General features: G+C 36.0%; 22 protein-coding genes, 1 long non-coding RNA gene, 1 other non-coding gene and 2 pseudogenes across 35 annotated transcripts in view; 11 read left to right on the forward strand and 15 right to left on the reverse strand.

Annotated features, from left to right (window-relative positions):
- Window positions 1-7,896: 7,896 nt before the first annotated feature.
- On the reverse strand, window positions 7,897-8,504 carry LOC114761581 (uncharacterized). Of its 2 annotated transcripts, XM_028950987.1 has the most exons (3): window positions 8,434-8,504; window positions 8,222-8,356; window positions 7,897-8,151 (listed from the first exon to the last, which is right to left on the reverse strand). In XM_028950987.1, exons 1-3 carry the CDS (start codon window positions 8,490-8,492, stop codon window positions 7,998-8,000), a joined length of 348 nt encoding a protein of 115 aa, XP_028806820.1. In that variant the 5' UTR covers window positions 8,493-8,504; the 3' UTR covers window positions 7,897-7,997. The 2 variants fall into 2 exon arrangements, 1 of the variants encoding a protein (XP_028806820.1); XR_003742171.1 differs by lacking the exon at window positions 8,434-8,504 and having other exon boundaries at window positions 8,081-8,151; window positions 8,280-8,345.
- On the forward strand, window positions 8,239-13,798 carry LOC114761580 (LRR receptor-like serine/threonine-protein kinase RCH1). The gene is made up of 3 exons (XM_028950986.1): window positions 8,239-8,566; window positions 10,024-13,034; window positions 13,197-13,798. The coding sequence occupies exons 2-3, from the start codon at window positions 10,229-10,231 to the stop codon at window positions 13,655-13,657; spliced, it is 3,267 nt and encodes a 1,088-aa protein (XP_028806819.1). The 5' UTR covers window positions 8,239-8,566; window positions 10,024-10,228; the 3' UTR covers window positions 13,658-13,798.
- LOC114761582 (uncharacterized) lies at window positions 8,920-10,220 on the reverse strand. The gene is made up of 2 exons (XR_003742172.1): window positions 10,158-10,220; window positions 8,920-9,174 (listed from the first exon to the last, which is right to left on the reverse strand). It is a non-coding gene; the product is annotated as an uncharacterized LOC114761582 (long non-coding RNA).
- A 3,200-nt stretch (window positions 13,799-16,998) lies between the features above and the next one.
- LOC114761561 (uncharacterized) lies at window positions 16,999-47,390 on the reverse strand. Of its 5 annotated transcripts, XM_028950960.1 has the most exons (12): window positions 47,386-47,390; window positions 38,557-38,562; window positions 29,338-29,351; window positions 19,662-19,694; window positions 19,013-19,093; window positions 18,847-18,900; window positions 18,697-18,765; window positions 18,010-18,072; window positions 17,740-17,822; window positions 17,576-17,641; window positions 17,402-17,479; window positions 16,999-17,297 (listed from the first exon to the last, which is right to left on the reverse strand). In XM_028950960.1, exons 5-11 carry the CDS (start codon window positions 19,088-19,090, stop codon window positions 17,440-17,442), a joined length of 453 nt encoding a protein of 150 aa, XP_028806793.1. In that variant the 5' UTR covers window positions 19,091-19,093; window positions 19,662-19,694; window positions 29,338-29,351; window positions 38,557-38,562; window positions 47,386-47,390; the 3' UTR covers window positions 16,999-17,297; window positions 17,402-17,439. The 5 variants fall into 5 exon arrangements, with proteins under 5 accessions (XP_028806793.1, XP_028806789.1, XP_028806790.1 ...); XM_028950956.1 differs by lacking the exons at window positions 29,338-29,351; window positions 38,557-38,562; window positions 47,386-47,390 and adding exons at window positions 19,853-19,948; window positions 20,095-20,166 and having other exon boundaries at window positions 19,662-19,727; XM_028950957.1 differs by lacking the exons at window positions 29,338-29,351; window positions 38,557-38,562; window positions 47,386-47,390 and adding exons at window positions 19,853-19,948; window positions 20,049-20,132 and having other exon boundaries at window positions 19,662-19,727.
- Window positions 25,014-26,520, forward strand: LOC114761593 (glycolipid transfer protein 2-like). Its single transcript, XM_028951004.1, has 6 exons — window positions 25,014-25,263; window positions 25,353-25,408; window positions 25,499-25,629; window positions 25,709-25,844; window positions 25,989-26,132; window positions 26,227-26,520. Exons 1-6 carry the CDS (start codon window positions 25,014-25,016, stop codon window positions 26,260-26,262), a joined length of 753 nt encoding a protein of 250 aa, XP_028806837.1. The 3' UTR covers window positions 26,263-26,520.
- On the reverse strand, window positions 26,632-29,014 carry LOC114761594 (endoglucanase 25-like). The gene is made up of 6 exons (XM_028951006.1): window positions 28,621-29,014; window positions 28,219-28,526; window positions 27,652-28,128; window positions 27,436-27,565; window positions 27,145-27,317; window positions 26,632-27,052 (listed from the first exon to the last, which is right to left on the reverse strand). Exons 1-6 carry the CDS (start codon window positions 29,012-29,014, stop codon window positions 26,693-26,695), a joined length of 1,842 nt encoding a protein of 613 aa, XP_028806839.1. The 3' UTR covers window positions 26,632-26,692.
- LOC114761557 (origin of replication complex subunit 2-like) lies at window positions 30,800-33,498 on the forward strand. The gene is made up of 6 exons (XM_028950953.1): window positions 30,800-31,140; window positions 31,221-31,327; window positions 31,756-31,888; window positions 32,054-32,333; window positions 32,601-32,828; window positions 32,920-33,498. The coding sequence occupies exons 1-6, from the start codon at window positions 31,009-31,011 to the stop codon at window positions 33,117-33,119; spliced, it is 1,080 nt and encodes a 359-aa protein (XP_028806786.1). The 5' UTR covers window positions 30,800-31,008; the 3' UTR covers window positions 33,120-33,498.
- LOC114761559 (B3 domain-containing protein At5g42700) lies at window positions 34,532-37,193 on the forward strand. Its single transcript, XM_028950955.1, has 7 exons — window positions 34,532-34,715; window positions 34,796-34,891; window positions 34,978-35,009; window positions 35,101-35,266; window positions 35,682-35,888; window positions 36,230-36,318; window positions 37,014-37,193. The coding sequence occupies exons 1-6, from the start codon at window positions 34,581-34,583 to the stop codon at window positions 36,281-36,283; spliced, it is 690 nt and encodes a 229-aa protein (XP_028806788.1). The 5' UTR covers window positions 34,532-34,580; the 3' UTR covers window positions 36,284-36,318; window positions 37,014-37,193.
- LOC114761555 (probable protein phosphatase 2C 12) lies at window positions 39,206-44,420 on the forward strand. 2 transcript variants are annotated; one of them, XM_028950952.1, is made up of 11 exons: window positions 39,206-39,355; window positions 39,751-40,040; window positions 40,595-40,766; window positions 41,432-41,585; window positions 41,674-41,737; window positions 42,217-42,324; window positions 42,653-42,778; window positions 43,253-43,485; window positions 43,576-43,775; window positions 43,860-43,928; window positions 44,061-44,420. In XM_028950952.1, the coding sequence occupies exons 2-10, from the start codon at window positions 39,843-39,845 to the stop codon at window positions 43,883-43,885; spliced, it is 1,281 nt and encodes a 426-aa protein (XP_028806785.1). In that variant the 5' UTR covers window positions 39,206-39,355; window positions 39,751-39,842; the 3' UTR covers window positions 43,886-43,928; window positions 44,061-44,420. The 2 variants fall into 2 exon arrangements, with proteins under 2 accessions (XP_028806785.1, XP_028806784.1); XM_028950951.1 differs by having other exon boundaries at window positions 43,860-44,420.
- Window positions 47,180-48,595, forward strand: LOC114761558 (BRI1 kinase inhibitor 1). The gene has a single exon (XM_028950954.1). It carries the CDS (start codon window positions 47,461-47,463, stop codon window positions 48,382-48,384), a length of 924 nt encoding a protein of 307 aa, XP_028806787.1. The 5' UTR covers window positions 47,180-47,460; the 3' UTR covers window positions 48,385-48,595.
- A 9,301-nt stretch (window positions 48,596-57,896) lies between these two features.
- On the reverse strand, window positions 57,897-58,449 carry LOC114761548 (polcalcin Phl p 7-like). The gene has a single exon (XM_028950942.1). The coding sequence runs from the start codon at window positions 58,394-58,396 to the stop codon at window positions 58,109-58,111; it is 288 nt and encodes a 95-aa protein (XP_028806775.1). The 5' UTR covers window positions 58,397-58,449; the 3' UTR covers window positions 57,897-58,108.
- A 5,626-nt stretch (window positions 58,450-64,075) lies between these two features.
- Window positions 64,076-64,480, reverse strand: LOC114761595 (probable calcium-binding protein CML23). Its single transcript, XM_028951007.1, has one exon. It carries the CDS (start codon window positions 64,478-64,480, stop codon window positions 64,076-64,078), a length of 405 nt encoding a protein of 134 aa, XP_028806840.1.
- Window positions 64,481-65,405: 925 nt separating this feature from the next.
- LOC114761549 (protein TIC 22, chloroplastic) lies at window positions 65,406-69,903 on the forward strand. The gene is made up of 9 exons (XM_028950943.1): window positions 65,406-65,843; window positions 66,105-66,167; window positions 67,253-67,327; window positions 67,609-67,656; window positions 68,134-68,193; window positions 68,313-68,384; window positions 69,260-69,295; window positions 69,379-69,550; window positions 69,634-69,903. Exons 1-8 carry the CDS (start codon window positions 65,469-65,471, stop codon window positions 69,466-69,468), a joined length of 819 nt encoding a protein of 272 aa, XP_028806776.1. The 5' UTR covers window positions 65,406-65,468; the 3' UTR covers window positions 69,469-69,550; window positions 69,634-69,903.
- Window positions 69,904-70,627: 724 nt separating this feature from the next.
- Window positions 70,628-74,324, forward strand: LOC114761598 (UDP-glucuronate:xylan alpha-glucuronosyltransferase 2). The gene is given in 4 exon segments (XM_028951008.1): window positions 70,628-70,966; window positions 71,175-71,753; window positions 71,756-71,810; window positions 73,094-74,324. Coding segments are annotated over 4 exon segments (1,785 nt in total). The 5' UTR covers window positions 70,628-70,774; the 3' UTR covers window positions 74,053-74,324.
- Window positions 71,916-71,988, reverse strand: TRNAR-CCU (transfer RNA arginine (anticodon CCU)). The gene has a single exon. It is a non-coding gene; the product is annotated as a tRNA-Arg (tRNA).
- A 5,473-nt stretch (window positions 74,325-79,797) lies between the features above and the next one.
- Window positions 79,798-84,608, forward strand: LOC114761566 (protein WEAK CHLOROPLAST MOVEMENT UNDER BLUE LIGHT 1). Of its 2 annotated transcripts, XM_028950966.1 has the most exons (4): window positions 79,798-79,848; window positions 79,978-80,032; window positions 80,815-81,702; window positions 82,384-84,608. In XM_028950966.1, the coding sequence occupies exons 3-4, from the start codon at window positions 80,848-80,850 to the stop codon at window positions 84,262-84,264; spliced, it is 2,736 nt and encodes a 911-aa protein (XP_028806799.1). In that variant the 5' UTR covers window positions 79,798-79,848; window positions 79,978-80,032; window positions 80,815-80,847; the 3' UTR covers window positions 84,265-84,608. The 2 variants fall into 2 exon arrangements, with proteins under 2 accessions (XP_028806799.1, XP_028806798.1); XM_028950965.1 differs by lacking the exon at window positions 79,798-79,848 and having other exon boundaries at window positions 79,887-80,032.
- Window positions 84,609-84,819: 211 nt separating this feature from the next.
- LOC114761568 (photosystem I chlorophyll a/b-binding protein 5, chloroplastic) lies at window positions 84,820-86,527 on the reverse strand. Its single transcript, XM_028950967.1, has 6 exons — window positions 86,234-86,527; window positions 85,990-86,122; window positions 85,700-85,809; window positions 85,490-85,594; window positions 85,234-85,322; window positions 84,820-85,109 (listed from the first exon to the last, which is right to left on the reverse strand). The coding sequence occupies exons 1-6, from the start codon at window positions 86,443-86,445 to the stop codon at window positions 84,970-84,972; spliced, it is 789 nt and encodes a 262-aa protein (XP_028806800.1). The 5' UTR covers window positions 86,446-86,527; the 3' UTR covers window positions 84,820-84,969.
- A 312-nt stretch (window positions 86,528-86,839) lies between these two features.
- On the reverse strand, window positions 86,840-89,790 carry LOC114761562 (protein CYPRO4). The gene is made up of 2 exons (XM_028950961.1): window positions 88,049-89,790; window positions 86,840-87,371 (listed from the first exon to the last, which is right to left on the reverse strand). The coding sequence occupies exons 1-2, from the start codon at window positions 89,687-89,689 to the stop codon at window positions 87,090-87,092; spliced, it is 1,923 nt and encodes a 640-aa protein (XP_028806794.1). The 5' UTR covers window positions 89,690-89,790; the 3' UTR covers window positions 86,840-87,089.
- Window positions 89,791-91,339: 1,549 nt separating this feature from the next.
- LOC114761596 (alpha-amylase-like) lies at window positions 91,340-92,994 on the reverse strand (annotated as a pseudogene).
- Window positions 92,995-95,821: 2,827 nt separating this feature from the next.
- LOC114761563 (alpha-amylase-like) lies at window positions 95,822-97,577 on the reverse strand. The gene is made up of 4 exons (XM_028950962.1): window positions 97,491-97,577; window positions 97,246-97,384; window positions 96,322-97,124; window positions 95,822-96,235 (listed from the first exon to the last, which is right to left on the reverse strand). The coding sequence occupies exons 1-4, from the start codon at window positions 97,572-97,574 to the stop codon at window positions 95,981-95,983; spliced, it is 1,281 nt and encodes a 426-aa protein (XP_028806795.1). The 5' UTR covers window positions 97,575-97,577; the 3' UTR covers window positions 95,822-95,980.
- Window positions 97,578-98,797: 1,220 nt separating this feature from the next.
- On the reverse strand, window positions 98,798-103,148 carry LOC114761597 (alpha-amylase-like; annotated as a pseudogene).
- Window positions 103,149-104,602: 1,454 nt separating this feature from the next.
- On the reverse strand, window positions 104,603-106,560 carry LOC114761553 (alpha-amylase). The gene is made up of 4 exons (XM_028950949.1): window positions 106,240-106,560; window positions 106,022-106,151; window positions 105,075-105,880; window positions 104,603-104,989 (listed from the first exon to the last, which is right to left on the reverse strand). The coding sequence occupies exons 1-4, from the start codon at window positions 106,321-106,323 to the stop codon at window positions 104,720-104,722; spliced, it is 1,290 nt and encodes a 429-aa protein (XP_028806782.1). The 5' UTR covers window positions 106,324-106,560; the 3' UTR covers window positions 104,603-104,719.
- Window positions 106,561-107,738: 1,178 nt separating this feature from the next.
- LOC114761575 (peroxisomal multifunctional enzyme type 2) lies at window positions 107,739-116,827 on the reverse strand. 2 transcript variants are annotated; one of them, XM_028950977.1, is made up of 6 exons: window positions 116,816-116,827; window positions 116,394-116,395; window positions 109,317-109,472; window positions 109,146-109,206; window positions 108,292-108,394; window positions 107,739-108,057 (listed from the first exon to the last, which is right to left on the reverse strand). In XM_028950977.1, exons 3-6 carry the CDS (start codon window positions 109,446-109,448, stop codon window positions 107,976-107,978), a joined length of 378 nt encoding a protein of 125 aa, XP_028806810.1. In that variant the 5' UTR covers window positions 109,449-109,472; window positions 116,394-116,395; window positions 116,816-116,827; the 3' UTR covers window positions 107,739-107,975. The 2 variants fall into 2 exon arrangements, with proteins under 2 accessions (XP_028806810.1, XP_028806809.1); XM_028950976.1 differs by lacking the exons at window positions 116,394-116,395; window positions 116,816-116,827 and having other exon boundaries at window positions 109,317-109,521.
- LOC114761574 (thioredoxin-like 4, chloroplastic) lies at window positions 110,238-113,347 on the forward strand. Of its 3 annotated transcripts, XM_028950975.1 has the most exons (6): window positions 110,238-110,398; window positions 110,758-110,857; window positions 110,947-111,117; window positions 111,244-111,911; window positions 112,175-112,228; window positions 112,934-113,347. In XM_028950975.1, exons 4-6 carry the CDS (start codon window positions 111,450-111,452, stop codon window positions 113,060-113,062), a joined length of 645 nt encoding a protein of 214 aa, XP_028806808.1. In that variant the 5' UTR covers window positions 110,238-110,398; window positions 110,758-110,857; window positions 110,947-111,117; window positions 111,244-111,449; the 3' UTR covers window positions 113,063-113,347. The 3 variants fall into 3 exon arrangements, with proteins under 3 accessions (XP_028806808.1, XP_028806806.1, XP_028806807.1); XM_028950973.1 differs by having other exon boundaries at window positions 110,947-111,911; XM_028950974.1 differs by lacking the exon at window positions 110,758-110,857 and having other exon boundaries at window positions 110,947-111,911.
- Window positions 114,243-117,214, reverse strand: LOC114761573 (abscisic acid 8'-hydroxylase CYP707A1). The gene is made up of 9 exons (XM_028950972.1): window positions 116,982-117,214; window positions 116,580-116,901; window positions 116,218-116,367; window positions 115,850-116,098; window positions 115,678-115,767; window positions 115,376-115,454; window positions 115,126-115,232; window positions 114,888-115,006; window positions 114,243-114,620 (listed from the first exon to the last, which is right to left on the reverse strand). The coding sequence occupies exons 1-9, from the start codon at window positions 117,179-117,181 to the stop codon at window positions 114,521-114,523; spliced, it is 1,416 nt and encodes a 471-aa protein (XP_028806805.1). The 5' UTR covers window positions 117,182-117,214; the 3' UTR covers window positions 114,243-114,520.
- An 18,089-nt stretch (window positions 117,215-135,303) lies between these two features.
- The window catches only part of LOC114761602 (uncharacterized), a 2,545-nt gene continuing 1,524 nt past the window's right edge, over window positions 135,304-136,324 (forward strand). For both annotated transcript variants that reach the window (XM_028951011.1, XM_028951012.1), the window contains exon 1: window positions 135,304-135,427. The gene's annotated coding sequence lies outside the window, so the exon portion shown is untranslated. The remainder of the gene's footprint in view (window positions 135,428-136,324) is intronic.

Here is a 136,324-nt window from a genome sequence, read left to right on the forward strand (position 1 = left end):
TATTTAGCACGATCGAGGTCAAGTAAAAGCATAATTATGGGGATAGAATGACTTAATTAATCATTTAACTCCAGAGATCCAACAAGTACAAAGCATCCAATTAATATTTATATTTCGGCAAATGTACTGAGCCAGACGCTAGGAAGGCCTATAGTGAACATATAATGCACTGTTTTCTCTATAATTATCTTAAAAACGAGTATTCTATGCCTTGAAACAAACGGGTTCAGACGAGAATGTCATTAAGTTAACAGTAGGAAAATTGGATATTTATATAGGTGGCAGCTGGGGGGAAGTGATGCATGAGTTGGACAAAAGCAGTTACGGAGAGGGTGACGCGCTGGGAAAGTTGGATGGTTATGGGAAACAGTTGCGGGCAAAGACTTGTAAAATAAAAATAAAGAATGTTTCTGTTATCGAGGACACACACACATATATATGTATATAGATATAGATATAGACACACACACACGAAGATTTCAGCTTCTTATATACTTACTAATTATAAGAACTCATTTATAAATTACAAACGAAATCTTATAATTAGAATTAGAGCACGTAGTATAGGTCTTAGCGTCCGTGTGTGTGCTGATTTAGGAGTGGACTCAACTCACTCGTTGATGTCTGTATAGGCATGTCACATCGTTGCCACGAGACGTTGCTATATTCATCATCTAACTGTTTTGGGATTTCCTTCTCAGATACCCATTTTAATCAAACAAATCCAACACGTATCCTGCCACTATCCATTTATAGGTTTTGTTACGCGATGCTTTCAACTAGTGCATCATAAGCCCAATAACTCGAAAGGAATCGATAAGGATTATATGGGCTGGCTTGGCTGTAAGCACCTGTTGTTGACCTTATGTTCTTTTCAAACAAGGGTTGGGCCCATATTATGTATATCTTCAGCGTAAGTCTGATGGTGCTTGGTACGGTCTTGGATTCCGGAACAAAAACCTAAGTGATCAGAAAAGTTGCAGCCGTAGAAGGCTTACTGATACCTCACTGTATGTCCGTCCCTTTAAAGTTACGTTGTTTGGGCACAAAATATAAGGCAAACAGGTTGCTCCAGTTTTTTCAATTCTTTGAGATCATATGTGATACTTGTGCGCTGATTCAGAGCCTCTGCTATGATATTTGATTATGATTTTATCAAGTTAATTCCTTTTGCGTGCAAGTACATATCTTTTTCCCTTTGAGTTCCGCATATTTCTCGGCAATCCATATATATATAATTTGTGACAGGACTGGAAAATAATATAATGTTTTGAAACTGTGGAAGCGACAAGAACCGGACCCCTCAATTAAGTCGCTGGAATGTGTTGCTTACAACCCCCCAAGACTCTAATTGTTGGTATTATTGCTCAGCCCAAGCCATTATTATATTGCTCGCTAGCTCCTCTCTTCCTACCTCCAAATGTTACAGACAAAACCTCTTTCTGTCATCAGTCATAAATCACAAATCACCTCACCCGTAAACACGCCTTGCGAGACTTGATCTATATATCATCTCCGTGCATTTCCTTTAAATAAACTCTTTCTTTTATTGACAACGTAAAAATAGGAAAGAAAAGTTGCCAGAGAAATGCCAGAATGTGGTCCATATATGAATAAATAACACCGCCTAGAGGAGGATATAAGGTTAAATAGTGAATATATATCTGCATTATTGATGAGACACGCGAGAGATACAAAGTAATGTAAATTTCAATGTGTCAAATGTCAGCTTATAGGTCTAGTCATGATACCAAGGAGCATTATTGGCAGTATTGTTAAAGACAGAGAGAAGTTAATCATGGTGATGTGAAGGCATGGGCTGTTTTTTTTTTTTTGGGCGGTTAGGAATTCTGATATGTCAATCTCCGCAGCAACGTTGGGGCTGTGACGACGATGGCGATGGCGGCTCTCCTCCTAAGCTTTAAAGGACAGAGGAAGGTTTGTAAGTCTCTGCAGGCACTTTAATGGCCGAGTCAGTGAGTGAGACGGAGGGAGGGAGAGGTCCTCTGTTTAACACACATAGATACAGGTTCAACCGCTGTTTCCGATCGGTTCAACTGCACCCTGCTCTAATAAACGGCCCAGTTTCATACTCAGAAGAACTACGTTTGCTGTTGATGCGTTTTCAACTGATCATATTAAATCAGAAAGTGCAGTTGAATCGGAAACCAAACCCGGTTTTCAGATTCCCTGAAGAAGTTGTTGTTATGTGAATTTATTATTACCCACCGTGAAATTGAACTTTTTAAGTGTGTGTGTGTATAGTTTTATGTTATATAATATTCTGTGTTTTATTTCCTTATAAATATACCACCTCCTATCTTTACTACAAGAGCTAGTTTAATTTTTATTTTTATTCTAAATATAAAATCCTAATCCATATTGTCCATCATATTTATCTATTTTTTAAGGTAGTCTTTGTAGTAGTTGCACATTTTAAAAGTTTCATCAAATGATGGTTATGTCTAATACATTTGATGATGGTTATGTCTAATACATTTGATTAGTAATAGTATTTTAAGAAAAACAACACTTATTTATTACAAATAACTAACTTTACTAATTTTATTAATATATTTAAATTAGTCAACTAACTTTTATATTAAAGATTGGAGATAGTATTATATTATTATATCATCGATTTAATTGTTAATTGTGTAACACCTCACATAATTATTTTCATATACATGATGAAATACTTTATTTAAAAGTCCATATGTTACTAACACTCCAAACAAGTCATGATTTTAAAACATTTTTTCTCATGACATAACAAAGTAAAATAAACTATTTAAGTCTTATAATCATGACAAATAAAAATATAACCAAAACACGTGCTTGAGAAGTATAGAGGCCTTTACGACTCATTCCATTAGTGCCTTCCCTTGATTCCTACTAGATCATTAGCCTAACAATTGTTAATATAGAGGATGAAACCAAACATCTCAGTAACTATTAAAATTCTAATCTATACAAGCAAACCATATATGATAAATAAAAATCTGTTTATATGTGCGTGTAAAAACCACGGATTTGATACATTCAACTTAATTTCATTTTTATTCAACAATATACCAATATCATTTTCCCAATATATTAAAAAATAATGCAATATGATGTCTCCCCTTATATCACTGTCCATCTTTATACCGCTGACTAGAGCCATAGGCTAACATATATATAGTCCTATAGGAACTAATCTATTTTAGTGAATTATTCCAGGCTCACTGATACTAGAGATATATCCAGCCAAAGATATAGAGTTCAAGCTCGGACCATGGCTCCTCTCCTTTGCAATAAAATAAGGAGATGTCACATGTCCCATAGCTTCAATAAATTCCCAGCCAAAAGAAAACATGAAAAAGGGGCTCTGACAGGTGCCATCCACTGTGTACCGAGTGATGACATACCATGTGGTAATTTATATCCATGCACATCTCCTTCTATCCCTAGCCTAACAATGCATGTGTCATATGGAAATAATATTGCATCATAAATACATTCTCAAATATATTATTAAAAATAAGATAGGAATAAAATTTCTGTACCATTTAACAGCATCTCATGATAATTCCATAGATATCAATATATAGTGATCATAATTAATAGCAATAAATCTGAACAAAATCAAGTAACATATCAAAACATTTATTTGAAAAATCATAATATTATATTTCAATATAATATAAAAATTACTAAATCCATAATATAATCATATACAGTTCATATATACATGAAAAAATTTTTAGAGTTACCTGATACTCTTTAGCTTACAAATATTCACACAAAGATTACTCCAAAATTCTCAAAAGTCTACAAAATTGCACATAAACATCTATTAATATAAAACTCAAAACTACTCTAAAATTTTAAGACTACCCTCTAAACCAAAATTTACATAAACTCCCAAATCTAGCTATTTATAATAGATATAATATTTTAAAAATATAATCTACATATAAGACTATTTAAATTTAATAACTTAAATAAATATATATTTATTACCCAAAATATAAATATTTTATGTTAAAATTCTCAATTATTTATTATAGTCTCATTTAAATTTTTTTCTCAAACCAAGCAATTCTTTTGAATTATAAATAAACTGTAACTTTATTTAGTTTCATAAATTCTTAATTTAGAATTTTTCAAACCTGAAAAAATTATTTGAAAAATATATTTTTAACCTATTCAATATTCAAACCGATTAAAATCTCAATAATATATTTAATAACCTAAATAAATTATTTAACTTAAATTTAATTAGTAAAAATACTCTATATCTTTGAATAACAAATTTTTTCAACTAAAATCTTAGTTTAAAATCATCAAAACAATCATTAAACAAATATAAACTAATTAAATTTTTTTAATAATATATCTTTAAATTTCTACAATCATATATTGTCAAAACTCTATATTTACTCTATACCCAAATAGTAAAATTTTCTCTAAACATTATAATGATACTAATAATATGAAACTATAAATATATAAGAAATATTTATAAAAAAATTTGACAAAAATAGTTTTGTGTATATAATCCCCAAATCTTATCTTATTTTTCATTTTTCAGACAGCACCTAACTACTTTCCCTCTTTCTCGATTTTTCTCACTGCTTCTTGCTCTCTCCTTCTCTTCTCCCGCTCTCTCATTCTCTTCCGTCTTCCCGGCTTCTTTTATCTTGTTTTTCCTCATCCTCCAATCACCACCCGCTCTCCATCTTTTCCTTCTTCATTTACTACTCCTCCCCTTTCCAACTTTCATTTACTACACCTCATTCTATTTCTGCTTAGGCCGCCCCTCCCTCCTTTTTTTTCCCTATATATGTTCATTAATAACCCCCCTTCCTGGAAAAAGGTGAGGTGGTGTTTTTATTTTGTACTTTTTTTAAAAAAAAAACAGTATGTTACAAGTTGCACCGTGTAAACCATTGAAGATTGAACATGATAGTATTATATAATACTCCTTCGCTCCTTAATATACAAGACTTAGTTAGAGAATCAATATTGATCCTAAATATAAGATATAGATATTGGTTCTAAATGTAAAACCTAGATATTAGTCTTAAATATAAAACTTATTTTATATGTTTATCAATTTTTTTACAAATTAACCCTATTAATATCTTCTCAATAATAATCAAGTAAGAGAGGAACGGTGAGAATTAGGAAGATGTTTAGAGTATTTTAGAAAAAAAAATCATATTAACTAATTTAACTAACATATTTAGTATACTCAAATTACTTAATTAGATTTTACATTAACTTTATGTTTGGTACGAGTATGAGGGAAATGAAAGAGAAGGGAGGGGAAATTTTTTTAATAAGTTTGATTTAAAAAATTAAGATAAAAGAGTAATAAAAATTAATCAAAACTTTTTAACCCTCTGTCTTCAATTTTTTAAAATGAGCTATTGAGCTATTGCAATTTTTCCGTTCCCCTTCTCCCTTTCATTTCGTTCATACCAAATGGACCATAAGAATAAGAGGAATAGTTTAAAGCCTGTTTATTTTTATTTTTTGTTTTCTTGTTCTCAAAACAATTTTATAAAATTTTTAATAAGTTTTGAAAACAAAAAAAAAGAATTTATTTGGATAATAATTAAAAAAATCATGTTTAAAAAAAATCACACTTGGCAAGTGATAGTTGTTGTTGATAGTGATAAGTAGTGGATAGTAGATAAAAAGAAAAGAAGATTTCTCAAAAAAATTTTAAACAAAATATAAAACATGTAAAAGTTGTGTAAGTTTTTAAAAACATGTTACCTTTTTTTGTTTTTCAAAACAATCAACTAAAAAAAATTATTAGATAATTTTTTTTCTGTTTTTACAAATAAAAAATTATTTTTAAAACAAAAAAACTAAACAAGTGCTTAATCTCCTGTTTGGTATTTGAGACATTGATCAGTGGAGAGGCATATCAACAAAAGGACGCTTTATCTTTTGGCAAGAATAATTGGAGATAGAAGATGAGAACGTGAAGAACATGGGAACCTTACATAATGGGTTTGCATGTGAAGTCCATAAATCCGGAAATAAAATCTCATGAGGAAAGAAAAAAAAATAGTGCTGACTGAGAATATGTACGTGTGCCTTCTTCGTTCATTTTTATTTATTCTCTCCGTTTACTTTGTCTTTTGGGTCGAAATTCTCTCCGTTTAGTTGATCTCTTTCTCTCCACGCTCTTCAACTTCGTTATTTAAACCATGCAAATTAAATCCCATCCCTCGCTGCAATTATGTTTCAGTATCTTATTGTGGGCCTAGCATGGTTTGGTGATGTTTGATAGTTTATGTCTCAAATGCCAAATTTGGTAGAGACACTATTGAAATTCCAGTAATCTTTTGAGGTTTAGACATAATTAAAAAAAAATCTGTGAAGAATAATCTTTTTATTTTCTCTCTTGTTAAAATATTAAAAACATTTTATATAAATTAAAATATGCATACGTACAGTCATAAATACATACTAAGCTTTAACTTTATCACTACATGAGATCCTTAAATTTGACGTGTCCATGTCAAAATTTATTATAAATATTACAGCCGTAAGTCGAAAAGGCTAATAAGACGTACTGTCTCGATACTAATTATAAGATATCGTTTCTAGTCTATAAACGAAGTCTTATAATTAAGACATGAGATAATATAATATAAATTAATTTATATCCATAGCGTTAAACGTAATTATTTAATACTACTTTTGGTCTTTAATATAAAAACTAGTTGACTAATTTGATTAGATTAAGAAAATTAGTTAAGTTAGTTATCTGTAATAAATAAAAGTTTTCTTTCCTAAAATGTTCTTATTAATTAAATATATTAGTTAGAACTATTATTACTACACAGATTATTTTAACAAAAATAAATAAATATTAAGATAAAATAGACTAATGATTTTATATTTAAGATAAAAATAAAAATCAAATAAATTTTTATATTAAATATGAGAAGGAGGTAGGCTATATTCTATACTACGCTCACTGTTATTACGTCATCTGTTTTTTTCTTTTTTTTTTTACCAGCATACATCATTTGTTATTGAAACGAATCTTTTATGCAGGAGAAAATAACTACTACAATAATGATGAAAATTTTGTGGTCCATTAAAAAGGATACCAAAAATCGATAAAGTAAGTAATGATGATCACATCTAGGAGTGTTCACGGGACGGATCGGGACCGGGACAGGCCCGTCCCGGTTCCGTCCCGATGAACAGTAACGGGACAGATTTTCTGTCCCGTGTCCCGGCCCGTTCCGGGGTTGTCCCGGTCCCGGTCGGGACGGGACGGATCCGGGACGGGACCGGGACGTCCCGAAATAATTTTTTTATTTTTTTTATTTTTTTATTTTTTTTTAATTTTTTTAATTTTTTTTTAAAAAATTTAATTTTTTAATTATATTTTTTTGAGCTTAAATCTTATAAAAACATCTTTTTTATTTGTTTGGGCACTCTTAAACAAAAGCTCAAAATATTACATATAATAGTTATTAAAAACTCTAAACAAAAGCTTTTAACACAATAAAAACTTGCTAAAAATTCTAATCATCAATAATCTTAAATCATTAACAAATATAAAAACTCTAAATAAATATATCCATAGTTCCATACAATAGTTTCAAATCTTAAAAAAATATGAAAAAATAATATTATATAAAAAATTAAAAAATTAAAATTTTTTTTTTAAAAAATGGAACCGGGACGGGACGGGACGACCCCGTCCCGTGTCCCGTCCCGTCCCGGTCCCTTTTTTGTCCCGTCCCGGTTTGTCCCGTCTCGAAAAATTTCGGGACGGATCCGTCCCGTCCCAATAAGACCGGGACCGGAACGGGCCGACCGGGACGGGCCGGCCTTGAACACCCCTACACATCATATGCCTAAAACAACAATATTTAATATTAATAATAATTAAAATTCATGAAAGATGAGGACTTAACATGTGCCTGCCTAGTGGTCTATGCTGGCCAATCCCACTTTTCCCCCTCAGCCATAATTCAGCTCTGGAGAACCCAGTGGACCCTTCCATTCCATGGTAAGCCAAAAGATCGATGGTTCCATTTCTCTTGCTTTGCCTTTCTCAACCAATCGCTCTGTTCTGTACCACCATTTGTGTCCTCCTCTCCATCGTCCCAATGCCTAAACATAACCCTAATAATAACATCTCAGTTGTATTTCTCAGTATAATGGGAAACCTAACATTCCCTGATAGAGTACATACCAGTCCGTGCGTAGTACTATCAATATGGACAAGGACTCATATTTGAATAATTTCTTACCATACTGTAACAAGGATGATGATTCCTTCTGCGTACAGTATAACAGCGTAACTTGCCACCTTATTTTGTCGCTTCGTCTAGACAAAGGGAGATAGAAAGAGTCAATCTTGGAAGGGAAAGGTTGAAGGAGCAATTGGAGAAGCTAGTGTGTAACCTCTTGTTGTGGTTGGGGAATGATTTGCCCCCACCTTCCAAATCCACAACTTGGGCCATACTGTCTCGCTTGACATCTCCATCAGACCCGTGAACCTGAGAGATCGTTTTCTGCCTTCTGAATCTTTCTGTTTGTATGTTTTCTTTGTTTCAAAGTTCTCTATGATGTTCTCTTCACACTAACACCACCACCACCAGCACCACACACACACACACATCTGTATATCATATCATATACGACGAATAAGTCACTCGGTAATAATAATTTAGTGACTGATAAATATCTCATTTGAATTCACAACCCTTATCCACGATCTGACCCATATATCTATCTCAACACGCCTCCTGTTCAATTTTCATTTTCCTGGGAGGCTTCAATAGTACTATTTCCAGTATTCTACCTTGGGGAATTCAATACAATCAGAAATTAGAGGAGTCAGAGAATTGGAGGAAGGTTCATGCATACATTGGAAGAAAGGTTCATGCACCTTTATCACTGGCTGACTTTCATGATAAGAAACGACTTTATCAATATAACATGATTTTGAGACCTCACCATGCATATATAACAGAAAAAATTGAGGCTTTGTGGTCTCTACCACTTTCTTTCATTAATAAGCCTATTATTTATTCTTTGTTGGGTGTTGCCTGGTCCATCTCAGATCTTGGATTGTTATGCCGAATTAGATGAACCATCATCATGGTGGCTCCAGGAACTCGCAGCAACTACTGTCACTTGCACCTAAAAGGACCAGGAAGAAGAAAAACTGCTGTTATGTGCTTCACAACAAATGAACAATTTTGCTACAACAGCAAAATATAACAAATAAATAAAAGGAACACTATCGCTAAAAGAGAAGAAAAATACAGAGGAGGAGACCAAGATATTCTTAAAGGATTAAAAAAATCGCAACAGTTCAGAACTGCACTCCTGCTCTCCCAGTTATATTGTCCTATTATGTATCAGGCAAGTTACCACCCAGAAAACAATATACGCCTCCGTTCTTTAATATAAGACCCATTTAACTAATTTGATTAAATTAAGAAAGTTAGGTAAGTTAGTTAATTATAAGAAATGTGACACGTTTTTCCTAAAATACCATAATCATCTTTCTTAATACCCCCTCTTCTTCTTCTACTTGATTATGGTTGAGGGAGTATCTATAGGGATAATTTAGAGAAAATTGACAAATATGAGAAATGGGTCTTATATTTAAGATCCAAACCAACTCAATAATTGGGTCCTATATTAAGGACCGGAGGAGTATAAGCCAATACAGTCATTTTCACAGCCGATATTCTCTTACTTTACATCTGGATAACAGCTCCATTACATAATGCTGAAACCTGTACTAAAATTTTGTTTAATATAACAAAAATTGGGTATATAATACATTACAGAAGCCGCTATTTATTGTGTTCTTGCAGTTTTGAAACTTCAGTCCTAAATCCTGAATGCAAAAAAAAATTATTGAAAGAAAGGATCAATACTATTTATTACTTAACCAAGTAAAAAGTCAACCTTCAATTACCATTTACCAAATTTTACTATGCCAACTTTCAAATTTGTCTGTTTGTTCTGTTTTTGCAGTAAACTTACTTCAAAGGAAACAATAAATACTGTTTCAAGAAGGAGAATAAAGGAAAAGTCTACGTCCTTGTCATGAACTTTAAATGGTGTAATGGGAATTCAATATCCAACTATCAATGATAAAGGGAACATACAGAGTAAATTTGAGAGACTAGCGCGGTGCAGTTTTGATGAGATACAACAGTAGCAGCACGCCGACCTCATCATGTCAAGCAATGCAATAACTCTCTTTATCTTGCTTCTTAATATCTCCTTGTTTCCATCCGTCTATACTCTGAACCAGGAAGGTCTCTCCCTGCTTTCATGGCTTTCAACATTCAATTCCTCTGATTCTGCTACTTCCTTCTCTTCATGGAATCCAACCGACAAAAGTCCTTGCAAATGGGATTATATAAGGTGTTCCAAAGATGGTTTTGTTTCAGATATTGTAATAACATCTATCAATCTCCGTAGCAGCTTCCCAACGCAACTCCTTTCTTTTGGTCACCTCACCACTCTTGTCATCTCAAATGGAAATCTTACTGGTGAGGTTCCAAGTTCAGTAGGGAACTTGTCGTCTCTGGTTTCTTTGGACCTCAGCTTCAATGCTTTATCAGGAACCATTCCTGCAGAAATGGGGAAGTTAACTAATCTGCAGTGGTTAAAATTAAATTCAAATTCCTTACATGGTGAAATTCCAACAGAAATTGGGAATTGTTCCAAGCTTCGTCAGCTGGAACTGTTTGACAACCAGCTTTCTGGCAAGATTCCTGGAGAGATAGGCCATTTGAAAGATCTAGAAATGTTTCGAGCAGGTGGAAATCAGGGAATCCATGGTGAAATTCCAATGCAGATTTCAAATTGTAAAGCTCTCACTTTTCTGGGTCTTGCAGATACTGGGATTTCAGGGGAGATTCCTTCAAGTATAGGGGAACTTAAGAATCTCAAGACGCTTTCTGTCTACACAGCAAACCTCACAGGTCATATCCCACCAGAGATTCATAATTGTTCAGCCTTGGAGAATTTGTTTCTATATGAAAATCAGCTTTCTGGTAACGTTCCTTGTGAATTGGGCTCCATGAAAAGCCTAAGGAGAGTAATGCTGTGGCAGAACAATTTAACTGGCACCATTCCAGAAAGTCTGGGCAACTGTACAAATCTGATGGTTGTAGATTTTTCTTTGAATTCCTTGGAAGGTGAGCTCCCTGTGACTCTTAGAAATTTGCTCTTATTGGAGGAGCTTCTTCTCTCTGATAATAACATTTCTGGAGAAATACCTTCCTTTATTGGCAATTTTTCCAGACTGAAGCAGCTTGAATTAGATAACAACAGGTTCTCTGGCGAGATTCCACCTGTTATGGGACAACTGAAAGAACTCACCTTGTTCTTTGCTTGGCAGAACCAACTCTATGGAAGCATACCAACAGAACTATCCAACTGTGAGAAACTTGAGGCACTTGATCTCTCACACAATTTCCTCACTGGGTCAATTCCAAGTGCTCTCTTTCATCTAGAGAACTTAACTCAGCTATTGTTGATTTCAAATCGACTCTCAGGTCAACTTCCCCCAGATATTGGCAGCTGCACCAACTTGGTCAGGCTGCGGCTGGGATCAAACAACCTCACCGGTCCAATTCCACCAGAAATAGGTCTTTTAAGCAGATTGAGCTTTCTTGAATTGTCAGATAATCTACTCAATGGAGAAATTCCCAACCAAATTGGCAACTGCAATCAGCTACAAATGCTTGACTTGCACAAGAATCAGCTGCAAGGAGCAATTCCTTCCTCCTTTGAATTCCTACTTGTTCTTAATGTCTTGGATCTTTCTGCAAACAGAATAACTGGAAGTATTCCCCAAAATTTGGGCAAGCTTACATCTTTAAATAAGCTAATGATCAGTGGCAACAGCATTACAGGTTTGATCCCTCAGTCACTGGGCCTTTGTAAGAATTTGCAGTTGCTGGATATTAGCAACAACAGAATCTCTGGTTCCATCCCAGATGAGATCGGACAATTGCAAGGACTGGATATCCTCTTGAACTTGAGTTGGAACACTATAACAGGTCCCATTCCAGAGAGCTTCTCAAATCTCTCAAAACTTTCCAACTTAGACCTCTCCCACAACAAGCTAACAGGCAGCCTCAGAATACTGGGTAGTCTTGACAATTTAGTGTCTTTGAATGTCTCCTACAATAGTTTCACTGGTTCACTTCCAGATACAAAGTTCTTTCATGAACTCCCTGCTGCTGCATTTGCTGGCAACCCTGAGCTCTGCATTAGCAAGTGTGACATGAATCGAAATCACCAAGGCATTAAGTCAGTAAGAAATGTTATTATTTACACTTTTCTTGGTGTTATTTTAACGGCTGTATTTGTGACTTTTGGAGTGATTTTTGCTCTGAGAATTCACGGGGCCACATTTGAGAGGAAATTTGATGAAGAAAGTGAAATGGAATGGACTTTTACTCCATTTCAAAAACTTAACTTCTCCATCAATGACATTGTCACAAAGTTATCAGATTCAAACGTTGTAGGAAAGGGTTGCTCGGGGATTGTTTATCAAGTAGAGACTCCAATGAAGCAGATAATTGCAGTGAAGAAGCTCTGGCCAATAAAGAATGACGAGCCACCAGAGAGAGATTTGTTCTCTGCAGAGGTTCAGACCTTAGGATCAATAAGACATAAAAATATCGTCAGGCTTCTCGGATGCTGTAACAATGGAAGAACAAGATTACTCCTATTTGATTATATCAGCAATGGGAGTTTGTGTGGGTTGCTCCATGAAAAGAGGTTGTTCTTGGATTGGGATGCAAGGTATAAGATCATACTGGGAGCAGCTCATGGTCTAGAATATCTGCATCATGATTGTATACCTCCAATTGTCCACAGGGACATTAAAGCTAACAACATCCTGGTAGGACCGCAATTTGAAGCTTTCATTGCAGATTTTGGTCTTGCAAAACTGGTGAATTCCTCTGAGTGTTCAAAAGCCTCTGCCATAGTTGCAGGCTCTTATGGGTACATAGCTCCTGGTGAGTATATCCGCTCTGAGGCTCTTTAAACCAGTTATTGATTTTCTGTGTCATGTATCATTAATTTGTTAAAAACACTTCTTTTTTTTAATCACTATTTTGGCTTATCCTCCACGCCATTTGACTTATGAGTAATCAGAGGATTTTTCTTTGAAACTGCAGAATATGGATACAGCCTAAGGATCACAGAGAAGAGTGATGTGTACAGTTATGGGGTAGTGCTGCTGGAGGTTTTGACGGGAATGGAGCCAACTGATAATAGGATTCCAGAGGGTGCCCACATTGTCACTTGGGTTAACAGGGAAATCAGAGAGAAGAAAAGGGAATTCACATCAATTCTTGACCAGCAACTAGTATTGCAATGTGGTACTAGAACGCCAGAGATGCTTCAAGTTCTAGGGGTGGCTCTCTTGTGCGTAAATCCATCCCCGGAAGAACGACCCACCATGAAAGATGTGACAGCAATGCTCAAGGAGATCAGGCATGAAACTGACAATTTCGAGAAACCAAGTTTTCTCCAAAAAGGGGCAGTCACCAATCAAAAAGTCGCAGTTCACTGTTCAAGTTTCTCCAGATCATGTGAACCACTAATAGAATCGTCGTCGTCGTCATCTTCTTCCTAATTTTTTGTTCATTCAAGTAACAAAATAATTGTATAGATTAGTCTCAAATAGCAATTCCAAATTTCTGCCTTTTGAATGGAAGCTATATATACAAGCTAACTCTTCAGTTCAAAGCAAACCATACATACTGGAAGTCTGGAACCATCCATCCTTCGCAAGTCCTCCATTTCATAGAGCGTATCATTTCGTAATATTCTTTTGTGCATCTTATGTATCCTTTTTATAAGAATAAAATACAACCCCTTGTATGTAACCAAAAAAAAAAAATGAAGAGTCCCTTGTATAATTTATACTGTAAACGGGCATGCAGCTGTAAAAGCCTTGTCATATAGCTACAGAGTAGAGCATAATTCAGTCCACTAAAGAACATTCTTTGAGGAATCGGGTCTCTCACCAATCTAAAACCTGTTTCTGCCGACAACAAATGGCAGAGGAAGTAAACATGTTGAACAGTGTGGTAAAGTAACGAGACTTTAAGGGTTCAATTAACCTTAGCAGCTATAGGATAAGGAACCTGAGGAAACAGACATAGCATCCAAATGGATGGAGAGAAGGGCCAGAGAAAAGCGTAGGTGACGAGGCCTATCTTGGCTGTAAGCTTATAGAGGGCAAAAATCATAGGAAGCATCTGGGCCACCACCCTCTCAATTGTCCCTACAATAATTTCTGTGAAGATAGAGAGAGAGCTGGTGCTCCATGTTCTTGAAAGATACGTAGCCAGGAGACCATCCTAGGCCCACAGATATTGCAATGGATCGGATGTCCACTAGTTAAGAACGCAAGTAATCACCAATGTTAAGTAATCACAATATTTTCCCATTCGAGAAACATGAACCTCAAAACTAAAAGGTAAGGTAGTACATCTAGATGTAGTTCAGCTCATCTAGAACCACATCATATATAATCAAATAATCTACTGGCGTGTAGATTATAGCAATACAAGCAAGAAGGGAAGGTGAGGATATGTGGAATGACTTGTAGAAAAGTGCAACTATTACTATTTCAGCAGATACATAAGATGGTCTAGTCAACTTACAAGTATAACCCAATAGTATTATGTTATGAGTCACGTATCTGAAGGCTTCACAAATGTAGTGTGATTTATAAGTCAAGCGGCTCTCTCTAGGTTAGCTTTCCTTTCCTTTTGATTTGTGATTTGCAGCTAAAGAATTCTTCCCATCTATACATGGGCTCCACATAAGCGGATTTATTTTCTTCGTTAATGGATGAAGTCTACAGTGAGGACTAGGCAAGAATTGCCAGCAGTTGATATCAAAGCAACATGCTGTAAAGCAGGAAAAGGGAAAAGAAAAAGGCTGCAGTAATAGTACTTTCATTGGATTTGGTGCTGTAATTAGCCATGAAACTGAATTCATTTAGAAAGAAAAAATTACAATCATGTGAGAAAGTGTGACCCATCGCTTTCTTTCTTTCCCCAACCAACCTTCCATGTTTGGCGAATTTATGCTACAGGAGACACATGATCAGACACTACACGTGTAGTTTGGAGGCAGAATCTGAAGTGTTGGGCGGAATCAATGATACAAAATAGATGAATATCATAACCTACCACACAGATTTTTAGGAGCAGAACAAGTGTACTGAAGAAATAATAGCGACAAAGGCAATAAAAGGAGGCTTCTATTGAAGTGTCTCCTAATAATAGATTTCGCCTGACGAGCATATCAGAAATCAGGAAGGAGGACTTGTCACGGTGACCATGACAATTCGAATGCGTTGTGCCACAAAGAAGACAAGTTTTTTTGGAGCGTTAATTGCTTCGCCAAATAAACTTGTATGGAAGGACATCTTCAGGGAAGCCATTTGACCTTCTATGATCGGGCTGTGAACAAAAATGGAAAGAAAGCCAAAAAAAAAAAAACAATAAAAGCATGTCTTTACTTATAGGCAAAGCAAATGAAATTTTTAAATTGAATTTTTTTTTAGTGCTACATATAGATAGTAGTACTAAATGCTTCCAAGATTGTGTTGTGCTTGATCATCTGAAACATTATTGTTTTCACTAATATAAGGATTTGCTAAAACTAAAGGTAAATTCTTTAATCCACAGCTCGCTCATCATTTAATCTGCTCTTCAAGTTCAAAATATTATAATTAAATGCTTAAAATAAAAATCGATTTAATGACCTGCATGAATTTGTTGCAGATAATTTTTAATATTTTTATAATGACCATTTTTAGTAATATTCAAATCGGAGTCAATCACTGAGTTCATAGTATTAATTCAGTAAACCCATTAGGTTATCTGAAACCTGGATAGACTCGACCTGTACGGATTCGTTTTGACCATGTGCAGAGCGGCGTGTGGGGAACAAGTTCATATAGTTGGAATCTTCCAGATAAAGTTACAAAGAAGATACCCTTTATATGTCAACTTGTGGCAATTACATGACATCCTATGGTTATTTTACCACCAATCCACAAGAAGAACCTACTAACAATTAAGTTCCTTTTTTTTTTTTTTTTCATTCGGCATTTCTCTGTGATTTACGCATAAATCATTTTAAATTAGTATGACTTATATTTAAATAAATTTGTTATCATACGCTAGATTTTAATTATATAATTTGTTACTATACATTACACTTTAATTATATAATTAAATATTTTAATAAAACTAAAATACTCCTCCGGTCCTTATTATAAGACCCCATTTGACTTTTTATTTGGTCCTAATTATAAGACCCAAATCCATTTTGTCTCTTATATTTATGCATTTTTTTCCAAGATAATCCTTCAAATAATGATAATTTTAGCCAATATACTTAATTAGTAAGGATATTTTAGGAATGACAATACTTATTTATTATAAATAACCAACTTAACTTACTTCCTTGATCTCCTCAAATAAGTCAATTGGGTCTTATAATTAGGACCGGAGGAGTATTTTTTTCTTTGACTTTATATAATATTTCAATTTGATCCCTTAAAATTAAAACACATACTTTTAGTCCTTTAATCCAATAAATTTAATTTTAACATTTAAAAACACTTTACCAACATTTAAAATCAAAATATCATCATTTTTATTAACAGGATTAAAAGATTAAAAATATATTATTTAAAAGTTAAAGAACTATATTAAAATCTTGTATGAAATTAAAGTTTTAAAAGTATAATTAAGCCTTTTAATAATTATTCATTAATACACGCAAACTTATACAAATTTACCCCACGAATTTACACAACAAGTTTATATTTGCGCTAAAAATTAATTTAACTCCAGAGTTTGACAAAGATATAACGTTAATAACTAGAGAGACTGTACGGAACAGAGATACAACTGTCCCGCATGCGCTCTAAAGGCAACATGCATCAAGTTTTCATAGTTAAAAAAAAAAACTATTAAGAGGACAATTTCCACAAGAATTACAAAATAGAACTCATGGTTATAGCATAGAGCCCTGTACTGATAAACGGGGGGCAGAAACAACTGTTTCATGACAGAACGGGAGCCCGGAACTCTCTAAAAGCCTATCTCCTTAACATATAGTATTTACGTGTTAAATAAGTTACACTACATACAGATACAGTATGCAGGAGAAACCAAACCAGCACACCATTTTCGCCTTTTAAACAGCACTTTTTGGAATCAAGGTGATGAAATGAAACAGGAACACTGGAAGAAAGGAAAGAGCAGTAAATGTCGCATAATTCAAAATCACAATGGCTGAAATCGCTAAATCCCGGAACACCTTGAAGAGTATAAGAACTGGAACTCACATAAATATCTTGAGAGAGATTTTCGCAGCTCGACATTATCACGCTCTCCCTGGATGCCACTTTATGCTGCATCCCATACTTTATACAAGAAGAAAATGATGACTCTTAAGTACGTGATCATGATGGAAATCAAAGATGCCCGAACAATTTGAAAGGAATGGCAACATGTATTACCTGGGCTTTTGGTCTGATGGTACTGGCTGGCCACTAAGAACTCGATCTATCGCCAGACTCAGGTCCCTTTATTTATTTAAAAAGAAGAAAAAATTACAGGTTACCGCATGTTTAGATAGATCCATCAGCTGACAGTTCAATTAACCTCAGTTAAAGAAGCCAACCTTCCAGTGACAGGCACATTGCTATTGGGCCGTGAATCATCAAACTGCCCATGATAAACTAGCTCAAACGGCCTCCGACCATCCTGTCATTTCATAGGGTTGGTTTAAGGTTTCAAAGAAAGAAGTGGATACCAGCTCTCCGGCGCACACCTTTGTAAATTCATGCTTAACAGTTAACACTGAACCGCAAATGCAACTTATATGCCAGTTCTTAAGGTTGATTTTTAATCTATCAATTTCCAAGAGTCAGGGCACGCTAGAAGTGATTACCTTTTTAAAAAGGTAAAATTCCGGTGTACAGACTGCTCCAAAATCTCTTGCTGCATCTTGGGTCTGCACTCCAACATATTCCACCATTATCATGTAAGATTTTACCAGCTTCAAGAAAGACATGAAGAATTCACGAATTCTTCAATAAGTTGTTTTCAGTGATCTTTGTAAGTTAAAAACCCTCAGCAGTTGCTGTTTCATATGAGTTTATGCTATCAGAAAAAGGGAGTTCCGAAATTATCATCAAATTGTCAGCATGACTTAGAAACACGCTAAATATTTAAAACATGTTAATTAAATATAATGATAACCGAGTTGCATTGTGTCCCATTCATATCTTGAGAAATTGATATTCCCAGGGATCATGTCAGGTCTCAGATTTCTCAAAACTTCAGAATGAATATTCAATAAACTTTATGAATGAAATAGGTCTACCAGTTATCAGTATCAAATTCATTCCGCGCCAGTGACACAAGAGGACAAGCAACTCAATTTTAAGCTGTAAAAGTGGCCTATAGAGAACCTAACAAATAACTTCATCACGTTAATATATGAACAGAACAATGCTGATTTGCATCAAAAGGAGTCAGTTGATAATTAGGCTAAACAAATAAAATCAGATAGGCATTTGTGCAGCTATAAAGGAAATAATTAACAATGAAGACATTGATATTTACTGTAGCGCACCTCATCATAGAGATATGGGAAAGGATAGTTGAACAGCTTAGCTTCTTCAGCCATAAATTCTGGTCCATCCTGTGAGGAACAATCCCACGTTGGACAAACAATAGTATAGCTTCCAAAAAGCTTTATTATCAAATATGAAGTTACAAGAACCTGGGGATGTGTGGTCACAGAATTTGAAGAAATAGCAATGACTGCAAGTCCTTTCTGTAGGGAAGCAAAAGACAAATGTTTTAACATTTTGCTTATGCAAGTATATGCTGCTGCAGTGCTGCTAAAAGAAAGAACTAATTTCTTCTAAGGTGGGTAAATTCACTACCTGCATATAGAAATTTGTAAGCTTTACTATATCTTTTTTCAGGTGTTTGACAAATGGACAGTGATTGCATATAAACATAACCTGTGTGAACATGAAGGGAAAACATATATTAAAACAAGAGAAACTTTGTCAATATTTAAAGCAAAGGGAGGAGATCAAGCTTTCATTAAATTAGCAAATACTCCAACTAGAAAGGTAATTATTGCCAAAACACTCATAAATTTATACAATAAGGTTGGACAGTTAATGAAAATAAACAAAAAGAATTCTCATGAGGATGTTTGCACAGTGCAACAAAGGAAAAAAAATGGTTTAACTAGATCGATATAAACCCACTATGAAGCAGACAGGAATCAGCGTCTAGTTGGCATTCTACAAAATTATTTTCTTCACAAGTCAATGAGTTAATTTTAAAACATCACCAGTTTCAGTGACAAACTGGTGCCCAATCTTAGACTGACAAACCAGTGAATATAATTTGAAGCTAACTTCTAATTCCGTACGGACGCTGAAATCTTCCTCACTCGTTGGACCGCAAAAAAGGAGAGAACCGCGGAACAAGTCGAATACTAACAAAAGGGCAAAGCAGACATGATAAAAGGCAGAAATAATCGACAGCGGAGGCTCTACCTAGCATATGCCATCTTACCAGAAGGGCTGGATATCCTTCAAAATCTTCTAATTTCCATGTTTTCCCAGTGAGAGGCTCTGGAAGCTAATTAAATCCATCCAACAACAATACAGGAGGAAAATAGATATCAACGTCTTTTAAGAACTAGTATATCCCTTGCTCGGATAACAAATAAATAAACAGGAACAGAATACTAGAACAGTAACTACCTGAAATTCCGGAGCTCTAAAACCCAGCGTGACCCTTGTGGACTCCATTCTGGCAGCTCGAATTACGAACCTTCTTGGGGACGAAGCTCTCTTTAACTGCAAAGAATGAAAGCCCAGTTTTGAAAAAGAACGTGCTCGCAAAACTTCAGGGGAAGTAACAACTAATTGCGAGGAGGTAAATGCGCTAAGAGTGAGCCTAAAGAAGACACGCCCAGAGCTACAGTCATTGCTGATTACGCTACCGTAAGATGACGAGCTCAATTCTCCTTCTCCATCTCCTTCGTCATCACGTTGGAGATAAACAATATTTCTGGTCCTCGTTCCGCTCTGCAACATCATTAGTGGGAATCTCATGGGCTGGGCTTATATGACCTCTGTGGGAGATAATCACTCAAAGCCCACCATAGGCCCCCGGAGCCCCAATAATTATTGAGCTCAAGTGTCAAAAGTAAAATTGTTAATTGGGCTCTAAGGGAGCCCATATTGGCACTCAGATATTCAAATATTTAGTTTGGTTTAATTTTTGGAGCCGGTTTGATTCAGTTGAAAGTTGCATTGGTTAGTGACGAAATGTGGTTTTTTGGAAATCTGAAAAAACTGCGATGACTAACGAATCATGTTTAATTATTAAATGCACCTTCGAAACAAATATTGTTATTCGTAAAATTACAAATTTATTATTCTTATAAGTTTATTAAATAAATTTTTTTTCAAAGTGATTTTCATTTGTCGAAAATTTTGCAATTTTTCTCACATTTATCTTATCAAGACAGATTCAGTATTGATTAATTAGTTATGATGTTTTGAGCCCAAATAATGCGAGTCATATTGTGTGCACTGTGTGGTATAGATTGGTGTTTTTCTTATTGGACTTTTTATGGGCCAACTAAAATTAAGTTTAACTCACCTTATGAAGTCTTTGCTTATTATTGCTCAACCGGTTAAACACACTGAGCTCTTAATTGTATAAAATAAAATAAAAAATAAAAGAGTTTGAGAGAGCATATTGCTTTTCATTAACTCGGGGAAGAAGCCAAGATTTAGTTATTAGGAAGGTTGGGTTGAAAAACACATACAATACAAAAGTTAGGTATTAAAATTTCGGGATCCAGAGAGATCCCATGTCAATAATCCTCTCCTCTCTCTGCCACTAAATTAATTAGCTCTTCATTTTTAATTTTGGCTGCATCCATTATTTTTTTTTTTTTTTTTTCAGCTATGCATGGAACTTGCCACTCTGCTGGTACCTTTTATATTCCTTCCTCACTATTAATATATACATACATACATGTGTGTGTGTGTGTGCATGTACGCCATTGCCACCGAACAATCTAGTGTAAGGTCCATATTGCGATAATTAAATTCCTTCGTTTTAGTTAAAGTGTTAAATCATATTATTATTGAAAAGTAAATCAAATAATTCGATCGATTAATTCTGATTCGATACCAGTCATATCAATGCTCAATATAATTATATGGACAACACCTCCTCATATGGTAGAAGTCTTGGTTAAGCAGGACGCTGCTGGTTTTGAAATTCCTAGAAGAATAATCATCAATTAATTGTACTGGGCTTAACCCCTTTTTTCAACCAAACAAAATATAATTATAAAATTTATTATTTATAAGTCATAAACAACATAATTCATTTACCAGATTCGTTGAACAACACAAGGCATGATCAAGAACAAAAAAGTTCAGCGATAGGGTGATATCTTTTCCTCTCTTTTTAAATAATAACACTTTCTATCCTTAGTACAAGAGCTCGTTTAGCTTTTATTTTAGTCATAATATAAAATTTCAATCTACTTTGTTTCTCATATAGAATAGAAAGAGAAGGTTTTTTTTTTCCTTATTTATAAGTCATTTTATTAAATTTTTCTATAAATGTATTTTTTCCCTTTATTTATTAAACTTCTCTTTTTTTTATTTATAAGTCACTTTTAACGTGTTTCAAACAAATGAAGAAAATCTTAAATTTCATTAGTTCTCATTTAAAATTCAATAACTTTCTAATTTCATCCTTATTTAATATATATTATACCCCATGTAAACAAAATCAATACAATAAAATAAAAGGTAAGATTGTAGGTCCTTATAAAAGATTTCTCTTAATGCTTTGTAAATATGACTAAAAAATGTCTTCTTATTCTGTCTTATAAATAGGACCAAATAAGTAGTGTAGATAATTACTGTTTTTTAAAAGTTGTATATATCAAATAGGGAAAGAATGGAAAAGTTATTATATTTTAATATAGAATTAATAAAGTTTAAGATTTTTTTTAATTTATATGAAAAATATTTAAAGGACGTTATAAATAGCATCAGAAAGGGGTATATTGTTATTTTTAATTTCTCGTAAAACTAGCAGTCTTGCGAGTCCTTTACGTGTAAGAATTGGCTTTGTTATCATGGAAAATTAGCATACAAAGTCCATATAATTTTATTTTATTTTTGATCAAGTTTTTTTAGTTTTGTTATTGGATCTTCGTAATTTTCTTAATTATACTCATAGTTTGTTAATTTGTAAGAAAAACTAAGTTAGTAGCTGACGACACAAATTTCAACTGACATACACTTTTATGAACAAACTACTATATATTTTTTAATTTTTACATTGATAATTAATAAATTTAATTCCCTAATTTTACTTTTTTTTAAAAAATATTTTTTTAACTGAGCTAGCATTTAAGTCAGCTCTACTTAAATGGATTATGAATATATGAACTAATGCTTATAATTGAGAAAAATATAAAAAGCTATTAGAAATTAAAAAAAAACTAAAATCTAATTAAAATGGAGAAAAAATAATGATCGATTAATTTCTCCTCCTTACCATATCATCTATTCTATTCATTATGCTGCCATACATTTGTGCATTCCGCGTCCTTAGACAAAAAAGTGGAATAGCAGTTTACGAAGCAAATTAAAGAGGCAAGGCTTGATGCATGCCTGGTTTGTGCGGGTGGGGAGAGGCACTCTCTATACAGTATATATACTTTTGAGTAAACTAACAAAACTTGTCAAATTAGTTAATAGTAATAAATAGTATTATTTTTTATTATATTCTTACTAATAATATATATTAACTAAAACTATTATTTTATGAAATTTTTAATATGTATAACTATAACAAGAAGTATTCTAAAAAATAAATAAATTTAAGAGACAACGTAAATTAAAATGTTATGTGTTAAGATTAAATTAACGTTGAACTTCTTATGTTAAATATAAAAATAGTATAGAAAATAAGCTGACATCTATTAATGATTGGCCTGTATATACGTGTCTCTTTATCTCTGTGTGCGTACATTCGTGGATGGCGCGTTTCATTGGGATTCAAGTGCAACGGGCAGCAAGAAAATTGTGACGTCACGGATGATCATTGGTGTATATTAGTTCCCATTTTAATTATAAAACCCTGTTTATAGTTGAAAATAAAATCTCATAACGAGAACTGAAATTATTTAAGTTTCTTTGCTATCATCCCATTGTTTACTATCTTCAATTTCAAATATAAAAACTAATATATACATGTGTCTCTTTATCTCTGTGTGCGTACATTCGTGGATGGCGAGTTTTCATTGGAATTCAAGTGCAATGGGCAGCAAGAAAATTGTGACTTGAATGTAACAGATGAAAATAGCTTAGTTATTAGAAAAATTACTAAACCCGACCATTTTTTTTATATACAAACTAAACCCGACCACTGATTGGGAGTATTAGCTAGTAATTAGTACTGATATTTAATGGCCAATATAAATGAGAACTAATCACGTCTATTAGCAAGCAAAGGCGTTAAATAAAACCTCAAACAAGATTGTGTTTCTTGTCTTTTCTTTTTCCTTCTATATTAAATGGAATTTTGATGTCACGGATGATCATTGTTGATATATTACCTCCGATTCTAATTATAAAACCCTGTTTATAATCTAAAAACGAGGTTTTATTATTAAAAACAAAAGTAGTATATACGTGGGTGCACGCTTATCAATCCCTGCATGCGCGTATTGGTCGCATTATTTAAACTTCCTTGCTATCATCCTATTGTTTTACTATCTTCAATTTCAAATATAAAACTAATTTATTTATTTAAATAAATTTAAAATTTGATTTAATTGATTATTTATAATAAATAAGTATTATTTTTTTGTAAAAAATACTTTTTAAGAACGATTATACAAACTATGATGTGCTTGAGCAAAACTCCTTCTCGGATATTTTATCATCATGGAACCGTACAACACTCAACCAAAACATAAAAATAACAACCCAGTGCATACAAAAAATAATCGTAAAAATATGTATTATTAGTCAACACAGATTATCCATTAACAAATTCTTCATGCTGAGAGCAAGTTGAACCGAAGCCACTAGAAAATAAGTTTGTCTTAAACTCCCACTCCGGACTAATAATTAATCTTGGTTGGTTTATATAATTATTTAAATAATAATGCCTTCCCCAGTTATCGCTTTATACACGTAAACGTACTTGCGTGTTCTACATGAAAGTGTACTTATTTAAAAGAATACTTAATTATAGTGTGGATTACTGTCACAGAAGCTAATCTTCATGTCCTCAAATCAATGGTGAAAGTAAGGGCTACTTTATTTAATTATTTAGCTTTATTCTTTTGGTAAAAACTGCTTTTGACTGTTCACCATATGCCATGGGCCTCATGATTGTCGTATTCAACCCAATTGTGGAGCCCACATCATGACGCAAGCCAGCTCTCCCCTATCCATCATGTTCTTCCACGTGTCACTCCCAAACCCACGAGCCCAGTCTTCCCTGAGATCAACGGCTAGATTGTGCTGGCTTATATCGCTTTCCGGTATGGGACCTACGTGGGTTTAGTTTATTCAGTGATAATGTTCTGGACTGACGTAAGGGGGGAGGAGGATTAGAGTCGATAACTCTAAGGTCAAATTTAAGGTCACCATCAATGGCTGACACCAGAAAATTCATAGCAAATATATTAAGAATAAATATAATTAAAAAATAAAGCGACTCGCTCAACAAGGACGAGGCTGCCACTTGATTTTATTTAGTAGTTGTGTCATCTTCATGGGAGTCTTTTCTCTGTGCTTGTGTATTATTCTGGAGCAATTGATTACAGTAAGCAAGTCGAAGTAAAGGTGTTTAATTTATTATACGGACATGGTAACCCCACTAATTGTGAGCAATATATATAGTCAGAGTCGGGACAAAACACGAAGAGGAGGAAGGAGGGAAAGTGAGAGAAATGAAGCAGAGAAGAGTACAGAGATTAGGTCGAGCTCAGAGATAAGCTCTGCCATTGAAGAGCTTTCGGTGTTGGTTCTCGTTAAACCTGGAGATAATCATGAAGCTGCGCTAATCCCCACGAAACCTTTCCTATCTCTATGTTACTTGGTTTTACAAGTCCTGGGTTGGTTTACTTGCTTGATCTCTGTCTTCTCAACCCCAAATGTTTGCCTAACAAGTTTTACTACTTGTCTATGATCCATGCTTCTGCAGATAAGATAGGACCAACAATGACTGTTTTGAGACAAGACGTTCAACAGAATATTAAGGTGAGGCACAATCAAATTTACAGGTCTCTATTACTTTCCCTACGCTTCAGGTAAATCCACAGAGCAACCATTGAAACTACTTCGTTGCAGAGACTGGAAATGGTTCTTGAATCAAATTCCTCACTGAGTTCAAATTTGGTCGAGATTTTGAAAACCGAGACGAGGGAAGGCAACGCAAAGAAGGGGGCCAGCTGCAGCAAGGCCTTTGTTTGGCTTACTAGGTGATAATATGCTATATATTAATATCTTATTCCCTCGTAAAAATTGGGTGATGTTCACTTAGAAGTATCTGCTCTGCAGATCTTTGGATTTCGCCTCAGCATTATTACTGACACTGTCGAGAGATTCTGGGATAAATATGGAGGAAGCAGTGCAAGAGGCTTATAACATCACTTTGAAACCATGGCATGGATGGATTTCATCAGCTGCTTTCAGAGTATAACACACATTTCTTCATCTCTTGAATGAATGTACCTCCATTATACATTTCACCACTAAATATTATAACCCTGACGTTTATTGTGCTTGTCTTGCTTCTGAATCTTCACCATCTGCTAAGGTAACGTGCATACTTTTGCAGGTAGCTTTGAAACTAGTGCCCGATAGTAAAAGCTTTATAGATCTCCTCAAGGCAAACGATGAAAGCTATGATACCCAAACGGAGAAAATTAAGATTTTGGTTTCTTTGCTTGCGCCATTTCTTGAGGGTATCCATTGTATTCTGGTAAGCTCAATTTTATGCTTCGCAACAAAATATTACTTGTTGGTGCAGTTAATTGCCTGTGGCTCTAATTGCCTGATGTATGTTCATTCTGCAGAAAGCCTACGACTTGAACAACCTCAAGGCCGCATGAAGTTAATAGCTAATGCACAGTTTCTTGTTGCACATGTATCTGTTTCTTATCGACTCTTCATGTAAACATGTAAATATCTTGTATAGTAATCTTGTTAACAGAATCTTGCATTTGGCATCATGTTCGCCAAATGTTTTCTTAAGAATCAGAAAGATCCATAAAGAGAATAGAGGAATTCACACAAAAATATTGCAAACAGATGTATAATTTTCAGCCGTGTAAAGCAAAGGAAAAAGGACAGCCTCACATCTTGCTCCATCCTCCTATACTCCAATTGTTGATATTCGAATGAAGCTCTTTAATTATAGTACTCGCTTTACAAACCTTTCTTTTTCCTAAACTTTCATAATCTTACGAAAGCATTGGAACAAGACTTTAAAGATAATGGAGGAATCAAGAGGAATAATCAGAAGCATTTCAATTATACCCATCATTTCCATCCCAAAATTGAGTCCTTCACATCTTTTGAATTTGAGAGCGGAGGATCTTGAAGAGCAATAAGTGCTGCAACTAAACCAGCATTGTTTGCTATGGTCGGTTCAGTGAACCTTGGTTGTTTCCTATCATCTAGGAAATTATCACGTAGGCCCGGTCCTCCTACCATGGCTCCCAAAAGAACTTGTGGATTTGGGCTTTCTGAGTTCAACCATCTTTTCCCCCCATCACAACTATATTGCTGACCATCCCACGGGATTGATGCACTTCTATGATGAACCTGCAATGGAAACTTGTCTCCATAACCAACCATATAGCTCATCTTCATCGGGTTCTGTCCCAGGATGTACTTAACCTGAACACAGCACACAGAATAGACCGAAACTAAGTCAGCCTCTATTTACACTGGTTGATATTACAATTAAGGACTAAAGAGTGGGCAAATACCTGAGAATTGGCAAAATCATGGAGCATCTGCAAAGAGTATACATCTGTGTCGCAACTTGCGCCAGATAGTTTCTGATGATCAAGATAATCGCTATACAGTTTACTGAGAAAAGAGGATGTTACAGCGTATTGGAGTAATGGCTCATCAGCAGGTTTTAAGATGATCAACCCACCTACAAGTGTAATATATAGCACGTTCATATACTTATAAACCAACCATCTATAAGCTTCCATTAATTAAACTTAATAATTCCAGATGAAACAACAGAATCATGATTGATAAGAGTTTACCCGGTGTCCTGCTGGAATATTTGTTAAATAAAAAAGAACACATGAGGGATTCTGTCAAGTTTGATGACAATATCAAAGCATCTTGAGACGAGCCGGGGTCTTGAAAGTACAGAATGCGCGATAGTAAAACCTACAAAAATCGTTTTTTTTTTTTTAATGGAATAAAAAGCAGAAAGTCGACACTTAAATTCTATACACAGGTGCGACAGAAATTACCCCAGTAGCACTGAGCTTATTATTCCAATAGAAGACCCCTCTGTCCAAATCTGTTTCATTGTTCTTGGCTGACTTGAAAGTGTCAGCAGCGAACTGAAGATAAGATATGTTTCTAGTGGCGATGTACAGCCAAGTTCCTCCCCATGCTAATTCATCTTCATAACCAGATGAGTTGTAAAACATTCTTGCTTCTCTTCCACAAACATCATTGGTCGTGTACTTCCCTTGCAATGAAGGATCCTCAGTAGTAACTATATCATAAAGGCTTTTTGCTGCTTTGACTAGTCTTGCTGAATAGTCCTTGTCCTCTTGAAATACTAACGACGCAGCAGATAGTGCTGCAATAAGTTCACCGGCTAAGTCTGAGTCAGAGCTATTACACTGTGAAACTGGTCTCGCATAAGCCATGTCTTCAGGTCTTTGCCAGCACGTTATATCATTACGCTCACCATTATTATTCACAACAGTACTTCCAACCTGGTGAAATTTAATTTAAAAAAAGTGCGTAATTTATATTTCCTAATTTGTAAATATGAATTATGGGACACAAAATTCCACATCACTTGCCTGAGAATACAGTATCAAGGGGGTTTGAGCAGTTACATTTGGGAGAACAAACACCTTGAGCAAGTAGTCACTACCCCATCTGATTATGTCCCTGACATGATCAAGCTCACCAATATCAGCATATTTACCCTGATATTCTATCACAGTCCAACTCAACAAGGTCACTGTGTAGGCTGTGGTGAAGGTGAACTTAATGTTATTGCCAGAATCATAAAATCCACCAATAAGATTTTCAGGTGTGTTCAGCCCGTCTTCCAGCCCTGAGTCTCCTCGAAATTTCACCGGACTATTCCTTGGATAGTGTCCAGCTGCAAATATAAAGTTTCTCTTTAGATAACATCTAGAAGAAAATAAAAATTTTGACATGGTCAATGGGAAATACATAGAGACACAAATTAGTACACTTTTGGGCATCATAAAATGTTAGTGCTTGGTTGATTGCAAGTTTGAGATTCCCTGAAGATCTTTGGTGCCTATGCTTGTGAGACTGAGACAAGAAGTGCACCAGCAGAACAGCTGCTATGACAAGAAAAATGATTGATACTACTATAAAAAGGAAACGATAGAAGTGTTTCCTGTCAGTGATAGCAAGACTGTAATCAACGGATTTTGTGTAACTGGAGGGGATAGGATGATAAGTAGTGGAAGAGTTAGGGGCAAGGTTACAGTCAAGGGCTGTGGAGTTCCAGCGGCTAGCTGAAGGCAGAAGGCGACCTCCCTCTGAAACCGTGTGGGCATATCTCACAGGGTGCTTCTCTGTTTCAAAAGCAGAAGACTCTGTTGGAGGCATGATCATTGACGATGTTGTTACTTGATGAAATTATTAAATGAAAAATTGATCATGCACTACCTTGAAAGAAGCGACTTCAAGCCTAATCGGTTCATTTGGCCCATGGGACAAACTTAGTCATGTCTAGCTCTTAGTAGAACAAGTATGTGAAACATATTTTAAAACAAACAGACAAACATGCATTATCTTTATCGCCAAAAAATCAAATGTGACTTTTTTGGGATCAAGATGTGACGGATATATCAATGCATGCGATTGTCTTTAGTTTGCCGTCCAAATGGAACCATTATGATGCCTAAAGAGTCACAGGCAGAAAGCCAAAAAACTATTTTCAGCCTCCAGACTTGTCATCCTCGCAATCTTCCAAATTGCAAAAAGCTTTACCTACTACCTTTTCGTTATTACTTAGGGAGTATTTGGATAGAAATCAAATCATGGTTTTAGAAATGCTTTTACGGATTACGAAGTAAATATATAGAGGAGGTTACCTCGTTTTGCAGAAAAGTGCTTCTGAAACCGCAGTTTTGAGAATGCCAAACACCCCCTAGTCAAGAAGAATTACCTGAGACGAAAATGGAATTCAGGCGACCTCTCTCCTCTGACCTTATTCGTGATTTCTCTTCCTCTTGTACGGTTCACGTAACAGCTTCATCTTCTCCTAGTTTGTGAGATCTTAATATTATGTGTCATCTCAAGCTGAAGCGGCGGTGTTTAGACCAGAAGTCAGAGAGTCCATGCACAAGTATCTCAATATTTTTTTAGGGATAAAATTTTTTTTAATGAATATGACATCAAAAGCATTTTTTGTTTTAAAATATTATGTTAGTTCCTGCAATAGTTTATCTAATATATATTTTTCAATCTAATACTCAATAAAAACATTAATTTAGTTTTCTATCACTTAATTGGTGGGCTAACTGATTTTTTTCAATATAATAATATTCTTAAAACAATCTCTTATACTTGCGATTATTTATTATGTCTTAAAACAATCCCTGTTTCTCTAAGATGGTCCTTGTGGAATGTCCCTATATTATGTGTGCAAATTGCTCGCCCTCTCCAAAATTTAGGGTAGCAATATACTACTTCTCCCACCTCTTAATACTACATCTGGTCCTACTTATAAAATCTTTGTTTGTAGACTTATAATTAAGACCAAAAGTAGTATAAGAGCTATTTAGCTAATTTAAGTAGATAAAAAAATTAATTAATTTAGTTATTTGTAATAAATAGGTATTATCTTTTTCAAAATATATTTACTAACAAATGTATTAGTTAGAACTATTATTTGATGAAACATTTAATATGTGTAACTCATATAAGGACTATTTTGAAAAAATAGATAAATATGAGAGACAAAATGAATTAAAATATTATATTTAGGACTAAATTGAATATCAAATTAGCTCTTATATTAAAGATTGGATATAATTTTTTTCTTTTAAAAAAATACAAACCATGATATTCTTCTGATTTTATTTATAAAGCACTTCTGTTATATTTTATATAGATAAAAAAATTTTAAAATGTATTAATTCTCTATTAAAATATAAATTTTCAACTTTACCTAATTTAATATATACACTTTTAAAAACAATCACTATCTATAATAAAAAATACACTATAATAAATAATGCATTGACGTTAAAATTTAATGAAATAATTTACAAATAAGATTAAAAAAAAAAATTTTCCCCTGTTTTATAGATAAGATAAAAGCCCGCTTATTCCTTCCCGCCTATTTTTTTCTCTCTCATTCGCATGATTCCACTCTCTGCCCCCTCTTCGGAACCCAGCTCCCTGCCGCCGTTGTCACCAACCGTCATAACCAGTCGCAGAACTCCATTTTTCAAGCATTTTGACTTTCCTTTTTTTTTTTTTTTGGTTCATTCTCTTTTGGCTATATTTTTGTTAACCCGATAAACCTAGTGAGCGTATCTGGCTTGAGGTAGGGATCGGGAAAACTAAAAGCCTCTTGAAATTTAGCTGGGTTTAGAGGTATGGACATCAACAGTGAAGAGGAAGATGGAGAATTGGGATTCTCGAGAAACTATTTTTTGGCAAAGGAATTGGGCTCCTCGAGCAAGAAATCAACTCACAAGCTTTCCGACATTGACGTTGTCGATGAACAGGTATTTTAACCACTAGGACTCATTCCCCTTCATTCTATACACGTTTGTTGCTGCTATATCTAAATTTTTCCTATATATAGGAATTGAGGGCTGCAGCAGCCAATATCGAGCCGAAGCATGAGAAGGAGATTGCCACATTAATTGATGGTTATAAAAATATATATTCTGCATGGGTTTTTGCCCTAAGGTATGGTTCTCCCGCTTGTTGCTAATTTGATACAAAAGCAAATGTATCTCTTATCTTTCTAGTTATACCGCAATGTGTTTGCCAGCAATTTTGTTGAAATGCCTTGGATAACTCCACAGTATTAATCAACTGCTATAGGAGCACTTCACTTGAAATTACTGTATAACAATTTAGACAACCCTATTTTCTGTATGAACAGAGATGTATTGCGTTCCTCAAGATTGCCGGTTAACGGGATCCTTTATCAAGAATAATCTTTAAACAAGGGCACAAAGCTTTATGCTACCTAAAGTAATGCTGGCGTCTTCTGTCAACGTCCATTGTTGCTTCTTAGCGGCATAGCTTTTAATTTGTTGAGACTTCCAATTAGATAAATTGTACCATATTGTAGATTGGATTCTCACTTTTCCCCACAATTCACGAGCCAGGTGTGATTTTTCCTTACTAATGTATGGCTTTGGGTCTAAGAAGGCTTTACTTGAAGATTTTGCTTCGACGGCATTGGCTGAATATTCTGTAATTGTTATCAATGGTTATCTTCCAGCCATAAACTTAAAACAGGTACCTTTCAGCATTTGCATTTCCAAAAATGTGTGTTTTAACAGAACCAGAATAGAAAATGCAAACCGGAGAAAAGTAAATGTTCATCTGTAAGCAGATACAATCACATTTTAAGAACTCATCCTCCTCATGATGCATGACAAATGTTAATGTTTCTGAATATAGGTTGTGATAGCTTTAGCTGAATTGTTATCAGATCAAGTAAAAACTAAACAGAAGGTTCTCAAAAGTGAGCAACCATTCAGTTCTCAATCCATGGAAGACCTTCTTGCATTTTTGGATGGAGCAGAAACAGAAGAGGAAGATTGTTTTGTTTGTGTTGTCATTCACAATATTGATGGGCCTGGATTGAGAGACTCTGAAACCCAACAGTATCTTGCTAGACTAGCTACTTGTTCCCACATTCGTGTTGTTGCCTCAATTGACCATTTAAATGCTCCTCTTCGTAAGTATATTTGCTATTTCAGTTGTTATCTTATAAAGAAATATTTGCTGTATTTGTTTATAACTTTATATGTTATCATATCTGGTAGTCTGGTTTAAAATGGACTATGGGATTACGTGCTAACTTGTGGCCCCTCAGGAACCCCAATATCTAAAATTTTTCTTGAGGCTAATATGCTGCTATATATATGCTGTATGCACTAGTACCTTAAAATTGTTCTCAGCTGCGTCTACTGCCTAAGGATCTCCATCTGGGTTCTGTTTGTAGTCTGGGACAAGAATATGTTTCACAAGCAATTTAATTGGTGCTGGTATCACGTCCCCACCTTTGCCCCATACAAGGTTGAAGGGATGTATTATCCTTTGATTCTCGCTCAGGGTGGTTCCAATCAAAGTGTTAAAACAGCTGCAATAGTATTGCAAAGTTTGACACCCAATGCCCAGAGTGTATTTAAGGTTCTTGCAGAACATCAACTCTCTCATCTTGATGAGGAAGGCAAGTTACTTCAATTTTTCCTTGGATATGCTGTTCTTCATTTAACAGCATATGCATGTATATTTGCTAATTTTTTGCCCTTATCATCCAGGCATGCCAATCAGTGATCTTTACTCGGTCTGTCGAGAACGCTTCCTTGTAAGCAGTCAGGTTACACTGAATTCCCACTTGACTGAGTTTAAAGACCATGAATTGATCAAGGTTAGGAGGCATTCCGATGGTCAAGATTGCTTATTCATTCCTCTGGCGGCTGAAGCACTCCAGAAGGTGTTGCTGGAGATCAATCAATAGTGTTGATTTTGACTAGAATGAAACCAAATGGCATTAGTGAAAGAAGTTGCTTATGCAATGTTAATTTTCATTTTCATCTGTCACTATCGGATTCTCAACCAGATGCACAGCTCATTACCTCCTAGATTTGTGGAGGGGTCAAATTGGGCATAACAAGTATTACATGGTCGTTAAATCTATCCCACGCTCACGAGCCGAGGAAAAAGTTTAACAGGCTCATTTATGTCACCCGCTATTCTTTCTGGGCTCTGGGCCATCCTCTCGCGTTTCGTCATGCAAATGTTGTGGATAGACTGATGGAACAGTAATCTGGATTTTATTGTGTATCTAGCGAAGCTAGGTGAATGGAAACAGTAGCTTCGGACCTTAAAATTTGAAATTTTGTGCGTGTTTCGGAATGGTAGTAGAACAAGGGACGAAAAGAGAGAGGACTATACATAGGGCTGTCCCCCCCCCCCCTTTGGGTGGGATTCATAAATCTTGAACGCATTATATTCATAAGCCCTAAAAATAAGTCGTATTATTCATAACCTGTGAATAATATGGCTTGTTAAGATATTGTGAGGCTTTGATGACTAATAATAGCATACCTATCTATAACATCTATTACTTCCGGGCTTCCGGTTTTAAATATAAGAGACAGTTGACTAATTTGAGTAAATTAAGAAAATAAGTTAAGTTGGTTATTTGTAATAAATATGTGTTATTTTTTTAAAATATCTTTGTTAATTAAATTTATTAGCCAGAATTATTATTATTAGAAGGGTTACTTTAAAAAAAAAGATAAATATGATAGATAAAGTGAATTGAAGTCTTATATTTAGAATCAAAATAAAAATCAAATGAGGTTTTATATTAAGAATCGGTAATAATAAATTTTGCAAAATATTACGTTCTTCATTTTGTCTAAGGGAGTATTTAAATAGAAACCAAACTATGGTTTTAAAAGTACTTTTACAGTTTACGAAATAAATATGTGAAGGAGTTTAACTCGTTTTACAGACATTCCCAAACACTCCCTAAAATGATGTAATTGCATGAGATCAAAAACTTAGAACTGTATCTGTGAGGCAATTCTTTTACCCTCTTTACATCTGTTTATAGGTCCTCTGATGTTTTCGCACATGTCCTGGACTACAATTTAGGCGGATCAAGATACAATTTAATTTTTTTTAAAAGAAGAGTAATTTGCGTTAAAACACTTCTTTAAAAAGAATATAGTACTGCTATAAATATTAATTAATCAATAATGGGCGATTCAAATTTTCAGTCATGAATCAATAGGCAAAGTAGGAGTATGGTGTATACAGAGAAAACACCTCGAGGCCCGTGCCCATACTCCGGGGAGTGGGAAGCCAACGGTCATTTGAACGGGAGCTCCCATTGCCGTGCTCTCTAAGCTCAAAAGCTTGGCTGAAGAACACAAGAAAGCACAGTGTGATCGAAGATTGTGTTGAAAAAATGGTGGCGACTAAACTATCCTACGAGGAGAGTCGCCGCAAAAGATTGGAGGAAAACAAGAAGAGAATCGAAGCCCTTAATTTGCACCAGCTTTCTCAAGCCCTACGAAATTCCCCTTCTCCCAAGCCCTCTCCTGTACTCTTTACCCTCTAGCATTTGTACATTGTCCTGTATCAAAATCATTATATCTTATTTCCTTGTTCGTTTTACCACAGATGAAGCACACCAAAACTCGTTCAGTGGAGAAGCAGATTGTTGTTGTAAGGAGGTCTGGCCGTGTGGCAAACATGCCCGCTCCTGTTTACAAAGAAGTGAGCTTTTTCATGATTCCATTTCCCATTTATGGTTTCTACTTTACCTTGCATTTGATTGCATTGTGGTCTTTCATCCTGGACAGGTGGTTATTGATCGCGTGGCAGTACCTAGAAGGTACTCGTGGTCTCAAGTTTCGCGAGTCAGAGATATATGACCACTATGATCTTTTTTAATAGAAAATAATTAACATACTTTACGTGTGTAGAGTTTATGGGACCCGAAGAAATTTATCAAACCGCGGACAAGCATCAGAGGAAGCGAGGGAGGAAGCTTTGGCAAAAGCAGAGAAGTTACTCTCGGATTTAGAATCTGAATATCCGACATTCATAAAGCCAATGCTTCCGTCGCATGTGAGCGGGGGGTTTTGGCTGGTAAGTTGTAATATTCTGGCATTCTATGTTAGTTTAGGGTAATCTATGTTCCCTTTCTTAATTTTGTATTCCTTGTCAAGTAGAAAGCGCTTAAATCATAACAAGGTAGTTGAAAACCGAAATGTATTTGTTGTTTGACTCTGTTTGGTCACTCAAACTTTGTTTTCTCACCTTCAAAAGACGTTCTTCTTTCAGATAGAGCATCTTAGCATGTGTTGCCTTCTATATGACAACTTATGTCTTGGTACGAAAACACCCAAAATCCTCTATGCTCAGCATCAGCAACAATTGTGACCTCTGCACTGTACTGCATAAGAGAATTAGTTTCTTTGAATGCTTAGAAAAATTGTTTCGTTTATTATACACGTCCTGCAGTCTATAAAGCGCTAATTAAAGTGGCAATATTGGACAATAGGGTCTTTCAGTCCAGTTCTGCAAGACTAATCTGCCAAAGCAGGACGAAATGATTACTTTGATAGATGAAGATGGGGATGAGTATCCCACGGTATATTTGGCCCGTAAAAATGGACTTAGCGGTGGATGGAAGGGTTTTGCGGTTGCTCATAACCTAGCTCATGGGGACGCATTAGTGTTTCAGCTAATCAGACCTACGGCATTCAAGGTGATGTAAGATTGACTTTTGATTCATTCAGACCTTCCTTTGAGCTTGATCTTATCAATTATTCTAAAGATATAGTTCATTTTTTTTTCTTTTTTCTTTTTTCTAAAAAGCCACATACTTTTGTGGTTACTGTTTACTCACGGTTATAGCTTCTTACTTGGCTAGCTTACTGACTTATTTTTGCCGCTGTTTTCTCCCTTTCGAACTGCCCTAGTGCTGATTTTTATACAGTTGTAGTTACTCAATGTTGTTCTTGTTTGTTCAGTTACTGAATTAATATACTCCTCTATCTTCACCATTATAGACTATGACATACAGGAGTTGATTATATTTTCTGCCAGGTGTACATTATTAGAGTGAAGAGTCCTACTCCTACAGAGGGCAATTGGCTGTAAATGAATTCCACATGGAGCTTTTCAAATCAATCTAGGTATTTCCTTTACTTGGTGAACATATTGAATCTTAAATTGTGCCTTCAGTGGGATATGATGTTACTGGTGCCAATGTCATTTTTTTTGTCTCTCCCTCTTAGTCGGCTCAGAAATTTCTCCTGGTTGGAATGAAAATGTAAATTTCTGAACAGGTTCTGTTCATTGGCTACTTGCTGTCTCTTATACTGCATGTATAATCTTGGCTAGTTCACTCTTTAGTGGCATAAATATTAATATTGCTTCTCAGATCAATGATATCCCTAGTCGCATGTGCGGGTTAAGTGGACTCTTAAATTGGGTCTGGCTTCATTTAAGTTCTCCCCTCAGTTCCTTTGCTGCTATTTTATTTTATTTATTTATTATTTTTTGGGCAGATGCTGTCTAAATCTTTTTTATGATTATACTGAAAATATTGCAGGGACTATACTAATCACTAAGGGTATGGGTCTAAAAGGCATAGTGGGTCCATTTTAGTTGGGCCAAAAAAAAAAAATAAGAGGAAGAAGAAGAAGTAGGTCCATTTTGTCTTCAAATGAACATTATCTTTACGTCTGCTTTTTAAGCACTCGAAGTTACTCAAGTTAGCACTAGTTTTAAATTTTAATCCTGATTTTTGCTGCTGAATTACTTGACTACACGGCAGCAATTTTTATTGTCTCCCAGTCATAAAGGTATCCAGTTTTTTTCTCCACAGGTACGAACTAGCTGATGTGGTTATATTTTGTTTTTGGCTCAAATACTTATGTACGAGATCAAGATTTTGAGTAGAGTCTACCGACTATAGTAGTTTCGGCTGGTCTGCTACGTGTGAAGACTGAGCTTGTTTTGTATATCTCCACTCAGACAAGAGCATAAAGCAACGTCGTTTAGTTTATGCATATCTTCTTATTCTTGATTATTTTCTATTATCCTTTCTTACCTCCATAGATGAATCTTTCCAATGAAAATTATAACCCAGAAACTCGAGATTTAAAGAGAAGAATAAGAATATTGCATGCGACGACCCCTCAAGACCCATGAGCCGTGCGTAGATGGGGGTGCGATCAGGAATTGCCACGTGTCAGATATGTGTTGGCAGCAGTACAAGACAACGGAGAAAGTTGGGAAATTTTATTAGGCTCGTGCTTCGGTTGACATTTTCGGCCCCAAAACCTGGTTTCTACGTGTCTGAATTGGCGATTCGATTTGGATTACATTGTCCTTCTCACTGGAGCAAGTTAATCGTGGGGCCCCTTAAGGGTGTGATGAGCTGTATGGGACTACACGGATTTTTTTTTTTTAAAATTTAATATCCGATGCCGTGGTCGATGGATGTTCGATGTTCACAGCTTGCAAAAAGAAAGCATAATTCTTAGTGGAGCATCTTATACGCTAAACGCATAAAATCATTTAAAAAAATAAATAATAATACTACCACTACTCATTCTCTTGTTTTGGATATGGCCTCTTGTGAACATTACATAAAAGCAGAGACCCTTCGAAGAAGTTTCGCTTTTTAGCGGAATTTTTCATTAAAAAAATGGATCCAGACCCGAAATATGGATTGTGATCATTTTGGTGCGTCCATGACGACAGACGCAGCATAATTGATGTTCGTGTCCTTTCACGCGGAGCTTGCCACGTAACAACCGCACTCGAACGCCTCATCGTACAGTACCAAGCATGTTGAGATTTATTATTAATAAAAAAGGCCGACAATTAATTAATCAGTGAAAGAATGAAAGATAATTTTTAATTTCGATGTATCATATTACTACTATTGACCTTAAGCGGTGAGGTGAGCGGACACCTGTGGGAGCGATGATTGGTGCGGTGACTACGGGGTCTCCGAATCGGGGTCAATGGTGTAGATTAAATATAATTGGATTGGGTTGTCACAGTTAATAACGGGCCCAGCCCAGGGCCCACTTTCACTAGCAGTAGTCTGGGACGCAATGCTCACGGCTCGGCGTGGCCATTTCCCGCCCAGTGATGCATGACCAGGTTGTCGTTTGACCAGACTGGGTCTATCTGTCCGTCCTTAATCAGCGCGTATGAAAGGGGGCAAGAAATTAATATTAAAAGCACGCCTATAAAAGAGTTGTCTCAGATAATGAACCAATCGCTTCTCTGGTTAAGGAAAATCCGAAAAATGATTATCATGGGACGCTTTTTCATGTCAACATGTGGGCCATCCTATTTCGGTCTGTGACTCCTATCCAAGTAGTACGACCCCCAAACACGCCATCAGTGTTAACGCTTCTCTCAATAAGAGAACCGCGACTGCTCAACTCAAATCTACTGTGATCCAGAGATAACTGACCAATATCCTATTGTTTTACAAAAATTCAAATCTACTGTTTTTAAATAATTTTTAGAAGCTCGAATAAACTCTTCTAAAAATACATTAGTAATTTAGTAAAATCTTTTTTAAAAAATGTAATTTACTAAAAAAAATTAATCCGACGGGTTAATGTTAATTTTCAAAACAAAAAAGATGTAAAATTTAATAGTACAAGACAACAACGTATACGACAGATGTTATTATTTTTTGTGTTAATTATAAGATTTTGTTAACAAAGTTTTATAATTAAATTATAAATAAGATCTTATAATTACTACCGGAGATAACATTATTATTCAGACTCAGATTGACTTCAAATAACGTACATGAGGGTTGGAACTTGGAAGAGAAAATTAAGACATGAATAATAAAGTCCAAATTCGCAGCCGGGCGCAAGCAAGAACGACGTGCATCGAATGTAGGTAGCTCGTTTCGTGAATGGCTAGGTGCGAAGGAAACGAAGCATTTGCCACGTCATCAGCTTCGGTCATTTTTCTTCCTTCCCAAAAAATGAAAAGGAAAAAGCTAGACGATGGCTCATTGGCGCTTTATATTTCTATCTCTCTCCGTCTTTCGTTAAAGTCTTTGTCCATCGACAATGGAATTTTCGCTGGGCGCCGGGATCCGCGTTTTTCCATCACCCAGAGTAGTGCAATTCAGCGTGGTTCCTTCTTTTCGCGCCTGATCGTCGTTCTTTCTGTTTTCTCCTTCCTGTAAATTCTTCTTCTTTTTCCTTTCCTGTCTTCCCATCCCTTTATCCTCCCATCGTTCACGTTTTTGCTTTCTGCCGTGCTTTACAATTTTGTTGAACTCATTCATTAGTATTCGGTTTTATAATTAAATCCTGAGCTTTTTATATCCTAATCAAATTTCCTGCATTTTTCTGAACTTCTCCTCATTCTTGTACGCTTGCAATTTCATTTCTGATCGATCGACTATGTTCAGTGTTTCACCATTCCGGACGATTTGCATATGTTCCATCATTGTGTTGTTATGTTTTTCATCTGAGTAAATGAATATAAATGTTCGATCAGCATTTAAATAGAAATTGGGGAAAAGGAAAGAATATTGAGATGTTACTTATGTGTGCAAATTTGTGTTTATTCAGGGTCACGCTCTGTTAACGCATGGAGGATTAATCTTGTGCGCATTCTTCTGCGGTAGGTCTTAGTAGAGTTGTAAGGTTGAGGGGATCGAAAAATGTCTGCAAGGAATGAACACCATACCGTCCCCCTTTCGGTGCTTCTGAAGCGGGAATTGGCAAACGAGAAAATTGAGAAACCAGAAATTATGCATGGTCAAGCCAGCCAGAGCAAAAAAGGCGAAGATTTCACGCTAGTAAAGACGGAATGCCAAAGGGTGGTGGGAGATGGGGTGTCTACTTATTCTGTTTTTGGGGTGCGTCATTGAAATTTTATTCCTTGAATGTAAAGCATGTTGACTTTTGTATTGGGATTTCCTGGATTATAAGTTTATAACTTATCACGGATATTGATGCAATACATCTGGAGTTAATATGTGATGGTTATTACTTTATGACATGACATAATGAATGGTACACGTACACCGTTTAAGTATCTTATTTTGCCATGGGTAGGATGTAACAGGATGATTTTATTGACAGTAGAAGCTTCCAATGAACATAATGATTTTAGGCGTGCTGCTTGCTGAATGGTAGTTTTAGTTTAGTTAATTAGGAAGGGGTGTATCTTTTTTTTTTCTTCCCCTTTTCCTTCTCCTTTTGTGGGTTTATGTTGTTACTTCATCGTGTACTTGATTGCCGTAGATTTGTTTATGTTTTCCTTTCTTATTCAATCATATCAGTTTGATCACAAGAATTTCAGCCACTGATGGATTGGACTATTCATTTTTTTCTCAATGTGCTACGCTTTGTTCCCTAGTTTCTTCTGTTTCTGTTATTTGCTATGAATTCTTACCTCAAAGATTTACAGTTGTTTGATGGGCACAATGGATCTGCTGCTGCGATTTATGCTAAGGAGAATCTCTTAAATAATGTTTTAAGTGCGGTTCCCCCAGATCTTAACAGAGAGGAGTGGGTGTCAGCAATGCCTAGGGCTCTGGTTGCAGGCTTTGTCAAAACTGATAAAGATTTTCAAGAGAAAGGTATGGATAGATATTCATATCATATCATTTACTCTGGCCTCTATGTTAACTATTTGATTGGAAGAGGCAAATTTATGTACTCCAGCATGAATCTTCATTTTAATTACCACTAAAAGTCATCCAAAGTTATGCCAGTTTTAAGGGCTTGTCAATGCTCGTAGTCTGAAAACTTAAAATATTGAAAATCAAATGAAAGGCTTTGTAGGGATATATGCTGGTTGATGAACATGAATCTCTTGTTTGTTTAACCATAGCAATATTTTCAACTTTGTTGTACTTTGAATGCTCACGGATGAGGAAGTTTGCAATCAGAAATGAGAATGTCTAGCTTTTCCTCTCATGGCCATGTAAGTTTTTTGGCATTTGATATGGGAATGACATTGCAACTCTTTTTAGACGCTAAATATAAATCTAGGCTTTTTTTCAACCGCAGCTTCAACTACCTTAATTGCGAAATTGATTTGGCTTGAGCATTCATGTTGAGTTTTTTTCCCCCCATAATTTCTGGATTAACGCTGGTTTATAGTCCCGTGTTATTGAGCTGTGACCAAACTTTTACTTTGTTAAGTAGTTCTTATCCTTCTTGTATAATGTTCTTTCTGATTATTTTTGATCAGTTTGGTTACATGCATGACTTTTATATATTGTTACCTTCACATTCGCAGGACAAAAATCAGGAACAACAGCAACCTTTGTGATTATTGAAGGATGGGTTGTTACAGTTGCATCAGTTGGTGATTCTCGTTGCATACTTGAGCCTTCTGAAGGTGGGATATATTACTTGTCAGCAGATCATAGGCTAGAAACTAATGAAGAGGAGTAAGTTGTTATCAATGTTTTTGTTGCATGGCCTTTTGCGTTTCCTTTTTTTCCAGCGTAGCTTGACACTTTGTTTTCCTTCTGTTAGGAGGGAACGTATAACTGCTAGCGGGGGTGAGGTTGGTCGTCTAAATACTGGTGGAGGTGCACAGGTACACCCTCTTTTAATCATACTATCCCCCTTTTACCCCATAAGCTACTGGCTGTGCTAAAAAGCATTATTTACCTACCTGTTCACAGCCAAAAGAAAGGGGGTCTGCATGTTGCCTTGTGCGCAAATCCTATGCATCTAGTTATGTTATGTTTTAGACATGATGTTTTTAGTTAAGCTACATGACAAGAGAGTAAGAAGTAAACTGGTTAATCATACCGCGGTCAATGGAAATGCAAATACACTCTTGTTGATACACTGGTCGCTGGACAATGCTTGATGCTATGCGTAGGACCATCAGTATAAGGGATCAACAAAACTTAACGATCTTCCAAGGGCTTGTTGTTTTCACTATAAAGTTTTAGTGACCATATGTGATGATAGATAAATTAATTTTCATGTCAACTACCAATTATCTTTCTTTTAAAAAAATTGACCGTTTAATGCTATTTTGCTTGACTTTCATAGTTGTTTTTGTAGGTTGGTCCTTTGAGGTGTTGGCCTGGCGGCTTGTGTCTTTCGAGATCCATTGGTGATATGGATATTGGTGAATATATTGTCCCTGTACCTTATGTGAAGCAAGTGAAGGTTGGTCTTTACCATCTTTTACTCTGACAAAAGCTTGACCTTTTATTGATTAACGTTATATACATATGTACATAAGTGTGTGTGTGTGTGTGTCTGTGACTACCTTGGTATGATAGTAAAAATCATTTGATGCAAATCTTGCTAAAATCCGGCAGTGGATGAGTGGTTGAGCTCTCCATGTTACTGTGCCATAAAAACTTACGTTTTCTTTATTTATTACTGTAAATCCTGTATGCCTCTTCTCCAGTGATCTTGATCCTGGTGATGGCAAAGTAAAAAAAAAAAAAAAAAAATCCTGGTTTTTAACCTTTAGCATCATTTTATGCAGCTGTCCACCGCTGGAGGCAGGCTTATTATCTGCAGTGATGGTGTTTGGGATGCTTTGACTGCAGAAGCAGCCCTTGATTGTTGTCGTGGCATGGCAGCAGATGTTGCAGCATCCCTTCTTGTTAGAGTATGCTTAGATCTTTTGAATCATTTAACAAAATGGGTTTTGTGGCTAGTTTTCACATTGGATATAATACTATATTATGACTTCTCCACAAACCACTTGGGACGTAAATGGATCAGGGGTAATGGCATCTTTTTTCATTATACCTAGACTGAATACCCAAATATTATATTAGAGTAATAAGTTTAATTTTTTTACCTTTCTTTAACATTATGCAGAATTTGGGCGGCTGGGTCATGATGTGATCTCAACATATAGTTAAATTAAATCCATGCCTGAATAAGGCATACCGCAACTAGATGTTTTGAGCATTTTTCTTTTCTTGCTTCCCAAAAGGATAAATACTCACTAAAAACATATCCATTTGCATCCCAAAATGAAACCGTCTGTGCGGTGTAGATTCTAGTCTCACGTGGTATTGCCATTTTGTGGTGTGATTGTTATCTTAACTCTTTTAATGTATTGTTCTACTTTCAGGAAGCTTTACAAGCAAAGGGACTTAGAGATGATACTACCTGCATTGTTGTTGATATATTACCTCAGGAGAAGCCACCTGCTCCTGTGCAACAACCGAAAAAGGCAGGAAAAATGTTTAAGGCAATGTTTCGCAAAAAGTCCTCTGAATCATCTTCTTGTAATGACAAAGAGTATGTGGAACCAGATGTGATAGAGGAACTTTACGAGGAAGGATCTGCTATGCTTTCAGAGAGGTCCGGTTTGTAATAAGTGCTTGTTAAATTTTGCAGCAGCTCTGAAGCTCTGTGCCTCCTGACATGAAATTTTTTTTATCCGAACTGCAGGTTAGATACAAAATACCCACTCTGCAACATGTTCAAGTTGTTTGTTTGTGCGGTATGTCAAAAGGAGATCAAACCTGGAGAGGGTATTTCAATCCATGCGGGTGTATCCAACCCAGGAAAATTGCGTCCCTGGGATGGACCTTTTCTTTGTTTAAGTTGCCAGGAAAAGAAAGAAGCAATGGAAGGGAAAAGAACATCAGGTTTTGAATAAGCTCAACACTACTATTTATCTGTCTATCTGGAGATTCATTTGTCCATTAACTCTTTTGATTTTTCGCTTTCAGATAGACTGAGCAGTGGAAGTGACTGACAAATTCTCGTGTATATTTGCTTAATGAGAGTGCTAAAGAAGGTTCGGATAACAGGGAGGTCAAACCTCCAAGCCACAGTAGTTCCCTTCTATTATCATGGGAGCGTCTCTGAATTTCGATTTATTTATTTATTCCACATGAAAATCCATATGGATTTTTCTCTCATTTTTTAAGGCTGCAAATGTAGACTACCAATAGCAGCTTGTTAGAAGAAATCTGACTTGGGGGAGTGATATTGCAACCATCCATGTGTTGTGAGAGGTTGTGTTACATGTGGTATAGTATACAAGAGTATGGCGGAGGTACTGTATTTTCAAATTCATATATCAAAAGTTGACTTGCGTTGTAATGTGATATACGGAGTTTAATTAGACTTCCTAGAGCTCGATTCCACAATAGGTTAGAGATATGTTCAGCATTGTGAATTATTTATTCTTGTAGCATTTGATTTTGGTCATTCCTTTCACCAAACAAACATTAAATGTAATAGACATACTTGGAAAGTGAAGTATATATAAATTTTTTTCGCATGCTTTCTACGCTTGTTAGATGCGTGGCAGGCGAAAATTAAGGATTGGAGGTGTGGGAATTATTTCTTCACCCGATTGCATGCAAGGGCACTCCTAGAAAGGGAGGCAAAATCCTTATGCTTAAGCAAGCAGTTTGGTTGCTGAAATCCATCTCCTTTACTTTCTGTGAAAAAGACCAGATTACTTTGGGAGTTAGGCGAAGGAATGAAATTGTAGAATCTTCTCTGTTAGCAACATTGGCCCCAAAAAAAAAAAAAAAATTCAAAAGAAAAAGAAGGGAGATAAAAGACAGAAGAAAGAAGGAAAGAAAGAACTCCCTTTGCCTATGTGCTGAAATTCATTGTGTTTCTTTGTCACCACCTTGTCAGCTTTGCAACGCCATTGTCGACATTACCACCATAATTGTCACTACCATGAAATAAATGGCTATTTTACTATTTGCATAAAATGAGGGTGATCCTTATTTATTCAGCCTTTTCTTATTATTGTATTGTTTTGATGCAATAACTAAAGAAAATTATGAGCCCTTTCTAGAAGTGATCTAATTAACTATGCCCCTCTATTTGTGTGCATGTAATGTCATCATTTTTTTAAGAAAAATGAAATAGACAGTTCAAACAAAATAAAGGAAAAGTTTGCTGTTTTTTTCAAATGTAATATCGAATGTGATTGTGATTTATGAACAACATAATTCCTTTTAATTGCCTGTCATAAAACCCACTTCTAACAATCTAACTTCAATAGTCCAGTTGTCCGTTGTTCTTGGAGTCATTTGATTTTTATCATCCCCCCTCGATTATTTGGAAGGAATGGTTTTTAGATGAAAAGAGTGAAATACAATATTAAAACATTTTGTAAAAGCAGCATAATTTTATAGTCTTTAGTGATATTTTTTATACACTTTAAAAAATTACACACCACTTAAAATTAATAAGCAGCATAATTTTAATGGAAATATTTTTAGTAAGGATAAAATTCTAAAAGGTAATAAAAGCACACAATCTTATGTTATACTCCTCTAGTCCTATTTATAAGGCACTTCCAACATGTTTCACACAGACCAAGAAAAACCTTAAACTGTATTAACTCTCCATTAAAATATAGCAACTTTTCAACTTTACCCCTATTTAATATATACTCCTTTAAAAAAAGATAACTACTTACACTATAATAAATGAAGGACAAAATAGTACATTGACACTGAAAAGTTAATGAAATGACTTATAAATAGGACCAAAAAAAACTTCTCTTTCTGCCCTATAAATAGGACCAGAGGAGTATGCTAGTGTCGTGTTTGGCGGCATCCAAATGACATGCTAATCAAAATATGTTTGCTCTGTTTGTTTTTTCTTTTCTTCTCCATCTTGCTGTCAAAGGAATGCTGAAGTTTCGCAGTTGGAGTCCCAGATAGCTGTCAGGTAATTGAACAACGGACGACAAGCAGAGGCGATAGCCATTATGTACATCTTGCTTTCGGATTACAAGTCACTGGATATAAATGCATTGGACTCGCATTTAATTTTCTTACGCCTTTCCCTCTGAATTAATTACCACCACAACCAGATTACCTCATCATAAGACAATTAAATGAAGCTAATCTTAACAGTCAATTTCACTCCTGTCTCGGTATTTAAATTGGGTGTGACTGCCCCCTCTGGCTGCTTGAATTGGAACACAGAAACACAGACTGTAACAATGTTTTCTTGTTGGCTTTTAGTCCTACGACCTCCCTGCCTATTAGTTTGAACTTTAGATAGAGAAAGGATGGATATTCAATCGAATGGCTCATATCAGATGCAGAGAAGATAGGGCTTCCCCACCCCCCCCCCCCCAAAAAAAAAAGCATCGCTGTATGAAATGTCAAGTGTCTGTTTCTATTCTGCAATTTTCTTCATCTTTTATCTTGAAAAACTGATTAAAATAAGGAATTCTCAAATATGGGATTTTAAGTGGTGAAAAGTGGGGTTGATGAAACAGTCCAACCAAATAATGCCTTCATGATTAAGATGTTGACCTGAACCATGCGTACAAAATTCCTTTATGCTGCATGTGGACCACTGCATGCACTTGTATGTGGGTCTCTCCCCTACCTCTCTGTTTTCTACCCCCCTCTCTCTTTCCGTGTCAGTTCGTAGTTCGTTCTCGACTTGCACTACACGTTTTGATTCTAAATTTTATATTTATAATATGATTGTATGTAAAAATTCATCCTTTATGATATGCATAAATGTTTATAAATATACGAGATTCAAATTTAAATTGATTTGATGCAGTTTTCGTCCCCATCGTCGTGTCCCTATAGCAGGGGGCTACCTTCACATGAGACATTAGTCCTCCTGCTTCCTTGAGCTTTCGTGTTCATCAATAATGGGGGTCAACATGCTTTCATTTTACTACTCTATCGGCCACATATTATTACCCATACGTATTGTAATAGATCACCTTTTTCATATCAGATTAACCCCATAAAATAGTAACATTGTGTTTTCTTGGCAGAAGAGGAAAGAACCAGTGACAGTGAAAGAAGCAGATAATTTCTTGAGCAATGGATTCAAAAGATTCCATTTTGATATGAGGGGTTTTATGTATTTGTACATACGACGATTTCTTCCCCGAGGGGACCTTTCTCACTGCAAAGGCCAAGTTTGCCAAGCCACGCCAATCCCATTTTTGCTTTAATGGCCAAATTTGGATCCTTCTGGCCTCATTTCCAATATCACTACCGAAATTGCTGTTGGACACTTGTGCTTTCCCATGGCCCCACAAAAGCACCAACTTTTCTTAACACACGAGTGAAATCCATCAATATCATCTCCCTCAATTCATTATATGAACAGTTAATTTCACAAACTCTCTCTCCATCTCTCTCACTCTCTGCTCCAGGATTCCTTTATCCCTCCCACAGGCAGGCATAGCTTTGTTGAAATTCATAGAGCATGAAAAGATTGTAGACCCCCCACTCTCTTCACCACTGAGAAAAGTTGCAGATCAAGAATTTCATATATATTATCTCCAATCTTGTTAGCTTTGAGCAGAATCTTATAATGATGGAAAGGCATCAACAACAAAAGTTTGAAGAAAACGATGTGGAAAAGAGAACTGAAGGATCCAAGCTAGAAAAGGAAGAGAGTAAAGAAGGCCAGAGTGGAAAGCAAGCACAAGCATCATCAACATCCTCTTCCCCAGCTCATGACTTCTCCTTCACAATCTCTCTGCATAACACTTCCTCAGCCACAACCCCTGATAAATCCAAACCTCCACCTTCATTTGCTGTTGATCTATCTCCTGCAGATGACATCTTTTTCCATGGCCACTTGCTTCCTCTTCACCTTCTCTCTCACCTCCCTGTTTCTCCTCGCTCTTCCACCACTTCCATGGACAGCATCAGCCTCCCTGTTAGGGACTATGGAAGCATCACTAGCAGTAATAAGAGCAACTTCGCCATGGACGACATCAGCAAGAACAACAGCGGTAGTAATAGTAGCAGTAATAGCAGCCAAGAAAGCAGGAGGAATAGTGGGTCCAGAAAGGGAGCAAGCAAGGCCAAGTCTTTCTCAATCTTCGGATTTACAAGAGGGCGTAAAGAGTTTCAGGTTACAGAGAAAGACGATAAAGAGAAGCACAAGAGGAAGGTGAGGTTGGATTTGGTCCATGTTGTGAAGAAATACTTGAGAATGGTGCAGCCACTTGTGATTTTCCGAGGGAGAAGAGAGAAAATTAGACAATCTTGTTCATATTCAGGTAATCTAAGTGCCATAAAGAAGCGAGATGTGGTCAAAGGAAGAAGAGGAGAGTATTCAGCGCCGGCTTCAATGAGGACTTCGCCTACAAATAGTGGCCTATTGCTTCCAACCTCAACATTCCCTCCTCCAAGTGATAGTACCATGGAAGACCTCCAGGCCGCCATTCAAGCTGCAATTGCCCACTGCAAAAACTCAATTGCGAAAGATGATAAAATCAAATGCTGATTCAAGGGTAGATTCAAATGGAAAGTTTTTGCATATGCTTTTCCTATTCATTAATAATTATATGTTGTTCCCTTATTTGATATTTTGTGCATATTTAGATACATAAATGATAATGTACTTCTATCCAGATCCAACATGGAAGCACCACTGTAATTGTTACATCATCTCAATTCTCTATCTCGGAGGATTTTATTACCTTCAGTTCAAACAAGGGGGAAAAATGGGTTGAAGCAGTATCTAGCAATAGTACATACAGATTTTGAAATATTCATCTCACTAACGGTTTTTATATAACTTGAAAGAAAAAGAATTTAGGTTGGGAGACGACACATTGTCAGTACAAGTTACTGTAGTGTTTTTTGTTGTTATTTTACCGTACTTATCTACATGGATTCTCTGACATACCGGTAATAAACACACAACGACCATATATATGTCAGAGTTTATTGAACTGTGAGTGCCGATGTTAATTCTGACATTGTACTGTAGACGACCCATAGTGTCCGAGAGTTTATGCTTCCTTATTTTTTCACCTTAAATTTCTTTTTCCTTTTCATGTGTATTTTTTTCAAAATTACATCCAACACAAGTCGAACTGAGACAAATTGGGCCATATATATCAGATTCCATGCCAAATAATGGTTCTATCTTGTCGCAATCACGTCAGAATTCTAAGAAATGGGTAAGGCTACAACTGTCAGTGATATACACGCAAAGAAGCGCCAACTTGTTCATCAATGATCACACATCTTTTTTAAGATTGCAAGGAAATCGAAGCTCAATCCAATGTATCCACAGTATACCATATACCAACCTAAACACATCGAAGCTCGGGTGGATTACATCAGTTGAGATCAAAATAATGGCAGCTCAATACACTGATTGATACCAAACAAAGAGAATAGAGACAAAAAGGTCAAGAAATCTCTGGTGTCAGATGCATTGGAAAAGGAGAAGGAGAAAGTAGAAGCATTTTGAATCGTGAAACCTGTAAAGATGGTAGGGCGCACAGAAAGAAGGCGTGGTCTGCACCATGTGGGTCTCAAAACTGGATGTGATGGATATATATGTGGGCACATATATAGCTGCATAAACATATAAAATAGAACTGGGTAAATAACAAGCACAGAAATTACTGGGTTGACCCAGCCAGGGTGCTATTTTCTGGAGTGGGGAGAGGGAGGGGTTAGTGAGGAAGCCATAAAGATTATAGGAGTGATTATTTACGAATAAATTAATGAAAAAGATAATAATAACAATAATGAGATATATAGAAAGATGCGTTCGAGGACCACTAAGCGGCGCAATTGCCCTAGACGGGAGAATCCCAATCCATGTAGGGGTGCGATTCTTGTCTCTCGTCTTCATTCCACTGAGCTGTACGAATTACCACCCTGGTTATAGATATAAGTGAGAGAAGTTTTAGACCTAAATATTAGTCACTTATAATATATTTAATACCTATTTTTTAATTTTATTTTTATTTATTTAATGCCTATTTTTAATTTTATTCTTATTTAGTTTTTATTGAAAACAGAAATAGAAGGAAGAAAAACGAGAAAGATTTATAAATGTAAATAGAAAGAGAAAAACTTTTAATAAGAATAAAATTAAAATTTTATGTTAATTTAATGCATTTTTTGACATACAAAAATATGTTAGAACCCAACTTCTTATATAGGGTCATTATCGTTTATGGGATTTAAGAGTTGAACCAAACAGCATTTTAAGATCGGTTATCAAGAATCTTTTATAACGAGAGAAATGAAGAGAAGAAATTTTTTTAATGAATTTGACTTAAAAATTTGAAAAAGTAAAATTAAAAAACTTTTAATTTATTTTTCTTATTATTTATCTTGCAAAATTTTTTTAATTAAAATTTTGTAACTTTAGTTCTTTGTTTTTTTTAAAAAAAATCAAACTAATGAAGATCCCCCTTCCCAGACCTTCAACGTCTTGTCCAAGCCGAACGGTACTGTCTGACTTGCGTTACCCAGTGACATGAAAGTTTGCGTGTGAAAGGTCAAGCGTTGAATATTAATTTTCTTGTTTTATTTATAAATTATTTTTAATATATTTAATATAAATTAAAAAAAATCTTAAATTTCATTAACTCTTATTTAAAATTCAATAATTTTTTAATTTTTTTCTATTTAATATATACTATACTTGATATAAATAAAATCTACACAATAATAAATAAAAGATAAAATTATACATCCATACAAAAAATTTCTTTCATTGCCCTATAAATATGAACAAAAAATATCTTCTCTTTCTGCCCTATAAATAAAACCAAAAGAGCATATTGTAATATTCATTCCTTTAAATAATATATATATTAAATTTTTTATATTCAAGTATTTACGTGGAGGCCTCAGCATATTTATTTACCCACTTGCTCTCCATCTCATCTCATGTGACTTGTCTGTTGTTATTTGCCCCATCAAAGCTTAGGTATAGGCTAGCAAAATATATTACTGGAAACTATGGTATTTGACTCTTAAAGTTAAAGCACAAGAGAATTTAGGAAAAAAATAAAAGCAAAGGAATCCATTTTAAAAAAAATCACAATATATATATTATATTCAACTTGGTCACTGTTCTTAATTGATTTTTAATTTGCTTTTATGTTTGGAGACTACAAAGTTTTATGACTTTATTTCAATTCATATCATATAATATTTTGTATTAGGCGATTTTTTTATTTTTTATTTTTGGCAATTCGAACATACTCATTGGTAGGGCTGCACATGGGTAGGGCTGGGCAGGGCAAACCCCTTGCCCGATGCCCAGCCCGAAAGATGAGCGGGCTGCGTTTTGCAGCCAGCTGCCCGGCCCTGCCCAGTAGAAGCCCTAACCATTTTGGGCAGGGCAAGGACGGGCTGGGCAGGGCGGGCTTTTCTGCCCAGCGTAATGACACCATGCCTTATATCATATGTAGAAAAAAAATTCAATTATCGTGTTTTGAGACAAGTGAGAGGAAAAAAATTATCACGAATGAGTCTATCACTCATATATATATAAGGCCTATGTAGTATTGTTCTTCAACTTTCAATTTCTTATGGGAGGTAAAAAAAAAATTTAATAATTAGAACATTTAATAATCAAGCTAAATCAGTAGTTCAATTCCTTAGTTTATTCATATAGTTGGCAGATTTTTATAATCATGTGAAAGCACAAAATTTGAAAGGTGGTTTTATTTTTCTTTTTTTTTTTGTTTTAAAAAATTGGATGTAAGAGAAAAAGAAAGAAATTTGACTTGGAGTAATTTAGCATATTGAATCTTATATTTTGATATTTAGCTCTTTTATATAATTATAATTTTATGTTCCTTTCATTTTTTCTAATTTTACCTAATTTTTTTGGCCAAAACAAAAGAGATAATTGCTTAAAATAATATTATCTTATATATATAATTATATATTTTTTCGGGCAGGGCCAAATGGGCAGGGCAGCATACCCTGCCCGCGGCCCTGCCCTGCCCGTGAATCAGCCCAGCCCGAAGATGCCCATTTTTGCTTGGGCATCTTTTTACTGGGCTGGGCTGGGCGCTTTTCTTGCGGGCTTGGATGGGCTTATTGGGCATGCGGGCCTCATGCACACCCCTACTCATTGGTTTAAACTTTAAATGACAGTGCACCAACCAAATGGCCGGGAGTCATTTTAGCTGTATTTTTTTCGGCCAAACGTTTTAGCTGTATTAGGCGGCATTTACACACACACACACACACATATATCAAAAGTTGTTTTAATTATCCAGATGCCTCTATTAACTGAAATTCATTGAGTTGCCGGCACCCTTATAAAAATATCAGATGGGATTATATTTCCATAAAAAGATGATGAACCAAATTTAGATGACAAAAAAAAACAATATATACAAAAATTCTTCAATCACGTATTTATTTAAATCTATTGGAAAATTCAGTCATATGGGCATTCCACTCTTGGACCATCAAGTCTCTAATCTCACAAGTGGTATGACTTATTTTCCCTAGCTATGAGTTCCAAGGCGCCAGGCCTTTTTTATGTTACAATCCAAAGCTTCAGCCTTTAGTGTTTTTTTTCAAACTATGCATAAGCACCTTCCTATTAAAAGCAATTCTGTTTAAGGTACTGTTGGGTGTTAAATATAGGCATCTTTTTTGGTAAAAATCTAAATCTTAGTTCATTGTATTACCAAGGTCTAATTTCTTTCGCTAATCTGAACGCTTGTTGGTAGCGTTCAATTTGCATCACAACAAACTCGCGTCTTCTTAATGATTTTGGGCCAACATATCTGGAGGCCCAACTGGATAGTCCACAGTTCCGCGATCTTACAATGATAAAAGCCCAAGTCGCAATTAAATCCACCGATCCAATTGGCCAAGTCGTCCCCTCACTAGTCACGAGCTCACGCCGCGGTGCTTTATCATCAAGCATCATTATTCATTCCCCTTGGTCCGGTGAGCCTCTAACAAGCGTTCCTTCCATGTCCATTTATATCCCCATCTCTGCACAAGGCTGATCAGCTACGTTTTTCCGCGAATGCATCTCCTTATTACCTCCTGAGTTATCCTTGTCTTCAAAAACTTTACTAGGAGGAATTTTCGACTCCAATTTGTCAGATATATACAAATCTTACAACACATCGTCTTAAACATTCGCACTGGCCGTGTCCACTCTAGTCAGAAACTTTATTAATTTCTAATCTCTTCAAAGTTTTCTCATATAACTTGGTTTTGTTCTTTGAGATGCTGTTAATACTAATTCGGCTAACCTTAACAGAAGATGTTGTTTAGATCCACGTTTGTACTCCAGCATTATAAACTACTGGGACTAATTCAGGGTGATCTGTCGGGTAGCCACAAGACTCTCGTTCTGTACATAACATGCAGCAGATGGATTGATTTATTGGAGCGCGAAAGGCGATTAATGGAAATTTGTAAAAGAGCAGGATAAGTTTTCCTCCCCTCCTGGTTCAAAGTCATCTTCTTCCCTTGTTCATGCTGTGAAGTGAGCACAATCACTTGTCTGTGTGAACACACACTTAACAGATAAATGAGGAAGAGGTCGCTGGAAATTCCTGGGCATGATAAATTTTTAAAAATGCAGCATCGTTTCTCATTCGTAGTCCCTAGTAAGACATTTTCATCTGCTTGTCTCTTCTTCGGTTTCTTTTATCCGATTGCACGTTTCATTTTTCCTATTAAGTTAAATTAGTATTGTAGTCCGTATACTCCACTTGCTAGATTCTTTAATTTGCGACGGATTGAACAAGTACGTACGTATAGGCTCGGGAAAAATGGAATTGATCGAAATATCACTTTGGAGTTTGGTCAGCTTCATGAAGTAAATATATGCGATTGCCAGCTGAAAATTGCGGAAGTGCGTCCTGAAGAACAAATGAATTACGACAAGAAACAAAGAAGTGAGAAACTTCAGGACCTACTGATCCTGATGTTTAAATACTTGTCAGCCAAGTGGGCAAGATTTCTGAATTCGCTGTCATCAATGAAGCCATCGTGGTTGGCGTCTGCAGATTCGATCTCCCTTTTGCTCTTCCAGGAAGCGAAAATCCCATCGCAGAGTCGCACGGCCTCTCTCAGTTCAGAATGGCTGATTCTGCCGTCGCCGTTAGAATCGAATCTCTTGAGCCACCGCTTGAACTCCTCCAGACTCATCACTCTCTTCCCATCGCTCGTCATTACGCTCCGTTCTATGAACGCCATTCTGTTATATTGCTCCTCTTCTGATTCGCCTCTGATGTGTTCCTACTGATCTGCTATACATATATTTTGCCTCTTATAAGCCTTCCCTGTTTATAGCACCCATTTCTAGTGTGACAAACATGCGCCAATAACATAAAAATACTCCATGTTATCATATTTAGTTTATTTGCTCCTTCGCTATTGGAGAATAAGAATCCTATATATATACTCTATCTGTTTCCTATATATATACACTACCTAGCTATATAATATTAGCAGTTGCACCGCCTCGTCCATCTTATCCCTCTGTACGTAGCAAACTAAAGAAAAAGGACATGTCATTAGCAAATTAAGAAATGTAATCTGTTGGGACATTCATGCCTCTTTAATAGGTTCCGTTGTATTAGGACAGTTCGGCCATCCCCTTTATACTTCCAGTCGGTATCGTATCTACGATGAACAGATCCAAGCTGTCTCTGAATTTCTAAATTCATTACACATGACGTGTCCCCCTTGCAGCTTAAGTGTGTAAAGAACCTTAATTAGTTTCCTTATACTTTCCAAGTTATCATCAATACAATAATATATATGTTGGGAATGAATCATTTTATGCGCGCGCGCGCACATGTACGTCTAATGTCTTTTTTGCCAACTATTTTTTTTTTTTAACAACATGTACGTTTAATGTCTATCGTCCAGCATAAATATCAATTCAGATGTTATATGTGTTTTATTATTTATCTGCGGTTAACTTTGTAATTGATATACATTGTGTGAATTCAAAATAACTTGAGTAAGTACCGGCAAAGCAACTACCAATATTATTGTTCTCTAAACCAATGAAGAAATTAAAATTCCTTGCATGATCTCTATTTTTTTTAAACACGTGCTTTGGAGAACCTAACTTGAATAAATACCAATATATAATACTGTAAATAGCATCTTGTTTTATGGGGACAATTATGCCTAAGGACCAAAATGATAAGTTTATATATATATATATATATATATATATATATATAAAACTAAAGACTTTAAGTTTCTGAAATTATTCTAAAGGACAAGTATCTTTGGAATTAAAAAAATATATGTAATGATTGAAATTAAATACCCATGAGACATAACCGCCTTATGCATATTTGGTCCAAAAAGAAGAAGTTATGCATATGAAATTTAATATATACACTAAGATAAAGAAGATTGAATATTCATGCATAGGTAATTTAATATACTTTGAAAATTCTTTATATAAGACTATGAAACGCACCTTTGTTTTAGTAATTAAATTATTTATGCACAACCATTAATAATTTTATTATATATGATGACTAATAAATGAGATAATAAATAATTTATTTTATGGATATTTCAGTCATTATACTGTACATCTCTTTATTTTCAAAGAAGGATCGATGTTGATCCGGCAAAATAATTTCATAAATTTAATATTCTTATTTTATAAACTAAAAAACTTACATTTTGGTCCTTAATTAAGCATAAGTCTTCATGTATATACGTACCTACGTATGTATGTTGAGATTCATTCCTCCATTACCCAAAGAAATGGATTTGTGTCTTGGCTGCAAAATATAAATGAGCCAGGAAATGTCGGTTCTTTGGTTTGAATAGGGCAAAACCAAAAAGGATCGAGAAGCATAGCCTTTTTTTTTTTTTTTTAATAAGAAGCATAAGGTTTTGGCACAAAACCAAGGGCCCCAAGATAGACCAATTGCGGTATAGCGCCCGTTGATTTTTGCATTGACTATAATTACGGCCAGAAGATTCGGATTCTTTAGTAGCGTGTGGAATTGTATTACTGTTTGGCTGCCCCAGTGTTGATCGTGTTTGATCAAAAAACAATAACTGATCATGTTCAAAATATATGAGCTGATTAGACACGAAGCCCTCCACTGTTTAGAACATATATATTCCAAGTGTTAGAATTGACTTCTCACCGCGCCTTAAATTGATAATTAAAAGGGTTTGTTTGCGCAATTTAATATTTTCATCCTCAAATTTTAATTAAACTATGATAAATAGATATGAAAAATCATTAACAATACATTAATAATATGTGCAAAAAATAATACATTAATAATAAAATATCATAATTTTCATTATTGTTGGGAAATAAATGCACCCTCAATCTTATCGACCCAATTTGCAGTTAATATTTCAGTTGCAATGTTGCATCTGCATTCAAGTAACCAGCCGCCTAGGTTTTCCGTGGGTTTTCCAATTTGAAAATAGAGATACCTATCAAGTCAGATTTTAGGTAATTTCAAGGTATTTGAACTCATGCATATTGTGGGCGAAGAAAAATTTCTTATCTGAATCTTTCTCACAATGGTTCCAAAATCGACTTGCTTTTTTTCCTTTCATGTCTAACTTAGGAAACCTAGAAATAAAAACATATAAATCATATTATATGATTGAATAATTTGGATATGAAAAAATAGCACAACACCTATTGAAAAGAGATTGGTAGAAAATTGATTAAATTATAGTTTAAATATGTGTAAAGAAGACCCAAAAAAAATCTTTAATTCGTATGAAAATATACAAAGAGAAGTGAAGGAGAACATTTGAGAAAATTAATTAATAGAAGAAGATCTTATTAGAGCCGGTAATATGGGTTACACGAGGGTCTAACCCGCCAACTAGCCAAAATGACAAGTTAAGGTTGGTTAAAAGTTAACTCGCCAGCAAACGAAACTTTTAACCCGCACCACATAACCCACAACCCACTGGCTAGCCTACGCATTTATTTTTTTTTTTTATTTTTAAATTTTATTAATTATTATAATTATATTATTATATTTTATATCTTATCTAAAAAGGTTAAAAAATACTAATATCATTTATTTGATATTTTCCATCAAATATTTGAAGAAAAAGTAAAAATTTCATTATATTTTCTTTATATTGTATAAGAAAAAATATTTTAAAAATAAATAACTTAAAAAAAAGAAAATAATAGTTAGCAGGTTGATGGGTCAACCCGTCAATCCATCATGACGAGTTAGAGTTGGTTTTTACACAAGTTTTTTTTTCAACCCGCACTGCTTAATCTTAACCCGTCATAGGCCAACTCGAGGCTATTATCACTCCTAGATCTCATGATGAATAATATATGGTTAGTCGTTTGATAGAGTCTGATATAGTATCATGATTCACAAAGCCAACCTAGTTATCGGCGAAAGCTTGCTATTGTTGTTTGTGTATGTATAATTTGAACAATTTACTTTCACGCTCTGGCAAAGAGACCAGTTTACCTCCAACAGGGATGGAATGGAAATTGAAGAACCAACTCTTCTTAATTACTCCTCCGGTCCTAATTATAAGACCCAATTGACTTATTTGAGGAGATTAAGGAAGTAAGTTAAGTTGGTTATTTATAATAAATAAGTGTTGTTATTCCTAAAATATCCTTGCTAATTAAGTATATTGGCTAAAACTATCATTATTAGAAGGATTATCTTGGAAAAAAATGCATAAATATAAGAGAAAAAATGAATTGGGTCTTATAATTAGGACCAAATAAAAGTCAAATTGGGTCTTATAATAAAGACCGGAGGAATACTATCTTTGGTTCTTAATATAAGAACTAGTTAACTAATTTAAATAAATTAAAAAAATTTATTAAGTTAATTATTATAATAAATAGGTGTTGTCTTCTCTAAAATACCCTTACTAATCATGTGTATTAACTAGAACTACTATTTGATAGAACTCTTAACATGTGCAATTACTACAAGATTACTTTAGGAAAAATAGATAAACATGAAATACAAAATGGATTAGAATCTTATATTTAGGACCAAATTAAAAGTCAAATTAACTCTTATATTAAGGATAAGAGATAGTAATTAAGATTGAACAGTGATGAAACGTACGCTTGGACATGTTTGACCCACAAAAATAGAAAGCTTTTAACTTGCGTAATCAGTTTCTGTGCATGAAGCTGCTCATCAGAGAAGGACCGAAATGGGGCAGATGACCCGAAGAATTAGAAATTGAAAAAAAATAACTCAGAACTTAGTGATCCTGATGTTCAAGTACTTGTCAGCAAAGTGGGCAAGATTTCTGAATTCGCTGTCATCGATGAAGCCGTTGTGATTAGAATCTGCAGATTTGATGCCTCTTTTGCTCTTCCAGGAAGCAATAAGCCCACCGCTGAGCCTCACGGCTTCTTTCACTTCAGAATGGCTGATTCTTCCGTCGCCGTTAGAATCAAATCTCTTGAGCCACCGCTTGAACTCCTCCAGAGTCATCACTCTCTTCCCATCGCTCGCCACACCACGTTCTATGAACGCCATATATACGTATATATGTATATGTATCCTCCTTCTCTCGCGTGTCGCTAGCTACTAGCTAGTGCTTGTTAATTATATGCTTCTAGTTTCTAAGCCTTCCCTATTTATAGTCCCAGTTGCATTTCTGGGGTGATAAACATGCGTCAATGCATATATGCAATACTTAATTGCCTTTCGATATTACGTGTCTTTTTTGCTTATTCCTTATTCGAAAGAGTAAGACTTTCCACTACGATACTGCGTAAACAAATTACAGGCTGCCGCTTTCTGCTTGTCTCCCTTTGCCTAACTCAAAGGCAAAAGTATATGCTGCTTGCCGATTAAGAATTAAGAAATTATAATTCTAAGGGCATTATCATTAGATTACTACAAATCGTCTCTGGTACGTTGCATCAGCACAAACTGGCTTGCGCCTTTACGATTCCATGCTATCTGTCATAAATAAATCATCCAGCATATCTTAGGATTCATTCACACGACTCTTTCGCCCTTCCATTTCATGCGTGTATGCCCAAATAAAGCCTTCTTTCTTTATTTTTTTCACATGAGATCAAATAGTAAATACACTAACACTATGACCTAAATCAGTTAATCTAATGTACCAAAAACTAGTAACATGGCCAATAAGTTATGACAGCTGATAAGAAGTTAGCTTATAACTCACAAGGTCGTAAGTTCAAATCTCATCGCCGAAATAAATATTTTTGTAAGTATTTTTTGAACCTGAAGACATTTCTTGGTAGGTGAGCTTTCAGGACCCAACTCACTTATAGAAAAAACTAATAACATCACATCATACGCTAATTAAAGGGAATAATGTGGTGTGGGTTGCCCCAAAACAGAGTCAAGCCCGAGGCCTTAGGAAGAAAGAAGATGCTAGTTTATTTTCAGCCTTAAGGCTCATTCAATGAATGACCGTGCTGGGCCATTGAAGCAATATTCTCATGCATCTTACAACATTTTCTCATGCTTTGATTTGATGTTCCGCTTCTCTTGTTAGTCTTGCGCTTGACAGCCTTGTTCATCCCTACAATAATAGGTAATTTTCCAATGCAACTCCACATATATATAGGTCTTTGTAATTTAGATCTCAATGCATTTATCTTACAGCGTCCGTTTTCCTATTAATACTGCCCCATTCTAAATGTGAGAATTTATTAGAGAGTTGATTTTGGTTTTATACATAAGAATTTAACTAACTTTGTCTTTCAATTCAAATTCATAATATACTGTCCAAACTATTCCTACTGATTACATATATATTAAAAAGATTTTCATAAAATGCAGTTTCAGTACGAATCATAAAATAGGATATTTTAAAATTACCAACACATATTTATTAGCAATAACTAACTTAATTAATTTTTCTAATATCTGCAAATTAATTATCTTATCACTGCATTTAAAACATAAGGGAGTACTGGATGTTTCATATTTTACATCTTTTCTCTTATATTATTTATATTTTTTCATCAACCTTTGTTGCGTATTTAGTGTATTATTACTATAGGTGTAGTGATGCTTTCTTTTGATACCCCAGAAGAACAAGAACTGTCATTCTAGAACTTCCTCGCTGGATTCCGTCAATAACACGATCACTAATATTGTAAATCATCATTTAGCTATTGCATTTATTTTACCTGGCTAATATGCATATAGAGCTAACTTTGGATTGGATACATTATAAAAGATTTCTTGCAGCACATATTCCTCTATCGGGAATAGATTGGATTGTTGACTTTGATTTTTCTTCCTTTTTAGCCTTTATTTGATTTCTTACTTCAGATTTGTACTCATTCTAGTCTCTCTTTTACCTTAGCGCATATAATTCTCTTCTACTCTCTTTAAATATGGCATTGTTTATTAATAGATTTTCCTGTCGTACCATGATAATGGGAAGTTACTTCTTCAATAAGTTATGTATCCACCCACTGGTTCATAGAAAGAATCTTACGCTCCCCAAAAAGAGTAAATAATTGCCTTACCGTCGGGTGTAAATGTTGTTCGAGATACATTGTCGTCAATATTTGCAGGGAGAATGACATGCATATGAGAATCACTAGAAATTGGGAATTAATTAATATTACCTCATTCTAAATATAAAAACTAGTTTGACTTTTCATTTAGTTCTAAATATAAAGCTCTAATCCATTTTGTCTTTCATATTTATCTATTTTTTTAAAAATAGTCCTTGTAGTAATTATACATATTGAAAGTTCCATCAAATGGTAGTTTCAGCTAATATGTATGATTAGCGAGGATATTATAGAAAAGACAACATCTAATTATTATAAATAACTAACCTAACAAATTTTCTTAATCTATTCAAATTAGTCAATTAGTTCTTATATTAAGGATCGGAGGTAGTATATGAGTTTAATGAAACGAGATAATTATACCGGGGCGTCTAGTATTTTTAGATATATTAATTTTTCCTGTCAAATTATCATATTTTTTATAATTTAAAATTATACTGCAATGGAACTTAATGACAAATTTCATATAACAATATTTTTAATTATGACTAATAACAACTACAAGTTTAATAATGAAAATTACTTTTCAATATATAACAGAATGAAATGTTAAGTATGCATGATGAGTAATTAATACTTTTTACCGTAAATAATGACAAATAAAATGTCATTTGTAACAACTACTCTTCAGAATTAGGCTTCCCATGAGTATTTTATTTTATATTAAGATTTATACATGTGTCAAGTGTTTTGTCTTTTCCTAGCAAACCAACCACCAGGGTTTCCATCAACTATATTCCTTTTGTTGCTTCTTTGAGGGAAAAAATAAAGGAAAAAAAGAATTGGTGGATGAAGGCAATATCCGTTCCATATTGCCACTATCCTTACATGACTTGCTGTCGTTTTTCTTTCACCTCTTTGTTCTACCAAACCTTTCTTGTCAGAAATAACAACCTCCAACTGAGAATTAATTAAGGTTTTCTCTTTCTTTTGTTTCTCGAGAAAGAAGGCATCTAGAAGAAAGAATAATATAGCACAACGTGATGCATGCCCATCATTCAAGGCGAATAATAATGAAGAACGTGGCTTCAATTCTGCAAAGGAGCTTAGGCAATTTCCTAATTTTACTCTGACTTCAGACAGCATAGTAACATTTCCACTGGTGATGGCATGACTTGTTGGGCATGGCGACTTTCCTGCAAAATGATGCATGAATTGCAATTCATCATTTTTACTTTTGCCTGTTTGGCATGATAGAAGTTGAATAGGAAATGAAATCAGAATGAGAAAAATAAATGAAATGGAATTGGATTTCAAAGATTTGTTTATATGAAGATGATATGTGTAATAACTTCCTATCCCGACACAGCTACATCTTGATACCACTCAGAACAGTAAAAAAAAATTCTATGGAATCCAAAAAAATTTAAAAATTGGATATATGTCCAATGGATCACACCTACCTAGAAAAAGTATTTTGCTTTAGTTTGACCCCCTAGCTAATTATATATGAAATAGTGGATGGTATAAATTTAGTATTTTTTTTCAAATAATAATTTGAGATTAGTTGCGTAGATTCAAAAGTTTACAGGAAATGCATTATTAACTTTTAAATGTTAAAGAGATTATCTATATGTGAGTCTAATTAGTTTAGAAAAGTTTTAGCCTTTTGATAAGCATAAGAAGAAGCGAAAGTACTATTTATTCACTTTATTTTTTATATTTATTTATTTTTTTAAAAGCAGTCTTTGTAGTTGCACATATTAAAGGTTATATCAAATGATAATTCAAGTTAATACACATGATTACTAAGGGTATTTTAGAAAAGACAAAATCTACTTATTACAAATAATCAACTTGACTAATTTTCTTAATATACTTAAATTAGTCAACCAGTTCTCATTACTAGAGGTAGTATAATAGTTAATTTCACATACCCAAACCATAATAATGATGTCCAACCAAGGTGAACGGAGAAAAAAGAAATACAGCGAAAGAAGAACGAAGAGGTGGAATTAAAGAACAAAGGTGAAGGTGCGAAGAGTGAAGGAGTTACGACGCCGAAGGCCCAACTCTGATGGTGGTTGAGATCGTGAAGATGGGATGGAGAAAATGGTGGTCTCTGTCATCGTACATCGGAGGGTGGAGCCAGATGTTTATGGGCAGAAGAAGCGTGAGAAGGCAGAGGTACGTGGACATAAAGCAGTGTAGGACACTTGAGATTTTTTTTTTTTGGGTACAATAAAAGTTTAGGTCAGTTGGTCCTGGGAGCTCACCAGGGTCAATGCACGCCTCCAGACTCATATAGCGTTTACAAATATATTTACAGATCGCTCACTAACAAGGTTCTTAAATCGACAGCAGGATTCGAACTTACAAATTTATAAATTATGAGCTGACTCTTACTAACTGAACCAACCCTTGTTAATAGGACATTTGAGATTTGAATAGCTGAATTTCATGAAACTCAACTTATTTCAAAGTTACGAAAATGTTGCTTCACGAAGGAGTGCAAAAGATTACTAAATAATAATTTATTGCTTTTTCTATATTGATTTAATTATTATTAGAAGTGAGTTTACAAGATTATCGATTGAAGGATTAAATCATAGGGTTCTGAACATATTTGCTCGGTATTTAAAACGTTTTTCGCCTAAATAAACACGTTTACGTATCTTGAGCCAGCGGGGCATGTGAATATGTACGTGAAGCATGTAATTTAACTGCTACAAAATTAGAATAAGTATATTTTTCTTACCATATCAATTAACAAGGAGATATCGATCATAGATATTATTTATAATCTTTTATATCATATTTTAATAAGGGTTAATATAATGATTGGTCCTTATAATTTGCCTTCATTTTGCTTTTGGTACTTGAAGTTTCAAATTGGAGCTTTTGGCTTCTCAAGTTTGCTTCGTTTAAAACTGTTAGTTCCTCTAACTTAAAAAGGATTTGATGCTTGTGTTAATGGTGTCAATGATGTCTATAATATCGTTAGTTTTTGAATATGTATTTGAGAAAAACAGTTCAAAGAAAAGTAATTGAGCAAAACGTAAGGAGCAGCCCAAAATATATACTTGAGAAGACTAAAGACCAGTTCTCGAATATATATTAGAAAAATACAGTTCAGAGAAAGGTAACTTAACAAAATATAGGGAGCGGCCTGAATATGTACTTGAGAAAACCAAAGACCAGTTCTCGAATATATATTCAAGAGGACCAGTCCTCCAATATATATTAGAGAAAAATAGTTCAAAGAAAGATAATTTAACAAAACATAGGGAGCAGCCTAAATATGTATTCGATCAAAGACTAGTTTTCAAAAATGTATTTGAGAAGACTAGTTCTTTTATATATATATATATTTGAGAACTAACCGTGTTAACGACACATCAGCATTATTAACACTGTTAACACAAGCACTAAATCCTTTTTAAATTAGAAGATCGAACTAATAGTTTTAAATGGAACAAATTGAGAGACCAAAAACTTCGGTTTAAAACTTAAGATCAAAAACAAAATAAAGACAAACTATAAGGACCAATCCTTGTCTGTAAGGACCTTTTAATAATAATATTATAAGAAGTGCCTCTGATTCACCGGATCTATTTTCAACTAACCAGATCCCAGAGACTTCCTGATGAGAAGGACAGACGGCCCGAAAGCAAAAGCATGGAAAGAAAGAAGGAAAGTTCAGAAGTTAATCAGTAATTCTAATGTTCAAGTACTTATCAGCAAAGTGGGTAAGATTTCTGAATTCGTTGTCGTCAATGAAACCATTGCGATTTGTGTCTGCCGCTTTGACGCCTCTTTTGCTCTTCCAGGAAGCAAAACGCCCTCTGCTCAGGCGCACGGCCTCTCTCAGTTCAGAACAGCTGATTCTGCCGTCGCCGTTAGAATCAAATCTCCTGAGCCACCGCTTGAACTCCTCCAGACTCATCACTCTCTTCCCATCGCTCGCCATACTGCGTTCTATGAACGCCATATTCTTTTTCGTTCTACTCCCTCTCCCTCCCTTCCTCCTTTGCGTTGCTACCTGCTTCCCATAAACGTCTTTCCTATTTATATGGCATTCCACAGAATCATAGTCCCATCGCCATCCCATATACTATACTGATATTATAAACAACTAGAATATAATCGTAGGCCAGAGGGGAAATACATAAAAGAAGCTTCTTATCATTTTAGATGAATTAACCGTGTAATTTATAGCATGGTCAAACTAGCTAGCTTACAACTCCCTTTAAAAAAAAAAGCTTCTTATCATTTTAAAAGACACGCCCTTCATTTTTTTTTAACGGTAATCTTTAATTTAAAGAAATTTTTTTATTTTATTGTCTTTTTAAAATATTTAAACAGTAAGCATGGTCAGAATTTTTAAATTAAGAAAAATCGAATTTCTTTAGAAAATATTTCCCTCGTATCTAATGTGGATAACTTTGATTTTGCCGAAAATCTAATATAAGATCATCTGAGGAATTATTCACGAGACGCGGCTCCCCCTGTCCCGTGCATGTATGTTGAAAAGGATGCCCTTCTTTTTATTTTTGTGGTCAAGGAAAAAGATGCCCTTCCCATTACATTGAAAACATTGGGGCATTTACATTAAATTAAAAAAAAAAAAACAATAGGGCCTACTAAAGCTAAGGTGCCCTTACGAGAATAGCGAGGGTTACCCCCAGACAGAAGCCGGGCCCCTGCCCTTGCTAGGAAGTTGGTGCATGAATGTGAGACTCGACAAAGCAATCGGTTCAGGCGATTTGGTTTTCCTTCAAGCAAAGCATGGAGTTTAGAATTTACGGATGGAGAAGACTGTTGCAAGAAAAGCATAACATCGGATTTGGTTTGGTCAAAATTCAAAACTCAATGTAAATTGGTATATTTTTGTTTGGCAAAGAGAGAGAGAGAGAGAGAAAAGAACATCAAGGCCCAATCTTTGGTGGCCCGTATTGGCCCTTTCTGAACATTCTCATTCAATGGAACACGTGACGCGGGCCGGACTCATTTCGACCCAAGCTATCCAAAAGCAATCTAGCACCGGGCGGAGGAGGCAAGACAGGGGCTGCTTGCACTCTCTGGCGTTCCAGACTTCCATGTCTTCAAGCTTGAACATGGAGTCCTCAACGAGCCCTCTCCTATCGTTTTCCACCTTCATCCATCAGCACTTTGTCCGTCTAGGCGCTGAGCTTTCGAGCCGATTCGAAGAAACCAAGCGGCTCGCTGGCAGTTGGCCGCGACCTTCTATTTCCCTGGCGTTCCCGCCTCCCTTCGCCTCTCTGGCACACACCAAACACGCCCTCGCTGCTACTCTGAGTTCAGACCACGTCGCTAAGTCCCTTTCCGGCACATCTGTCTACACAGTTAGCAATTCCAACAATGAGTTTGTTCTAATTTCTGATCCTGATGGAGCCAAGTCTATTGGATTGCTCTGCTTTCGCCAGGAGGACGCTGAAGCTTTTCTTGCGCAAGTTTGTATCTTCCTTTTTTCTTTTTCCATTGAAATATTAAATGGGAAACGCTTATGCAAAGTTCTTCCTTGCTGAGTGGAAATGCTATTATCTTTTCTTGCCTTAAGAATTCGTTGCATCTGCATTCTGCTGTATGAAGGGTCGCCTTTCTGTTGAATTTGTCTTCTGCATTTATGATTCGAAACTGGAGTCATGCACACACTACTCTGTTTATTCCAAGACCCGTTCTTTTGCATGCTAACTTGTTGCTCGGTTTTTAAGGTTCGGTCGCGGAAAAGAGACCTGCGAGGCCAGCCTAGGGTTGTCCCCATAACTCTTGACCAGGTCATCTCACTGTCATATCTATCTCGTGCCAATTATGCTTTTGTGAGTCAGTCGTATTAAGCAAAATTTCCACAGTAGATTGCTTTGCAGAGTTGTAGGATACTGGTTACTTCACTATGCTGATTACTTTTAGATTGGGTTAGAGCTAGTAAGTCATCTGTAAACATGACTTCCCAGGGTATCTGTATGATAGAGCATTTTACTTGTTGCAATTAGATTCCGAATGCATTAGCTTAGTGGCATTTTTTTTACTGTCAATACTGTACCACTTCTGGTATAACATTTTATTTTTAAGAGACCATGTTCAGCAGCCACACTATATTCGACATTTGCATCAATTACTGTTCTTAGTTGGAAAGTCTCAAAGGCATATAAGGGATTCCTCATGCCTGGATTATTGTGTTGACGCTAGGGGTACAGTTTGTTTATACGTTAAGCATTGAGTCTCACCAAACTACTTTGAAAATCTAAACTCCCATGCTTGAAATTAAAAAATGCATTATACATCTCCAAGCACCAAACATGTTGCGATTGCACTTTCTTTTTTTTTTTAACCAAAATATCGTATTAATACATTATATAGCAAGTGGTAAAGATGTTATTGACCGATGTAAAGACAATCTGTTTCAAAAATTTAGAGTAAATTAACTTTATGGTTCCCAATACAAAATATATAACATTAACAATAAAGGTAAACCAAAATATTGTTTCAAGAGCATTACATTTTTAATCAAAGAAATCAATATTATTATTGAGGATATTATGCTCATACTTTGGCTTCAGGAGAATTAGTTAATCTTTTTATAATAAAGGGGGAGTGTTGTATGAGGCATCTCTGAGGGGAGCTAGAGTAATTTATCCTTTTTCCTATTTAATATATTTACTCGTAACCAATTAGTCATGTTCTTTGAACATATACCTGTGGTTTATGCTTTATGCGCCCATGAACTTATGTCTAGTTTTTAGAGGTCCTCCCTTCTAAACAGGGGACCCCATGCCAGTCACTACAAGTGAAATGCGCCTTCTAATGGTTATTACCTTTTCAAGCCTCTTTTTACATAATGGTATACTTTTTTGCCATGTAGGTATATATGTTGAAGGTTGAAGGCATCGCATTCCGATTTCTGCCAGATCCTGTTCAGATAAAGAATGCTTTAGAGGTCAGAATCTCTATGATTATTGTACAAGTTTCACTCACTCTGATCCATGAGCCCTCACCTGTATTTTTATTCACAGACAGTAACAATACTTTAAAGTAAAGCCAATTGACAAGAATATAAATTATAAGAATAAAGAAGCTTCAATCTGATAAGCTTCCAATCTTCATGTTAGTTGGCGCTGTCACACAATTAATACTCAATTGTACTTGAAGAAATTATAAGTTTAGTCTTGGATTGCTGAGCTTAAGTTTGTGTCTCATAGTGTTCTTCATCTTTAACAGCTGAGAGCAGCCAGTAAAAGTGGTTTTGATGGAGTTCCTGTTTTTCAGGTATATTATCTTGTTAAATTTAAGATCTCTAAACATAGTTATATTGGTGCAAATATAGTGTAAGATTGTTTATATTTACAAAGTAAAAAAGCCTACACTCTCTTCTTGCATCATATGGTTGGCGTCTTTTTGTTTGGAAAAAAAATTGTTTCTCCTGAATTGGAGAAAAAGAGGGAATGGTGTGATGTTTATAATGCATATATAATACAAGTGAGCATCTCTCTCTCTCTCTCTCTCTCTCACACACGCGTGCGCGCGCACACAATTGTATCACTAATGATTCCAATGCATCTTCATTCCACTCAGCCTCTAGTTAGCTAATTAACTTTAGCCCACCTATAGCATGTAATTGGTATATTTTTCCCATCCAATAACCTCTAAAACGCATAGTATCCTTTTAGTAACTAAATCTGTACTCTTTAGTGGTTCTTAATAAACCCTTTTGCTTATTTGACGAATATCCTTGCACTCTTACAGTCTGATCTTTTGGTTGTGAAGAAGAAGAACAAGCGATACTGTCCTGTATACTTCTCAAAGGTTTTTTTTCACCCATTAATCTCTTTATGGATTCGCTTAAATTGTTTTGACATTAATTGGTACGTGGGTTTATGGAATTTTATCATACAGATGTTGTCTCTTACTGATTAACCGTACAGGAAGATATTGAGAAGGAGCTATCTAAGGTGTCTAGGGCATCTAGAGGACCAGGAATTTCTCAGCATATTATGGTATAAATTCTGCCTTTCCACTTCCTTGTTTCCTTGAGTAATGAGTATGTTAGACTATCAGAAGCTTGGAAATAGTTATTAAATTAATTCTAAGAAATGATTGACATGATTTTCTAGCATGCTGACAAAATTTGCATCATGTTTTTTTATCATCATCACAAGTCCGTACAAATTTTATCTTTGAAAAAGTGGAATGGTTTATTCACATTGCTTAAAGAATTAAAAAAAAAAAAGAGAAGAAGCTGATTCTGCATCTTTAACCGTCTTGAATAAAATTTAGCCTTGGGGTTCTTTCTTGGATTTGATCATCATGATGTGCCATTTGATCTTTACTTTTATTCCCCAATCTTCTTCCCTTGATCGTAGATGTTCTATCATAACCATGCACACAAGCATTCATGTACATACATCGCACTTTTGTAATCGGTGATATGCCCTTGGTCATATTGATAATTAGGTTTAGCCCAAGTATCCCAATCCAATTGGTTGCTGAATTGGGATCAGGTTGGAGCCTTTTTTTTTTTCCCCCTTCTTTTTTTTTTTTTTTGGGAATCTCTGGATTAGCCGACTAAACAAAGTAATATATATCAAACTATACTTTCTAACAATACTTATATGGTGTTTTGGCAAGTGAATGAGCCCCTACCCAATGAATCGCGCATTACAGATACATCATGAGAATTGTGTTTTCCAAAAGTATAATTTTCCAGCAATTTGATAGAGCTGAAATCAGACCTTGCGGGAGAAAAAATTGATGTCTACGGGAATTAACTTGGTGTAGTAGATTTTTTACAGCGGCTATTTCAGTTGTGTGTGTGTGTGTGTGTTTTTTTTTATCATTCATTTGAAGTGTATTTTCCCTTTTCTTTTAATAGGTTGGCAGCTTGGAAGATGTACTGAAAAAAATGGAGGTACTTTGTCTGGCAACAATTAAGTTTCTTAAATTTTATGAAATAATTTGAGTCTTACCAAGTTTTTAACCTCTCCAATGCAGATGAGTGAAAGGAATTCTGGGTGGGAAGATTTGATTTTTGTTCCTCCCGGAAAAAGCTATTCTCAACATATACAAGAAATTACTGCTTGAATCCAGGGTGCAACTTAAGCTAACCAAAGTTTTATGTTGTTTCCCGAGCAAATTGGGTGTTTTTGTTCTCACCTTTCAGCGGGTAAGATGGCTGGACCTCTCTCTTCCCATCAATTGTTGCGTTCTTCTACTCTCATTTCCTAAAAGAAAGTCTTTCTGATGCAGAGATTCTCGGAATACAAGATATTTGTGTATGTGAGCGAGCATACTGCTAACATCCATTTCAATAAGAGGTCGCAAGAATGCTTACATTGTGTGTATTATGTATTTCATCTATGAAAGGTGCTTCTAGCTTCTACTCGTATATGTATAGCTCAATATTTATTTCCGAAACAGCTGTACCTTAGACCTTGAATTATAGTTGAATAGACTCAGGGATGATGGTGATATTGATGTACATTTTGTTTTGAAGACTTAAATTTTGTGTTTACCATTGTTGTCGTTGCTGTTATCTGGCATTTTTCATGCCCCCGGAAAGGCAGCTATTGTCAGAATAATGGGTTCAGCACCTAGGTGATTTCACCAAACTACTAAAAGTCATGGTTGACCTACTCTCGCACCAATCTCCTCGTAGGCTTATAGTCCTCAGCTCTTTTTTATGTTGGCCCCTTTCTCAGTTAGTCTAATCATCGCAAGGAAGGATGGCTTTGCTATCAGAGATATGTGATGGTTTACCTTTCTTGTGGGCTGTGTTCGTGCAAAACATGTAATGCAAGCATTTTGACAACTTCTTGAATGCTGACGCGCAACCCTCAAACTTATTTTATTTAAATAATGAACAGGATGAACTTTAAAAAAGGACTTATTATCGTCTATCGGGAATTGGTGGAGCCTCGCCATTCAGTATGGAATGCAAGTATCCTTCCTTTGCATGTTAGAAGTTGACGTCCCAACCAAATAGTTGTTGGGCGTGCCGGCTTACCTGCCCTTAACACCGATCTTAATCGGTTATTTATCTTCTGCTTTTACTTTTCTGCCCTTCCCTGTTATTTCTCAGATCTGAACTGAGCTCCCATTCGTTGAAACTGGTTGGTCGGGCCAAATTAATGAAGCCAAGAAGCGGAAAACATGAGGATATTTTGGTAATTTTATAAGGATTTCCAGAAGAAGGGAAGACACATGGAGATATATAAATGGTCCGCATTGCTTAAAGGTTGGCTCTAATTCTCTAACAACTACCTCTAAATCCTTCCTTCTTATTTTAATCATCATGCTGAACTACTGCTTTTAAACTTGAAAAGTTGGAAAACTATTCAGATATATACATTAGTCCCCGTCCCAGGCATTGCAAAAATTACTCAAAGGGATGGAAAGTTCGGCCCTCCAAAAGATGGTGAAGAGCACACCATCGAAAGCGTTAGTCATCAGAATCAACTTGGTTTTCCTTGCCTTCTTTCTGATCGCCTACGCAGCCTTTCTTCTTCGGCCATCTTCTTCAATCTACTTTGATAATGCAGCCTCTGTCGTGAGGTGTTCCTTGCGTGAATGCCATCATAAGGTAAGGTGAGCCTGCTTTGATGGGTCTCTTCGCTTCCGACAACATTTAGATACAACTGTTTACTATCTTGTGGATATTCTCTTTATTCGGAAACCGCGTAATATATGATTGAGTCTTCAACCTTCTTCTTTAATTCTGTGTCCTCCGTTTGTTTGGCAAACATAAGAAACGTGTTCTCTGATGGGTCATTGTGCTGTGAAAATTCTAGGCAGAAAATAGCATTAAAATGAAAGCAGTGTTGGAGCGGCCTCAGGTAAATTCACGGAAGCCGAAGGGTATTGCGAGTAAGGTGGAGGTACCAAACTTCTTTGGAGAAATGGGGAAAGGGATGAAGATAGGAATGGTGAACATGGAAGAAGATGATGTGGAGGATTGGAGATCAAAGGGAGAAGTAATACATGTTTATTACGACAGGGTATCCCAGATGTTCAACTGGACAGATCTGTTCCCTGAGTGGATAGACGAGGAAGAAGAGAGCGATGTTCCGTCGTGCCCGGAGATACCGATGCCGGAGTTCGAAGCGTACGAAAACATGGACGTGATCGTGGCTAAATTGCCATGCAAGTATCCAGAGGAGGGATGGGCAAGGAACGTGTTTCGACTGCAAGTTCATCTGATAGCAGCAAATCTGGCAGTGAAGAAAGGGAAAAAGGACTGGGATTGGAAGACGAAGGTGGTATTCTGGAGCAAATGTAGGCCAATGATGGAGCTGTTTCGATGTGACGATTTGGTGACGCAGGAAGGTGACTGGTGGTATTATGAAGCAGAGGTGAAGAGGCTGGAGAGAACAAAATGTCATTGCCTGTTGGTTCCTGTAAGTTGGCCCTGCCCCTCTGGGAACAAGGTAAGCCTTCACATCTCAATTTCAACTTCCCTTTCTTTTACTTTTTCTCCTTCAGGTAATTAGAGAAACGCGCCCAAAACATAAAGAATCCTTGTACTCACAATACGCGCCAGGTAGGGGTCGAACCTACGACTTTCTGCTTAGGAAACAGACGCTCTATCCACTGAGCTACAGGCGCTTGGCTGGACTCTTGGCATCTTCTTTTATTTTTCTCGCTGAGAATTTGCAAAGTCTTCCAGTATACTAGTATTTTTATAAAAAAGTATATTTTATGTCGTCCAGATTTTAATTTATTTTTTAAAAATCAATAAATAAAAATAGCTGGTAATTATGAGTTTTTAAAAGTACAATGATTTAAACTACAGAGAAAATTTTCAAAATAAATCGATACATTGAATAATCAAGGAGTCGGACTATTTTAGGACAACTATAATTGAAGTCGATACATCGAATTTTCAGACAATTGCAACAACTATATGATTTATTCATCATAGAGCATTCTTTATGAATTAATGGTACAACAGTAACATCATTACAGAGCAGCCACCAATTACTAATATTAATTTTTTTTTTAGTATTATTTAGTTTCTTTTAGAAGCAAACATGGTTTTCGTGATTCTTATGCCATACAAACAGAAATGAGATGTTTGCTTCAGACCAACTCACCGACGCTCTCTTCATGTTCTAATGCCCTTTAGCTTAAGTTTTAACAAAACGTTCTCCCACTTCCTTAGAAAAATATGTTTTCTTTTTATTATAACTCAAAGTATGTTCAAGTTATTTTGGATTTAAAGCTAATATCTGTCAAGTCAGGAACATTAAAGTTAAAGTTTTAAAGTGATAAATACACTTTTCATATGCAAACTTATGTTATCCTCTATATAAGGATGATATAGCTTATTATCTTAACTAACGGTTTGCTCATCTTTAGAAAAATATGTTTAACTTATGTTTGGGAATCAATTAGAAAATCAATCACAAATTTAAATCACGGTTTTGACAATTCCCACCCTAGTACTATATCCTCAAACCCAAAATCAATTATGAGACTATCAATCAATCATCCGTTAAATTATTAGATTGTTTAATATGGTCTTTTCATTTTTAAGCCTAAATCAATCTAATTCTGTTACCATGTCAACTACAGTTACTAAAAAGTACTGAATTGGATAAAAATGGGAATAACCCAAGGAACAAATGAAGAAAGTAGATAAGCCTAGAAGACAATTAAAAAAAATTATTAATGATTTATTTTTTATTTAGAAATATAATATTCATTTCAGGAATTGACGAAGTGTATGACTTGACAAAGATTCGGAAAAGCGTGGCGAGCGGAGCAAGAGTGAAACGCGAAGCCTACGCCACCGTGCTCCACTCTTCTGAATCCTACGTTTGCGGGGCAATAACGCTAGCCCAAAGCCTTCTTCAAACCGGAACCAAACGCGACCTTATCCTCCTCATAGACAAATCTATCTCCGCTCCCAAGCGCCAGGCCCTCGCCGATGCGGGTTGGAAGATCCGGATCATCACCCGGATCAGGAATCCCAAAGCCGCGAATCGCACTTACAACGAGTACAACTACAGCAAGTTCCGCCTCTGGCAGCTTACCGACTACGACAAGGTCATCTTCATCGACTCCGATATCATCGTTCTGCGCAACCTCGACATCCTCTTCCACTTCCCCCAAATGTCCGCCACCGGCAACGACCAGTTCATCTTCAACTCCGGCATAATGGTCATCGAGCCTTCCAATTGTACCTTCCGTGTATTGATGGACCGCACGGACGACATCATTTCTTATAATGGAGGAGACCAGGGGTTCCTGAACGAGATCTTCGTCTGGTGGCATAGATTGCCGAGGAGGGTGAATTTCCTGAAGAATTTCTGGGCCAATACGACGTTAGAAACGAGCGTAAAGAACGGGATGTTCGGGGCAGATCCGCCGAGGCTGTATGCGATTCACTATCTAGGGATGAAGCCGTGGCATTGTTACAGGGACTATGACTGTAACTGGGATGTGGAGGATCAACGGGTGTATGCGAGCGATGTGGCTCACCGGAGGTGGTGGAGGCTCTACGATGAAATGGATGAGAAGTTGCAGAGTTACTGTAGACTGACAAGGCGACGTCGGACGGAGTTGAATTGGGAAAGGAGAAAAGCTGGAAAGAAAGGATTTCCAGATGGGCACTGGAAAATCAATGTTACAGATCCCAGACGAGCCGGCTCTCTTCTGATGGAGTAGAGTTCTCAATTTTTGTATTATGCCATCTTTGTTTTCTTTATCTTCTTCTTTTCCCGGCGCATTTATGCGTGCTTCACTTCCATTTCAATGTTACATGCTCTTCCATGCATAGTTTATTTATGTGTGAATAGTTACACCTTCAATTCCCCAATTCTTGAGTATTCCTTTCCAAACTAGATAGAACCGTTTTGTGTATTAGGCTATTAGCGTCGGGCTGAGAGAGACAATAATTTGCACTACTCTTTTCTGTATATTCTATACCGATATCAATACGCTATTCTCATTTTTTTAATAAACAAAATAGAACATGGTTATTGTTCATTTTAAGATCAAACATCTTCCATCTCCCCAGACTCTCAAATGAAAATATATTTACTGTTGTCATTTCTGTATCTCAAAATCATGTTATATAATGCTAGTAAACTATTTTATTGTGTTGTGGCTATGAAAAAAGTAAAAACAGTTGACAGGGTCCTCGCATCTTATTAAGTCTAAAATGAATTTTGCCCTTTTCTCTGTAAGAATATAAACTGTGGTGTTCATGACTTGAAGATAACAATGTTATAGATTCTCTATGTATTTAGCATTGAATATTGATACATATATATACATATAGATGGTACAATAAAATTAAAAACTGTACATGCATATACGCATAACAAGCCAGCCGAATGAAATGTAAAATAAATGTTGGCCACAAGAAGGATGAAAAGTAAATAAAAGATTAAAAAAATATGAAATGATTCTTCATTGAATTCAAGGTTTATCTATGATTTCAAACACATATATTGTGAGTCCCACGTTGAGAAATCTCATGAGTATTATGAGATTTATAAATTTGAAAAGTTTTCTTTTTTAACATGCTAGTCTTTTGGGATTGGACTCTTTTTTTGAGTTTATACTCATTATAATATAATAGAGTATGTAGCTTCTATAAACTCTATAAATTGTCACCTATGAATATGAACGTCAACATTGTAATAACGAAAATAATATCAATTTATGTATTTATATGATGTGGCTTCTAGCTAACATGAAAGAAACGTCATTAAGAATATAAAAAAACAATTTTAAAAGATCAGGCCTTATTTTTCTGTCCACAATTTTATCCTTTTTTCAATTTTTTTTCATGACAGAACTTTATAGTTGTCTTCATGCATTAATGAGCATGATGATTTGCTTTGGCTGAACACAGAAGTATATCCTACTTAAAATTACGTTCATGCTGGATAAGAGCATGCAATGCCAGAAGCAGAACTTTTTCTCTTTTTGAATTTATTACCTGTTATAGGCCCTGCAATAAAAAGCGGTCGATGATTTTTCTTTTTTTGCCTTCTTCTTATAAAAGGAGGTCATGATGACATACAACGAAACTGGTATATGGTACTTACCAAGTCTGACTGATTAGGAAGTTCAGCAGAAGTAGGATTATCATAAGAATCATATTTTCAGCAACTACCCTTAATCAGGTATATGTAAGTATATATTAACTTATTAATCAGGTGTTTTGGTTACATAATGGACATATTTTAGGGTTTAATTAATGTGAGGTGAGGGGTCAGTGTCACGTAGAGTACTAAAATCCCAGAAATTTCTGAAGCAGCAACTGCATAAAATGATTGGGTGGAATGCAAGACTCCATCAGAGAGAACAAATTGACCAGTACAGCGATGGTTGAGCAAACCCCTGCACAGGTGCACCAACCCAATCAACGAACCTTTATATTATTATTGTTGTTTGTTAGTGGTATTATTTTTTATTATTCGGTTTTAATTTTATCGCCTTATGTAAATTCAAGGGAGAATTTCACTAAACCTCATCAATAGCCAATTAATATCAGCTAACCATCAAAAAATTCTGAAATTTGCTGCACCCTCTTGACCGAATTTTTTTTTTTTGAGAAGACAAAAGCATTCTTATTTTATTTGAGTTGTAAATTATCAAATTTGTATTATAAATTGCGGAATTCTTGTGGTAAATAGCTAAATTTCTGCTGTAAATTTTATGGGTAAATAAATGAATAACTCAAATTCGGCGATTTATAATAGGAATTCGACGATTTGCAACATAAATTTGGTGATTAGCAATTCAACTAAAGTAAGGGTGTTTTTGTCTTTTTCACTCAAAAAATTTGAGGCAACGAAATGCAGTGAAATTTTAGAACTTTTTTAGATTTTTCCTAAATTGAATTGTATATTGTCAAATAAATAAATAATTCTTCTACTTGATAAGAACATTATTCAAAGTACTACCAATAGACTTATATATAGGAAATAAGTCATATGTAATTAGATAGCATTAATCATCATCATTAATCATCATTGTTCTTTCAATTCATCATTTTGTTAAAGGTTTCGCATGGTAGAGTCATGATCAAGGAAGCTACAAACAACTCCATTTTTTTCTTTTGGGTTCTTTTTATCTTAATACGTCAGGTACACCCTTCTCTTTAGGCAACTATCATAAGGAGACTTTTGGACCAGCTCGTGACATTAGTTTGTGAGTTTGACTTTATTCTCACCAACTATTATTCTCACGAACTTTTAAAAAATGGTGCAAAGATAAAACTAACCAAACAAGTGTCTGTTTCTCTCACGCGTGGTCCTACCTCGAAACATCAATGCGCGGACAAAATGCATACGTTTAATGTAGTTTGAAAAATAATTAACACTTGTGACATAAAAAATAGAAAAAAAAATTTGATTCGCATCTATTAAAAAAATTTTTTTGCCCCTTACACTTTCTTCCTTAATTTGAAGATAGTAGGAAAGTGAAGGACGAGAAAATCCTGGGAAGGGAAGTAACTCGTCTGGGCTAGTGACAGCCGGCCCATTATTTGAACTACTGGGCTTCGACTTGTAGGTTATGGGCTGCGTGGCCTTTTAATAGTTTCTGGAATGAAATAATCTTTTCAGCGTATAAGAGCCCAGTCCAATCATGGGCTGTTCATTGATGAATGAGCCGTTTGAAGTAGACGTCACGCAAACATGCGAGTACAAACACTATAATTCAACGTGGCATGTTTGATAATTGCATTATGACAATTAAACATACGACTGCGATGAATATGATTATTCTAAAGTTAATGTCCACATCAGATATTTACTTATTATCTTTTTTATTTTCATAAAAACTATCAAATCACATTAGAGTCTTCGGGCCATCAAGTAAGCGCTTTTACTCTTCTTTTTTTTTTCCCCGGGCTAAGTGCGGTGTTTCAAGGATTATTCTATTTCTTTCCTTTTCCTCTCTTCTCTCCTCTCTCTCTCTCTCTCCCTCTCTCTCTCCCTTTTAACGTAAGCTTTACTTAACCCCAACAAAAAGCGATCCATTCCAAAAGCCAAAATATAAGGGAAATAATTTGTAGTCAGGTGAGAAATTAAAAACAAAAAGGAAACCTGTGATATTATATATGTACTCAGCTTTAGCGTCGAGGGAGGCTTGTACGTGGCACTCTTGGAATGGTCAGTGATTTAGTGTCGTCACCAAGTATAACCTGAAAATTACAAAAGTGGGAGAGTCGTCCAATAGCAATTTGAGAATGGAGAAATGAAAACGCAGAGAGGTCCCATTGACATTTTTTTGAATCGACAGCAGCCGATTTGCCCCTCCCTCATGGTCCGCATCGTTCATCCACAATTTATGATCCTCTCATCTGCCAACTGGACGGTCCTTCCGCTGCCAAGTGGCCTGCGGTCCCCAGGGTGATATAAATCCACAGGGCCACAGCCGCAAGCCAAAATGACAAATGGAAGTAGGGTCTTTTCGGTCACTTAACATCCATCGAATTCAGTGGATTACGTTGTAGCAGCTATTTGGCGAATTTCCAGACATAAAAAAACAGGAAAGGTTACAATTTATTTTTTGTTTTAAAAAAAGCCAACATTTTAGAAAATTTGTTTTTGAAAAAAATTAATTATATTTACTGTTAATTATTTTACAGATAATATAAATATATAAAATTTGGCAGCTCCCATAACGTGTAATGTGACTCCCACCACTTGTACTTTTTCCCCAGAAATTAGGGGTGGCGGTGACCTTTTAAATGACCAACCTCTCGTCACCGCTCCCCCAGAGAAGGGAATTGGGGACTTTTTATTATTTATTTATTTTTGTTTCCTTTATTGGGGCCGGATTGACCAAGCATGCCAGTGAATGAACATGTTAATGCGGTGACGTGGCAATCACTGTGACCACCTACAGTTTTCTAAGGAGGCTTTTGTAATCTTACATTATATTCTGTCATTAACTTCGAGAGGGAAAAGCAAAAGGAGAAACTACCAGGTTGAATAAAAGAATAAAAGAGGGCCATCTTGGCAAGTAGAGCAGAGCTCCCAAGCTGTGATATTGCAGTCAACACAACTTTTATTTTTTTGTTTTTCCTTAATTTACCCGTGCCCCTAAATTTTCCTCTATTTTTTAAGTCCTCCTCACCTCCGAAACGTATGTGCGTGCTATTTCTCCTCATACCACAGTGAGCTTTTGGTGAGGGGGGGGGGGGAATACAGCGAGGCGCCTTTTAGAAATGAAAATATAAGTTAAATATATGGGTCCAATAACAATTAATTAACAAATTTTTTTAACTCGCACTACCAAGCCTGTAATTTTCTATGAGTTAGCCTGTCAACCTAAAAGCGAACGTGCACTTATTTTTTATTTTTAAAATTATTATAATTATGTTATTATATATTATATTATATCTAAAAATTTTTTAAAGATATCTATATAATTTATTGGATATTTTCAATCAAATATTCCATAGAAAAAACAAAAATCTCATTATATTTTTTTTGAGATATTGAATAAGAAAAAAATATTAACAGATAGAAATTTAAAAAAAAAGAGTAAATAATTGTTTGGGGTTGGGCCCCATTTTGACAGGTTAGGGTTGGTTTAAACAACCATTTCTGACCCGATCTATATGAGTCCAATTTGTTATTTCTAACTTACGAGTTGGCCCGTATTACCACCCCTAGCGCTTTTCTTACGGAATCTGAGACAGGTTATATGATTCATAGTTTATATATTACATATTCATTTTGATTCTTTACTAAGATATTATTCATTAACTTAACTATAGTTTGAGAGCTCATATAATCCCATCTTCATCATTCTTCAGGGTCAAATTAATGAAAAATGATGTTACTTTCATTCAATTTAACTAGATTGAAGCTGATCATTATTTATTAAGTACTATCAATTAGTGAACCATTTACCTTCCATTTAGAAAGGGAAAAAAATGATAGTTTTAAGATATTTGATTTATTTATGACTTCACTTTTTACACTGTTTTAAGTATGATTCTGACTTTCAGACAACAGAGTTCTTCATCATTAAAAATCCACTTCGTTTTGTTGATCTCAACGAGGGGATTCGAGTTATATATCTAACTCAATAAAAAACATCATATATAGCTATTTCTTTTTTAAGAAAATAAGCCCGTATAGATTTGGGATATAAAAAGGAAAAAAAAAAAGCTGTATAGATCTGCAAAATCTAGGGAGGGGACCGAGAAGCAATTTAGTAATCTACTCATTAGTTTTGTCTAGGATTCCCGATGGTCTGCGTTATGACTTATGACATGAATCATGATCACCGTTCATGTAAATGCGGCCGTTTTATTGCAAGCAGGATAATAATTAAAATAGGGTAGGTGGAAAATCCAACAAAATGACTGGGACCTAAGAAAATTTAAAAAGAAAATATATTTCCGGAAAATAAAAAAAAATTTCTTGACGTTGAAACTTGTAAGAGAGAATAAGCGAGCACCCAGATGGATCTCGCCTGTGTGATGAGGTAGGCTCCACTATGCGTGCACCTTCCCCGTTTTTTTCTCGCTTCTATTCTTAGCTGCAACTTTTCCACCTTAATTATTTTTGCTGAATCTAATTTCGATTTTCATGGTATTTCCGCCTCAATTTTCAGAGGTCGCTAATCTCTGCTAAGTTTCAATCGTCTTATTCGTCTCTGCTAAATCTGGGTACGTTCTTCTTTGATTTCATTTTTCCTCTTTCTTAGACTTTCCTTTCCCCTTTTCCGCGCACCTAGTTACTTCATCCTTTTTGTCTTGATGTAATCAGTGGGTTCATTCTTTGTTGTAGCTTTAAATTTGAGCTTTGGCAATTTTCCTTATTGAGGATAGTGACTCTTTTAAGTTGAATTACTGTTGACTGGAGCAGGATATAATATATTTCTCTTCTGGTCTTGTGATTGTCTGTAATTATAGAAAAGAAGACAGAGCTTGCTTGGGAGATAGTGGCTCTGCTGTAAGTGGGGGTTTCACAAAATTGTTTTTATTTCCTCCCTCGGTGTACAAATATCAGCAGAATTCCGTGATATATTTTTCCAGAAAGCACTTACTGAACCTTTATGTTGACAAGTTAAAACTGACATCTTTGCTTTGAAAAGGTTAACCAATACAGATGGTGTACGATATTGGTCTAATTTGTTTTTTTAATTAAAAAAAAGAGCTTCGTTGTAGAATTTCAGGCAATTCACTGAGAGTCCAAAACTTGTTTCAATACCGTTTTCCTTATCTCTTCGAACTGTTGGGCAGAGATGAATAGAAGAAACAACTTTATTGATATATGGAGATATTCTGTGCCTAATCCTGGGGAGCACTGATCCCTCTTATTTTTGAATTCATTCATGGCGATTTTGTATTTCTAGTTTTAGTTCTAATGGTGTTGCTGAAACATTTGGAAAATTTTTCTTGTCTATGCTTTCATTTTTCGCCGATTTCATTTATCACTTGAATTTTAGGCACTTGCTTGACACTCTGAACTGCTTTTTTGGATGGAGGATGCTGAAGAGAAGCCATCTCTCCCAGAATCATCCTCGAAAAATGCTGAACGGATGTCATTGGCGGATCTGCCGAAAGAAAATAATGAAACAATAAACTTGATTGATAATCGTTCTTATGCTGAAACTCCAATCAACTCGCTTGGTGATGGAAAGGGGGAAGCTGGGACTCATTTGCCTGTGACTGAATCTTCTAAATTATCAGCTCCACAAGATGCTTGTAAAGGTCAGACTGTAGGAAAAGATCGAAATCTTCCTGAAATTGATTCAGCCACAACCTCAATCAGTAATGGGGATAAGGAACCCAAGACTCATTTGCCAGTGAGTGAGTTCTCCAAATTAGCAACACCACGAGATGACTCTGACAGCCAAACTGTAGGACAAGATGAACCAGCTTCAACCTCAATCAGTAATGGAAGAGAGGAATCTGGGACTAATTTGCTGGTTACTAAACACTCAGAAGTTGCAGCACCACAAAATGCTTCTGATGGTCAAGCTATAGGACAAGAGGAAATTCTTCCTGTCGATGGTTCAGCATCAAAATCAAATGGTATGGTTGGCATGACTGAAAGAAGCAACAATGGGACTGTGACTGAAAATTCTAAACCAGAAGCTGTGGAGAATATTTCTGACTTGCAGGAATCCCAAGATGGCTGTTTGACTGTCTCTGTTGACACTGATGTCGATAATCAGATTATCCACTCTGCTCCTGCTACTGTTCATGCTGTGCAGCCCAATGCTAAAAGAGGCCTTATCGATACAGCAGCCCCCTTTGAATCTGTCAAGGAAGCTGTCTCTAAGTTTGGAGGGATTGTGGATTGGAAGGCTCATAGAATCCAGACTGTGGAGGTATGTCTGTTGCTCTGTTTTTTACCATTATTTGCATGTTTTCCATGATCAATTGCCTTAATAAGTTTCCTTTAATTGCATGTTTTGCATTAAAATTCATTTACCAATACTATTTCTGCCTTATCAGGTAAATAATCTTTTGACCGTTTTACTTACTTTTTCTAAGAAAAATCCTAGCATCCATTACAAGGTATCTAAAAGCCAAATGCCTTACTATGGCAGCAAAATTATTTTCATAGTTGTCCGACACCATTTTGATTATTAGCCTCAGTTGTGATGGTTAAATGAATGCTGGGGATTGTCACTTTGATGCCTCATTTCTAGGGGAATTAATTGTTTATGCTCCTGATTGTATACAGCCAGTAAATACTTCGGATTCAATTAGTGACAATAGCAGTGTTTGCTACTATATATGTGTGCTCTGCAATTTGCATTATGATTTCCTTGTTTATCAAGTAAATTTGGACAACATCACAACAACTGAGTTGTAGTGTGTATGTCTTTCTTTTTTCTCTTCTGGGCATGTTTTATCCATGTTTGCCAAGTTGTTACTTCTGATGTCTAGCACCGGTTTTGTTTGCATAGTCAGATGGAAATATTTAGGATATCCCACTCTTTACCAGAAATAGCCTCTTTGCCTCCCAGAGCCCCTATTAAATTATTTTAGTTTTGAATATACAGAGACGCAAGCTTGTCGAACAAGAACTTGAAAAGGCTTATGAGGAGATCCCTGAGCTCAGACAACAGTCAGAGGCTGCTGAAAAGGGAAAAACAGAAGTACTGATGGAGTTGGACAGGGCTAAGAGACTAATAGAAGAACTAAAACTCAACCTAGAGAGGGCACAGACAGAAGAGCATCAGGCACGACAAGATTCAGAACTTGCAAAACTTAGAGTGGAAGAGATGGAGCAGGGTATTGCAGATGAATCTAGCATTGCAGCCAAGGCACAACTTGAGGTTGCTAAAGCTAGGCATGCAGCTGCTGTTTCAGACCTACAATCAGTCAAAGAGGAGCTGGATGTGCTGCATAAGGAATATGCTTCCTTAGTGACTGAAAAGGATGTGGCTATTAAGAAGGCTGAAGAGGCTGTTGCTGAATCCAAGGAAGTAGAGAAGACGGTGGAGGATTTGACTATTGAGCTGATCGCTACAAAGGAGTCATTGGAGTCTGCTCATGCAGCACACTTGGAAGCAGAGGAACAAAGAATAGGAACAGTCATGGCAAGGGATCAAGATTCTCTCAACTGGGAAAAAGAACTCAAACAGGCAGAAGAGGAACTCCAGAGACTAAACCAGCAAATTTTGTCCACCAAGGATCTGAAATCTAAACTGGACACTGCCTCAGCTTTGCTTCTTGATTTGAAAGCTGAATTAGCTGCATATATGGAAACTCAATTAAAGCAGGAAGGCAGTGAAGAAGGAATATCAAAAGGAGACCTAGAAGAACCAGAGAAGAAGAATCACAATGAAATACAAGTAGCAGTAGCATCAGCGAAAAAGGAACTCGAGGAAGTAAAGCTCAACATAGAGAAAGCAACTGCTGAGACTAATTGCTTGAAAGTGGCTGCCTCATCATTAAAATCAGAACTTGAACAAGGGAAGTCAGATCTTGCGAACATTGGGCAAAGAGAGGGGATGGCCTCCATTGCAGTTGCGTCTCTCAAGGCTGAACTGGACAATACTAGATCAGAAATAGCTTTGACCCAGATGAAAGAGAAGGAAGCCAGGGAGAGAATGATTGAGCTGCCCAAAAAACTACAACAAGCAGCTGAAGAAGCTAATCAGGCCAACTTGCTTGCCCAAGCAGCTCGTGAAGAGCTTCGGAAGGTGAAGGAGGAGGCGGAACAAGCTAAAGCTGGAGCAACTACCATGGAAAGTAGATTACTTGCAGCTCAAAAGGAGATAGAGGCTGCTAGGGCTTCTGAAAGGTTGGCAATAGCAGCGATTAAAGCATTGCAAGAGAGTGAATCAACTAGAACCAGCAACGAATCAGATTCAGTTTCTGGCGTGACACTCTCTCTAGAAGAGTACTATGAGCTTAGCAGAAGGGCCCAGGAAGCAGAAGGGCAAGCCAATGTGTGGATTGCAGATGCTAATTCTCAAATTGCGATAGCTAGGGAGTCTGAATTGAAAACCTTGGAAAAATTGGATGAAGCTAATAAGGAGATGCTTGCCGGAAGGGAATCTTTGAAGATAGCAATGGGTAAAGCTGAGAAAGCAAAGGAAGGGAAATTAGGTGCAGAACAAGAATTAAGAAAGTGGAGGGCTGAGCATGAGCAACGAAGAAAGGCTGGTGAAATTGACCAGGGAGTAGTGAACCAGAATAAAAGCCCAAGAGCTAGTATGGAGGGCAATAAGGGAGCAAATAACCTGCACCGAGCTCCCAGTTCAGATAATTCTGGACATTACTTGCCAAGCCCAAATGATTTTGCGCATGAAAACAGCGCTGAAAATGGATCATTCCCAGACGCAGGAGCTGGAAAGAAGAAAAAGAAATCAATTTTCCCACGTGTTTTAATGCTCTTTGCCAGGAAGAGATCAAATGCGACCAAGTCAGGGTAATCCCTAATTGAAATCTTGCGGGGTCACCCTGCAGTTATTTTGCCTATCATCCTTCTGGAGATCTTGAAGCCCCCTAGAACTGCTCAGACTAATCAAATTATGTTGAACCTGTATATTTTGGATGATTATTGTATGTATGGTTGATTGGTTTATACTGTGTCTTGGTAAAAGGATCTACGAGTGGTCGCTTGGTTGGTTCTTTATAAGGATAAGTTCGCCATTCTTGGTGAAAAAGAGAGAATAAGACGGATCTGATTTGTGTATAGGCCCCTTTTGATACGCTGAAATATGCTTTTTGTAAAGCTGTGTGAGATTTGATGAAGTGAAAGAGGTTTTCTTTTGCAGTGGCTGGTCTAGAAATTGGAGGTCATTTATTTCCGAATCCAATTTTCTTTCAATGTCATGATGTGTGCATATTGGAAAACCGTCAAACTGATAAAGTGAGAGGGATGTGAATTCTGAGATTATCTTCGATTGCAAGAACCATAGAAGTTTTTATTCTATTGTCTGTATCACTTTGATATTATACTTTTGGTGAATGTATTAAAGACCACGTTTTTTTATAGGCACAGGTAATTAAAAACCTTGTTATTGTTATACAATTCACCATTCGTCTGTATACTAGTAGTTGACTGGCTGTAGAGGAAATAATTTCTTTCATAATTTAATCAATTCGTGATGTTACACAGCAGAGAAGAGCACCCCTTAACTAGAGCTGCCAAGGGTCTGAACAATAGTTTTGTGCCATGGATTGGAAAGATGTGCCACGAGGTTATCAATTGGTCCAACATGAGTCACTGAAGCTTGCACAAAGATTCCAAGCATTGCGACCATAGCAAGTCTCCCTGAAAGCACGAGAGTCACCAGTATGGAATTAAGCCTCCACGTGTATGTTAAATTGGGAAGGGAAACAAAAAAAAAAAAAGGATCAATCTAAAAACATGCATATGCAAATTGTGAGAAGCATACCGTTCTTGATCTCTTTAAGTTTCAATTCGTGAGCGTTCTTTATATCTTTAGCTAGGCCAAGAGGATTTAGCAAAGGACCTCCAGGGTACCTGGTTTTTTGAAACATAAACCATCAACCTTATGTCCACCATGGTAAGTACAAAGGAGGCCTAATTCATGCTCAGTACAATCAGTAAAGAACAAATCGACGGAATCAAAATTGAAAAAGAGATGATTAGATAAAGATGGATAAGAAGTTTTAGTTCATCAAGTATACCCTGGTTCTAGACCTTCAAATGCAGCTTCCAGTCCAAAGAAGGATCCCTCTTTAGCTTGAGATCCTGGACTAACGAAATCCATGTACCTTTTTGTTTCAACAAAGCTGCGCAGGAAAAGATGACTAATTGATGCATTATCCGAAACAGGAAAAACATACAAGAGTTCCCTCTCTTTTTCTCGCCTAAGTTGTCAGCGAATAAAATTCTACCCCATCAAAAATAGCTGGATAATGAGCAGAGTCTTAGCATCAGCAAAATATTTTTCTGCACCGGCCTCATACCAAACTGGTATCGTTTTAAGTCCTGCGAAGCGAAGCGTCTGCACAACAGTGTTAGAGATCGCAGGAAGAACATAAAATCACCGTTGCAACTAAAGGTAGAGCGCAAGAATTTGAAAATAAATGATTAAATTAAATTATGAATCCTTTCAAAGCATAAGGATTACAGATTAATGCCAAAACCCAAAAGGAAAAATGAAAGTTGGAGTGATATGACTCACATCTGTGAGCAGAATTCCAGAGACCCCAATCATTGCAAAGCGAGCATGAACCAGCTCTGCTTGCACATACCACCTCAAGCTTGCCGGGTCTTCTCCAAGTCCCAGTGGATCGAACCCAAAATCTCCAGCCAGACTGTAAAACTTACCGTGGTGTTACATTGAATTCAAATCACGTGGAAGCAGATTTTGGAGAAGATGATGAATTACAAGTAGAAGCGATAAAGCAGAAGGTTGAAGGGCTCACGTTCCATCAAGATAAGGGGGAGGATCGAGTCCTGGGAGCCACGTAGGTCGTTGTTGAGCTGCAATACAAGTTCGCCTACAAGGCCTTGTAATCTCTGCACCAGCATGCCTGAGCCACGAGGATGTGCCGCCTGCTGGAGATTTATTAATGCTCGCGTTTTTCAATAAAGAGCATGGCTGCAAAGGGAAGCTTCCTCCAGTTGCTAAGGCCATTCTTCTTTATCTTCTCTCGTACTCAGGGACGTCAAATTGAGGACTCAGAATTTCCACTTTCACCACCACAGATACCACATCATCATAGGCACTGTTTGTATCGGTTGAAAGAACATACAAGGAAAAAACGTGGCCCCACTTATCCATGGACATTGGACAAAAGGATAAGAAATGTCTGTTTCTGAGGCCTGGTCTCCTGGACGCCACCATACCAACTCCTTAGCGCCTAACTCTTCAGAAATGAGATCCGACTATACGGGATTCAAGATTATAATAAAGCCAGTTGTTACAACATATTCCGTGATCAACATATTGCGATTGACATTCGATTCCTCACTTATTTGCACACTCATTTTTCACACCTAACGAGATTAGAAATAACGAAAAGGAAAGATCCGAGCAGAAACAAAGGAGATGACTGATATTCCAAGCTTTCAGGTCCAACATTACAAATTAACAGAACTGAGAATGAATACACCGGTACAACTTGACAACTACATCTAATTTCCCATTCAAACAGACATCATACATACAATTGCGAAGTGCAAAATAAAACGTTTAGAAAACTCTAGAATGTTTATGTCGCTACTTAAGCAGTTATGCTACGAAAAAGCTGACTAAAAATAAAACGCGTATCAAGGGTATCATCGCCTGCTGGATATGCTGAGTGAGCTAACTTTCATTGGGGTCGCAATAACCAATGGAGCCTCAGGAGAATCAGTGACCGCAAATTTGTCATGCATGAAACGGCTATCAACAATGGAATCTTCCTTGAGGATAATCTTATAGCAATAACAGCTCTTAAGACCCTGCTGATTACGGTAGCATTCATGAGAACCGTCCTTCACCTGTTGGAAGTTCCATATCACACTGAACTTCCCCACTGTGGCCACTATATGGCGCTCCTGCTTTCCATTCTCTGTGACCTGAATAACCAGTGAGATGGAATGCATCAGTACATGTGAACATGATCATAGAAATCCAACTGACATAATAAAATTCTACACCTGCGTCTCAATTTTCAAAAGTTTAACTGGAGCAAGTCAGGAGTCATTTTTTTCTCAACGCCAAAAGGATAAGCACAGAAGCAATTTCTAACGATTGGAAGCAAGCTATTATCTCTTGAAAATAAAACCACGCAACTTGATTGGCCAAGTGGAAGCATATTAGAAGTAGATTACTTCATTGAAAATGATCTAAATCCCGGTCAGACTAGCTTATCTGCTAATGAAAGTAAGCATGCGATAGAATTCCCAATTTCATGGAAGTTTCTATATAACTCCCATAGCGAAACAAGCATACAAAAAGTTGCATGCAAGGGCCTTGGCCCTAGCCAGTGCAACATCCACAAATGTAGCATAATTTCAATTGACTAAGCAGTTTCCATAAACATCGGCATTAGTATATCTAAACTTTTCCATGGACCAGTTAAAAATTCGAAGACGCAAGGCAACTCTGAGAGACAGTTGGACATGAAACACTAGTTGGCATTTCGAATTCAAGAAACACAAGACGGCAATTCAAGATTGAAGAATTTAATATTCCCAACACGGTATATATTATATCATAACTGAGCAATAACAGAAAAATACTTTGTCCTTACCCATGAAAACTGAGCATTGCGGAACTTATTATTTGTTCCAGCTAAATGTGAATCCAGAGGAGTCAGCTTCAGCAACCTTGGAGCGGCGATCCTATTTCCCATGCGTCCGCTGAAACCAGTTTTTGTCTTCCCGTCTTTGTCAGTGAAAAGAGTACAAATAAGGACCAAGTAGGTGTCAGTAGTACCCACAACCCACTTCCCATCGAACGTTACATCCACATGTGTAATGGGTGAGCCAAGGCCAGGAAAAGCTGTTTTGGCTTGTCTCATTGAATTGATTGAATACAAACGGATCTTCCCATCAAGAGATCCTACAACTATGGAACCATCACCAGTAGTGGCAAAGCATTGAAAGTTGGTCCCCCGTGAGAACTGATGCCCCTGGGTCCAATTTAAAACAGGAGTATTAGAGTTAGCCAGATCCTGAACAACTCCATGGCGGTCACGCATATCCCACCTACAAAGCCTATTGTCATCCAATCCTAGAAAAGTAGATCCTGAAGGATCCAACTGAGCTCCCTTGCTATCATTGACGATATCTCTCATTGTAATGTCAACCCCGTCCTTTCCAAACTGCCACTGTGTCACAATTTTCCCAGTTTCAATATCAAGCTGGTGAAGGTTGGTTGAATGAAGCTTCCCAGCTCCAACTGGATTCATGAGGAGCATGTTAGTCTCGGCCTTCATCAGAAGAGTCTTTTTGGGCGTAGCATGTACCAAAGATGAACCGTTACTTTTATATCCACTGCCAAAATTCACAAAAGCACCTTTTCCATGAATTCCATGAGAAAAATTCTTCACAACCTGAATGCCAGAATCACCAACCAAAAAACTGTTGTCCAACGCACCCAACGCCAAGCTCTGTATCCCACTGTTTGCTGCTTCCTCAAACTCCTCCATCAAGTCTTGGTTTGCTCTTGTTGGCGTTGGCGTTGCAGAACCAGGGCTTTTGGAAAGGCTATCCTCGGCATCCTCCCACATAGAATCGTCAGCAGCCTCTGGTTTGGCCCATCCAATAAAATCCTTGCCGTAAATCTTAAGCTTGCTTTCTTCCGTTGCCTCAACACCATACGTGTTCTCAAACAAACAGTTCTCGAACTGAACGACAAACGCCTTATAATCTTCTTCAGAAAAGAATTTCATAGCCCAAACGCCCCGAGCAACGAAGTCAGCGCGACGCTGGTCCCCAAAAGTTTTCAATTGCATCTCGGTATCCACCTTCGCTCGAATTTTTGAACCGACCTTCAAAACCCACCATGACTCTCCTGCCTCGTCACCTTCATCTTCATCAATACCTCCATCACCATCGTCAACTCGGGAGGTCCTAACAAAATTGTAAGTAGTGAGTTTTTCAGAAGTTACCCATTTAGCCTTCGGGGTGGTTCCACCGACATGAAGGTAGAGCTTCACGGCATGCTTTAGATTAGGATTCTGAGAAGATGAGTATTTGAGCTTCAAGGCCTTAAGCTTCGCCTCCACGTCATCGAGTGATGACGGAGTGCCTATTCTCCGGTCCGCAGAATTTTTGTGCTCTTCTTCGGCATCGTGGTAGCTTGCTTCTCCATCGCTGTGGTTCGGAGAATAACTGTCTTCGTCAGAATCGGAAATTTCTAAATCTTCACGGCTGTGAGACCCACCCATGCTTGCTGCTTTGGATTGATAAGTGAAGGATTGGAAGATCCGAAAGATGGGATCTCAGGATTGCTGGATTGGAGAGAGAAGTTGCAGAAGGGGTTGAGCGCGAGTTCGAAATTTGAAATCGGCGAATTTTGAAATGGGACAATAGGAGAGTAGGAAAGTAGGAAACCCCATACGGATTCACCGGCTCCGCGGCATGCCCGATTGGTTGCTCGCGGCCCACCCGGATCACCCCAAACGATCCAATGGCTTTCCAGTGACGGGTTCAGTGAAAATGATATCGATTCTGTTCACATCCCTCACAAATCATCTGTACAAAGAAATCCAATGGATCATGATTATGCTCGTTCCTTGAGTGCTATTTATTGCTATTTATTAGGTAATTTTGTGGAAGCAATTTAAATGCAATCTAAAATTAGTATGTTGCAGCAATTTTAGGTCGCAATTGCAGCTTGATTATTTTTAATTAGGACTTAGATCTTCTAATTATGGTCCTAACATTTCTTTTTTTTTTTTTGATACAAATGGTCCTAACATTTCTTGAAGCTTAGCTATGCCTTTTTTTTTGTTTTTTTTGCCAATGCATTTTTTTTGTTATGTAGTGTTTTGACTTTTGAATTCATTATTAACTTTAGATAAGATGATAAAAATCAATTCATAATAATGGTTTCACGGGTTGCTTTCATCGTGCTTTTAACATTGTAATAAAATTTTCTTAATATCCTTGAATGAAGCTATTAAAAAAAAAAGAAAAAGAAACACAAGCTCACATTTGTCACATAGGTCGCTTTTTAAATTTACGAGTTAAATTTTTTGCTGAATTTACAAGTTAATTGCTTTTAAAATTATGACAAGGTGTTCTCAATATATTATAATATTTGCATTCATGATTTTTCATAATTAACTCGTATCTGTTAATACCACTTCTTGTTTTTAATATAAGATCTAATTTATAGTTTAAATTGAATTATAAATTCGGTCTTATATTAAAAATTTGTGGTAGTATTAACTAGTTATTGGTACTGTTTAATTTGCACTTCACAAAATTATCATATTTGCTTTTTTTAATTTATTAAGCAAACAATTGACCAAAAAAAGTAAAAATTAATCCAGAAGTCCATATAGTTTTACCATATGTTTAATAATTTTTTATGGTTTCACCTGTTTTTAATCAAGTTTATGTTTTTTTAATTAAATCTTTATAGTCTTACCTAATATAATTTTTAATCAAAACTTTGTAATTCCAAGTGACCTAATACAAAAATGATAACGATCTTACTGAAAATCAAATAAAACTGTAAGAACTTTTGTGTGTATTTATATACGTGCATAAAGGCATGATTATAAGTAAGTGAAACTATACATAAAAATTATTGAAAATTAGGTAGAATTATAGGGTTTTGAAGATTACTTTTTTTAATTAAACATAATTCCCTTTTTACTTCACTTCTGTGCCCGTCTCATCCGCTTCTCCGTTCATAATTAACATGAAAAGAATATCGGATGTCCCCGAAGGAACAACGAAAAGAACATTAAAGAGATGGACAAGTCAAAAGCATTGACAAGCGCAATGACGCCAATGGACATAGTAACTAATATGGCCAATCGTTTTTCATGCGCAGCCATAAGAAAATTTTTTATTTCATGCTTATATTAATGGAAAATCGACATATTATTGTTATTCCCATCAATTTGATTATTGGAGAGGGCCGTTATATTATGGCAGTAGTAGTGGAGTTCCCACACGGCGAAGTCTTGTCCACTGGTGGCGAGCACTGCGTTTTGAGGAAGAAGGTTCTTGAGATCACCGTTGGGTCCAATCTTGACGACGACTTCTGGTCTATCTCAGCCATGTACAGATCAGCATCGGCTGCCAGAATGCTGACGCTGCTCGTTGGGTTTATCCCATTCCTCTTCCTTATGTCCGTCAAATTCTTTATGGGCGCTCGCTGTTCTACCCAATCGATGTAGTGATCGTAGAACTGCACACGCAGCATAACACAGTAAGCATCTGTATTCTTCCGAAACAAGTAATTAAAACTACAGAAAAAGAGGGTACGTACAATTGTGGGATGGCCTGGGTGAGTAAATATGTACGCGTATCCAAGCGTGACTTTGTCCTGCGGGAAGGGCCAGGTTTTCTGGGACCAGGTGTCGTGGTTGTCGACGAAGGTGACGGCGTTGGATGGCTTGGTTCCGATCATCCCCGGTGGCTTCCCGTTCGCGTCCTTCATCCTCCAGAGTTCACCTTGTACGGCGGCTCCCAGCACCATTTTGGTTGTGAAGTCGAACGTTGTGACGGCGCCACCAGCGTCTCGCACCCACTGCACCAGTCTAGCACGATGCGGATCTTGGTTCGCCAAGGGTCTTCCGTCTGAGCCCATGGTCACGCTCTCAAAAAGCTCTCCCACAGCGAATTCCGGTTTGGTCTGGTCCATGTAGATTTTTGTGAACCTCGGGGCGTAGCCTAACACCATGTCGAACCTCCATCCTACGAATCCAACGTCCGACTTCAACCAGTTCATCCAGTCAGAGAGCTCTCGCTGCACCCTGGGGTTGGTGTGGTCGACGTCTGGTGCGTCCCCCCAGTCCATGCCGGTGTCGGGATTTCCGGCGCCCTTAAACCGTGTATCTGTGGAGCAGATTTCCGACACATTCCAGTCGAGACGGTCGTCGGGAGTACCGCCTTCGAAGATGCTAAGTCCTCTCTCGTCCAGTCTCTCTGCAGTTCTGTGGTTGATGACTATGTCGGCTATACATTTCACTCCCCTGTCGCGAAATGCCGCTATCAGTGACTTCAATTCCTCCTTGTTACCGTATTTTGAGGTGTCAAGATCATATAATCTTTTCGGCAAGTATCCTGCACGTTGAATGCAAATATATGTGTGTGTGTGTGTGTATATTTTAAAATAAACAAAAATTCACAACAAAGTCGCTGCACGAACCGAAAAGAGTTACAAGTATTGTAAGACTCCCAACCTTGAGGACCATCAGGGTGAGAGTTGGAGGGAGGAGGAAGCCAGACATATTCGACTCCAAGATCTGCAATTAAAGGCACCTGGGTCTTGAGATAGTTGTAAAATCCTCCTGCTTTCTCAAGGGATGCCCAGTTGAAGCCCTACAGGTGCACACCGAACGTGTTAAACTCATTTGTATGGGTGTCTGTATTAAGAGTGAAGGATGAGTGATCAAGGAAATGAATATATGGGGTGATACGTACGTACCTGGAACAGTATGGTAGAAGAGGAGAAGAAAGGGAGAAGTGAAATGCAGAGGAAGGCGAAACAGAAAGAAGCGAGAGACTTCATGTTTCTCATTAGATGTTGTGGCCTGCTGAGGATGAGGCTGATTCTGAGACATCTTATAGGCATCAACCGCGGCGCCTATCTTCTTTGAAATTTCAAAGGACGTATGTGTGTCCTCTCATGTACTGTTAGGCATGAAATATGAGATCACTTCAGTACGCGGAAAACAATAACTTTCAAGCTTTGACCAGAAAACTAAATATTTCCTACGCTCCACGGCAAGCATTCCATAAAAATGTTTAATTAAGAGTTCATGGCCTTCTCATTGATGCCTTTTTATATTAAAGTAAAAATCTAAAAATGTACCTTTTTCAATCTATAATCTGTCTATATCATACTATTATTCATTAATTATGAACGCAGAGGCCTACTTAAGATTAACTCTGTACATATAAAACATACATAATCTCACGATTTGATTTTAGCAAGTGTTTTGGATAACTCCCTAACTTAAAATAAGCAATCTAAACAAATATACTAATATAACAGCCACATGGAGATTAGATATAAGACTTAATCTATTCTGTCTCTCAAATTTATAATAATGATCTCTCCAAAATATTTCCAAGATCGCAAAGGTCTCCACGACCAAAGGGTAGTTACAATGTACATGATTAAAAAAAATAGCTTAGAAAAATCGATACATATTTGTTACAATTAACTAACTTAATTAATTTTTTTAATCTCACCAGATTAATTATCTGGCTCTCATATTAATCACCAAAGGTAACATATCTTAACCATGTTCCATTAAAGTGTCATTAATTTGAATTAAGAAACATGCATTTCTATATGTCTTCACATTCCTACATGTTGCACAAAATTAGAAATTTAAAAAGGTCTGTACTTAATTTCAAAATAAAAATTTCATTAAAATCTATTTAACACACATAATAAAACAATAAATCAACGGACGTAACTAAAAAAATAATTAATAAATCCATGGAGAAAATAATGACTATATTATATTTTTAAAATAATAAAAGCTAAAATATTTAAACAATAATTTTACAAAATAATTATAAACACTGTAAAAATATTTCGTAATAGAAAGGACCTTTTCTTTTTTTGCGTTTGCGGCGGCGATGCGTTTGTGGGGATGAGAAGGACCAATTAGTTTACAAGAATAACAATTTGAATTATGTTTATTATAATACTTCCGTTCTTAAATATAAGAATTAATTTATAATTTAATTTATACTACAAACTAATTTTTATATTTAGTACCAGAGATTGTTGTCGTGGCACCTAAAATATAAGTCACATGCTCTTTATACCATGAAATATTCTTTCTGGAATGCCCCTCATTAATATTGTTGAACCAAACACTAAGCATGGGTTTTCAATTATTAACCATCCTTTAGCTTCCCCAAAACTCTCCATTAATTAAGGGCAAACAATATTAAAAAAACATGTTTTTATTATAAATTTAGTTAGTTTAATTAATCAAGTTTAATTGATTTTATCGGTTTCGTATGAGATAAATATCAGTGCCTTTTATATAGTTATATTTAAGGATGCGAGAAGCAACTGTGCTACCTTGTCTTTCTAATTAAACAGTGACAACTTGAATGAACGCGGAAATGGATAAGAACTCTCCTTTCATTTTTCTCCCTCAGTGATAAATCATCTCCAGGAGATGAACAGAGAAAGCTGTAGAATTGAAATTTTTTTAGGCGGCTGTGGGTAGCTAGCTGGCTACGACCCACAACGAAGAAACAATAGTTATCCAAACGACGAGTGCGTAGAGATGAACAAATGGCGTGAAATCATGGAGTGATTGAGGGAGAGGATGGCAAAAGTCAAGTCATTGTGCCTCCCAATATATCTTCTTCCATTTATATTCATCTGTTCTTTCTTCATAAGTTAGGCTTGCGGCTTGCCTGCACTGGAAAAGTCAGGATCTACATAATGAAGCGTTGAATGAACATGCTTGCATGCTAGGAACCATCCCTTCTTCAAAAAGATATCAAGTAAATAGGATAGCTAATCTTATATATGCCATATGGGTACGTCCATTACTTATGATCATGTTTTAAGATAATTAACCTAATCAATTACGCCTATACGGACTATGTAATTTGCACTCATAGTGTCCACCAGGATTTTCTGTGGGCGTTATTAGCATTTGCATTGCATCTACGGTCAGAAAGCATGCAATAGATGAAGCTATATAAGGTAGACCCTGTAGTTCTGTACACAATAAACGCAAGGAATATGATGCAGTGCGTGGGAAAGATTCCCTCCTTTTCTCCTTCGATATCTTATCTTTTATAAAATTATATATTATCAAAATGTTAAATTATAAAATGAGAAATAAATAACTAAATTCAAACAGCTAAAGTTTGACACGAACAGGTTAAAAACGTATTAAAGAAAATAAAAAATTATTTTATAAGAAACTAAAACACAAACACACAGCGTAGTCTTGGCCGGAGGCAGAGAGTCGGAAATTAAAAGGAACAACACCTCCAGGATCCATCTTTGACCCAATCTTCGTTATCACCTTCTCATCTATCTCTGCCATGTAAAGCTCAGCTTCAGCTGCTAAGAACTTTGTGTGTGTGTGTGTGTGTTTATATACATGTATAAAGACATGATTATAAGTAAGTGAAACTATACATAAAAATTATTGAAAATTAGGTAAAATTATAGGGTTTTGAAGATTAGCTTTTTTAATTAAACGTAATTCCTTTCTTACTTCTCTTCTGTGCCTGTCTTATCCGCTTCTCCGTTCATAATTAACATGAAAAGAATATCGGATGTCCCCGAAGGGACAACGACAAGAACATAAAAGAAATGGACAAAGCAAAAGCGTTGACAAGTACAGTGACACCAATGGACATAGTAACTCATATGGCTAATCGTTTTTCATACGCAGATATAAGAAATTTATTTATTTCACTCTTACATTAATGGAAAATCGACATATTATTGTTACTCGCCATCAATTTTATTATCGGAGAGGGCCGTTATATTATGGCAGTAGTCAGTGGAGTTCCCACACGGCGAAGTCTTGTCCACTGGTAGCGAGCACCGCGTTTTGAGGAAGAAGGTTCTTGAGATCACCGTTGGGTCCAATCTTGACGACGACCTTCTGGTCTATCTCAGCCATGTACAGATCAGCATCGGCTGCCAGAATGCTGACGCTGCTCGTTGGGTTTATCCCATTCCTCTTCCTTATGTCCGTCAAATTCTTTATGGGCGCTCGCTGTTCTACCCAATCGATGTAGTGATCGTAGAACTGCACACGTACGCATCACAACACAGTAAGTATCTGTATTCTTCTGAGACAACTAATTAAAACTACAGAAAAAATAGGGTACGTACAACGGTGGGATGGCCCGGGTGAGTAAGTATGTATGCGTATCCCTGCATGACTTTGTCATCAGGGAATGGCCATTTTTTCTGAGTGGAACCTGTGTCATGATTTTCAATGAACGTCACCGCATTTTCTGGCTTTCTCCCGATCATTCCCGGCGGCTTCCCGTTCGAATCCTTCAACCTCCATAGCTCCCCTTGTACGGCGGCTTGAAGGATCCCTTTCGTCGTGAAATCAAAGGCGGTGACAGCACCGCCGGCCTGTTCCACCCAATTCACCAGCGCATCCCGATGAGCGTCTTGATTATTCTGAGGCTTCCCGTCCTGTCCATAAGACAGAGAGTCCCATTTTTCCCCGACGGCAAAGTCTGGGGAGGTTCGTTGCATGTAAACCTTGGTAATATCGGCGGCATAGCCCTTTACGAAATCGAATCTCCATCCGTCGAATCCTACCTCGGTCTTCAACCAATTCATCCAATCTGAAAGCTCTGACTGAACCTGAGGATTGAGATGGTCGATGTCCGGTGCGGCGTCGTATGGCTCTCCGCTGTCAGGATTTCCGGTGCCGTCAGAATAAGCAGTGTCGTCTTTGCAAATGAAAGATGGGCCCCAATCGAGACGTGAATCAGGAGTGCCACCTTCGAAGATGCTAAGTCCTCTCTCGTCCAGCCTCTCTGCAGTCCTGTGGTTGATGACTATGTCGGCTATGCATTTCACTCCCCTGTCGCGAAATGCCGCTATCAGTGACTTCAATTCCTCCTTGTTACCGTATTTCGAGGTGTCAAGATCATATAATCTTTTCGGCAGGTAGCCTGCACGTTGAATGCAAATGCGCGCGCACACACACACACACACATATTAAAATAAACAAAAATTCACAACAAAGTCGCTGCACGAACTGAAAAGAGTTACAAGTATTGTAAGACTCCCAACCTTGAGGACCATCAGGGTGAGAGTTGGAGGGAGGAGGAAGCCAGACATATTCGACTCCAAGATCTGCAATTAAAGGCACCTGGGTCTTGAGATAGTTGTAAAATCCTCCTGCTTTCTCAAGGGATACCCAGTTGAAACCCTACAGGTACACAGCGAATGTGTTAAACTCATTTGTTTGTGTGTGTGTATTAAGAGTGAAGGATGAGTGATCAAGGAAATGAATACATGGGGTGATACGTACGTACCTGGAACAGTATGGTAGAAGAGGAGAAGAAAGGGAGAAGCGAAATGCAGAGGAAGGCGAAACAGAAAGAAGCGAGAGATTTCATGTTTCTTATTAGATGTTGTGGCCTGGTGAGGACGAGGCTGATTCTGAGACGCCTTATAGGCATCAACCACGGCGCCTATCTTCCTTGAAAATTCAAATGACGTATGTGTGTCCTCTTATGAGATTACGTCAATACGCGGAAAACAATAACTTTCAAGCTTTGACCAAAGCACTAAATATTTCCTACGCTCTGCGGCAAGCATTCCATAAAAATGGTCAATTAAAATAAAAATTTAAAAATATTCCTTTTTCAATCTATAATCTGTCTATATTATACTGTTATTCATTAATTATGAACGCGGAGTTCCACTTAAGATTAACTGCATGTGTGTATATAAAACATATATAATCTCACGATTTGATTTTAGCAAGTGTTTTAGATAACTCTCTAAATTAAAATAAGTAATCTAAAAAAATATACTAGTTCCGATCCTTAATATAACCAAGGAACAAAAATATACCAGTCCGGTCCTTAGTATCAGAGATTGTTGTTTTTGGAATGTTTTGGGCTTTTGGCAATCAACCTAAAATATAAGTCACATGCTCTTTATACCACGAAATATATTCTTTCTGGATTGCCCCTCATTAATATTGTTGAACCAAAAACTAAGCACGGGTTTTCAATTAATTACCATCCTTTAGCTTTCCCAAAACTCTCCATTAATTAAGGGCAAACAATATTAAAAAAAATTTATTATTAATTTAGTTAGTTTAATTAACCAAGTTTAATTGATTTTATCGATTTTGTATGAGATAAATATCAGCGTCTTTTATATAGTTATATTTAAGGATGGGAGAAGCAACTTGTAAAAGGTGCTTGCTACCTTTCTTACAACTTGAATGAACGCGGAAATGGATAAGAACTCTCCTTTCATTTTTCTCCCTCAATGATGAATCATCTCCAGGAGATGAACAGAGAAAGCTGTAGAATTGAAATTGTTTGAGGCGGCTGCGGCTAGCTGGCTGGCTACGACCCACAACGAAGAAACAATAGTTATCCAAACGACGAGTGCGTAGAGATGAACAAATGGCGTGAAATCATGGAGTGATTGAGGGAGAGGATGGCAAAAGTCAAGTCATTGTGCTCCCAATATATCTTCTTCTTCCCTTTATGTTCATCTATTTTGCAGCCCTGTTCTTTCTTCATAGGTTAGGCTTGCCTCCACTAGAAAAGTCAATGAAGCGTTGAATGAACATGCATGCATGCCAGGAACCATCCCTTCTTCAAAAAGATATTAAGTAAATAGGGAATGGTGTTCCAGGATGAGTTAGAATGTACGCGAATCCCTGCATGACTTTGTCTGAAGGGAATGGCCACAGTTTCTAAGTGGAACCTGTGTCATGATTGTCAGTGAACGTCACCGCATTTTCTGGCTTTCTCCCGATCATTCCCAGCGTCTTCCCTTTCGAATCCTTCAACCTCCATAGCTCCCCTTGTACGGCGGCTTGAAGGATCCCTTTGGTCGTGAAATCAAAGGCGGTGACAGCACCGTCGGCCTGTTCCACCCAATTCACCAGCACATCCCGATAAGCGTCTTGATTAATCTGAGGCTTCCCGTCCTGCCCATAAGACAGAGGGTCCCATTTTTCCCTGACGGCAAAGTCTAGCGAGGTTCGTTGCATGTAAATCTTGTAATATTGGGGGCATAGCCCTTTACGAAATCAAATCTCCATCCGTCAAATCCTACCTCGGTCTTCAACCAATTCATCCAATCTGACAGCTCTGACTGAACCTGAGGATTGAGATGGTGGATGTCCGGTGTGGCGTCGTATGGCTCTCTGCTGTCAGGATTTCCGGTGCCGTCAGAATAAGCAGTGTCGTCTTTGCAAATGAAAGATGGGCCCCAATCGAGTCGTGAATCAGGAGTGCCTCTTTCGAAGATGCAGTAAATTCCTCTTCCGTCCTTTCTCTCCGCGATTCTATGGTTGATGACTATGTCAGCCAAGCATTTAATTTTCTTTTCATGGAAAGCTGCGATCAGTGACTTTAGTTCCTCCATGGAACCATATTTTGATGCATCCAGATCGTACAGCCTTCCCGGAAGGTATCCTTAAATGACAGTCAACAGAAAGTCAATGGCTCAAAAATTGAGCGACACGGAGATAGTGATTAGTGTACAGTAATAGGGTTTACGTACCTTGGGGAGAAACGGATTGAGAAGGAGGAGGGAGCCAAACATGGGTAATTCCTGAATTGGCTAGGTCAGAAATGGAGTTCTTGAGCGAGTTGCACCATCCTCCTTTGTTTCTTGATTCCCAGTTGAAACCCTATGACAAACAGTTTTGAGTTTAATATAAATATATGGAGGCGATCGAGTGAGTTATTGTGAGGGAAAAGAAAAACACAGATATATGAAACCTGAAAGAGCAGAGCAGCGGATGGCCTCACTTCGCTGTATTATTGGCGCTTCAGCTAAGTGCCTGTGACATCATATAGGAACATTATTTTGTTGATTTGGCAACAAATTCGGACACCTGCAATAACAGATATTGTTGAACTTTCTGAGTCAAATTATCTAAGTGAATAATATCAATATCAGGATATATAATAAATTTTAATAATTATTATTTACTCTTTGTGAATATTATGAATTAATTTTTTTGATTTGGTGTAGTACATTATATTTTTATAGTTTGCATTCTGAGTGAATTTGGACTTTGCTCCTTGCTAGTTGCTAAAATTCATGAAAGCTATTAACAGTTTGAACAAAGCAGGATAAACCTCCATGTCACTGGAGATGAGATTCACGAGTTTTAAGATTATCTATTATACTAGCTGGTATGGGAGTGAAATTCTAAAAACATAATAAAATTGACATCACTGGCTAGTACTTTACAAATTTACAGATAATAGTAGTGTGAAAAAAATTCAAAAACTATACATTGGAGGAAGGATTTTGCAAATTTGGAAGTGTGAACCTAATTCTTTTTGAACACTTTTAAGTATATATTGCTTGAATCCAGGTTAAATCTGAGAGGAGAGATCCATGAAGTAAATCTCTGGTTCAGTCTCACTAACTGAACGCAACTGGGACATTAGCCTAGGTTCAATCTAGTTACAATGACAGGGAAAGAGCGTTTTTTACTTTCCTGTTAGAAAAGAGGGCCTAAGCCCGAGAAGAAAAGAAAAAACTAGTCCCTGTGGGGAATTAATCCCAAACTCTCTTTAAGGAGCAAATTAAAGTCCGAAGGTGCTGTGGACAAGTATCTAAAACAGCTGTCTTTGAGAATCCAAATTTAGCAAGGCCGCCGTCTGGAGAGATGTTTCTCTTATATTACCTCCTATTGTTAATATAAAAATTAGTTTAATATTTAATTTAGTCATAAATATAAAACTCAAATATATTTTATTTTTCATATTTATCTTTTTAAAAAAAAAAAAGTCATATGTTGAACCGGTAAACATTATTATAGCTCAGGAAGCTATTCATTCGATGAGAAGGAAAATTAGTAGAATAGGTTGGATGGCCATTAAGGTTGACCTAGAAAACGCTTTTGACAGGCTTCACTGGGATTTTATAAAAGATACCCTAGAGGAGGTACATATCCCCTCCAGCTTGATATCTATCTTTATGAAGTGCACATCCTCAGCGAGCATGCAAGTTACTTGGAATGGTAAACCAAGCGAAACATTCTCCCCACAACGCGAAATCTAACAAGGATGCCCACTATCCACCAAGCGAAACCTTCTCCCCACAACATGAAAGCCGACAAGGATGCCCACTATCCCCTTATATATTTGTGTGCTGCATGGAATGGTTATCACAAGCCATCACTAAGGAAGTGGAACGAGGAGCCTGGCACCCTATCCATATGGGCAAAAATAGCCCACCACTGTCTCACCTATTCTTTGCCGATGACCTATTCCTCTTCAGCTCTATGGAAGGCACACAAGTCAGACTCATACATCATATGTTAAGTGAGTTCTGTGCATCATCGGGACACAAATTGAATGCTTTGAAGACAAGGGTATACTTCTCCAAAAATGTGGGCACCCAAATTGCCAACTCCATTTGTGAACTTCTCGGCTACTAGAAGACGATGCACCTCGGGCACTATTTGGGAGTTCTTTTGCCGCACAAACAGGTAACCAAAGACACTTATAAGTACACTGAAGAAAGAATGCAATGCAAGCTGTCAGGGTGGAAAATTCAATCCCTCTCACTGTCTGGTAGAATCACTCTGGCTCAATCAGTCCTGTTTACAATCCCACTTTATGCAATGCAAACCTCCAGAATTCCAATGTCAACAAAGACAAAAATGCAAAGCATAATTCGCAACTTTGTATGGGATCGAACGAGAACCACAAGGGCATCCACCTGATCAAGTGGTTTGAAGCTTGCCAACTAAAGAAACATGGAGGATGTGGAATGAAGAATTTGGAGTACCAAAACTCAGCTTTCCTAATCAAGCTTGCTGTTGCAATCATGTCCAAACCAAGCCTCCTTTAGGTTAAAATTTTGCGTGCAAAGTATGGCTGGCAGAATAATTACAAAGAACTACCAAGAGTCAAATTGGCCTCCCACCTATGGAGAAGTCTCACAGCTGTATGGGAAGACACGGCCTTGGGCATTAAGTGGAACATTGGAAACTGGCACAATGTAAGGTTCTGGGAGGACCATTGGGTAGGCAATCTTGGCCCACTAAAGCATCTGTCTTTCACCCTGCTCTCTGAACCTAAGCTACAATTGTCGATATCCAATTTGTCAACCAAGAGGGCCAATGGGACTGGCCCAAATTTGAAAGGAAGCTCCCTAGAGACATACTCGACCAAATAGCCACAATGCCCCCACCCAAGGCCTCTGACCTGCTAGTACTCTGCCACTGGTACTTGGAACGCAATAGGGAAGTCTTGGTAAAATCGGCTTACAACCTCGTGGCCCAAAATGATCTGAATGATGAGGACAATAAATGGTACCTAGCCTGGAGCTGGCCCGGACCAAGCAGAGTTAGAACATTCCTCTGGCTCACTTTGAGTTGGTAAATCGGTAACAAATACAGAGCGACTCCGTAGGCACATGACAACGTCTACGACTTGCAATATTTGTGGCGCTGATGTAGAATATATTGATCATTTGTTGCGACAGTACAAGCTGGCGGCTGAATGTTGGCAACTAATAATCCCCCCCACACCACTTGACGCACTTCAAATTAGTAAGCATGGTAGATTGGCTTCAGGAAAACCTTAATCGTCAGGAAAAGAGCCCACTGTGGTGCATAATCTTTGGTGTTCTATGCTGGAAGCTTTGGCACGCATGCAACAATTTAATCTTCACTGAGGAACAGACTTCAAGCTTCCGGATGGTCAATGAAAGGCTAGCATTTGCCAATCACATTACGAAGGCCAAAAAGAACTTTTGTAGTCTTTTGACCTGATACAGTAAGCCCGAAGAACGAGGCTGTTTTCTTTCTTACCTTTGTCCCTTATTTGCACTGTACATATTTCCTTGATTAATGAACTCCTTTTTACTCAAAGAAAAAAGAAGTCATATGTTAAAAATTCTAGGTTGCATGAAGGGGTTGTGGTCGAGCTATTTACCATTTCAACCAAGTTTTTGGAATCAGACTCCGTCATAATTTTCCTGAATCCTATCTCCCAACTTCTAGGTCGAGTCTTAACTCCATAAGATCCATCATTCCACACATGATATCACAGACATACATACATGCATAGAGTCGTCATCCTATAAATCAGGGATTATTTAAAGTTGATAAAATATCACAACTATGTGGTTAATGGTAATGAAAAGACTTCTGTGTCTCATTTCTGCATTTCATGGCATTGATTTGAGGAGTATTTTGTTATCTTTTCTTCCTAAATTAAAAGTGTTTATAACAACTATTGCTAGTCGCATAATAAAATAACCTAAGTTCCATAATTTGATTGCAAAAACGAATCTTAAATATGCAAGTGTCAAAGAGAAGGAGGGAGCCAGGGACCTACTTCCCTGTAAGACTAGCATCAGCTTGGCTTCTCTGGAGACTGGAGCGGCATGTCTTCTCTCTCTTCCTTATTCGCTTTCTTTTAACAATCATTTCTCCTATTTCCTATACAAACATGTCTTTTCCTTGAAAATTTTTTGCTCTTCAAGTTTCTTTTTAAATAAATCAACTAAAAAAAAGTGTTACTGTTCATTTTTTAAATCAACCAATATATCCCAAAAAATTCAAATCTAGGTAAGTTAAAAAGGACCTTAAAAATTGGCCAAAAAAAATAAGAGGACCTTAAAATGTGTGGGGAAAGAAAAAACCAGGCAACTAAAGTGAGAAGGGCTACGTGGCGTGATGTTTCTATGCAAGAGACGAGGAAACCACGCAAAGCTCCCGGCTCTCCGTGGCGTGTCGTGCAACAACAAGGAAGCTACTACGTACAAGCAATGTTCATCTTTGATACCCAAATGAATAATAATGTTTTTTATCTCTAATATAATAATTAGTTGGAAGTTAACTTTAATTATGAATATTTCTCCGGTCTTAAATAAAAAACTCCATTTACAGTGTAAATTGTACTGTAAAATGGGTTTTATATTTAGGATTGAGGGAGTATGAGATTTCAATATGTTTTGTCTTTTACATTTATTTTATTTAAAATTATTCTTATTAATTGCATATGATGAGACAGTCCGTATCAAGGAATAATTAATATAGAAAAAAAGATATAAAAAGATATTTTTTAAAAAATTAATGTATTTTTAATAAATAATTAATTTAACTTGTTTTTTTAATTTATCAAATTAGATAATTAAATTTTAAATTAAAGATTGGAAGTGGTAACATCTAACACCAATAAGCTCATGATAGCTGATTTCAAATGATCGAACGTGACTTTTTATGGTTTTATTATCGTCAGCACATCCAACTATTCATTATTTTTTAATTTTTATTTGAGTCTCATGATTTAATTAAAAATGATAGTTCTTGGCTTCTTGCCGAAAATATTAAATCTCCTGACATATGAATGGTAAAAACAGGGCGCGAGCTGGCCGAAGTCCGAACCGATTAGTTCGAACCGGATGCACAGCGACGATGTCAGAGATTGTACTCTAAGAAGCATAATACGTATTATTCAATATTCTGCGTATGTACAAGGTCAAGAAAACACCATTCTATATATGAAATCCCTTTGTTTTGGTCTCGAGATTTATATCATATAATATAATGATCGGCAGATTTCTCCCACACCGCATAGTCCTGGCCTGAGGTGGCCAGTCGAAAATTAGAAGGAACAAGTCCGTCAAGATCCATCTTAGGCCCAATCTTCATCATCACCTTGCTATCCATTTCTGCCATATACAGATCCGCTTCAGCTGCTAATATCTTGATGCTGCTCTTCTCATTGATCCCGTTCCGCCTCCTTATCCCGCTCAATTTCCCTATCTCATTCTTCAGTCCCCAATCCAGTAGGTGGTCGTAGAACTGCAAATCAAAAGATTACATCAGGCACCATTTTCTCTATGCTTAGCAGTTCAATAGATCACAAGTTTGGAGAAAGAAAGCATACTATCGATGGTGTTCCAGGATGAGTTAGAATGTATGCGTATCCCTGCATGACTTTGTCTGAAGGGAATGGCCATTGTTTCTGAGTGGAACCTGTGTCATGATTGTCAATGAACGTCACCGCATTTTCTGGCTTTGTCCCGATCATTCCTGGCGGCTTCCCGTTTGAATCCTTCAACCTCCATAGCTCCCCTTGTACGGCGGCTTGGAGGATCCCTTTGGTTGTGAAATCAGAGGCGGTGACAGCACCGCCGGCCTGGTCCACCCAATTCACCAACGCACCACGATGAGCGTCTTGGTTGTAATCAGGCTTCCCGTCCTGCCTGTAAGACAGAGAGTCCCATTTTTCCCCGACGGCGAAGTCTGGTGAGGTTCGTTGCATGTAAATTTTGGTGATATTGGGAGCATAGCCCTTTGCGAAATCAAAACGCCATCCATCAAACCCTACTTCGGTCTTCAGCCAATTCATCCAATCTGACAGCTCTGACTGAACCTGAGGATTGAGATGGTCGATGTCCGGCGCGGGTTCGTATGGCTCTCCACTGTCGAGATGTCCGGTGCCATCAGAGTAGGCGGTGTCGTCCCTGCAAATGAACGATGGACCCCAATCGAGACGTGAATCAGGAGTGCCACCTTCGAAGATGCAGTAGATTCCTCTTCCGTCCTTCCTCTCCGCAGTTCTGTGGTTGATTACTATGTCAGCCAAGCATTTAATTCCCTTCTCATGGAAAGCTGCGATCAGTGACTTCAGTTCATCCTTGGAACCATATTTTGACGCATCCAGATCATATAGCCTTCCCGGAAGATATCCTTAATTGACATTCAAGTGTAACATAAAGAAAAGCATGTGAATTGGGTATTGGGTATTGGGTAACAAGTAAAAAATAAAGCATCATGACGAAAAAATGAACGAGAGATGGTAATTATTATCAATTAATTGGAGTTAATTACCTTGAGGAGAAACGGATTGAGAAGGAGGGGGGAGCCAAACATGGGTGATCCCGACACTGGCTAGGGCAGAGATTGAGTTCTTGAGCGAGTCGTACCACCCTCCTTTGTTACTTGATTCCCAGTTGAAACCCTGCCATTATGATTGCGATCGAGTTCAATTCAATTGATGTTGTATGGAAATTTGTGTAGGAGAAACAGGACAGAGAAGAAGTTGAAACCTGAAAGAGCAGGGCAGCGGGTGAAGAAAGGGGAAAGGAGCAAAGGCAGAGACAAAATATGCAGAGCAAAGGGAGGGAAGCCATGTCCTCAATTACGTATTGGCGCTTCTGCCAACTGCCTCTGTTCTGATGTGTCTTGTGTGAGTGGCATGGGCTTTTATAGAGGAATTATTTTGTTGATTTGGGCACACGCAGTTAATTGTCAGATTAGGAATCATTAGCACGTCTGATTATTTTTTGACATATTATTAGATAGATGCTAGTTTATCCAGCATTAGTGCATGATTGCCAGGTAGCGAGCCTTGCAAGAAAGGAAAATTTGATTATCGAATGACAGGCTCAATCATAAGTAGTGTATATACTATCTCGGTTCTAATTATGATCTCATTTATAGTCTACAAATGAAGTTTATAATTAAGACCGGAAGTAGTACTGCATAAGTTAACTCAGATGGCTTCTTTTAACTCTTGTGTGAATTCATTAGAGGATTTACAATATTAAAGTATTATTCAAAACCCATATATGACAGACGAAAACAGTACTCTGAAGGAAGATAGGTTTCATCGGCGCACACCACAAAAAGAAAAGAAAAGGAAGAAGGACACTAGATTTGGCTCGGGTCAAGGTGAATCGTTCATTTTGGGATAATGATAGAAAGTCAAGAAAAACCTAGTAAATTTGAAGAGATAGTGATGAGAAGGAACAATAGTCTCGACTTCTAGAAACGCTGTTCACGTACAACAATTATTGACGAGCGGTGTAAGCCTGCTAGGCTGGATAGCTTTTAATTCCATAATGTCAATGCTTATATGTCCCACTTCGGCCCCCCGACCCAAGGCCCCAAGGAAAAAAAATCCGGGACAAAGTCTGTGTCCCCATTGAAACGGATTCCTTTCTCATCTTTCTAATTTTTCATCACTGCTTCGAAATTTGGTTATGGAGCACAGTAGCATCACAGCTTCAGAGGGAGAAAAGAGAGAGGGGGAGGGGGTTGTTTATGTTCCCCCATGAAACAGCCCTTACATTTGCACAAAGCAATTGAGGGGAGGAACACAATTCTTAGGTGCTGTGACGGATGCCAAATAACACCATGTGCCTGTTGTCGGCTTGTCGCACTTGAAGGATCTCTAAATAAATTCGAGACCAAATTAAAACATCTATTTTAGCTTTTTTAAATGTCATTTCATTTTGAGATAAAAATATTGAGCAGCAACAAAAAAATTACAACCCAACCTTCAAATTAAAATTTTGCATGCCATCGTCATAATAATTTTGAATTTTAAGATCTCATATTAACAGCAACTAATGTGTGCCACCCCGTGCTGTGGAATTATTTCACCTTTTTGCAACCCAGGTAAAAATTCTCAACTTCCAAGTCTAACCAGTATCTTCAAATGAAAGTAGGTTTTGATAGATATCACCAAACATTTACCTAAATGAAATTAATTATCATTTATCGTTGATAATAATTATAATACTTTGTTTACCATGATAAAAAATAAATTAAAAAAAAAACTCCTTACTGTTTAAAGTTTTGAGCAAATTTGCATAAGATTATTTTGACGTACTCCAGAACAGAAATTACACATTCATGAGCCATATATTCTCCTACGAATGATGATACATGTAAATTAAATGCATGCATTTAGCATTTTAGCTTATACTAACTATCTACTTTCTTTGATTACTGCCAAAGGACAAAGAAATCCGGTACACAGGGTCAGCGCCATCTTTTCTCACATCTTGGAAGGCCTTGGGAAGATATCTGGCGTGAATTTCTGGGCAGCACTCAGACTTCCTTTAATCTTCATTGCACCCCTGAATTCATAAATCTCCACAGAATTAGTTACACACAAGGATGTAAAAGAAACGGTCGTTTGAGATAACCGGAGGCTCAGATTTACTTGAAGATTCTAATTTTACAAAAAAAAAAAAAAGGACTTCCAAGTTAAAATCTCAGAGAAAATGCAATTGATTAAAGTACTCAATCTCCTGAGAGGACCTATCCAGAAAGGAAAACCAAGTACTTAAGAATGCATTGAGAGGTCATACCTCATAAAAGCCATCTGTGGGTTCATTTTCCCCAGTGCAACTTTTACAAAATCCTCATCCTTAAATGAAAATGTTGCATCAGGCTTCCCTCCTTCGTATGGCCCTAAACATCCACATACCCAAATAGTCATACCATTCAGCACGGTTCTTCCCAATATATGACTCAGTTGGTTCAAGAAAATGGTCACATGCACAGCCTAAGATCAATATACACGCAGAGGACAATTTTGGCAGCTTGAGGAAATTTCAGGTAATAAAATCCTCATCCATGTACAGAATAAGACAATGCTTAACAGTCCAGTAGTGGAACAATATCCCAGATCCTCACTTGTCTTGGATCAGCACAAGTGCTTAATTTGCTGAGTCCATTTGACAGATTAGTAACAAAATTTGCCACTGTGATAGAAAAACAGGTTTGAACCTCAAGTAGTTACTCCCACATGATGCAAAGCACACTAAAACACCCATTTTGCTGCCATGTATATCATACTCTTCCCCGGATTACAGTGTTAATTTGATTTATCTGTTCTCATCTTAGCTGTCGTCGGATGATTTCCTTCTTCTATCGGTGACAGAGGTATGTGCTGTTTATTTCTTTTTTTTTTTCCCGGTAAAAAGATACATGTGCTTCTATAAATTTGATTAGGTATCAAATAGAGACGATAAACAGAAGCAATCATTCAACTATGCCTCGTAAAATAAAATACACACGAAGGCCAACTTTTGCTGTAGCTCAAGTTCATGAATGAACAATGCAGTTATAAGATGAAGTCTAATGAAATTATTATACGGAGAATCAAATAACGAATTATTTAAAATCGAGGGAATAAAGAAGACGAAATTGAAAAGCCTACCTCTTTTGACCTCCCCTTTCTTGAGATCAACGGTGTAGATGACCTCATCGACTCCAAGTTTCTGTAATAGATGCAGGAAAGATAAAATTAAAAGAAATAAAAACAAGGTAAAAGATGAAGATAGGAGGGGAAAACGAAGAAAAGAGGAAAAAAGAAAAAAGGGAGGGGGACCTTGGGGCCAATCTGAATCTGATAGACGAGGCCAATCTTGCTGGTAAGTTGTTTGCCGGCGTCGGAGGAGAGATGTTGCTTCATCTGCTCCATTATAGCGTCGGACTTCAGCTCCGAATTGGAATTAGCCATTACCTACGCCAGTCTCTACCTGCTCTTCTCCAAACTTGCTTGCGATGAGCACTCCAAGTTTTCTTATTTGATAATCATAAATAGGACGGGTGAGAGACGGAACAAGTTAGTTCGGCGGATCAGGATCGGATGGGGAACGCCTCACGCATTTCAAGGTGGTGTTTTTGCTGACGTGTCTTGCGCCTAAAAATTTTCTTTGACCGGAGGTTCCAACGGGATCTTCTTTAAAAAAAAATTTTAAAAAAAAAAACTCCTAAGAAAAACGAAGAACAGAAAACAAAGTTTAAAGAAGAAAAAAAAGGTGTTTGGAAAACCATAGGAGTACTTTTTTTTTTTTGGCCGAAGATATAAGTACTTTTAAAAAACATTTTCTTACAAATTAAAACTAATACCTTTACATATTTATTTTATATAATAATGTAGAATTATCTTTAAAAGTTATGATTTCGTTACTATCCAAACCGAAAACTTAAATTTGTAAATAAGTAGTTGGGCTCAAGTAGGCCTCCTCTAAATTCAACTCCGGATTATTTACTCAGGAGTCCTGATCATTTACAGACCCAGAACGTTGAGTAGAAATTGGGCCCATAACTTAATCCCACAAAATCAAGATCCCTTGGGATAGTCGTTGTCGTAAATGTTTTTGCTGTGCAGAAAAATCAAAGCAAAAGAATATACGGATGACCTCAATCTCATTCATAAACCTGGACTTTTAAAACATAATAAATTTATATTTAAAAAACATAATAAATTTATTAATATTTATAGGAAGCCACTAAAGATTCTGATAGAAGTTGATTGGTGAAAACTGAAGAAGGCGTTGGGTTGTTGGAGAGGAAAGCATGGAGGGGGCAGATGAGGTGGTGATTGCGTGTCAACTTCCCATTTGAAGTTTCTAAGTAACGGTATCGCCAAGGGCCAGCCGTTCAACGGTCGCCGGCAACTGTTAGGTAACCTTCCCTCCCCTCCTTTCTTCAACTGAAGTGCCTCGTCCCTTTGCCTTGTTCCTGCGCATCCTCTACCTGCTATCCTTTTAATTAATTTTTGCAATTTTAGTCTTTATGCCTTTCCTTTGTCTGATCTTCTTGGAATAAGGTCACGATGATCCGTTAGAATATGTGATAACTATATAAGTGTTTCAGCCTGTTGAAATGTTGGGTATTGCTGCCAAACTTTCCGAAATGCATTTAATACTTTCTTCTTTTAAAAAAAATTTACTCCAGGGGGAGCTGATCATTAGTTCAATACTAGTTTGTTCTTGCTCAGGCTTTCTATTTTCCTTCTAAATTATCAAGAAGCTTTCCTGCAGGGAAAAAGAATAAAGAAAGTAAAGAACGAATCTTTCCGTCCGTGTTGTTCCTGAAAGCATGCGAAAAACCTTATCCTCAGGAGACAAGTAAAACGCTAACGTATGGCTGCTAATTTTTGTTTTTTTCCATTTCCATTTTCTTTTCAACCAAGAACCAACCAACCAATTAATTTTTTTTTTCACTCTCAGATTGGGCTTTAGTTGCAATTGGCTGCTTTTCCGAATATGCAATATCATGGTCTCATAGAAGTTACAGATTACTGCTTTTGCGGAATTCAGAGAGATCTCAGTGTCAAACTTCTGGCGGTTGTCAATGTTTGATTTAACGATGAACTGTGTCTCAGAAACATTCATGCCCCTGTAACTATTGATAAGCTTTCTCGTTTTGTTAGATATCTATTTTATTCGGTATAAATTGGCATACGCATAGATCTTTATACACTTCCCTGATAGATTTGATAAAATTTCAAAACCTCCCTTGAATAGGCTCCCAATCGGAGTCTCCTTGCCTGCTCAAACAGAAAAGTGGTTTATTCTCTCATTTGCGGAATTCATTCAAGCTGTGGGTCATTTTGGTAACGCTTTTATTAACAAGAAATGAATGAGTAAGAGACCCGTTGGTTCTATTGTATTGGGCACTGTCTACCTGTTCAAAATTTCCTTCCAGTACATACAAGATTTTGTCTGGAAGGATGCCGAAGGTTGTCGTGCAGAGGCATAATTTTATGTATGGCAAGTCCTTTTTCAGTGACAGGCACTCACAAAACCAGCTAGCTTCTAAAAACTCCCATGCAGTTTTCAGCTTGGTCTCTGGGCATGTTCACGAGAAATTATGTCTTGGTAGGGCGAAAATCGAACCCATAATAAAAAGAAGCCACACTATTGGTCCCTGTAACATAGGAGTTGCAAATGACTATCAAGAAGGCTTGTCCGAAGAAGATGATGATCTCTGTCCCGTTGAATGTGTCAGAGAATTCAAAACTGATGAAGAGTTCCACAGAATCCTGGACAAGGCTAAGGAAACTGGAGCTTTAGTTGTGGTAGATTTCTACCGCACCTCTTGTGGAAGCTGCAAGTATATTGAGCACGGTTTTTCTAAACTGTGCAAGAAATCCGGTGATCATGAAGCTCCTGTAATCTTTTTAAAGCATAATGTTAGTAAACTTATGTCCTTTTTCTTTAGCTCATCTATGTTTCAGAAAAATATGAGCTTGGGGCCTTTAATGTGCTTCACTTTAGTGTCCTTTGTAATGCCCCAAGTTCTCAAATATTTTTTTCCTTTCTTTCTTTTTCATTAGATTTTACATGAATTGAGTGACATTTTGATATCTTGCTGTGATAAAATGAAGTTTTGATTATATGTTAAGCAAGGTAATCATTTGTTTTCAGGGGGGACTTACGGTGCCTTTGGTTGCAGGTAATCGACGAATATGATGAGCAGTCGGAGGTTGCTGATCGGCTTAGAATCAGGGTACTTCCTTTACACTAACTGTTGAATGATTTAAATTAAAGTTCTAATCAATACGATGGAGACTTGAGGGATAGCTAATCTCCAGACAGATTTACACGCCTGACAATAACTTAATGGTTCCCTACTTGTTTAAGCGACTTGAGTGGTACAGAGTGCCCTTTTCTTCTTTCATTTGAGCTCCCGTTGTCTTTCTCAACTACATACCAGTTTTTCTTTCAAACCACTTTCTTTGTATCCGTACTAGACATCCCTAGGTGCTCGTTTTTGTATGTTTTATTTATTACTACCTCCGGTCCTAATTATAAGAGCTAGTTAACTAATTTGAAGAGATTAAGAAAAGAAGTTAAGTTAGTTATTTGTAATAAATATGTGTTGTCTTTCCTAAAATATCCTTACTAATTAAGTGTATTGGTTAAAACTATCATTATTAGAAGAACTACCTTGGAAAAAAATATATAAATATGAGAGACAAAGTGGATTGCGGTCTTATATTTAGGACCAAAATAAAAGTCAAATAAAATCTTATATTAAGAATCAAATGTAATACATTAGAAGGGGTTGTACTCTTAACCAAGATCCATGCCTCGTTCTGCTTTTACCATCTAAGCTAACCTTAGATGTTTAGTCATGCGTATTTTATTTTCTAAATATTACAGATGATCATTACCATCGAGTTTTTTGATCCGCTTAAATGAACTGATGCAGAGTGTCCCTCTTTTCCATTTTTATAAAAATGGGGTTCTGGTGGAAGCATTCGCAACGAGGGACAAAGGCAGGATTATTGAAGCCTTGCTCAAGCATTCTTCTCTTGAACCCCAAGATATTTTGAGTTGACTGTGAAGCGGTAGGCCAAGTTGGTGCTGATGCATGAATTTGTGCTTAAATTTTATTAAGCATGAATAAAACAGAGGATAACTATCTGTTCTGTATATTGACATACAGTCAGATATCAAATGTTCCGGTCACCTGATCAAGGCTGTTGTATGATTGTGGATATTCTACTTCGGCCTTTTCATTTGTGGGAAGATTTACTCCTCTGTCTTAAATTTTATACACGTGCACAATGATGAGAAATACAGAGTACATATAATTTTCTATGCACAAGCAACTCCTTGAGTAGATCCTGACCTTTTCGTTCCTCATATCATATCGAAGGTCAGGAAATGATGAGGGATTTGGATTCTTTGAAATGATCAGTTTCCTAAAGTTAAGAGACAGATCGAAAGAAAGAAATAAAGAGTAAATTCTATATCACTATCTCTCCTCTTTTAAAAAACTTCAAACAGTTGGAATAGGCCTTAACTACGAAGCTTTAAGAGGGTGTCAGGCAATCATAAAAAATGCTTTTAAAAATACTTTTTCAAATCGAGATAAACTCCTTTATATATATTTACTTTGTATTATATTATAAAAACACTTTTAAAATCATGATTTTGATTCCATCCAAACACTTTAAATCTCAAAAGGAAATACTAAAGCGGGTCTCTGGCAAAATGCATGTTATATTTAGTAAACTTAGCGTTTGGCTTTCAGGTGAAGAGAATGAACGGAATATAAGCGACAGGGATTAGGAAACCAGATGAGGGCAGGGTGGCTGTTACGAGGAGCGTGGTCCTCAGAAGCGAAATATCAAAGCAGAAGCAGATGAGACGAGAATCAAGGGGTTAAATTAAGGGAGCCAATCTTGGTGGGGCCCTTGTTCCCGAGGACCAGATACTCCAAGCAACGAGGGTGTGAGTAAGGGGTGCCTTAAATGCAGCATCACGAATCAAACAAAGAATGACTCAAGCGATCATGTGAGGCAAAACGTGGCTCTCCTTCAGCCTCTGCCCTACGGATCATGAATTCGCTGTAAGCCAGGGCGCGTGTTGTGTAGTTTTGTCGCTATGTCATGTTACTCATGCAACACGTACAAACACTAAGCTGGGAATATGAGTGCTGTCCCAACTTTTTCTCAGTCGCAACCAATTCATTGATAGTTTATGTATATTTTAATCTTCAGATCAGCACCTCATTCTGCTCCATTACCCCTTCTTCTATTATCAAATCCTATAATACATCATGATTATCAGATATCTTGCTTGAAGAAAAAGAATTACCTTCCGCCGTTTGAGTTTTTTTTCCCGTCTTTTCTTTTTTGGGAAAAGTAGTGGGAGAGGGTGGGAGGATGGGAATAAAGGGGCAAAAATTTTATAACAGCTAGGGAAAATTACAGAAGAAAAATGTGAATAACAGAGAAAGTAGATGGCGGATCAGGCATTATGATTAGAGGAGACGCTTGCATGCTGCTTTCTAGCTGGTAGATTCTCTCCAAAATCTGGCTGGTAATCCATCCACAGGCACTGGAAATGGGCCATACTGAATCCCAAATTGTGATCCTTTCACTTCCCACCTACATCACACTCGGACAAAGAAGTTACTGTCAGTAATCATAGGTGTTAATACATAATACCACCTCCACTATCTTCTCTCCTCTCACCTAGCACCTGCCTCTTCTAGTTACTTCCTCTTTACTGTGCCTATACTTAGTTCATCATTTTATTCTTTCAAGTACTTGGTTAACCTTTGACCATTAGTTACAACTCCGGTTTTCAAATTTTTAGTTCGTATACGAATGCTGCTTTTTTCACTTCATCATCTCCTTTCCTAGTTGCAGTACCTAAACTCAGTGACCAAATGGTGGACCATAATCAGCGACTCCAGCTTAGCAAGCTGATTGCCGGGACAGGCATGTTCTCCACTGCCAAATGGCATGAAAGTATTCGGTTTTGGTGCCACCTAAATGAAGAAACAGAAACAAATACGCATGTTACAAATAAATAGATTCAGCTGTCTTTAAATATTGAAATACACACATTACAGAGAGTAAATTAGACTGCTCAGACATGCATGTATACCTCAAACCTAGAAGGGTTAAATTTCTGAGGATCGGGAAAAAAATGTGAATTATGATGAATGTTTCTGAACAGAGGCAAGACTTTCCATCCTTTTGGTATTAGGTACCCTGTTTCAAATAGTCAAGTCAGCCATTCCATTCGATGTGATCAACCTTTTCGCGAAGGACCAGTGTAGTTTATTTTTCGTTTTTCATTGTCAGAACTCAAAATGCTCGGCATTTTAGATTATAGGATGTTAGATTCCTCTTACCCTTGTAATCTACATCTGCCACTGCTTCTCTGAAAGCGAATGATATAATGCTTGCCATTCTCAAGCTCTCTAAGACAACCTGAGCAAGTCCACGGTTTTTCCATCGTTAGCCTTTCATGCGAAACAACTACAACAGACAGCTGAAACTTTCCTTTATTAATTTATTTATTTTCTTCATTGCCCCACATCTCTAATCAGGCGCCCCAATAGCATTGTCTCCACTTGTACGTTGCAACGTAGAGATACATAAAAGCTAATATTCGTTTTCTTAGAGTCAGTAAGACACAGCATTAACCGCGTACCTTGTTGGTAATCTGCATGCTTCTAGTCTGATTCCAACTCAATTGTAGGTTGCCTTCATCATTTGACCTGTGAATAGCCTTCTGTTCCGCCTGCAGAACAAGCACTAGTTGGAGCATTATTGAGAAATTAAAACATCACTAAAGCAAATGGTTTTCAACATATTGATCATACCGTTACAGCCTCCAGAAGTTTGGGCTCATCGTGCAGGTATTTTATTATCCATGTCATGACACTAGCTGTTGTGTCTTGAGCAGCAAACAACACTCCAATAATGTTATCTGAGATTTCCTCATCGCTCAAGACTTCCCCGTTCTCATTTCTGCAGCTCAATAGGCAGCCCATGAGATCCTTTTCAGGCAATTTCTTCTCTTTGCGCCCGCTAATTATCTCTCTTATAATCTCGTCAAGTCTCTTTCTTGCCTGTATATTCATTCAGCGTTCAACGAAAGAGGAACATTCCAATGTCATAACACATATAGTTATGATATGATTTATAAAGTCAAAGGAGTATTTTAATAACAAAAAACGAAAATTCTTACCAACAGTGCCTTTTTGAATGGGGTTCCTGGAATGCTGGTGGGGAAGGAATTATAGCCTCTGTCTACTATACAGTAATTCCTCTTGAGCTCCTCTTTCAACCTCGGCTCCACATGGCCAAAGACCAGGAGGATACCCACCTCGAAAGAAAACTGCAAGCATCCGAGACAGGGGTAACCACTTGATCATTGACCCTTAATAATTTATAGTCCGTATATGACATAATAGTTATGTGGGTGTTATGTGAAGAAATGACAGAAAAAAACATACGTAACAAACAAACGTCGGAATATAAACAATATAATAATCGTTCTAATGATTGGCGTGTATATATATACACAAAGGTAGCGAGAGAAGAACTCACCTTTTTCATTTCACTAAATGTGTTAACGACTGGCGCGTCCGCCCAAGAATCCATGGCAGAAACAGCCAAGGATTGAATATGAGGCACCAATTTGCGAAGTGATTCGAGAGAAAGCGAATCCTGAACGAGCTTCCTCAAACGCATATGGTACTGACCTTGGTGGAAAAACAGAGCAGAGGGGCCAATCAAGCGTTCCTTGCTCTTAGGATATGTAGGCTTAAACAAGGGAGCATGACTCACAAGCACGAAGTGAGCCGCCTCGGGACTAGCCAGCATCACGGAGGGGCAACCCAGAATATTGGTCTTGAATATTTCACCATACCTGTAATTCAATTATCGCATTAACGAACCACGAAATGAGAAGAAACAAAACAAACAAGAACTTAATGCCGGCCGACGAACCTTTTCTGTCTGGCGGCGAAGAAAACATTGGGATTCTGAGAGTAGAGTTGAAGAGTCTCTCCTATATGAGGCCATCCCATGGAACCAGGAGGAAGCTGTGGACTTGTTTGTGGTTTTGTGTGTCTCTTGTGTAAGAACAAGAATACGAAAGAGAACAAGGGTATGAGAAATAAAAGAGCGTAAGCAAGAAAGGTTTCCATTATTGTGTGTGGTTGAGAAAAGGTGGCCTTAGAGAGAAATGCAGGGAATGTTATAGACTTGAGAGTGGAGAACGAGGGAGAAGCGAGTTATATAGAGAAGGAGGGAAGGAGGGAAGACGTAGACGTGAGTCAATAGGCGACGGATAAAGATGCATTATTTGTGATTCCATATGCTTCAACTGCAGAAGGTACAACGTATATGGCTTGCTCAGTAAATTTGGTTATCTGATTCGCTCTATAAAATCGAAAACTCAGCATAAGGGATTCTCACCAAAAAAAAAAATTTATCAATTTGTACATTTAGAAATAAAATAAAATTACATGGCCCCCACACCACACGTTGTGATACCTGATGACGACGCCATGAAAGATCCACGCTTTTTTTTTTTTGGCCAGTGACGCACTATAAAATTAGACATTATATATTTCAGATTTTTTCCCCCTTTTACAACAATAAATATATAATGCATTTATGAACAAACAAAAATGAAATAATCAACCGGATTGGATTTATTTCATATTCATTTATTCATATATGTGAAGAGAGTGCGATAATTTCATTGAAAAGAAAAGGAAGGTGTAATATAGAAAATACTAGTACGTGAGTAGGTAAAAATATTGACTCCAAAAAAAAAAAAGTAGGTAAAAATATAAATAAAATTAAAAAATTATAATGAAAGATGAAATACAGATCCCCAGTGCGGACTCTATGAGACTGTGACATCAAACTGGGATTACGTTGAAATTAGCTGTCGATTTTAACTCTCTCGATCCGATTTATACCACTAGAGTCTCTTTTTCTTCATCCAACGATCTTCCAGATATATCAATAATTTACTTTGTCTTATTAGGGGGAAAAAAGGCAGTTTACTTTTTTTTTGCCAGAATTTAAATTTTGATGATGCAATAAACCTTATCAAATCTCATCGTTAGTGAACCACAAAGAGTATGATCTATTTTTATGTTTCATACCGTAGGCAAAAAAAATTATGTTTCCTACTAATAATATTTTTATTTATTTATCAAAATAAAATACAATATAAAATAATGTTACGATTACTGCATATCAATGCATTGTAAGTATTTCATCTTGCTCAAGCGGAATTATAGGTTCCCTAGGAATGCAAGATATTTAAATATATATATTATCAGATATACATATATGTAATCATGTTTAATTGGTGAACCTTCTAATAATATTTCCTATTTTGTGCAAATTTTAATTTTTATAAACAAAATTTAATTTAAATTTTTTGGTTTGTTAATTGTAAGAATAGTTTGAGTAAATAGATTATATATGAGAACATTGCTTTTATGTTTATAACTTCAAAGTTTTTATTTTATATTAATTTTTTCATCAATTATGATAAGTTAGCTCCTTTTCCATGAGTTTAAAAGTCTTAACTAAACACAAGCTTCATGCAAAATGAATAATTTTAAAAATTAATGGTATTACTACCTCCGGTCACAATTATAAGAACTAGTTGACTAATTTGAAAAGATTAAGAAAATAAGTTAAATTAGTTATTTGTAATAAATAGGTTTTGTTTTACTAAAATATCCTTATGAATTAAATGTATTGGCTAGAACTATCATTATTAGAAGGATCTTCTTAGAAAAAAAACATAAATATGAGAAACAAAGTGAATTGAGGTCTTATACTTATGATCAAAATAAAAGTTAAATAATGTCTTATATTAAGGACCGGAGGCAGTATTTAATATTTTAAAAATAAAGCAGTGTTTTTATAGATTTAATGTATGTATGTATGCATATTGGGGGATGAGCAATTAAATGGAGCACATAAAATCCTCGTCTGTTCTCCTTTTTCCAAAAAAAAAGTAAGATTTCAACCTAAATTTATGTCCCTAAACCCTCTCATAACGACTTAAGCCATCCTAAGAGGGCAGTGCCATAAATATATTAGATTTGTGTGTCTAAAATAACGCGCGAGTGTGAGGATAATGACGTAATAGTAATAAGCTTCCATGACGAGCAAGTTGTTTAAGAAATTGGCAAATCGTCCCTGGACTTTTCCTTTAACGATAGTGCGTTGCAAGGTTATTTGTATCTATCCCTTTTGACATAAATTTGAAAATCTTGTAAATTGCAAATTAACATGTAGCAAAAATAATCAAGAAACAACTTTAAATACTTCCAGAATGTCATAACTAATTAGTACTACCTGCGGTGTTTAATATAAAACCTTATTTGATTTTTATTTTGATCATAAATATAAGACCTCAATCCACTTTGTCTCTCATATGTATTTATAGATTTTTTTTCAAAAATAATCATTCTAACAATGGTAGTTATAGCCAATACACTTAATTAGTAAGGACATTTTAGGAAAGACAACACATATTTATTACAAATAACTAACTTAACTTCTTTCCTTAATCTTCTCAAATTAGTCAACTAGCTCTTATAAATAGGACCGAAGGTAGTATTTAACTATTCTGTCTAATAATATCATATACTACCTCTGGTCCTATTTATAAGAGCTAGTTGACTAATTTAATGAGATTAAAGAAAGAAGTTAAGTTAGTTATTTATAATAAATATGTATTGTCTTTCCTAAAATATCCTTACTAATCAAGTATATTGGCTAGAACTGTTATTGTTCGAATGACTATTTTGGAAAAAAAATACATAAATATGAAAGACAAAATGGATTGAAATCTTATATTTATAACCAAAATAAAAGTTAAATAAGGTCTTATATTGAAGACCGGTGTTGTTTTTATAAATTAATTGATGTGTAGTATTATATGTGTCAAATCAAAGTATTGTGAGTTTTTTGTACCAAAAAAAAAGGGATTGTTAGTTTAGGAAAGTATCTTTTCTTAAATTATTTTTTACGCGTATATAAACTCAAATTCGAGACATGTGTCTCATATTTAAGTGGTTATAATCCGTTTTATTAAAATCAATGTCAGCCAGCATTAACTATTCTATATCAGTGTTTTCTAATTTTTAAGTCCCATTAAAATTTATTAAAACGAAATATTGAAATGTGTAGAAAAATTAAAATATCAATAATTGGACAGAGTCCAAAAATAATATTTATCATCATGCATGGCCTGGTAATAATATGATTCTCTATAAGTTTAATATTTTACATTGACATGATATTTTATTCAAAATTATCATTAAACCATATAAATGATGTAATGTTTCAAAAACTTTCAATTTTTTGATAAATATTTTTTTGAAAAAACATCAAATGGTTCAACTGATTTTATTTTCATAGTATTCAGATTTCACTCAGTGTATAAAAAAATTATAGTTAGCCGATATTACTGAGCTCTTTTTGGATAAGAGCGTAATTTAAATCGCGGATGATAAACAGAAATTAATTGATCTCAGGAGCGACGCAACCAAGTTAGAATCGACCATTCGATTATGGACAGCGGTTTCATTTCTATTGACTTTGACTTTTGACTTTATTTTGGGTTAGCACGTCGTGTGTTTTATTGTATTTCTATGTTTAAATTAGAGTCGGAACAATTGAAGTTTTATATTACCTCCGTTACTTATTTGATTTTTATTTTAATTCTAAATATAAGATCTTAATATACTTTATTTCTTATATTTATCTTTTTTTTAAGGTAGTTATTGTAATAATGATAATTCTGATCAATACACTTTATTATCAGAGATATTTTAGAAAAGATAATATCTATTTACTATAAATAACAAATTTAAAACTTTTTTAATCTATTTAAATTAGTTAATTAGCTCTTATATTAAAGATCAGAGATAATAATTTATAAATTGAAGATGAGATGAAAGCTAGTTATTAATATAATGAATTTTATGTTAGGATTTTAAATATATATATATATATATATATATATGAGTACCAGAAGGATTAGAAAAACCCATGATTTTGAGACCAAAGTAATAAATTACTATCTTCTATCTTTAATATAAGACTTCATTTGACTTTTATTTTGGTCTTAAATATAAGACCCCAATCTACTTTATCTTTCATATTTATTTATTTTCAAGATAGTCCTTCTAATAATGATAGTTCTAACCAATAAACCTGATTAGCAAGGATATTTTAGGAAAGACAACACCTATTTATTATAAATAACAAACTTAACTTGTTTTCTTAATGTATTCAAATTAATCAACTAGTTTTTATATTTAGGATCAGAGCTAATATATAGTTTCAAATGTAGCGTAGTTTTGAGACTAAAAACCACAATGCTCTAACCGTTTTTTTTCAAGCAAGAAATTTTTTTCTCCAACCATCTTGTTGATAACCACACATGGTACGGTTTTGCAAACCTAAAAGCTAAATGGAACACATATAGCCTTGGCATGCTCTCTCCTTTAGACAGCCGGACACAGGCTTCGTTTTGCTAGTTTCAATAATACTCCTTCCGTTCCTTATTACAAGAGACAAATAACCAAATTACGTTGATCAAAAAAATAGTTAAATTTAGTTGAGGACAATTAATATGTCAAAAGTATAATATTTTTTCCAACAATACCCCCATTAGGAGAGAGAGTATGAGAGAGAACAATTAAATTATTAAAAGAAAGAGAAGTGGGAGGGAGGGAGAGTATGAGTTAGAGACAAAATAAATAGGGGTAAAATAGGAAATCAATACAAAAAAATAGATATAACTTTTAAGTGTCTCTTATATATTGGAACATGCCATGAGCATCAAATGTCTCTTATAATAAGGAACAGAGGGACCGGCAGGTGTTGCTGTACTATATTACAGTGATAGAGAAAACCTCACTGTAATTACTATTTAGCCAAAGCTTTCCGCTGCATGAAAGCTGATTTTTGTGCTCTTGATCAATCTCTATCTTTTTTTGAAAAGGTAAACCTCGATGAAGGAAGATAGCCTTCATTCAAAGAAAAAAGAGATTTGGATTATTGAAGTGAAGTGATTTTTAGCATGCCCGCAAAATTATGTGATTGATGTTGTGTTTAATTACAAGTTTTCATTTCGGAGTTGGAATAAATTTATTACACACTGACACGGTACCCAAGATCCATATAATAACACAGCGGAATATTTATGAGCTGACCTAGCACCAAGTCAAATGAAAATGACTCAACCTACGTTTTGAAACACCTGCTTTATAAACTAAACTTTTTTAAATAGAATGATTTTTTTATAAGATAATATTTACTCTTGTCTAAATATTTAATGAAATTTTTTCAATTTTATCCCTATATATTTTCTTTCTTTTTTAATTCATTTATTACATCTTTTACTTATTCTTTTCATTAATAAGGGTATATTAAGAAAACCAAATATATGCCTTATATATTTATTATTTTAAATTGATTTTAATTAGTTTCTTAACAAACATGATAGATAAAGTTTAGATTATATTTTGAACCGAAAGAAATATTTATTAGACTCATCCGATGTTAATCTTTAGAATTGGGTCAACACGCAGGTGATATTATTTTCAATAGTTTTGGCGACCTGAAAGAAGACAGAATGAACAAGACAATAGAAAAGATGACGCATGGAAGTGCTAAGAATGTGATGAGGAAGCAATATATAATACTACCTCCGGTCCTTATAATCTAAATCTTGTTTAACTTTTATTTTGGTAATGAATATAAAACTCTAATCTACTTCGTCTCTCATATTTATACATTTTTTCTCAGGATAGTTCATGTAATAATAGTAGTTCTAACCAATATATTTGATTAGTAAGGATATTTCAAGAAAAACAATACTATTGATTACAAATAACTAACTTAACATATTTTTTAATCTATTCAAATTAGTTAACTAGCTCTCATATTTAAATTCAGAGGTAGTAATACATATGCGTCTTAAAGAGTGTGAGATCGTGCAAGATGCTCCACGTACAGATTGAAACATTGCGCCATCCCCATTGAGTTTTTCTCATCTTTTTCTTATTATCTTGTCTAGTTTTATCATGGTCTGTCCTCGTTATCTTTCTATCTCCCTGTCTCTAACCAAATATGGCTAATTTTCTCATTTAATTACGATTAGCTGAACTATAGTTGTTTTCTTTTTATCTTCTTTTTTATGCTGGTGTGTTTGCAAGTAGTGCTATGTCTTCTTTACTTCACGTCGTCTCTAATCTGATCAATGAACGGAGATTTTGAAATAGACAATACGCTTACAGTGTGAGATTGTCTTAGATTTATTAAAAAGAAAATGAAGGGAATAAAAATTAAAAAAAATTAAAATGGTTAAGTTACAAATTTGATTACTTATTATTTATTATTTCTTATTCTTAATATAAGAGCTAGTTAACCAATTTGAACAGAAATTAAAAAAATCAGTAAAGTTAATTATTTACAATAAATAGTCATTATCTTTCTCATAATACCTCTGCTAATTATGTATATTAGCTAAAAGTATTATTTGATAAAATATTTAATATATGTAACTATTATAATAACTATTTTTAAAAAAAATGAATAAATATATATATGACAAGAAACTGGGCAGTGGCATCCAGCTAAAGTGCGGTATGTGTCGGGATGTCGGAACCTGTGGTTAGCCACGTAGGGGCAGGGCGGTGCTTCGGTCCAAGCAACCCAATGATTGTGAAGGGGAAGTTTCCAGAAATTCTTCCATAACCAGCTCATCACGTTTCCTCTCACAAATCAATTAACAGGCAACAAACGCTAGGAGGATATACATTCTCCATTAATTAACTACCCAGTGAAAAGATGCACACGAGTTACTAGTAGTTTTGAACGTAATTAATGGAAAAAACTTTGACTGCTTCAGTAAACTAAAACTCCTCCATTGATGACTTCTTAGCACGAAGAGAGGCTTTTGGCAACCTGTATATCGCTGCAGTTATAATCCAAGATGACAAATTTAATCTAAAACTACTCATTAAGTTGATAAAAGGAAATTTCATCATGCCTCTCTTGTGACTCTGGAGTAGTATTAATCAAGGGAAGAGAACCAGTATCTTCTTAATTAAGATAATCATTGGACTCCATATGGCAATTCACGATGCTGTCTTCTGACCTATTGGCGATGCTTCTCTATTTTTGATACAGTAAATTTTTTTTTTCTTTCTTGAATATAAAACTTATTTTACAGTGTCAATTACACTATAAATTAAATCTTATATTTAGGATCGGAAGAGTATTAAATAAACTCAGCTCATAAACCATAAGAGAAGAGGAAGGCCGACGGGGAGGCACCAAACAAAGCTTCGTATGACATCAATGTAGAATTTTTTCTTTTAATAAAAAGACAATTTAATTCAACATAAGTAAAACAAATATATAAAAAAGTTGGCTGATCACATTTAGTCAATTTGAGCAAAACCCAAATAAACCGAAGGAGGAGGCTGGCCTAAACCATGCAAAGAGTAGATAAAGCCACAGTCAACACTAACAAAAATTAACATAAAAAAATTGGAAAAAAATACAAGGACTAACAATCCTGCAAAATCAATAAGAAAGACTCGGACCAAAGTATGGGATGTAACTCACACCAGCTAAAAAACCATCATTCGTAGCGCACAGAGTTCTAATGACGTAGAAGATTATTGATTGATATAGAAATAGAGAAAGAGCAGGAATATCAACAGAAACATAAACAAAAACAAAATCCCAATTGGTTTTTCTATCAGTTTCAATGTCTTCGAATACAAGAGCATGAAAAGTGAAAAGAACCTCTGGGCTTAGGGATACAAGGGCAGTCATATCCATGATTTTCTTTAAAAAAAAAAATTCAAACACCTTTATTCATGTCCAATCAATTAAAAAAAAATCAAACACTCTGATACATATCAAAATCTAACTATAGAATCGAAAATATGATAATTGCATAGGATTTAATATTTTAAAAAAATCTACTAAAATTTTGGTCCAGTGAACTCCTGGGAACGCGTACTAATTTCTTGAAAGTTTTATTGAGAGTGGGACCGAGTCAATATATTTTCCTTTACGTGCAGAAGCCCACCTGGCATCATCTCAAAATCTCTGGATCACCTGCATGCCATCGTGAGGCCAGCTGGGTTGACACCTGTCAATAGATTTGTGGTCCATTTCCAGAGGCTTCCGACCCCACTGTCCCCGCGGATTTCTTTCTATTCATCGCCTCATGCTTTCCCTCCTCCTTTAATTACCTAGATTTTTCCCCAGCACCTTCTCCCGTAGCCACCGGGGCCACGTACATCGTACCGAATAGAATCTCTTAATAAATATTTTCTGGATCAGTTTTTTATAAAATTGAAATTCAAGCCTTTTTCTTGGCTATTAATTTTCACTACACACAAAAAGAAAGAACATTCGACCTCCACAATTTTATGCTTTGCGTTGTTCCTCAGTGACATGCATATATTCCTAATTTGTTTTTGGCTGGTTTTATTGAAATTGTTCTATGAAATATTATTCATTTTTCAGCCCCATCAAACTTTATTGCCACGTATATATTGACATTATCTATTCTGAAAAATGGTGACTTCAGATCATAAAATTATTCACTGTCAATTGATTTCTCATAATAATGAAATATATTTTAATTTAGAGTCCCGTCATTTACTTAATTTATCGTTTTTTATAGGTTTTTTTTTGGACTGAAGTTTTTTATAAGTTGACCCTAGCAGATACAGTTGTGGTTACCCGATAGCATCTCTTAATTTGTCTATTGGTTTCTCATGCTTTTGTGCGTATATAATTGCAAAAACTGAAGGATAGCCATATATGTACCTTGACTTGCATTCTCAATTCCACCTGTTTGCTTCTTTTCCCTAGCTTTTGATCCCCCTTTTGAGTTTTGCCAAAACCTCACATTCCCTTTTGTATCCACGCAGGCTCTTCGTTTTCATCGTTACGAGTATTGTTTATCGGTTAATATCTCAAGACTACTTTTATTACTCGCTTTTTTTTTTTTTGGAGATCTCACAAGAAGAATTAAGCTGGGAATGGGATTCGTTCTGGTGCTCATTATTTTGATGAGCATTCTAAACTCATCAGATCTAAATTGTCTATATCTTATTTGGATATTCTGGATTTGATTTCTTTTTTTTTATTTGTTCAAAATAATTATTTTAAGATGTATAGAATTAAAATAAAAATAATCTATTAACTGTCATTTTTTAGAAAAATAGTTTTTCTATTTAAAAATAACTAATTAAATATTTTAAACCTGAATCGTTTAAATAAGATATAGACAATCTAAATCTGATGAGTCTAAATTACTCGTCAAGGTGATGAACACTGAAACTAAGATGCATATGAACAGTCTTGAATTCCTGATGAGCAGACCAAGCGTAGCACTGTTTACGATATGCACAAAAATATATGATATTGTGAGAATTGGAAAACTTGGAATTAACATGTGTGTGTGTGTGTGTGGTGGAAGTCGAAGTCATAACTCTGATTTGTGGTCATGGACTTAGATTCATGAACTTGGAAGAATGAAGCTAGCTTATTTATCAGGGACTGGTCTCAAGAAGTCATGATTATATGTATAGTTCTTAAGTGGCAATTACCAATGAAAACTGGACAGGTAAAAGTTCAGTAGAAATGTGCCCAGCGACTTTTGAGCGGGCAGGGTGTGAAGAACAAACAGAAGAACATGGTACACGCAACGATGGAATCGGAGTTTTGGCCAAACATATATATACAATGGTATTAGTAATGAAACCCCGTTTGCGTGCAACCTCAATTTTAAGGAATGTACGTGAACAAACCCTAGGTAGATTGCTTCCATTTGAAGACAGAACAACGGGTAAAATGACGCATCCACTCCTTCGGATTCTCTCTTCAAATCCCTCCGGCTAACAAACATGCCTTCTATATCCCTCTCACACTGCTTCTGGTTTGGTCTTATTGGGAACTTTGTAATCCTTTAGCCTTAACAATCATGCATGGCGAGAGTACCGAACCCTGTGCCCGTACGACGCCCACTTTACAGGTGTCGTCTGTTTCTCGGCACATATTATGAGATCCTTCGCAACGTGTTCGACAATGAATGAATCCACCAAAGCTACATGACAGGCAAATCTATCAAAGATACTTGGGCTGTCTGATTATAAGGCAAAGTGTCTATTTCTCACCACTTCGGCTGGGTCACCAAGTCACCATGCAATATAGCAATCCACGTCTATATATGTATTTGCATTCACTGTCTCACTGGTTAGCTAGCTAGCTCCCTCGTGCTTCTTCAAGAACTTACTATATTTGTTTGTATTCATGCAATCAGCAAAAATGCGTTAAGCTCGCTAACCACTTTTTCCTCTATATATCCATTGATCGAGCTGGTTTTTGATGGTTTCATCAGTGATTTCGTTTATTTAACGTCCAGAGAGCAGTACGTGTCCAGTAATGTTGTACGGTTGTAGTACAACGTAACCCTGTCTGTTTGAAGATGTGTTTCTGTTTTTAATTAAGTTTCTTTTTCGTTCCTTACATCTTTCCGTACGCATGCACGCTCGCAAAACCCTAAAGTTTGCATGCATGCGATATATGGGATAACAGAACGGCGGATTAATAACGCAATACACACTCATATATATAAATACATACATATATATATAAAGGAAGACAAAACCATTAATCACCCTTAGGGAAGATAAGATATATATATATAAAATAAATATATGTAATATACTTACAAGAGAAAGTTTATCGCCAGCTAGCTAAATTAAAGTGTGCGCTTTATGAAAAGGCATACACATACAAAGCAAGTTGGCAAGTGTGTTGGCTTTTGAAGCACCATTTGGCGGCTGCCAAATTAATGCTTAACTGGAAACACCTATTAATAATTCATTGAAAAACATAATCTTCTTGTATGTTTCCTCATAGATTTTAAATCATATCTATGTCCTTCATGCCAAATTAATGTTCTCCCCCCCCCCCCCCGGGGTGAGCCATGGATATATATTACAGGCCTTTTCTTAGAATTCACATAGAAAGATAGAGAAAAATGAGGCGCGAGCCTTGTAGTTGTCTCCACCATATGACAGTAAAATTATTTCTTTCGTTTTCTCACTCAAATAATATCTGGGCCCATATATTTCGCCATTCCCCTTCCATGTCTTTGTCAGTCATAGCCCATATCTCGCCAGCATGTCATAATCCTCTCCTTCCACCACAATTTCATATTCATGTACTCCCATTCATAAAGCTACTATATATATGTGTATATATCGTTGGTAGGAACCAATTTGGGTGATCAGCACTCTAAACTTATCAAATCTGAATAGTTCAAATCTAATTTTCACAATTTATTTTTAAATTTTTTAATTAGTTGTTTTTAAATATAATTTCTTTAAAAAAATCATAGTTAAGAAATTATTTTAATTTTAAATTTTATACCCATTAAAATAGTTATTTTAAACAAAAAAAAAAAGTCTTAACCATCCAAATCAGATCTAGACACTCCAGATTTGATGAGTTTAGGGTACTCATCAAAAGGGTGAGCACCCAAACTGGTTCCATCGTTGGTATGATGCTAATTAATGAGGAAAAGAAAGTTAGATGGAGATGAAAAATTGACTTGTATTAGCTCAAAACTTATCTTAAAGTTATTAGATCTGAACAGTCTATATCTGATGTGAACAGTTCAAATTTAAATATTTAATTAATTATTTTTAAATAGAAAAAATATTTTTTGAAAGAATAACAGTTAAAAGATTATCTTTGTTTTAGATTCTATACTTATTAAAATAATTATTTTGAATAAATAAAAAAAATTAAATCTAGACCATCTAAATAAGATATGGACATTCCAGGTTTGATGAGTTCGGGATGGGCATTGAAACTAATTCCTATTAGCCCACAAATTAAAATAGTACATGCCCGAGCCCTTCTATTTATACATCCTCTATTTTTTGAGTTTTTCCAACTTTATCGGATGTTGAGCTATTCCCTTATTCCCATCAACTCACACTTAATTTTAACAATTTTTCCGTCCAACTTTTTCAGCTTCTAACAATGATCACGTTTGAACTTTGAACTATGACAAGTCAAAAGACACGCTCTTATTGTCGCCTTATCACTGTTCGACCAGAAACATTCATAAAGCAAAGAATCAATCATCAGCAAAAGAAACAAGGGAAAAAAATTAAAGGAAGGGGAACGAATAATTAGTGGGGCAGGAACCTCGCAACTTTGCAAGTGTTAAGCCCTACAAAACACACAGCGCCATTATTATTGGAGCATCATCATACAGTGAAACCACGAAGATGTGTATATGGATATGCATATATTTATGAAAATTGTGGTTAAGAAGAAATGAGAGAAAATATGCCTCTAAATATTTGTGTCCCAATCAGTGAGCGAGTGTGTGTAGTGTAATTGAAGGGGCCCCATTGCTTACGGAAAAGATTCAGTAAATGGAGCCGCGACATATATGAACAATATTAGTGATCACGCATAGCCATTTTCCCCAGCTGGCGGGCGTGTTGATAAAGTTGATGAATTATTGTTCCAATCCCATTCATTATCTACGAGAGAAAAAGGCTACAATTAAAAGGAAAAGAACACACACACACATTATAAGGATGTACGGTGGCCACTAATTGAACAAGGAGAGGAGCATTATCATCGAGAGAAATTCTTGGAGTCTCACATCATTATAAAGATAAATGGTGGCTGGCTACTAATTTCTATCCCTTTGTTGGTCACCAAGTTGCAGCTAGCAATTTATAACAAATTATCCTGTTTATTTACAAGTTATACATTCTATAACAAATTGTTATATATTAATTTCCTCTTATCACCTCTAAATCTTTGTTTTTCCACCTAACTTCCATAACCAACTATAAACTTCTTAACTTATTAATCAAACTCTCATTACTAATGATTTAATTGAGGATAATTTTGATATTTTACAATAAATAACCAATTTATAGAATGTTCATAACGTGACTTGGAGGGTGTTTGGCAACCATCAGAAGTACTTGTCCGCAAAACGAGGCAAACTCCTCCATATATTTACTTCGTAAACCGCAAAAACACTTTTAAAACCATGGTTTGATTTCCATCCAAACACCCTCTTAATTATTAATTGACTACAAATTAAACAATAATGTCCAAGAGCTCACCTGATTTTCCTTTAATATCCCCAAATTTTCTGTTAGTGAGTCAATCTAAACAAGCTGTATGTATATAGCCTTACTTCTGGGGGGAAATGGAAGTTCTAACTAACAGTAAATTAAATAATCTGCATATTGAAAATGAGAAAGTTTTGATATGCAGTTTGATTGGGCGGGAGACAACATGCGTGGATGTCGAGAAATTGTCTAGGAGAAATATCTTAGTCCACATTACGCCCTACCATGATCTGTTGCTGCGGATAGGATAGGTCTGTTCATATATTCTCCTCGTATTTTTAATACTCCTCCGGTCTTTATTATAAGACCCCATTTGACTTTTTATCTGGTCCTAATTATAAAACCCCAATTCATTTTGTCTCTTATATTTATGCTTTTTTTAAGATAATCCTTCTAATAATGATAGTTTTAGCCAATATACTTAATTAGCAAGGATATTTTAGGAATGACAACACTTATTTATTATAAATAACTAACTTAACTTACTTCCTTAATCTTATCAAATAAGTCAATTGGGTCTTATAATTAGGACCGAGGAGTATAAGACCTATTTAACTAATTTGATTAAATTAAAAAAGTTAGATAAGTTAGTTAATATTTATAAACAAAATGACATGTTTTTCCAAAAACACCATAATCATCTTTTTTAATATCCTCTCTTCCTCATTTACTTGATTATGGTTGAAGGAGTATCCATATGGGTAATTTAGAAAAAATTGATAAATATAATAAATAGCTCTTATATTGAGCAATAAAATTAATTTAATAATTAGGTTTTATATTAAAAACCGGAAGAGTATATGATTATTGGATCAAATATTATTGCATATGTTCATTAAGCAAAAAATTGATGAAGTGAAGATGATGGACGTCATGGATGACGATGAACTGATGAAGAGGGGTGAAAGTGAAACTTTTAAATTAAACGACGATCACAAATTGAGTAACGTAAGAGAATGGCTTCTTATGCCTTTTCTCGTACCCTTTTTATCTTATTTGAGCAATGACGATAATGTCGTTTTTTTTTGGAGGGGGGGACAATGACAAAATTTTCCGAGGAGTATGGTTACAGGTCTAGGTTAAATTCCTTAGACATTTCATATAACAGAGAAAATTGTCATTTTTTAAAAAATGTACAAATTACAAAACTATTCTTTTATTCAAAACGTAAAATTTGTGCAAGTAAAATGAAAAATGTGCAAGAATGTTCAAATCGTACCAGGTAATGCATTTATTATGTCAAAAAATTAACAAATGCATTCATTAAATTTTCTGTAATAAAAATGAAACTACTTGTGATTATATATATATATAGCATCATTATTACTTAATAGTTGCATCATATCACACACAGTTCATGTAAAATTTACTTTTAAAATTAAATTATAATAAACTTCAAATTATATTTTATAAATTATTTTTAATAAAAATCAGTATTATTCTTTAAGATCTTTTTATCTAGATAAAGGGTAATCTCCCCTAATAATTAGTTTTTAAGCCTGTCATCCATTCAGCCGTATATCTTTTTACTGCTTTTAATCAATGGAACAGAGACATTATAAAGGACAAAAAATATGTGCTTTACAACTAAGGATCTATTTACTGGAAAGGGATGGGAATTTATTTTGTATAAAAAAATAAGATGTGTAAGCTTTAATAGCATGACTCCCAATCTTAAAAAATTATGAAGCACTCCCTTCTCTCAGTTTTTCATCTTTTAACAATCAAGGACAGTTCTGAGCAAAGTAGTCAATAGGCCATCATATATAAGACGAAGTACTCCCTTTGTCCCAACTTAGAGGATTCAGTTTGAAGGCAAGCATATCTCTAATTTTAAAATCCTCTCTGGGGTTCTAGGATATTAAAATATATATTCTCATATATGACCCTAATAAATTGTCAAACCACAATGAAAGAAGACATGTCAGACCTCAAAGCCAGCAAAAGTAGCCGCCGCCAAAGGATGAAGGATCGCAGCTTCATTCACCACAAATTAAATGAGCATTTTCCAGTGGGGACACTTTATTAATCAAGTGCCAGCTATGAAGGCATCATAACCCAATCCCAGCATTATCCAACCAATTAGAGAAAAAGCAATCACCTCAACCGTGCATTTTGCTGTTGGATCAGGCCAGTAAGGCAAAGGCCCAAAAGCCCAAACTTCTCATTTTCAAACCCCACCAAGTGATATCTCATCATTCATTTCATTTGCATATGAAAGTTAGGTCTACTTAAAAGAGTTAGTTTCTCACAATATAATAAATTAATATCTGAATCCTCACAAAGAAAAGATCCCATATTTAGTATTTAACACTGTCTCGAATGAGATTGTCTCTGATAGGAGGATATTTATACTTGGGGGAAAAAATTTAGATTGGGGAGGGTGACAGCATTTGTAAAGCACTAACAAACATAGGATCGACTGTACTGAAGAGGGACACGTCAGCAATTATATATACCGGTTTAGAAAGAAGAAAGTGAGGCTCTGCAAAGTTTCGCAAATCAAAGGATGGGAGCGAAATACCGATTCCTCAAGTAAGCGTAGACCCACCAGGATCGAAGCCGAGCGCAAAACCCACTAAGACATGAAAAGATTGCAAGTTCTTTCAGCTGGGCCTGGATTATGGTCCAAGATAAAAAGGGCTGGATTGATTTCCCATATATTTGTCCAGCGCTCAAACAGGGTACTCTCTCTTACAAGAAGAAAAATTAAGCAAGATTTAATTCATTAATCAAAGAATTATATCCATGTTCCTAGCCAGTTTGAACCACCTGCGGGAGCTTCCATAACAACCCTTTCGCCCGTCACAATAACAATTGTCTATGTCACAATCATCCTATATGCAACACGAAGACCGAAAAAAAAAACTGTTAATTTAGTAAAACCTGTAAATACATTTCCCAGATGTTTCCAGGAGAATTTTGTGAGAATTTCGATTTCGAGAGCAGAGCTCGACTTAGTTGCATCGGTATTGATTATTATATTCAACAACAACGCTTAATTGCATTTTACCCATAGTTATTTCATGCAATCAAACAAAAAGCATCTATTAAAAATAGCAAATATAAAAAAGAACTTTTTTTGGGTCTTAAATATATAAAAAAACTTTAAAATGCATGATTGCAATAAATTGACTAACAAATAATAAAAATCCGTAACAGGCAACTTTGATGCGTGAAAAAGGCTTGAAACCGAAACCGAAACTGATGGTTATATGTATCTAAAACCACCTCCTTTTCCACAGGAAATATCCAAAACTTACGCTTTGAGAAAGGAGAATTGACAAATCAGTGATGCATGTGAGAAACAAGTACAAATAATCATAAGACTATCGTGCATCAAATGAATATTACAGAAAGAAAATGGGCAATCGGCCGAATTTAACCAGGGAACAACCAAACCCCACTTTAGCAAATTAGCAAAAGATGGAAGCTTTGCCAGAAGACATATCTACCAATCAATTACTTCCCAAGAAGTTCGTCAATGAAATCTCCATTGACGCACAAATATCATTCATATTTCTGTTTGTCTAAGAGGGTATTTGGGGTGACACAATATAATACTTGGCTGTTGCTAAGACGAGACAGAGAGAAATGTAGAATCATTTTACACGCCTCTCCTTATAAGCATATGATGTAACGCCTTGTTTTCTCATAATGGACAAATGAAACGCAGACATCAACACACACACACACATTGAGCACGGGTTTGATCCTGCAGCCTTCCTCACCAAAAGTGATAAATGCCACTAGACTCAAGAATCTTTAGATTGAATGCCTTCTTCATGATCCCTGCAGCAAGAAGCTGCCTTGTTTGTATTGCATTATATTGCCCAAACAATCATGAAATCCTGACTGTTATAGCAAGATAATACTATCTACGGATTCTAAATATAAAAACTAGTTAACTAATTTTAGAAGGTGTTTGGATTACTTAAGAAGTGCTTTTAAAAAGCATTTTTTCGTAAATCAAGACAAACTTCTCCACATATTTACTTTGTATACTATAAAAGCACTTTTATAACTATAATTTTGTTTCTACTCAAACACCCCATAAATAGATTAAGAAAATAAGTTAAGTTAGTTATTTGTAATAAATATTTTTTTTTTCTAAAATATCCTCGTTAATCAAGTGTATTGGCTACAATTACTATTATTATAAAGACTACCTTAGAAAACATTATATAAATATGAAAGACAAAATGAATTGAGATTTTATATTTATGACCAAAACAAAAATCAAATAAAGTCTTATATTAAAAATCAGAAGTAATAATCACTAGTGTTTGGGGAAATCCGCATGGCGATTCTCCATCAAGTGCATCAAGTGCCAGTGAAGGGCAAGTTCCTTGATATTGCACCCTTATTTACATAATATTTTCATTACAAAATAAATTTTATATTTAGAATTAAAGGGGTATTAAATAACTAATCTTATCAGTTCACTGTTAGCAAGAGTTCGATTGGCTCACAGCAACATCCACTTCAACAATACAGACGTCCCTCCTTATAAATATGTCGTTTTCATTTAAGCCGTTTGTTTTAAGATCTCGCCAACAGAGTTTCAGATGGTCGTGGGTCTCACTCTCTTTTCTTTCTTGCGATTTTTTCTCCCTCTTCACCTACCTATAAATTAAAAAATCAGAATACGAATAAATTAAATTATCTCTCATATTCTTTTAGAAAAATAATATATGTAAGATTATAACACATTTGATGCTGTATAATTTGTTTTTTTCAAAAATTATTTGAAGCTTTGGCCAAAAAAATAATTGAAGCAAAAATAATGCAATTTTTAAAATAAAGATATATAAAAGAATGCTTTATTCCGGTGAATAATTGAGGGAGAAATCTTGTTGAATGAGAGGATAACTGATAACAGATATTTTTGATGCGGGCGTTCCATAAATATCAGATGCGCTTGTCTTGGCGTCCGATCCAATGACGTGGCGATGCGATGGTCCCACGACACGTGTAAAAGTGCGGACAACTGTAACCTCCTTTTTTCCCCCAACACCGCCTCTCCCGCCTCTTCCCTCTGCTTCTCCTTCCTCTTCCCCTCTCACCCTCCATTCTTTTCTTCTAGTCTTCTCCTTTCCCATGATGAGCACCCAACGTAGAGGGACTCGCACGATTCCACCCGCCCTCCACACCGATTCCACCGAGTTTGCGCCTTTTGCCCCTGACCTCATGCAGGTATGTTTCCTTCTGCTTTCGAATTGCTTCTTTCCGTTCTTCGCTCTTGTAATTTTTTTCTCGCTTCTTCATCGGACCAGGGGATTCGCCTGATTTTGAAGAATCTGAAAGAGTTTAGTTATCTATGTTGTTAGGTTTTGTATTGGTTCGTCATAGCTTCAGAAAACAGACAAATTCAGAAGAACACAATTCTATGAAATTGTGTCTTTCGTTGATCTTAAATAAAGACAACTCTATTTTTTTTTTGGTTTGATTTCTTATTGTCATTTCGATGACTCTTGCCGTTTCCATGTAATTTTCTTAGACATTCTACATGACAAATATTAAATAACAGTATAATCCCAATCTGCAAAATGATTTTTTTTTTTAATTTAAACAAAATGCAATTTTAGAGTCCCCCGTGTTCGATGTTTCTTTTTCTTTTTGTCTCTGTTTTAGAAACAAAATTAGAGATTTCTCATATTATTTCTGTATCTTATCAGTTAGAAACCTCGGAAACTTCTTTCAAAATCGTTTTTAGAAGCATCACACCTAGATTTCTCCTGTTGGTGTAATTTTGCTGCAATAATTTTTTCCCTCCGGATTTTGACATGACACTTCCGATCCTTTGTGAATGCAGAAGGATTTTATAGCACATCCTCCTCCTCCTCCTAATTTTTTCGGTAAAAAAACATGTCATGTATGTTTTCTTTTAAATAGTTAGGAACCTTTTTATTGGCAAAACAAAAAACTTGGGAACTACTTTTCTTTTATCATCCAGATTTTGAAATTTTGGTTTATATTAACCTTATAATATTCTCATGGTAGGAGTCTATATATCGCTTATGATTAAGAAGAAAAAGTATCATACTGCTGCATGAGCCTAATTATTAGTTTGGATGCGGTATGAAACATGAA

Source organism: Neltuma alba, unplaced genomic scaffold, assembly GCF_004799145.2.
Source record: "Neltuma alba isolate B1F8T4 unplaced genomic scaffold, ASM479914v2 tig00011126_pilon, whole genome shotgun sequence".
Classification (NCBI taxonomy): Eukaryota; Viridiplantae; Streptophyta; class Magnoliopsida; order Fabales; family Fabaceae; genus Neltuma; species Neltuma alba.

Bases quoted from the DNA above. Each gene is read 5' to 3' on its own strand.
- LOC114761594 (XM_028951006.1), bottom strand. From the start codon at position 29,014: ATGATCATGCCTCCAACAGAGTCTTCTGCTTTTGAAACAGAGAAGCAC. The intron at 28,129-28,218 runs GCAAGTGATGTG...AAATTTCACCAG, and splicing joins CCTTGATACTGTATTCTCAG to GTTGGAAGTACTGTTGTGAA. The intron at 27,566-27,651 runs GTAATTTCTGTC...CGATTTTTGTAG, and splicing joins ATAAGCTCAGTGCTACTGGG to GTTTTACTATCGCGCATTCT.
- LOC114761575 (XM_028950977.1), bottom strand. From the start codon at position 109,448: ATGGCTAATTCCAATTCGGAGCTGAAGTCCGACGCTATAATGGAGCAG. The intron at 108,395-109,145 runs GTAGGCTTTTCA...GTGGATGTTTAG, and splicing joins GAAAGGGGAGGTCAAAAGAG to GGCCATACGAAGGAGGGAAG. The intron at 108,058-108,291 runs GTATGACCTCTC...TTATGAATTCAG, and splicing joins CCACAGATGGCTTTTATGAG to GGGTGCAATGAAGATTAAAG.
- LOC114761563 (XM_028950962.1), bottom strand. From the start codon at position 97,574: ATGAAATCTCTCGCTTCTTTCTGTTTCGCCTTCCTCTGCATTTCGCTT. The intron at 97,125-97,245 runs GTTGGGAGTCTT...TTCAACGTGCAG, and splicing joins TCACCCTGATGGTCCTCAAG to GCTACCTGCCGAAAAGATTA. The intron at 96,236-96,321 runs GTACGTACCCTA...GTACGTGTGCAG, and splicing joins ACCCGGGCCATCCCACCGTT to TTCTACGATCACTACATCGA.
- LOC114761559 (XM_028950955.1), top strand. From the start codon at position 34,581: ATGGTGGCGACTAAACTATCCTACGAGGAGAGTCGCCGCAAAAGATTG. The intron at 35,010-35,100 runs GTACTCGTGGTC...TTACGTGTGTAG, and splicing joins CGCGTGGCAGTACCTAGAAG to AGTTTATGGGACCCGAAGAA. The intron at 35,267-35,681 runs GTAAGTTGTAAT...ATTGGACAATAG, and splicing joins TGAGCGGGGGGTTTTGGCTG to GGTCTTTCAGTCCAGTTCTG.
- LOC114761573 (XM_028950972.1), bottom strand. From the start codon at position 117,181: ATGGAAACCTTTCTTGCTTACGCTCTTTTATTTCTCATACCCTTGTTC. The intron at 116,099-116,217 runs GTAAGAATTTTC...ATGAATATACAG, and splicing joins CATTCAAAAAGGCACTGTTG to GCAAGAAAGAGACTTGACGA. The intron at 115,768-115,849 runs GTATGATCAATA...CTTGTTCTGCAG, and splicing joins AACTTCTGGAGGCTGTAACG to GCGGAACAGAAGGCTATTCA.
- LOC114761593 (XM_028951004.1), top strand. From the start codon at position 25,014: ATGGTAACCCCACTAATTGTGAGCAATATATATAGTCAGAGTCGGGAC. The intron at 25,264-25,352 runs GTTGGTTTACTT...ATGCTTCTGCAG, and splicing joins CTTGGTTTTACAAGTCCTGG to ATAAGATAGGACCAACAATG. The intron at 25,845-25,988 runs GTATAACACACA...ATACTTTTGCAG, and splicing joins TTTCATCAGCTGCTTTCAGA to GTAGCTTTGAAACTAGTGCC.
- LOC114761574 (XM_028950973.1), top strand. From the start codon at position 111,450: ATGCCGAAGGTTGTCGTGCAGAGGCATAATTTTATGTATGGCAAGTCC. The intron at 111,912-112,174 runs GTTAGTAAACTT...CTTTGGTTGCAG, and splicing joins TAATCTTTTTAAAGCATAAT to GTAATCGACGAATATGATGA. The intron at 112,229-112,933 runs GTACTTCCTTTA...GAACTGATGCAG, and splicing joins CTGATCGGCTTAGAATCAGG to AGTGTCCCTCTTTTCCATTT.
- LOC114761580 (XM_028950986.1), top strand. From the start codon at position 10,229: ATGTCAAGCAATGCAATAACTCTCTTTATCTTGCTTCTTAATATCTCC. The intron at 13,035-13,196 runs GTGAGTATATCC...TTGAAACTGCAG, and splicing joins TTATGGGTACATAGCTCCTG to AATATGGATACAGCCTAAGG.
- LOC114761561 (XM_028950956.1), bottom strand. From the start codon at position 19,900: ATGGAGTCCACAAGGGTCACGCTGGGTTTTAGAGCTCCGGAATTTCAG. The intron at 19,728-19,852 runs GTAGTTACTGTT...GGATTTAATTAG, and splicing joins TTAGAGCTCCGGAATTTCAG to CTTCCAGAGCCTCTCACTGG. The intron at 17,642-17,739 runs GTTGGCTTCTTT...AAATAAATAAAG, and splicing joins AATGTGCCTGTCACTGGAAG to GGACCTGAGTCTGGCGATAG.
- LOC114761555 (XM_028950951.1), top strand. From the start codon at position 39,843: ATGTCTGCAAGGAATGAACACCATACCGTCCCCCTTTCGGTGCTTCTG. The intron at 42,325-42,652 runs GTTGGTCTTTAC...CATTTTATGCAG, and splicing joins CTTATGTGAAGCAAGTGAAG to CTGTCCACCGCTGGAGGCAG. The intron at 43,776-43,859 runs GTTTTGAATAAG...TTTCGCTTTCAG, and splicing joins GGAAGGGAAAAGAACATCAG to ATAGACTGAGCAGTGGAAGT.
- LOC114761548 (XM_028950942.1), bottom strand. From the start codon at position 58,396: ATGGCGTTCATAGAACGTGGTGTGGCGAGCGATGGGAAGAGAGTGATG.
- LOC114761553 (XM_028950949.1), bottom strand. From the start codon at position 106,323: ATGGCTTCCCTCCCTTTGCTCTGCATATTTTGTCTCTGCCTTTGCTCC. The intron at 106,152-106,239 runs GTTTCAACTTCT...TCATAATGGCAG, and splicing joins CCGCTGCCCTGCTCTTTCAG to GGTTTCAACTGGGAATCAAG. The intron at 105,881-106,021 runs GTAATTAACTCC...ATGTCAATTAAG, and splicing joins TCAATCCGTTTCTCCTCAAG to GATATCTTCCGGGAAGGCTA.
- LOC114761568 (XM_028950967.1), bottom strand. From the start codon at position 86,445: ATGGCCTTAGCAACTGGAGGAAGCTTCCCTTTGCAGCCATGCTCTTTA. The intron at 86,123-86,233 runs GTGAGCCCTTCA...TAAGTTTTACAG, and splicing joins CCCCCTTATCTTGATGGAAC to TCTGGCTGGAGATTTTGGGT. The intron at 85,323-85,489 runs GTATACTTGATG...TCAAAAAACCAG, and splicing joins TTTGAAGGTCTAGAACCAGG to GTACCCTGGAGGTCCTTTGC.
- LOC114761549 (XM_028950943.1), top strand. From the start codon at position 65,469: ATGTCTTCAAGCTTGAACATGGAGTCCTCAACGAGCCCTCTCCTATCG. The intron at 68,385-69,259 runs GTATAAATTCTG...TTCTTTTAATAG, and splicing joins GAATTTCTCAGCATATTATG to GTTGGCAGCTTGGAAGATGT. The intron at 69,296-69,378 runs GTACTTTGTCTG...TCTCCAATGCAG, and splicing joins ATGTACTGAAAAAAATGGAG to ATGAGTGAAAGGAATTCTGG.
- LOC114761566 (XM_028950966.1), top strand. From the start codon at position 80,848: ATGGAGGATGCTGAAGAGAAGCCATCTCTCCCAGAATCATCCTCGAAA. The intron at 81,703-82,383 runs GTATGTCTGTTG...TTGAATATACAG, and splicing joins ATAGAATCCAGACTGTGGAG to AGACGCAAGCTTGTCGAACA.
- LOC114761557 (XM_028950953.1), top strand. From the start codon at position 31,009: ATGGACATCAACAGTGAAGAGGAAGATGGAGAATTGGGATTCTCGAGA. The intron at 31,141-31,220 runs GTATTTTAACCA...TCCTATATATAG, and splicing joins TTGACGTTGTCGATGAACAG to GAATTGAGGGCTGCAGCAGC. The intron at 32,829-32,919 runs GCAAGTTACTTC...CTTATCATCCAG, and splicing joins CTCTCATCTTGATGAGGAAG to GCATGCCAATCAGTGATCTT.
- LOC114761581 (XM_028950987.1), bottom strand. From the start codon at position 8,492: ATGGCCCAAGTTGTGGATTTGGAAGGTGGGGGCAAATCATTCCCCAAC. The intron at 8,357-8,433 runs GTTACACACTAG...CCCTTTGTCTAG, and splicing joins TTCCCCAACCACAACAAGAG to ACGAAGCGACAAAATAAGGT. The intron at 8,152-8,221 runs GTATGTACTCTA...TGTTATTATTAG, and splicing joins ATAGTACTACGCACGGACTG to GGTTATGTTTAGGCATTGGG.
- LOC114761558 (XM_028950954.1), top strand. From the start codon at position 47,461: ATGATGGAAAGGCATCAACAACAAAAGTTTGAAGAAAACGATGTGGAA.
- LOC114761595 (XM_028951007.1), bottom strand. From the start codon at position 64,480: ATGGGATGGCGATGGGACTATGATTCTGTGGAATGCCATATAAATAGG.
- LOC114761562 (XM_028950961.1), bottom strand. From the start codon at position 89,689: ATGGGTGGGTCTCACAGCCGTGAAGATTTAGAAATTTCCGATTCTGAC. The intron at 87,372-88,048 runs GTAAGGACAAAG...CTGGTTATTCAG, and splicing joins GCAATGCTCAGTTTTCATGG to GTCACAGAGAATGGAAAGCA.